At 40.0% G+C, this 121,896-nt stretch overlaps 9 protein-coding genes across 9 annotated transcripts; 5 read left to right on the top strand and 4 right to left on the bottom strand.

Moving 5' to 3' along the window:
- The first annotated feature begins 5,136 nt into the window (after positions 1-5,136).
- On the top strand, positions 5,137-6,441 carry LOC149620945 (uncharacterized protein F54H12.2-like). The gene has a single exon (XM_089854651.1). The coding sequence runs from the start codon at positions 5,137-5,139 to the stop codon at positions 6,439-6,441; it is 1,305 nt and encodes a 434-aa protein (XP_089710777.1).
- A 627-nt stretch (positions 6,442-7,068) lies between these two features.
- Positions 7,069-44,586, bottom strand: LOC149620944 (uncharacterized). Its single transcript, XM_089854650.1, has 4 exons — positions 44,540-44,586; positions 8,330-9,292; positions 7,971-8,260; positions 7,069-7,881 (listed from the first exon to the last, which is right to left on the bottom strand). Exons 1-4 carry the CDS (start codon positions 44,584-44,586, stop codon positions 7,418-7,420), a joined length of 1,764 nt encoding a protein of 587 aa, XP_089710776.1. The 3' UTR covers positions 7,069-7,417.
- Positions 44,587-50,615: 6,029 nt separating this feature from the next.
- LOC149620943 (uncharacterized protein F54H12.2-like) lies at positions 50,616-51,552 on the top strand. The gene is made up of 2 exons (XM_089854649.1): positions 50,616-51,431; positions 51,490-51,552. The coding sequence occupies exons 1-2, from the start codon at positions 50,616-50,618 to the stop codon at positions 51,550-51,552; spliced, it is 879 nt and encodes a 292-aa protein (XP_089710775.1).
- Positions 51,553-52,547: 995 nt separating this feature from the next.
- Positions 52,548-58,481, bottom strand: LOC149620942 (uncharacterized). The gene is made up of 5 exons (XM_089854648.1): positions 58,440-58,481; positions 55,689-57,419; positions 53,809-55,505; positions 53,450-53,739; positions 52,548-53,360 (listed from the first exon to the last, which is right to left on the bottom strand). Exons 1-5 carry the CDS (start codon positions 58,479-58,481, stop codon positions 52,897-52,899), a joined length of 4,224 nt encoding a protein of 1,407 aa, XP_089710774.1. The 3' UTR covers positions 52,548-52,896.
- A 16,840-nt stretch (positions 58,482-75,321) lies between these two features.
- LOC149620941 (uncharacterized) lies at positions 75,322-78,018 on the top strand. The gene is made up of 6 exons (XM_089854647.1): positions 75,322-75,359; positions 75,439-75,487; positions 75,589-75,656; positions 77,363-77,435; positions 77,516-77,677; positions 77,745-78,018. Exons 1-6 carry the CDS (start codon positions 75,322-75,324, stop codon positions 77,934-77,936), a joined length of 582 nt encoding a protein of 193 aa, XP_089710773.1. The 3' UTR covers positions 77,937-78,018.
- A 2,072-nt stretch (positions 78,019-80,090) lies between these two features.
- Positions 80,091-81,795, top strand: LOC149620940 (uncharacterized). Its single transcript, XM_089854646.1, has 3 exons — positions 80,091-80,393; positions 80,475-80,935; positions 80,993-81,795. Exons 1-3 carry the CDS (start codon positions 80,091-80,093, stop codon positions 81,666-81,668), a joined length of 1,440 nt encoding a protein of 479 aa, XP_089710772.1. The 3' UTR covers positions 81,669-81,795.
- Positions 81,796-81,910: 115 nt separating this feature from the next.
- LOC149620939 (uncharacterized) lies at positions 81,911-83,204 on the bottom strand. Its single transcript, XM_089854645.1, has 2 exons — positions 82,748-83,204; positions 81,911-82,689 (listed from the first exon to the last, which is right to left on the bottom strand). Exons 1-2 carry the CDS (start codon positions 82,980-82,982, stop codon positions 81,911-81,913), a joined length of 1,014 nt encoding a protein of 337 aa, XP_089710771.1. The 5' UTR covers positions 82,983-83,204.
- A 1,678-nt stretch (positions 83,205-84,882) lies between these two features.
- LOC149620938 (uncharacterized) lies at positions 84,883-85,906 on the bottom strand. The gene is made up of 4 exons (XM_089854827.1): positions 85,881-85,906; positions 85,590-85,813; positions 85,405-85,535; positions 84,883-85,338 (listed from the first exon to the last, which is right to left on the bottom strand). Exons 3-4 carry the CDS (start codon positions 85,488-85,490, stop codon positions 84,993-84,995), a joined length of 432 nt encoding a protein of 143 aa, XP_089710953.1. The 5' UTR covers positions 85,491-85,535; positions 85,590-85,813; positions 85,881-85,906; the 3' UTR covers positions 84,883-84,992.
- Positions 85,907-107,096: 21,190 nt separating this feature from the next.
- On the top strand, positions 107,097-108,995 carry LOC149620937 (ATP-binding cassette sub-family C member 1-like). Its single transcript, XM_089854644.1, has 3 exons — positions 107,097-107,127; positions 108,157-108,859; positions 108,929-108,995. The coding sequence occupies exons 1-3, from the start codon at positions 107,097-107,099 to the stop codon at positions 108,993-108,995; spliced, it is 801 nt and encodes a 266-aa protein (XP_089710770.1).
- The last annotated feature ends 12,901 nt before the right edge of the window (positions 108,996-121,896 follow it).

Genomic DNA, 121,896 nt, shown 5'->3' with positions numbered 1-121,896 from the left:
GAATCAAACATGGCGCCCACAACATTTTTCCTCTTATGGCGCCAGTGAATCAAACATTTTTCACCCAATCTTGTTGTGACGTCAGTGAAACGTACATGGCGCCAGTGAATCAAATATTTTTTCTCACAATCCTGCTATGACGTCAGCGGATCAATCATGGCGTCAATGTTAGGCTTAAGCGTCATATTCGACAACGTGGTAAATAACCCTTGTCATACACGTGGTTTAACTATAAGAACGTGATTGGCCTAAAAAGTGCGCCATGTTTACATGGTCAGAAAGTCACGTGACATTAAAGTATAAAAGACGAGGACGGTTTAAAGATAAGGCATTCTACATCCATCCTTGAAGTACCGATCCAGATCCGAAAAATGTAAGTATAAATTTCTTTAAATATAAGTTTACGGTAGTTAATTCCTCCCGCATTTATCGATATGGATTTAAGTATGCAACACCCCTTTACCGGACTAGTGGCTGGAGTCACCGGCTGTGGGAAAAGCGTTTTCGTAGGAGAATTAATTAAGCATAAGGATATATGTATTTCACCCACCCCCGAAAGAATAATTTGGTGTTACACGGAGTATCAGTCGAAACTATTCGGCGCTATACTATCCCATACTCCGAGTGTAGAATTTCACGAGGGTTTATTAGATGTTAGCACCCTAGATGCTAGTGTGAGGAACTTCGTTATATTAGACGACTTACTATGTGAAATAGCGAATAATAAGGACGTGACGAATCTTTTCATTAGGGGCTCGCACCATAGGAATACCTCAGTTTTAATTTTAATGCAGAATCTTTATTATCCTGGGAAGGAAATTCGTACCTTAAACTTAAATGCCCATTACTTGGTTATATTTAAAACACCACGTGATCAGTCTGCCATTATCCATCTTGCGAAACAAATTTCGCCGGGAAATAGTAAATACGTGGTAGACTCCTTTAGACAGGCGACTTTGGAACCTTACGGATATCTATTTGTAGACCTTAAGGCTAACACCCTAGATAACCACCGTCTAAGAACAGGTATACTTCCAGGTCAACAAGCAGCACTGTTCATACCGAAATGACGGCCATCCTTGAAGCGAATTTTTTCCGGATTAAGGGACGATGGGTAATCAGGGAGCTGACGATGTACGTGAAGGAGACCGACGCCCACGAAGTCTGGATCTTCCAATCCCCATGCAAGTTCTCAGAGTTATCCGTCAAGGATAAAAGGCAATGCAGGTGGCTCTCAAGGAACACTTGCGATCTAGCATTCGAGGAGGGAGACTACCCATACGAGACGACACAGGAGGCCGCCGACTATATTCGAGCTAGAGCATCGCCATACGTGACGAAAGGAGCGGAGAAGGCCGAAACCCTATCAAGGTTCTTAGGGTGCGAAGTTATCAACGCCGAAGACTACGGTTGCCCGAGATTATCAAGTATCGAGTGCGATACCCCCAGGGCTTGCACTTTTCATAGGGACAGCAACAACTGTACCTTGGTGAAGGCGTCCAAACTAGCGGAATGGCTCCGTCAAAACGAGTCGACGATAATTTAATTTTTTTTAAATATATTGCAAATTGTAACTCATGTCAAAGAAATGCCGCAATTAAATTTGCCAATAAAGAAGCGATTAAATCTATTGTCGAGTGTTGTATAAATATCCTACGGGGCAATGTCCCTCTTTCAGTGGAGGAGAAGGAGCGGTTGAAGAAACATCGACACGTTATAAGAAAGGTTACGTCCAACATCCTCCCTTCAAAGAAAAGGAAACTATTAATTCAAAACGGAGGTTTCATCCCTTTACTTCTCGGACCGTTACTATCTATCATTAGTTCAGTAGCAGGTGCGGCTATAAGTCGAGCTATAAAGTAAAAATGGCGCGAAAAATGTTATTAATTTCCGAAGAAACGTATAATAGGTTAAATTCAAATAGCGGTTTAAAAGTCGACACTTCAATGGAGTTGGATAAGGAGGATAAGTTGAAATCCATCATAAGCGATACTAAATTAAACGATACTGATAAACTATTAAGATATAACCACGTACTTTCGAGGGAAATTAGTAAAACGGTGAAAAGGGCGAAAGTAAAACCAGCAAAAAACCGGAATTGGGGTCCGGAAATCGTCTCTTCGGTTCCTTCCTATAGCGCAGCTGATTGTTTGAACTTGTACAAATGGATTGACCGTATATCAAAAATAAGATGGACACACGCCGGAGAGTTAATATATGAGAACCGTAAAATCATCGGTTCAAATATAATTGATTTATTAGCTTATACCGCGAAGAGTTCTAAAAAACAGTCGTCCGTCATTGGTGCCCCACAGTTTTACCAACTTTTGTATACGGTTAATGTACCAAGAACATTAATTAAAATTAGAAAAACAGACCCACCCCCGCCTGAAAAAAGTGAAGCGAAGAAAGAAAAAGTGGAGAAAGAAGAAGTGAAGGAGGATTATTATTTGCCCGCTCAGACTGGTGAGGGTTTCGGAAATTGGATAAACTTGTAGCACTTGTTTTAAATAAAATACGATTCATTTACATTCCACGTTTCATTCATTTTAAGTATTCCGATATGGAAGGTTGTGATAATCAGGTGGGTACTTTTGTGGTGTTAGCCAACCTAGTAGACACATTTTTTAAATCTCCTAAAATTTTAACTGTGGTTTTAGTAATTGCCATATTCCTAATTATAGAGGTTAGCGATTTTCTCTTCAGGCATTATCATAGTGTAACCAACTGCACCCTTAATGGATAGACTAAAAGAGATTTATTCTAATGTTTCTGACCCGGGTTCATATGGAAGTGTTCTCGGACTATACCGAGCGGCTAAAGAGGCTGGGTTAAAGGTTACGGTAAAAGACGTGGAGACATTTTTAAAAACACAAGATACGTATACATTACACAGGAATGCTAGAAAAAACTTTAAGCGAAATAGGACAATAGTTTATGGGATCGATGAGCAGTGGCAGATTGATTTAGCCGATTTGAAGAACCTAACTCGTCACAATAAAGGGTTCAGATACCTCCTGTGCTGCATTGACGTTTTCAGTAAATACGCCTTTGTGGTGGCTATCAAGGACAAGAAAGGGCCAACCATCCTTAGGGCTTTTAAGGCTATTCTCGAGTCCGGTCGCTCGCCGAAGCGAGTGCAAAGTGACCACGGTAATGAGTTCATATGCAGGGATGTTCAGAGAGAGTTGAAAAGAAGGGGGATTGAGTTCTTTGCCCCGGATTCCGAACAGAAGGCTACGATAGTTGAAAGGTTCAACAGAACTCTAAAAAGTCGCATGTATCGATATTTCACGGAAAACAATACCTATAAGTACATTGACGCTCTTAAAGACATGGTTCAAGCTTATAATAACAATTATCACCGATCCATAAAGTGTAAACCCGTTGAAGTCACACCCGAAACATCGAGACGGGTATGGGAAAACCTTTACGGCGATATAGACTACTCCCCACCATTAAAGTATCCTTACGATATTGGTGACGTAGTCCGGATAAGCAAGCATAAGAATATTTTCGAGAAGGGTTACTTGCCCACGTGGTCGGAAGAACTTTTCAAAGTGGTGGAGAGATTACCTCGTAGTCCACCGGTGTATAGGATCCAGGATTTGAATTCGGAACCGATTACTGGTATTTTTTACAAGGAACAATTACAGAAAGTGGGTAAAGACCTAAATTCTAGCGTGTTTAAAATAGAAAAGATATTGAGGAAACGTCGCAGACCCGACGGGACGCTAGAGAAGCTAGTACGTCGGAAAGGATACTCTCCGTCTTTTGACAGTTGGGTTCAGGAAATAGATATAGTATGAGCTTTTACATCACTTTACCTTCCGACTCGTCGATGAGGTATTTCCCCGACAATACGAGAAGTAAATTCCGGACGTACCTCCCCGAACCCGTAAAATTACAGGGATTTTACGAAGTAGGCTTAGCGGAAATTAGCTACCCGCACACTTGGGATAATTTGAGTAGGACATGCTCGCTTATACTCGTGAGTAATGGTAGAGTAGTATATTCTACAATCATAGAGTTACCCGCCGGATATTATGGTAATATCCAGGACCTTATCGAGCAACTTAACTACGTCGAGGATGACGTGGCGGGCGTTATTACGCGTGAACCTTCAATTCCCGCCCAGCTCAAGTATTCCTTTAGTTACATAAAGCGCATACGAAGAGTACAAATTTCTCTCAAAGAGGATTATTTGTTAACTATACCGGGGGAGTTATCTGTTATTCTCGGATTTTCGAAAGATTCCACGGAATCAACGACTTTTTCCCAGTCTACCATAGCCACGTACCCCTTTGACCTCGACGCGGGACTTCATTCACTCTTTGTTTATAGCGACGTGGTCGAGTCTAGACCCGTGGGAGATGTGCATATACCTCTACTAAGAATCGTTAGCGTGCAGGGTAATGACGGAGAAACGGTAGACAAAGATTTCCCTAGACCGCACTACCTCCCCCTCGCCTGCAATACTTTCCAGTCAATTGAAATTAACATAATGAGTGAGCTTGGTACCCCCATAGATTTCGTGAGAGGAAGAGTTCACGTTACTCTACACTTTAGACCGCGTAGAATGTGGTCACCATTATAAATTAGAAGGTAAAACAGGTCCTCGTGTCATTTACACTTGAAGTTTTAGATGAAGAACGTCGTCAAATCGAATATGTCCTTTAACCAATCGGACTACGATCAACACTTTCTAAACCAGATCGGACATGGTGGAAAATTTGATTATTATAAACACTTTCATTCTCAAATTGGTAATTCTTTAGCGGTATACAGGGGGCTTCCGGTGCAACACGGGTACGGATTGGGAAACTTCATTTCATCGGCGTTTCGCCGGGCAATACCTCTACTCAAACGGGGTGCCAGTTACCTCGGTAAAAAGTTTTTGAACACAGGTGCGAAGGTCGTGACGGACGTAGCTAGCGGGATTCCCTTAAAAGCATCTGTAAAATCTCATGGAAAAGCCGCGGCTAAAGACGTCGCCCTTAGTGCGGCGGAAGAAATTATGACGGGGAATGGTAATAAAAGGAGACGTAGGTCTAGATCACACGTCAGTTCAGTCGTGACAAGAAAGAGGAAAACAACGTCCTTTAATCATCCAGATATTTTTACCTAAAAAATATAATGACACATGTCCATCCCGGTTCGCATGGGTCAATCAGTAGCGAAGTCGAACTTTTCGACGTACCTCTTACCAATACCAGTATTCTGAGTGGAGAATGGGTCGAATACAGCCCCATCTCTAACATTAACGAAAATTCGACAATCACGTTTACCGTAGCTGGTAGTTCCGACGCGTATTTGGACTTGTCCAAGACTTTATTACATATTCAAGTTAGGATTGTCAACCCGGCCGATGGGACCACAATTCCGGCCGCTGCTGATAAAGTTGGACCGGTAAATAATTTCCTGCATAGTCTTTTCAGCGAAGTACACCTTTCGGCTCAAGAGAGATCGGTCACACCATCGCCGCAAAACTACCCTTACAAGGCCATGTTTCAAACGGCGGTGACATTCGGAGGACCCGCCAAAACTAGTTTTCTTACTAGTTCCATGTTTTACAAAGACACGGCCGGAAAATTTGACGTTTTGGACGATAACGAAGGGTTTAAAACGCGAGCGGCCTTTGCCAAAAAAGGAACAATAGATATGATAGGAACTGTACACTTGGACCTTTGTCAACAACCTCGATACTTCCCAAATTTAACGGATCTCAAATTCAAGTTTGTTAAAAGTCCAAACGAATTTTGCGTGCATGCAGACGGTGCAGTTAAATGGAAAGTGGTTTACGAGTTAGCATCCCTGTACGTTCGTAAAGTGAAATTACCATCGGAAGTGTTAATCGCCCACGCTAAATGTTTGGAACTGGCAACCATGAAATACCCGATTATTCGCACGGAATGTAACTCATTCTCAATTAACAGTGGTACAAAAATATGTGTTAGAGATAATTTATTCATGGGTCAACTACCCAAAAAAGTTCTTTTCGCTCTTGTAGATCAAAATGCATATTTGGGTGATTACGGAAAGTCACCCTTCAATTTTCAACCTTATGATTTAAATCATATCGCCTTGTACCTTGACGGAGCTAGCGTTCCACATAAACCTCTTACCCCAAACTTTTCTGGTGGTCAATATATGAGATCTTATACTAATCTTTTTACTCAAACCTCTCAATGGTTATTGGACGAGGGAAACTACATTTCACGGGAGGAATTCCCCAATGGGAATTGCATATTTGCTTTTGATTTAAGTGCCGACCTCAGTAGTTCAACTTCTCAATTTCAATTGATAAGGAATGGTAACTTGCGATTGGAATTAAAATTCGCCAAGGACTTGCCCAAGACTATCACAGTTTTATATTACTCTGAGTTTCAGAATTTGGTTGAGATTGATAAGAATAGAACTGTCATATACGATTACAACTAAAAGATTATGAACACTACGCAATTAACTAAAATTATGCAAAGAGATAAATTCACCAAAGATCTGTTTCGAGGTGTTTTTGCAGCTGACCTGCTACCCGAGAAAGTAAAGTTTTTCCCTTCACTGTATATTGTAAATACTGGCTCTTCAGAAACTGAAGGTCAGCATTGGACTGTTATTTACTTTTCTAGTAACAAAAATACCGAGTTCTTCGATAGTTTCGGAAACCCGCCGGACATGTTTCAATTCAACGATTTTGTAGAAAGAAAAAGCGTTACCGCAACTTTTAATTCTAAACAACTTCAAGGAAATTCCAGTCAGACGTGTGGCGGATTTTGCGTATATTTTTCTCTGTATAGATGTAGAGGTATTAAAATGTATGATATTTGCTTAAAATTTGTAAAAGATAAGAATTTGAACGATAAAATGATATCGGAATTTATGTATAAGAGATTTTTAATAAAGTTTTTTTGATTGAATTTATGTGTTTTTCTTTAAATCGCGCGCGAACTTATTCCTACACGCGGGAAATTTAAACACGCGCACGCGGCTGGCCCACGCGGTCGAGCCCCTCCCCTTAACCTGAAAAAGAAATGTTTGCCTAAGTTGTGTGAAATAAGAGGGAGAAAATTTGTATTTAAAAAATTTTATTTTGAATGAGAAACCGTAGAATCACGGAGTAAAACTCATTCGAGAAAAAACAACTTAAAACTATACAATTAAACATTGAAAATATATATACATTAAATTAAACTTATAAACTATACATTAAAACTATGAAATTTTAAAGGAAAAGGGTTGGGCGTGGACCGATTCGGCCACTTCGCACCAAAAGGGTATGGGAGGGGAAATTGGGCGTGGACCGATTCGGCCACTTCGCACCAAAAGGGTATGGGAGGAGGACGTGGACCGGTTCGGCCACTTCGCCCCCAGGAGGGAATGGGAGGGGATAGGGTTACAGAAAGTTATACATTTGGAATTATTCCTTAATTTTAAAATGACCATGAGCGTATGTAGACACCCCATCGATGATGAATCTCTTATCATCGCAGGGGTTAAGAGCGAGTTTCTTCTGAGTGATGGAAAATAGTTCGTGTTTAACACTGACTATCCTCTTCATCTCCTCAGTGGTGAGTTTACGTTGAAGCAGGCATTCCTTGTATTGAGCGTGACGTATCTTCTTTTTGACTACGCGACGACAGATTCCCTTCGCCGTCTTCTTTTCACCTTTTGCCGACAGGATGCTGTACATTTTCGGTCGCAAGCCGCAGAACTCTTGAATCTGGACGCTGTTGAGTTCGTCCTTGAACTTTCCGAGGGCCTTCTTGTTCTCTTCGCTGAAGAGAGGATGTTCCTTGGGGTAAGCGGAAAAGTCGAACATCTCCTTCATCTGGGCAAAGTCCCGGGGCAAATCGTCGGTGAAAATCTGATAGGTCAGGCTGTCTGCAATTATACGTAAAAACATTTAATTAGTTAAAATTGAAAGTAGAAAAAAGGATTTAAATCTAGTAAACGTTTTTAAAAAATCATACCTGTGTCGGTAGAAAGAAGTTTGAGGTCGTCGCCGTATTTAGCCTTCATAGTGTTGTAATGGAAGTCGTACATGACCAACTTTGAGAGGTCCAAGATGGCGAAACCGGTGTAAATGGGTCGGTCCAACTTGAGGGATTTCTTCAGACGATGGATCCCGACCAGCTCGTTCCTGAAGATGGTGAACCTCTGGAATGTTGGCGAACTGGCCTTCTTGATTGCCATCTCCCGGGTCTGGACAAGGTCGAAGTTGATCCTGTTGCGGAGGTTTTCCATCGTCTTCCCGAAAACACTGTTAATAGATAAAAATTTTGATTAATTTACGTGTGAAATAATAACTTAGCGTAGCGTAGATGCGTACCTATTGTTGGCCAACTTGAAAAAATCCTTCTCAAAGTCGTTCACTGCCTGCTTCCTCTTCTCCGTGTTGAACTCGATAAATGGTTTTAACCACGCACCCTGCTCGAATGTGAGTATTCGATGGATTTTCCCCAATTTCATCCCCTTAGCGATGTAAAACTTGAGATTCCGGTAGTGGAGAACATATTTCTCCCTATTGTAGAGCGAGAAAACTAACTTTGGAAGGCTATCATGAACGTTAATTTTCAGTTTGTTCAACTGTTCAATCGAATACGGTGAAAGCTCATCCGCGTTAATAACTCTACGTTCGGGTGCTAAGGGTAGACAGTTATGTTCTTCGTGCAAACTTTCCGGGTACTCAAGATCCACCTCCAGGATAAATCCCTGAGGATCATCGTCTGGGTGATTCAAGATAATTTCACGAGTGAAATCTTGACATGGTTGAATCCATCGAAATCCTCTCATCGGTAGGTGGTGACACATGACGGTGCCGTAAAGGTTATTACAGTCTAGGTAGGTAATGTAAGAGCTACGTTCTGCTGGGTTGAATGTTTCGGGGAGATCCTTATTATTGGCTATGGCTAGTCTATGTGTAATTAAAGAAACGCCCCCTCTTATACCCTTCTCAATAAAGAGATGCATATCAGGATCCTGGAGTAGTTCCAATTTCACTTGGGTCATGTGAAGTGCGCTTTGCCAAGCGAAACCAGGACCTGTATATGCATGCGCGCAATCTAACTTGTAATATTCTAGACACATAGCCCTGAAACTTTCAAAAACATCCGCTAGGAGCAGAACGTCGGTCTTAACGTATAAATCATGGTACTCACCGAGGTTAGTGAGTTGGAATTTTTCCCAAACCTTTTGAGCTTGAGAATAATCTTCCTCACTAACCTCTTCGTCAGTTAAGGAATTGAAGAAGGCATCCTTGGGTGGCAACTCGGTCTCGTCGAATTTAGTCTCGCTGTCGAAGTAGTCATAGGGGTTACTTGTAGGTACTTGTGGGTATTTAAGGGTGCTTGTAGGTACTTGTGGGTACTTGTAGGTACTTGTGGGTACTTGTAGCTACTTGTGGGTACTTGTAGCTACTTGTGGGTACTTGTAGCTACTTGTGGGTGCTTGTAGGTACTTGTGGGTGCTTGTAGGTACTTGTGGTTACTTGTAGGTACTTGTGGGTACTTGTAGCTACTTGTGGGTACTTGTAGCTACTTGTGGGTACTTGTAGCTACTTGTGGGTACTTGTAGCTACTTGTGGGTACTTGTAGCTACTTGTGGGTGCTTGTAGGTACTTGTGGTTACTTGTAGGTACTTGTGGGTACTTGTGGGTGCTTGTAGGTACTTGTGGGTACTTGTAGGTACTTGTGGGTGCTTGTAGGTGCTTGTGGGTGCTTGTGGGTGCTTGTAGGTACTTGTGTGTGCTTGTAGGTGCTTTTGGATGCTTGTGGGTGCTTGTAGGTACTTGTGGGTGCTTTTGGATGCTTGTGGGTACTTGTAGGTGCTTGTGGGTACTTGTAGGTCCTTGTGGGTGCTTGTGGGTACTTGTGGTTACTTGTAGGTACTTGTGGGTGCTTGTAGGTACTTGTGCTTACTTGTAGGTACTTGTGGGTGCTTGTAGGTACTTGTGCTTACTTGTAGGTACTTGTGCTTACTTGAAGGTACTTGTGGGTGCTTGTAGGTACTTGTGGGTGCTTGTATGTACTTGTGGGTACTTGTAGGTACTTGTAGGTGCTTGTGGGTACTTGTGGTTACTTGTGGGTACTTGTGGGTGCTTGTAGGTACTTGTGCTTACTTGTAGGTACTTGTAGGTGCTTGTGGGTACTTGTGCTTACTTGTAGGTACTTGTGCTTACTTGTAGGTACTTGTGCTTACTTGTAGGTACTTGTGGTTACTTGTAGGTACTTGTGGGTGCTTGTAGGTACTTGTGGGTACTTGTAGGTGCTTGTGGGTACTTGTAGGTGCTTGTGGGTGCTTGTGGGTACTTGTGGGTGCTTGTAGGTACTTGTGCTTACTTGTAGGTACTTGTGCTTACTTGAAGGTACTTGTGGGTGCTTGTAGGTACTTGTGGGTGCTTGTATGTACTTGTGGGTATTTGTAGGTACTTGTAGGTGCTTGTGGGTACTTGTGGTTACTTGTAGGTACTTGTGGGTACTTAAGGGTGCTTGTAGGTACTTGTGCTTACTTGTAGGTACTTGTGCTTACTTGTAGGTACTTGTGCTTACTTGTAGGTACTTGTGCTTACTTGTAAGTACTTGTGGGTGCTTGTAGGTACTTGTGGGTACTTGTGGGTACTTAAGGGTGCTTGTAGGTACTTGTGGGTGCTTGTAGGTGCTTGTGGATGCTTGTAGGTACTTCTGGGTGCTTTTGAATGCTTGTGGGTGCTTGTAGGTGCTTGTGGGTACTTGTAGGTGCTTGTGGGTACTTGTAGGTACTTGTGGGTATTTAAGGGTGCTTGTAGGTACTTGTGGGTACTTGTAGGTACTTGTGGGTACTTGTAGCTACTTGTGGGTACTTGTAGCTACTTGTGGGTACTTGTAGCTACTTGTGGGTGCTTGTAGGTACTTGTGGGTGCTTGTAGGTACTTGTGGTTACTTGTAGGTACTTGTGGGTACTTGTAGCTACTTGTGGGTACTTGTAGCTACTTGTGGGTACTTGTAGCTACTTGTGGGTACTTGTAGCTACTTGTGGGTACTTGTAGCTACTTGTGGGTGCTTGTAGGTACTTGTGGTTACTTGTAGGTACTTGTGGGTACTTGTGGGTATTTAAGGGTGCTTGTAGGTACTTGTGGGTACTTGTAGGTACTTGTGGGTACTTGTAGCTACTTGTGGGTACTTGTAGCTACTTGTGGGTACTTGTAGCTACTTGTGGGTGCTTGTAGGTACTTGTGGGTGCTTGTAGGTACTTGTGGTTACTTGTAGGTACTTGTGGGTACTTGTAGCTACTTGTGGGTACTTGTAGCTACTTGTGGGTACTTGTAGCTACTTGTGGGTACTTGTAGCTACTTGTGGGTACTTGTAGCTACTTGTGGGTGCTTGTAGGTACTTGTGGTTACTTGTAGGTACTTGTGGGTACTTGTGGGTGCTTGTAGGTACTTGTGGGTGCTTGTAGGTACTTGTGTGTGCTTGTAGGTGCTTTTGGATGCTTGTGGGTGCTTGTAGGTACTTGTGGGTGCTTTTGGATGCTTGTGGGTACTTGTAGGTGCTTGTGGGTAGTTGTAGGTCCTTGTGGGTGCTTGTGGGTACTTGTGGTTACTTGTAGGTACTTGTGGGTGCTTGTAGGTACTTGTGCTTACTTGTAGGTACTTGTGGGTGCTTGTAGGTACTTGTGCTTACTTGTAGGTACTTGTGCTTACTTGAAGGTACTTGTGGGTGCTTGTAGGTACTTGTGGGTGCTTGTATGTACTTGTGGGTACTTGTAGGTACTTGTAGGTGCTTGTGGGTACTTGTGGTTACTTGTGGGTACTTGTGGGTGCTTGTAGGTACTTGTGCTTACTTGTAGGTACTTGTAGGTGCTTGTGGGTACTTGTGCTTACTTGTAGGTACTTGTGCTTACTTGTAGGTACTTGTGCTTACTTGTAGGTACTTGTGGTTACTTGTAGGTACTTGTGGGTGCTTGTAGGTACTTGTGGGTACTTGTAGGTACTTGTGGGTACTTGTAGGTGCTTGTGGGTACTTGTGGGTGCTTGTAGGTACTTGTGCTTACTTGTAGGTACTTGTGCTTACTTGAAGGTACTTGTGGGTGCTTGTAGGTACTTGTGGGTGCTTGTATGTACTTGTGGGTATTTGTAGGTACTTGTAGGTGATTGTGGGTACTTGTGGTTACTTGTAGGTACTTGTGGGTACTTAAGGGTGCTTGTAGGTACTTGTGCTTACTTGTAGGTACTTGTGCTTACTTGTAGGTACTTGTGCTTACTTGCAGGTACTTGTGCTTACTTGTAAGTACTTGTGGGTGCTTGTAGGTACTTGTGGGTGCTTGTAGGTGCTTGTGGATGCTTGTAGGTACTTCTGGGTGCTTTTGGATGCTTGTGGGTGCTTGTAGGTGCTTGTGGGTACTTGTAGGTGCTTGTGGGTACTTGTAGGTGCTTGTGGGTACTTGTAGGTACTTGTGGGTATTTAAGGGTGCTTGTAGGTACTTGTGGGTACTTGTAGGTACTTGTGGGTACTTGTAGCTACTTGTGGGTACTTGTAGCTACTTGTGGGTACTTGTAGCTACTTGTGGGTGCTTGTAGGTACTTGTGGGTGCTTGTAGGTACTTGTGGTTACTTGTAGGTACTTGTGGGTACTTGTAGCTACTTGTGGGTACTTGTAGCTACTTGTGGGTACTTGTAGCTACTTGTGGGTACTTGTAGCTACTTGTGGGTACTTGTAGCTACTTGTGGGTGCTTGTAGGTACTTGTGGTTACTTGTAGGTACTTGTGGGTACTTGTGGGTATTTAAGGGTGCTTGTAGGTACTTGTGGGTACTTGTAGGTACTTGTGGGTACTTGTAGCTACTTGTGGGTACTTGTAGCTACTTGTGGGTACTTGTAGCTACTTGTGGGTGCTTGTAGGTACTTGTGGGTGCTTGTAGGTACTTGTGGTTACTTGTAGGTACTTGTGGGTACTTGTAGCTACTTGTGGGTACTTGTAGCTACTTGTGGGTACTTGTAGCTACTTGTGGGTACTTGTAGCTACTTGTGGGTACTTGTAGCTACTTGTGGGTGCTTGTAGGTACTTGTGGTTACTTGTAGGTACTTGTGGGTACTTGTGGGTGCTTGTAGGTACTTGTGGGTGCTTGTAGGTACTTGTGTGTGCTTGTAGGTGCTTTTGGATGCTTGTGGGTGCTTGTAGGTACTTGTGGGTGCTTTTGGATGCTTGTGGGTACTTGTAGGTGCTTGTGGGTAGTTGTAGGTCCTTGTGGGTGCTTGTGGGTACTTGTGGTTACTTGTAGGTACTTGTGGGTGCTTGTAGGTACTTGTGCTTACTTGTAGGTACTTGTGGGTGCTTGTAGGTACTTGTGCTTACTTGTAGGTACTTGTGCTTACTTGAAGGTACTTGTGGGTGCTTGTAGGTACTTGTGGGTGCTTGTATGTACTTGTGGGTACTTGTAGGTACTTGTAGGTGCTTGTGGGTACTTGTGGTTACTTGTGGGTACTTGTGGGTGCTTGTAGGTACTTGTGCTTACTTGTAGGTACTTGTAGGTGCTTGTGGGTACTTGTGCTTACTTGTAGGTACTTGTGCTTACTTGTAGGTACTTGTGCTTACTTGTAGGTACTTGTGGTTACTTGTAGGTACTTGTGGGTGCTTGTAGGTACTTGTGGGTACTTGTAGGTGCTTGTGGGTACTTGTAGGTGCTTGTGGGTACTTGTGGGTGCTTGTAGGTACTTGTGCTTACTTGTAGGTACTTGTGCTTACTTGAAGGTACTTGTGGGTGCTTGTAGGTACTTGTGGGTGCTTGTATGTACTTGTGGGTATTTGTAGGTACTTGTAGGTGATTGTGGGTACTTGTGGTTACTTGTAGGTACTTGTGGGTACTTAAGGGTGCTTGTAGGTACTTGTGCTTACTTGTAGGTACTTGTGCTTACTTGTAGGTACTTGTGCTTACTTGCAGGTACTTGTGCTTACTTGTAAGTACTTGTGGGTGCTTGTAGGTACTTGTGGGTGCTTGTAGGTGCTTGTGGATGCTTGTAGGTACTTCTGGGTGCTTTTGGATGCTTGTGGGTGCTTGTAGGTGCTTGTGGGTACTTGTAGGTGCTTGTGGGTACTTGTAGGTGCTTGTGGGTACTTGTAGGTACTTGTGGGTATTTAAGGGTGCTTGTAGGTACTTGTGGGTACTTGTAGGTACTTGTGGGTACTTGTAGCTACTTGTGGGTACTTGTAGCTACTTGTGGGTACTTGTAGCTACTTGTGGGTGCTTGTAGGTACTTGTGGGTGCTTGTAGGTACTTGTGGTTACTTGTAGGTACTTGTGGGTACTTGTAGCTACTTGTGGGTACTTGTAGCTACTTGTGGGTACTTGTAGCTACTTGTGGGTACTTGTAGCTACTTGTGGGTACTTGTAGTTACTTGTGGGTGCTTGTAGGTACTTGTGGTTACTTGTAGGTACTTGTGGGTACTTGTGGGTGCTTGTAGGTACTTGTGGGTACTTGTAGGTACTTGTGGGTGCTTGTAGGTGCTTGTGGGTGCTTGTGGGTGCTTGTAGGTACTTGTGTGTGCTTGTAGGTGCTTTTGGATGCTTTTGGGTGCTTGTAGGTACTTGTGGGTGCTTTTGGATGCTTGTGGGTACTTGTAGGTGCTTGTGGGTACTTGTAGGTCCTTGTGGGTGCTTGTGGGTACTTGTGGTTACTTGTAGGTACTTGTGGGTGCTTGTAGGTACTTGTGCTTACTTGTAGGTACTTGTGGGTGCTTGTAGGTACTTGTGCTTACTTGTAGGTACTTGTGCTTACTTGAAGGTACTTGTGGGTGCTTGTAGGTACTTGTGGGTGCTTGTATGTACTTGTGGGTACTTGTAGGTACTTGTAGGTGCTTGTGGGTACTTGTGGTTACTTGTGGGTACTTGTGGGTGCTTGTAGGTACTTGTGCTTACTTGTAGGTACTTGTAGGTGCTTGTGGGTACTTGTGCTTACTTGTAGGTACTTGTGCTTACTTGTAGGTACTTGTGCTTACTTGTAGGTACTTGTGGTTACTTGTAGGTACTTGTGGGTGCTTGTAGGTACTTGTGGGTACTTGTAGGTGCTTGTGGGTACTTGTAGGTGCTTGTGGGTGCTTGTGGGTACTTGTGGGTGCTTGTAGGTACTTGTGCTTACTTGTAGGTACTTGTGCTTACTTGAAGGTACTTGTGGGTGCTTGTAGGTACTTGTGGGTGCTTGTATGTACTTGTGGGTATTTGTAGGTACTTGTAGGTGCTTGTGGGTACTTGTGGTTACTTGTAGGTACTTGTGGGTACTTAAGGGTGCTTGTAGGTACTTGTGCTTACTTGTAGGTACTTGTGCTTACTTGTAGGTACTTGTGCTTACTTGTAGGTACTTGTGCTTACTTGTAAGTACTTGTGGGTGCTTGTAGGTACTTGTGGGTACTTGTGGGTACTTAAGGGTGCTTGTAGGTACTTGTGGGTGCTTGTAGGTGCTTGTGGATGCTTGTAGGTACTTCTGGGTGCTTTTGAATGCTTGTGGGTGCTTGTAGGTGCTTGTGGGTACTTGTAGGTGCTTGTGGGTACTTGTAGGTGCTTGTGGGTACTTGTAGGTACTTGTGGGTATTTAAGGGTGCTTGTAGGTACTTGTGGGTACTTGTAGGTACTTGTGGGTACTTGTAGCTACTTGTGGGTACTTGTAGCTACTTGTGGGTACTTGTAGCTACTTGTGGGTGCTTGTAGGTACTTGTGGGTGCTTGTAGGTACTTGTGGTTACTTGTAGGTACTTGTGGGTACTTGTAGCTACTTGTGGGTACTTGTAGCTACTTGTGGGTACTTGTAGCTACTTGTGGGTACTTGTAGCTACTTGTGGGTACTTGTAGCTACTTGTGGGTGCTTGTAGGTACTTGTGGTTACTTGTAGGTACTTGTGGGTACTTGTGGGTGCTTGTAGGTACTTGTGGGTACTTGTAGGTACTTGTGGGTGCTTGTAGGTGCTTGTGGGTGCTTGTGGGTGCTTGTAGGTACTTGTGTGTGCTTGTAGGTGCTTTTGGATGCTTGTGGGTGCTTGTAGGTACTTGTGGGTGCTTTTGGATGCTTGTGGGTACTTGTAGTTGCTTGTGGGTCCTTGTAGGTCCTTGTGGGTGCTTGTGGGTACTTGTGGTTACTTGTAGGTACTTGTGGGTGCTTGTAGGTACTTGTGCTTACTTGTAGGTACTTGTGCTTACTTGTAGGTACTTGTGCTTACTTGTAGGTACTTGTGGTTACTTGTAGGTACTTGTGGGTGCTTGTAGGTACTTGTGGGTGCTTGTAGGTACTTGTGGGTACTTGTAGGTGCTTGTGGGTACTTGTAGGTGCTTGTGGGTGCTTGTGGGTACTTGTGGGTGCTTGTAGGTACTTGTGCTTACTTGTAGGTACTTGTGCTTACTTGAAGGTACTTGTGGGTGCTTGTAGGTACTTGTGGGTGCTTGTATGTACTTGTGGGTATTTGTAGGTACTTGTAGGTGCTTGTGGGTACTTGTGGTTACTTGTAGGTACTTGTGGGTACTTAAGGGTGCTTGTAGGTACTTGTGCTTACTTGTAGGTACTTGTGCTTACTTGTAGGTACTTGTGCTTACTTGCAGGTACTTGTGCTTACTTGTAAGTACTTGTGGGTGCTTGTAGGTACTTGTGGGTACTTGTGGGTACTTGTGGGTACTTAAGGGTGCTTGTAGGTACTTGTGGGTGCTTGTAGGTGCTTGTGGATGCTTGTAGGTACTTCTGGGTGCTTTTGAATGCTTGTGGGTGCTTGTAGGTGCTTGTGGGTACTTGTAGGTGCTTGTGGGTACTTGTAGGTGCTTGTGGGTACTTGTAGGTACTTGTGGGTATTTAAGGGTGCTTGTAGGTACTTGTGGGTACTTGTAGGTACTTGTGGGTACTTGTAGCTACTTGTGGGTACTTGTAGCTACTTGTGGGTACTTGTAGCTACTTGTGGGTGCTTGTAGGTACTTGTGGGTGCTTGTAGGTACTTGTGGTTACTTGTAGGTACTTGTGGGTACTTGTAGCTACTTGTGGGTACTTGTAGCTACTTGTGGGTACTTGTAGCTACTTGTGGGTACTTGTAGCTACTTGTGGGTACTTGTAGCTACTTGTGGGTGCTTGTAGGTACTTGTGGTTACTTGTAGGTACTTGTGGGTACTTGTGGGTGCTTGTAGGTACTTGTGGGTACTTGTAGGTACTTGTGGGTGCTTGTAGGTGCTTGTGGGTGCTTGTGGGTGCTTGTAGGTACTTGTGTGTGCTTGTAGGTGCTTTTGGATGCTTGTGGGTGCTTGTAGGTACTTGTGGGTGCTTTTGGATGCTTGTGGGTACTTGTAGTTGCTTGTGGGTCCTTGTAGGTCCTTGTGGGTGCTTGTGGGTACTTGTGGTTACTTGTAGGTACTTGTGGGTGCTTGTAGGTACTTGTGCTTACTTGTAGGTACTTGTGCTTACTTGTAGGTACTTGTGCTTACTTGTAGGTACTTGTGGTTACTTGTAGGTACTTGTGGGTGCTTGTAGGTACTTGTGGGTGCTTGTAGGTACTTGTGGGTACTTGTAGGTGCTTGTGGGTACTTGTAGGTGCTTGTGGGTGCTTGTGGGTACTTGTGGGTGCTTGTAGGTACTTGTGCTTACTTGTAGGTACTTGTGCTTACTTGAAGGTACTTGTGGGTGCTTGTAGGTACTTGTGGGTGCTTGTATGTACTTGTGGGTATTTGTAGGTACTTGTAGGTGCTTGTGGGTACTTGTGGTTACTTGTAGGTACTTGTGGGTACTTAAGGGTGCTTGTAGGTACTTGTGCTTACTTGTAGGTACTTGTGCTTACTTGTAGGTACTTGTGCTTACTTGCAGGTACTTGTGCTTACTTGTAAGTACTTGTGGGTGCTTGTAGGTACTTGTGGGTACTTGTGGGTACTTAAGGGTGCTTGTAGGTACTTGTGGGTGCTTGTAGGTGCTTGTGGATGCTTGTAGGTACTTCTGGGTGCTTTTGGATGCTTGTGGGTGCTTGTAGGTGCTTGTGGGTACTTGTAGGTGCTTGTGGGTACTTGTAGGTGCTTGTGGGTACTTGTAGGTACTTGTGGGTATTTAAGGGTGCTTGTAGGTACTTGTGGGTACTTGTAGCTACTTGTGGGTACTTGTAGCTACTTGTGGGTACTTGTAGCTACTTGTGGGTGCTTGTAGGTACTTGTGGGTGCTTGTAGGTACTTGTGGTTACTTGTAGGTACTTGTGGGTACTTGTAGCTACTTGTGGGTACTTGTAGCTACTTGTGGGTACTTGTAGCTACTTGTGGGTACTTGTAGCTACTTGTGGGTACTTGTAGCTACTTGTGGGTGCTTGTAGGTACTTGTGGTTACTTGTAGGTACTTGTGGGTACTTGTGGGTGCTTGTAGGTACTTGTGGGTACTTGTAGGTACTTGTGGGTGCTTGTAGGTGCTTGTGGGTGCTTGTGGGTGCTTGTAGGTACTTGTGTGTGCTTGTAGGTGCTTTTGGATGCTTGTGGGTGCTTGTAGGTACTTGTGGGTGCTTTTGGATGCTTGTGGGTACTTGTAGGTGCTTGTGGGTACTTGTAGGTCCTTGTGGGTGCTTGTGGGTACTTGTGGTTACTTGTAGGTACTTGTGGGTGCTTGTAGGTACTTGTGGGTACTTGTAGGTGCTTGTGGGTACTTGTAGGTGCTTGTGGGTGCTTGTGGGTACTTGTGGGTGCTTGTAGGTACTTGTGGGTACTTGTAGGTGCTTGTGGGTACTTGTAGGTGCTTGTGGGTGCTTGTGGGTACTTGTGGGTGCTTGTAGGTACTTGTGCTTACTTGTAGGTACTTGTGCTTACTTGAAGGTACTTGTGGATGCTTGTAGGTACTTGTGGGTGCTTGTATGTACTTGTGGGTATTTGTAGGTACTTGTAGGTGCTTGTGGGTACTTGTGGTTACTTGTAGGTACTTGTGGGTACTTAAGGGTGCTTGTAGGTACTTGTGCTTACTTGTAGGTACTTGTGCTTACTTGTAGGTACTTGTGCTTACTTGTAGGTACTTGTGCTTACTTGTAAGTACTTGTGGGTGCTTGTAGGTACTTGTGGGTACTTGTGGGTACTTAAGGGTGCTTGTAGGTACTTGTGGGTGCTTGTAGGTGCTTGTGGATGCTTGTAGGTACTTCTGGGTGCTTTTGAATGCTTGTGGGTGCTTGTAGGTGCTTGTGGGTACTTGTAGGTGCTTGTGGGTACTTGTAGGTGCTTGTGGGTACTTGTAGGTACTTGTGGGTATTTAAGGGTGCTTGTAGGTACTTGTGGGTACTTGTAGGTACTTGTGGGTACTTGTAGCTACTTGTGGGTACTTGTAGCTACTTGTGGGTACTTGTAGCTACTTGTGGGTGCTTGTAGGTACTTGTGGGTGCTTGTAGGTACTTGTGGTTACTTGTAGGTACTTGTGGGTACTTGTAGCTACTTGTGGGTACTTGTAGCTACTTGTGGGTACTTGTAGCTACTTGTGGGTACTTGTAGCTACTTGTGGGTACTTGTAGCTACTTGTGGGTGCTTGTAGGTACTTGTGGTTACTTGTAGGTACTTGTGGGTACTTGTGGGTGCTTGTAGGTACTTGTGGGTACTTGTAGGTACTTGTGGGTGCTTGTAGGTGCTTGTGGGTGCTTGTGGGTGCTTGTAGGTACTTGTGTGTGCTTGTAGGTGCTTTTGGATGCTTGTGGGTGCTTGTAGGTACTTGTGGGTGCTTTTGGATGCTTGTGGGTACTTGTAGTTGCTTGTGGGTCCTTGTAGGTCCTTGTGGGTGCTTGTGGGTACTTGTGGTTACTTGTAGGTACTTGTGGGTGCTTGTAGGTACTTGTGCTTACTTGTAGGTACTTGTGCTTACTTGTAGGTACTTGTGCTTACTTGTAGGTACTTGTGGTTACTTGTAGGTACTTGTGGGTGCTTGTAGGTACTTGTGGGTACTTGTAGGTGCTTGTGGGTACTTGTAGGTGCTTGTGGGTGCTTGTGGGTACTTGTGGGTGCTTGTAGGTACTTGTGCTTACTTGTAGGTACTTGTGCTTACTTGAAGGTACTTGTGGGTGCTTGTAGGTACTTGTGGGTGCTTGTATGTACTTGTGGGTATTTGTAGGTACTTGTAGGTGCTTGTGGGTACTTGTGGTTACTTGTAGGTACTTGTGGGTACTTAAGGGTGCTTGTAGGTACTTGTGCTTACTTGTAGGTACTTGTGCTTACTTGTAGGTACTTGTGCTTACTTGCAGGTACTTGTGCTTACTTGTAAGTACTTGTGGGTGCTTGTAGGTACTTGTGGGTACTTAAGGGTGCTTGTAGGTACTTGTGGGTGCTTGTAGGTGCTTGTGGATGCTTGTAGGTACTTCTGGGTGCTTTTGGATGCTTGTGGGTGCTTGTAGGTGCTTGTGGGTACTTGTAGGTGCTTGTGGGTACTTGTAGGTGCTTGTGGGTACTTGTAGGTACTTGTGGGTATTTAAGGGTGCTTGTAGGTACTTGTGGGTACTTGTAGGTACTTGTGGGTACTTGTAGCTACTTGTGGGTACTTGTAGCTACTTGTGGGTACTTGTAGCTACTTGTGGGTGCTTGTAGGTACTTGTGGGTGCTTGTAGGTACTTGTGGTTACTTGGAGGTACTTGTGGGTACTTGTAGCTACTTGTGGGTACTTGTAGCTACTTGTGGGTACTTGTAGCTACTTGTGGGTACTTGTAGCTACTTGTGGGTACTTGTAGCTACTTGTGGGTGCTTGTAGGTACTTGTGGTTACTTGTAGGTACTTGTGGGTACTTGTGGGTGCTTGTAGGTACTTGTGGGTACTTGTAGGTACTTGTGGGTGCTTGTAGGTGCTTGTGGGTGCTTGTGGGTGCTTGTAGGTACTTGTGTGTGCTTGTAGGTGCTTTTGGATGCTTGTGGGTGCTTGTAGGTACTTGTGGGTGCTTTTGGATGCTTGTGGGTACTTGTAGGTGCTTGTGGGTACTTGTAGGTCCTTGTGGGTGCTTGTGGGTACTTGTGGTTACTTGTAGGTACTTGTGGGTGCTTGTAGGTACTTGTGCTTACTTGTAGGTACTTGTAGGTGCTTGTAGGTACTTGTGCTTACGTGTAGGTACTTGTGCTTACTTGAAGGTACTTGTGGGTGCTTGTAGGTACTTGTGGGTGCTTGTATGTACTTGTGGGTACTTGTAGGTACTTGTAGGTGCTTGTGGGTACTTGTGGTTACTTGTGGGTACTTGTGGGTGCTTGTAGGTACTTGTGCTTACTTGTAGGTACTTGTAGGTGCTTGTGGGTACTTGTGCTTACTTGTAGGTACTTGTGCTTACTTGTAGGTACTTGTGCTTACTTGTAGGTACTTGTGGTTACTTGTAGGTACTTGTGGGTGCTTGTAGGTACTTGTGGGTACTTGTAGGTGCTTGTGGGTACTTGTAGGTGCTTGTGGGTGCTTGTGGGTACTTGTGGGTGCTTGTAGGTACTTGTGGGTACTTGTAGGTGCTTGTGGGTACTTGTAGGTGCTTGTGGGTGCTTGTGGGTACTTGTGGGTGCTTGTAGGTACTTGTGCTTACTTGTAGGTACTTGTGCTTACTTGAAGGTACTTGTGGATGCTTGTAGGTACTTGTGGGTGCTTGTATGTACTTGTGGGTATTTGTAGGTACTTGTAGGTGCTTGTGGGTACTTGTGGTTACTTGTAGGTACTTGTGGGTACTTAAGGGTGCTTGTAGGTACTTGTGCTTACTTGTAGGTACTTGTGCTTACTTGTAGGTACTTGTGCTTACTTGTAAGTACTTGTGGGTGCTTGTAGGTACTTGTGGGTACTTGTGGGTACTTAAGGGTGCTTGTAGGTACTTGTGGGTGCTTGTAGGTGCTTGTGGATGCTTGTAGGTACTTCTGGGTGCTTTTGAATGCTTGTGGGTGCTTGTAGGTGCTTGTGGGTACTTGTAGGTGCTTGTGGGTACTTGTAGGTGCTTGTGGGTACTTGTAGGTACTTGTGGGTATTTAAGGGTGCTTGTAGGTACTTGTGGGTACTTGTAGGTACTTGTGGGTACTTGTAGCTACTTGTGGGTACTTGTAGCTACTTGTGGGTACTTGTAGCTACTTGTGGGTGCTTGTAGGTACTTGTGGGTGCTTGTAGGTACTTGTGGTTACTTGTAGGTACTTGTGGGTACTTGTAGCTACTTGTGGGTACTTGTAGCTACTTGTGGGTACTTGTAGCTACTTGTGGGTACTTGTAGCTACTTGTGGGTACTTGTAGCTACTTGTGGGTGCTTGTAGGTACTTGTGGTTACTTGTAGGTGTTTGTGGGTACTTGTGGGTGCTTGTAGGTACTTGTGGGTACTTGTAGGTACTTGTGGGTGCTTGTAGGTGCTTGTGGGTGCTTGTGGGTGCTTGTAGGTACTTGTGTGTGCTTGTAGGTGCTTTTGGATGCTTGTGGGTGCTTGTAGGTACTTGTGGGTGCTTTTGGATGCTTGTGGGTACTTGTAGTTGCTTGTGGGTCCTTGTAGGTCCTTGTGGGTGCTTGTGGGTACTTGTGGTTACTTGTAGGTACTTGTGGGTGCTTGTAGGTACTTGTGCTTACTTGTAGGTACTTGTGCTTACTTGTAGGTACTTGTGCTTACTTGTAGGTACTTGTGGTTACTTGTAGGTACTTGTGGGTGCTTGTAGGTACTTGTGGGTACTTGTAGGTGCTTGTGGGTACTTGTAGGTGCTTGTGGGTGCTTGTGGGTACTTGTGGGTGCTTGTAGGTACTTGTGCTTACTTGTAGGTACTTGTGCTTACTTGAAGGTACTTGTGGGTGCTTGTAGGTACTTGTGGGTGCTTGTATGTACTTGTGGGTATTTGTAGGTACTTGTAGGTGCTTGTGGGTACTTGTGGTTACTTGTAGGTACTTGTGGGTACTTAAGGGTGCTTGTAGGTACTTGTGCTTACTTGTAGGTACTTGTGGGTGCTTGTAGGTACTTGTGGGTACTTAAGGGTGCTTGTAGGTACTTGTGGGTGCTTGTAGGTGCTTGTGGATGCTTGTAGGTACTTCTGGGTGCTTTTGGATGCTTGTGGGTGCTTGTAGGTGCTTGTGGGTACTTGTAGGTGCTTGTGGGTACTTGTAGGTGCTTGTGGGTACTTGTAGGTACTTGTGGGTATTTAAGGGTGCTTGTAGGTACTTGTGGGTACTTGTAGGTACTTGTGGGTACTTGTAGGTACTTGTGGGTACTTGTAGCTACTTGTGGGTACTTGTAGCTACTTGTGGGTGCTTGTAGGTACTTGTGGGTGCTTGTAGGTACTTGTGGTTACTTGTAGGTACTTGTGGGTACTTGTAGCTACTTGTGGGTACTTGTAGCTACTTGTGGGTACTTGTAGCTACTTGTGGGTACTTGTAGCTACTTGTGGGTACTTGTAGCTACTTGTGGGTGCTTGTAGGTACTTGTGGTTACTTGTAGGTACTTGTGGGTACTTGTGGGTGCTTGTAGGTACTTGTGGGTACTTGTAGGTACTTGTGGGTGCTTGTAGGTGCTTGTGGGTGCTTGTGGGTGCTTGTAGGTACTTGTGTGTGCTTGTAGGTGCTTTTGGATGCTTGTGGGTGCTTGTAGGTACTTGTGGGTGCTTTTGGATGCTTGTGGGTACTTGTAGTTGCTTGTGGGTCCTTGTAGGTCCTTGTGGGTGCTTGTGGGTACTTGTGGTTACTTGTAGGTACTTGTGGGTGCTTGTAGGTACTTGTGCTTACTTGTAGGTACTTGTGCTTACTTGTAGGTACTTGTGCTTACTTGTAGGTACTTGTGGTTACTTGTAGGTACTTGTGGGTGCTTGTAGGTACTTGTGGGTACTTGTAGGTGCTTGTGGGTACTTGTAGGTGCTTGTGGGTGCTTGTGGGTACTTGTGGGTGCTTGTAGGTACTTGTGCTTACTTGTAGGTACTTGTGCTTACTTGAAGGTACTTGTGGGTGCTTGTAGGTACTTGTGGGTGCTTGTATGTACTTGTGGGTATTTGTAGGTACTTGTAGGTGCTTGTGGGTACTTGTGGTTACTTGTAGGTACTTGTGGGTACTTAAGGGTGCTTGTAGGTACTTGTGCTTACTTGTAGGTACTTGTGGGTGCTTGTAGGTACTTGTGGGTACTTAAGGGTGCTTGTAGGTACTTGTGGGTGCTTGTAGGTGCTTGTGGATGCTTGTAGGTACTTCTGGGTGCTTTTGGATGCTTGTGGGTGCTTGTAGGTGCTTGTGGGTACTTGTAGGTGCTTGTGGGTACTTGTAGGTGCTTGTGGGTACTTGTAGGTACTTGTGGGTATTTAAGGGTGCTTGTAGGTACTTGTGGGTACTTGTAGGTACTTGTGGGTACTTGTAGGTACTTGTGGGTACTTGTAGCTACTTGTGGGTACTTGTAGCTACTTGTGGGTGCTTGTAGGTACTTGTGGGTGCTTGTAGGTACTTGTGGTTACTTGTAGGTACTTGTGGGTACTTGTAGCTACTTGTGGGTACTTGTAGCTACTTGTGGGTACTTGTAGCTACTTGTGGGTACTTGTAGCTACTTGTGGGTACTTGTAGCTACTTGTGGGTGCTTGTAGGTACTTGTGGTTACTTGTAGGTACTTGTGGGTACTTGTGGGTGCTTGTAGGTACTTGTGGGTACTTGTAGGTACTTGTGGGTGCTTGTAGGTGCTTGTGGGTGCTTGTAGGTACTTGTGTGTGCTTGTAGGTGCTTTTGGATGCTTGTGGGTGCTTGTAGGTACTTGTGGGTGCTTTTGGATGCTTGTGGGTACTTGTAGGTGCTTGTGGGTACTTGTAGGTCCTTGTGGGTGCTTGTGGGTACTTGTGGTTACTTGTAGGTACTTGTGGGTGCTTGTAGGTACTTGTGCTTACTTGTAGGTACTTGTAGGTGCTTGTAGGTACTTGTGCTTACGTGTAGGTACTTGTGCTTACTTGAAGGTACTTGTGGGTGCTTGTAGGTACTTGTGGGTGCTTGTATGTACTTGTGGGTACTTGTAGGTACTTGTAGGTGCTTGTGGGTACTTGTGGTTACTTGTGGGTACTTGTGGGTGCTTGTAGGTACTTGTGCTTACTTGTAGGTACTTGTAGGTGCTTGTGGGTACTTGTGCTTACTTGTAGGTACTTGTGCTTACTTGTAGGTACTTGTGCTTACTTGTAGGTACTTGTGGTTACTTGTAGGTACTTGTGGGTGCTTGTAGGTACTTGTGGGTACTTGTAGGTGCTTGTGGGTACTTGAAGGTGCTTGTGGGTGCTTGTGGGTACTTGTGGGTGCTTGTAGGTACTTGTGCTTACTTGTAGGTACTTGTGCTTACTTGAAGGTACTTGTGGGTGCTTGTAGGTACTTGTGGGTGCTTGTATGTACTTGTGGGTATTTGTAGGTACTTGTAGGTGCTTGTGGGTACTTGTGGTTACTTGTAGGTACTTGTGGGTACTTAAGGGTGCTTGTAGGTACTTGTGCTTACTTGTAGGTACTTGTGCTTACTTGTAGGTACTTGTGCTTACTTGTAGGTACTTGTGCTTACTTGTAAGTACTTGTGGGTGCTTGTAGGTACTTGTGGGTGCTTGTATGTACTTGTGGGTACTTGTGGGTACTTAAGGGTGCTTGTAGGTACTTGTGGGTGCTTGTAGGTGCTTGTGGATGCTTGTAGGTACTTCTGGGTGCTTGTATGTACTTGATACTCCCTCTAATGCTAAAGGAGGGTTCTTTGATTAGCCGTAACTTTTTTCGTATTGTGTTTGCCGCCTTGAAATTTAGCCAGTGAACTAATATTTGGGCCCTACTTTTGTGGTTAAAATTTCAAAGAGATCCAACTAATAGTTAATTCTATAATGAAAAAAGTTGTTAAGGGTGGTTTTAGAATCCATAAAATTATTAAGACATTTGGTGAAATATACAATATTCTTCCATAGTGATAACATGGGAATTTTATAAAAAAGAGCATTTTCTCAGAAGGCACATAAGGAAAACTATTCTTTCGTTACGTTTGGGAACCATCTTAAATGAAAGATAATACTTCAATGTACCGACTTTTCAAGTTTCATAAAGATCAATTAAGTTTAAGTATTGATTTTTATCATTATTAACACATACTTTGACTTACGTTGTTTTGGGTTTTGGAATTACGGCGTTTTACCACTGTTAGAGACACGCATTTTAGCCCCAATTTTTTATATTGGACTTACGACGTTTTTGTCGTGATTCACGCTGTTAGAGGGATATAAAACAAGAAAAACATGGCGTTTGAGCTCTTGTAGGTGCTTTGCCCGGGTGCTTGTGGGTGCTTGTAGGTGCTTGTGGGTACTTGTAGGTGCTGGTGGGTGCTTGTGGGTGCTTGTAGGTACTTGTGGGTCCTTGTAGGTACTTGTGGGTACTTGTAGGTACTTGTGGGTACTTGTAGGTACTTGTGGGTACTTGTGCTTACTTGTAGGTACTTGTGCTTACTTGTAGGTACTTGTGGGTACTTGTAGGTACTTGTAGGTGCTTGTGGGTACTTGTAGGTGCTTGTGAATGCTTCTGGGTACTTGTAGGTGCTTCTGGGTACTTGTGGGTGCTTGTGGGTACTTGTGCTTACTTGTAGGTACTTGTGCTTACTTGTAGGTGCTTGTTGGTACTTGTGGGTACTTGTAGGTGCTTCTGGGTACTTGTAGGTGCATGTGGGTACTTGTGGGTACTTGTAGGTGCTTGTGGGTACTTGTGGGTGCTTGTGGGTTGTTATAGATGCTTGTAGGTACTTGTGGGTACTTGTGGGTGCTTGTACGTGCTTGTGGGTTTTTGTGGGTGCTTGTAGGTACTTATGGGTACTTATGGGTTCTTGTAGGCACTTGTGGGTACTTGTGGGTGCTTGTAGGTACTTATGGGTACTTGTGGTTACTTGTAAGTACTTGTGGGTGCTTGTAGGTACTTGTAGGTACTTGTGGGTACTTGTGGGTGCTTGTAGGTACTTGTAGGTACTTGTGGGTGCTTGTAGGTACTTGTAGGTACTTGTGGGTGCTTGTAGGTACTTGTGGGTGCTTGTAGGTACTTGTGGGTACTTGTAGGTACTTGTGGGTATTTAAGGGTACTTGTAGCTACTTGTGGGTACTTGTAGCTACTTGTGGGTACTTGTAGCTACTTGTGGGTGCTTGTAGGTACTTGTGGGTGCTTGTAGGTACTTGTGGTTACTTGTAGGTACTTGTGGGTACTTGTAGCTACTTGTGGGTACTTGTAGCTACTTGTGGGTACTTGTAGCTACTTGTGAGTACTTGTAGCTACTTGTGGGTGCTTGTAGCTACTTGTGGGTGCTTGTAGGTACTTGTGGTTACTTGTAGGTACTTGTGGGTATTTAAGGGTGCTTGTAGGTACTTGTGGGTACTTGTAGGTACTTGTGGGTACTTGTAGCTACTTGTGGGTACTTGTAGCTACTTGTGGGTACTTGTAGCTACTTGTGGGTGCTTGTAGGTACTTGTGGGTGCTTGTAGGTACTTGTGGTTACTTGTAGGTACTTGTGGGTACTTGTAGCTACTTGTGGGTACTTGTAGCTACTTGTGGGTACTTGTAGCTACTTGTGGGTACTTGTAGCTACTTGTGGGTGCTTGTAGGTACTTGTGGTTACTTGTAGGTACTTGTGGGTGCTTGTAGGTGCTTGTGGGTGCTTGTGGGTGCTTGTAGGTACTTGTGTGTGCTTGTAGGTGCTTGTGGGTACTTGTGGGTGCTTGTGGGTTGTTATAGATGCTTGTAGGTACTTGTGGGTTCTTGTGGGTACTTGTGGGTGCTTGTACGTGCTTGTGGGTTCTTGTGGGTGCTTGTAGGTACTTATGGGTACTTATGGGTTCTTGTAGGCACTTGTGGGTACTTGTGGGTGCTTGTAGGTACTTATGGGTACTTGTGGTTACTTGTAAGTACTTGTGGGTGCTTGTAGGTACTTGTAGGTACTTGTGGGTACTTGTGGGTGCTTGTAGGTACTTGTAGGTACTTGTGGGTGCTTGTAGGTACTTGTAGGTACTTGTGGGTGCTTGTAGGTACTTGTGGGTGCTTGTAGGTACTTGTGGGTACTTGTAGGTACTTGTGGGTATTTAAGGGTGCTTGTAGGTACTTGTGGGTACTTGTAGCTACTTGTGGGTACTTGTAGCTACTTGTGGGTACTTGTAGCTACTTGTGGGTGCTTGTAGGTACTTGTGGGTGCTTGTAGGTACTTGTGGTTACTTGTAGGTACTTGTGGGTACTTGTAGCTACTTGTGGGTACTTGTAGCTACTTGTGGGTACTTGTAGCTACTTGTGAGTACTTGTAGCTACTTGTGGGTGCTTGTAGCTACTTGTGGGTGCTTGTAGGTACTTGTGGTTACTTGTAGGTACTTGTGGGTATTTAAGGGTGCTTGTAGGTACTTGTGGGTACTTGTAGGTACTTGTGGGTACTTGTAGCTACTTGTGGGTACTTGTGGGTACTTGTAGCTACTTGTGGGTGCTTGTAGGTACTTGTGGGTGCTTGTAGGTACTTGTGGTTACTTGTAGGTACTTGTGGGTACTTGTAGCTACTTGTGGGTACTTGTAGCTACTTGTGGGTACTTGTAGCTACTTGTGGGTACTTGTAGCTACTTGTGGGTACTTGTAGCTACTTGTGGGTGCTTGTAGGTACTTGTGGTTACTTGTAGGTACTTGTGGGTACTTGTGGGTGCTTGTAGGTACTTGTGGGTACTTGTAGGTACTTGTGGGTGCTTGAAGGTGCTTGTGGGTGCTTGTGGGTGCTTGTAGGTACTTGTGTGTGCTTGTAGGTGCTTTTGGATGCTTGTGGGTGCTTGTTGGTACTTGTGGGTGCTTTTGGATGCTTGTGGGTACTTGTAGGTGCTTGTGGGTACTTGTAGGTCCTTGTGGGTGCTTGTGGGTACTTGTGGTTACTTGTAGGTACTTGTGGGTGCTTGTAGGTACTTGTGCTTACTTGTAGGTACTTGTGGGTGCTTGTAGGTACTTGTGCTTACTTGTAGGTACTTGTGCTTACTTGAAGGTACTTGTGGGTGCTTGTAGGTACTTGTGGGTGCTTGTGGGTACTTGTGGTTACTTGTGGGTACTTGTGGGTGCTTGTAGGTACTTGTGCTTACTTGTAGGTACTTGTAGGTGCTTGTGGGTACTTGTGCTTACTTGTAGGTACTTGTGCTTACTTGTAGGTACTTGTGCTTACTTGTAGGTACTTGTGGTTACTTGTAGGTACTTGTGGGTGCTTGTAGGTACTTGTGGGTACTTGTAGGTGCTTGTGGGTACTTGTAGGTGCTTGTGGGTGCTTGTGGGTACTTGTGGGTGCTTGTAGGTACTTGTGCTTACTTGTAGGTACTTGTGCTTACTTGAAGGTACTTGTGGGTGCTTGTAGGTACTTGTGGGTGCTTGTATGTACTTGTGGGTACTTGTAGGTACTTGTAGGTGCTTGTGGGTACTTGTGGTTACTTGTGGGTACTTGTGGGTGCTTGTAGGTACTTGTGCTTACTTGTAGGTACTTGTAGGTGCTTGTGGGTACTTGTGCTTACTTGTAGGTACTTGTGCTTACTTGTAGGTACTTGTGCTTACTTGTAGGTACTTGTGGTTACTTGTAGGTACTTGTGGGTGCTTGTAGGTACTTGTGGGTGCTTGTATGTACTTGTGGGTATTTGTAGGTACTTGTAGGTGCTTGTGGGTACTTGTGGTTACTTGTAGGTACTTGTGGGTACTTAAGGGTGCTTGTAGGTACTTGTGCTTACTTGTAGGTACTTGTGCTTACTTGTAGGTACTTGTGCTTACTTGTAGGTACTTGTGCTTACTTGTAAGTACTTGTGGGTGCTTGTAGGTACTTGTGGGTGCTTGTATGTACTTGTGGGTACTTGTGGGTACTTAAGGGTGCTTGTATGTACTTGTGGGTACTTAAGGGTGCTTGTAGGTACTTGTGGGTGCTTGTAGGTGCTTGTGGATGCTTGTAGGTACTTCTGGGTGCTTTTGGATGCTTGTGGGTGCTTGTAGGTACTTGTGGGTGCTTGTATGTACTTGTGGGTACTTGTAGGTACTTGTAGGTGCTTGTGGGTACTTGTGGTTACTTGTGGGTACTTGTGGGTGCTTGTAGGTACTTGTGCTTACTTGTAGGTACTTGTAGGTGCTTGTGGGTACTTGTGCTTACTTGTAGGTACTTGTGCTTACTTGTAGGTACTTGTGCTTACTTGTAGGTACTTGTGGTTACTTGTAGGTACTTGTGGGTGCTTGTAGGTACTTGTGGGTGCTTGTATGTACTTGTGGGTATTTGTGGGTATTTGTAGGTACTTGTAGGTGCTTGTGGGTACTTGTGGTTACTTGTAGGTACTTGTGGGTACTTAAGGGTGCTTGTAGGTACTTGTGCTTACTTGTAGGTACTTGTGCTTACTTGTAGGTACTTGTGCTTACTTGTAGGTACTTGTGCTTACTTGTAAGTACTTGTGGGTGCTTGTAGGTACTTATGGGTGCTTGTATGTACTTGTGGGTACTTGTGGGTACTTAAGGGTGCTTGTAGGTACTTGTGGGTGCTTGTAGGTGCTTGTGGATGCTTGTAGGTACTTCTGGGTGCTTTTGGATGCTTGTGGGTGCTTGTAGGTGCTTGTGGGTACTTGTAGGTGCTTGTGGGTACTTGTAGGTGCTTGTGGGTACTTGTAGCTACTTGTGGGTGCTTGTAGGTACTTGTGGTTACTTGTAGGTACTTGTGGGTATTTAAGGGTGCTTGTAGGTACTTGTGGGTACTTGTAGCTACTTGTGGGTACTTGTAGCTACTTGTGGGTACTTGTAGCTACTTGTGGGTACTTGTAGCTACTTGTGGGTGCTTGTAGGTACTTGTGGGTACTTGTAGGTACTTGTGGGTGCTTGTAGGTGCTTGTGGGTGCTTGTGGGTGCTTGTAGGTACTTGTGTGTGCTTGTAGGTGCTTTTGGATGCTTGTGGGTGCTTGTAGGTACTTGTGGGTGCTTTTGGATGCTTGTGGGTACTTGTAGGTGCTTGTGGGTACTTGTAGGTCCTTGTGGGTGCTTGTGGGTACTTGTGGTTACTTGTAGGTACTTGTGGGTGCTTGTAGGTACTTGTGCTTACTTGTAGGTACTTGTGGGTGCTTGTAGGTACTTGTGCTTACTTGTAGGTACTTGTGCTTACTTGAAGGTACTTGTGGGTGCTTGTAGGTACTTGTGGGTGCTTGTATGTACTTGTGGGTACTTGTAGGTACTTGTAGGTGCTTGTGGGTACTTGTGGTTACTTGTGGGTACTTGTGGGTGCTTGTAGGTACTTGTGCTTACTTGTAGGTACTTGTAGGTGCTTGTGGGTACTTGTGCTTACTTGTAGGTACTTGTGCTTACTTGTAGGTACTTGTGCTTACTTGTAGGTACTTGTGGTTACTTGTAGGTACTTGTGGGTGCTTGTAGGTACTTGTGGGTGCTTGTATGTACTTGTGGGTATTTGTAGGTACTTGTAGGTGCTTGTGGGTACTTGTGGTTACTTGTAGGTACTTGTGGGTACTTAAGGGTGCTTGTAGGTACTTGTGCTTACTTGTAGGTACTTGTGCTTACTTGTAGGTACTTGTGCTTACTTGTAGGTACTTGTGCTTACTTGTAAGTACTTGTGGGTGCTTGTAGGTACTTGTGGGTGCTTGTATGTACTTGTGGGTACTTGTGGGTACTTAAGGGTGCTTGTATGTACTTGTGGGTACTTAAGGGTGCTTGTAGGTACTTGTGGGTGCTTGTAGGTGCTTGTGGATGCTTGTAGGTACTTCTGGGTGCTTTTGGATGCTTGTGGGTGCTTGTAGGTACTTGTGGGTGCTTGTATGTACTTGTGGGTACTTGTAGGTACTTGTAGGTGCTTGTGGGTACTTGTGGTTACTTGTGGGTACTTGTGGGTGCTTGTAGGTACTTGTGCTTACTTGTAGGTACTTGTAGGTGCTTGTGGGTACTTGTGCTTACTTGTAGGTACTTGTGCTTACTTGTAGGTACTTGTGCTTACTTGTAGGTACTTGTGGTTACTTGTAGGTACTTGTGGGTGCTTGTAGGTACTTGTGGGTGCTTGTATGTACTTGTGGGTATTTGTGGGTATTTGTAGGTACTTGTAGGTGCTTGTGGGTACTTGTGGTTACTTGTAGGTACTTGTGGGTACTTAAGGGTGCTTGTAGGTACTTGTGCTTACTTGTAGGTACTTGTGCTTACTTGTAGGTACTTGTGCTTACTTGTAGGTACTTGTGCTTACTTGTAAGTACTTGTGGGTGCTTGTAGGTACTTATGGGTGCTTGTATGTACTTGTGGGTACTTGTGGGTACTTAAGGGTGCTTGTAGGTACTTGTGGGTGCTTGTAGGTGCTTGTGGATGCTTGTAGGTACTTCTGGGTGCTTTTGGATGCTTGTGGGTGCTTGTAGGTGCTTGTGGGTACTTGTAGGTGCTTGTGGGTACTTGTAGGTGCTTGTGGGTACTTGTAGCTACTTGTGGGTGCTTGTAGGTACTTGTGGTTACTTGTAGGTACTTGTGGGTATTTAAGGGTGCTTGTAGGTACTTGTGGGTGCTTGTAGGTACTTGTGGTTACTTGTAGTTACTTGTGGGTACTTGTAGCTACTTGTGGGTACTTGTAGCTACTTGTGGGTACTTGTAGCTACTTGTGGGTACTTGTAGCTACTTGTGGGTACTTGTAGCTACTTGTGGGTGCTTGTAGGTACTTGTGGTTACTTGTAGGTACTTGTGGGTACTTGTGGGTGCTTGTAGGTACTTGTGGGTACTTGTAGGTACTTGTGGGTGCTTGTAGGTGCTTGTGGGTGCTTGTGGGTGCTTGTAGGTACTTGTGTGTGCTTGTAGGTGCTTTTGGATGCTTGTGGGTGCTTGTAGGTACTTGTGGGTGCTTTTGGATGCTTGTGGGTACTTGTAGGTGCTTGTGGGTACTTGTGGTTACTTGTAGGTACTTGTGGGTGCTTGTGGGTACTTGTGGTTACTTGTAGGTACTTGTGGGTGCTTGTAGGTACTTGTGCTTACTTGTAGGTACTTGTGGGTGCTTGTAGGTACTTGTGCTTACTTGTAGGTACTTGTGCTTACTTGAAGGTACTTGTGGGTGCTTGTAGGTACTTGTGGGTGCTTGTATGTACTTGTGGGTACTTGTAGGTACTTGTAGGTGCTTGTGGGTAGTTGTGGTTACTTGTGGGTACTTGTGGGTGCTTGTAGGTACTTGTGCTTACTTGTAGGTACTTGTAGGTGCTTGTGGGTACTTGTGCTTACTTGTAGGTACTTGTGCTTACTTGTAGGTACTTGTGCTTACTTGTAGGTACTTGTAGGTGCTTGTGGGTACTTGTGCTTACTTGTAGGTACTTGTGGGTACTTGTAGGTGCTTGTGGGTACTTGTAGGTGCTAGTGGGTGCTTGTGGGTACTTGTGGGTGCTTGTAGGTACTTGTGCTTAATTGTAGGTACTTGTGCTTACTTGTAAGTACTTGTGGGTGCTTGTAGGTACTTGTGGGTGCTTGTATGTACTTGTGGGTAATTGTGGGTACTTAAGGGTGCTTGTAGGTACTTGTGGGTGCTTGTAGGTGCTTGTGGATGCTTGTAGGTACTTCTGGGTGCTTTTGGATGCTTGTGGGTGCTTGTAGGTACTTGTGGGTGCTTGTATGTACTTGTGGGTACTTGTAGGTACTTGTAGGTGCTTGTGGGTACTTGTGGTTACTTGTGGGTACCTGTGGGTGCTTGTAGGTACTTGTGCTTACTTGTAGGTACTTGTAGGTGCTTGTGGGTACTTGTGCTTACTTGTAGGTACTTGTGCTTACTTGTAGGTACTTGTGCTTACTTGTAGGTACTTGTGGTTACTTGTAGGTACTTGTGGGTGCTTGTAGGTACTTGTGGGTGCTTGTATGTACTTGTGGGTATTTGTAGGTAATTGTAGGTGCTTGTGGGTACTTGTGGTTACTTGTAGGTACTTGTGGGTACTTAAGGGTGCTTGTAGGTACTTGTGCTTACTTGTAGGTACTTGTGCTTACTTGTAGGTACTTGTGCTTACTTGTAGGTACTTGTGCTTACTTGTAAGTACTTGTGGGTGCTTGTAGGTACTTGTGGGTGCTTGTATGTACTTGTGGGTACTTGTGGGTACTTAAGGGTGCTTGTAGGTACTTGTGGGTGCTTGTAGGTGCTTGTGGATGCTTGTAGGTACTTCTGGGTGCTTTTGGATGCTTGTGGGTGCTTGTAGGTGCTTGTGGGTACTTGTAGGTGCTTGTGGGTACTTGTAGGTGCTTGTGGGTACTTGTAGGTGCTTGTGGGTACTTGTAGCTACTTGTGGGTGCTTGTAGGTACTTGTGGTTACTTGTAGGTACTTGTGGGTATTTAAGGGTGCTTGTAGGTACTTGTGGGTACTTGTAGGTACTTGTGGGTACTTGTAGCTACTTGTGGGTACTTGTAGCTACTTGTGGGTACTTGTAGCTACTTGTGGGTACTTGTAGCTACTTGTGGGTGCTTGTAGGTACTTGTGGGTGCTTGTAGGTACTTGTGGTTACTTGTAGTTACTTGTGGGTACTTGTAGCTACTTGTGGGTACTTGTAGCTACTTGTGGGTACTTGTAGCTACTTGTGGGTACTTGTAGCTACTTGTGGGTACTTGTAGCTACTTGTGGGTGCTTGTAGGTACTTGTGGTTACTTGTAGGTACTTGTGGGTACTTGTGGGTGCTTGTAGGTACTTGTGGGTACTTGTAGGTACTTGTGGGTGCTTGTAGGTGCTTGTGGGTACTTGTGGGTGCTTGTAGGTACTTGTGTGTGCTTGTAGGTGCTTTTGGATGCTTGTGGGTGCTTGTAGGTACTTGTGGGTGCTTTTGGATGCTTGTGGGTACTTGTAGGTGCTTGTGGGTACTTGTAGGTCCTTGTGGGTGCTTGTGGGTACTTGTGGTTACTTGTAGGTACTTGTGGGTGCTTGTAGGTACTTGTGCTTACTTGTAGGTACTTGTGGGTGCTTGTAGGTACTTGTGCTTACTTGTAGGTACTTGTGCTTACTTGAAGGTACTTGTGGGTGCTTGTAGGTACTTGTGGGTGCTTGTAGGTACTTGTGCTTACTTGTAGGTACTTGTAGGTGCTTGTGGGTACTTGTGCTTACTTGTAGGTACTTGTGCTTACTTGTAGGTACTTGTGCTTACTTGTAGGTACTTGTGCTTACTTGTAGGTACTTGTAGGTGCTTGTGGGTACTTGTGCTTACTTGTAGGTACTTGTGCTTACTTGTAGGTACTTGTGCTTACTTGTAGGTACTTGTGGTTACTTGTAGGTACTTGTGGGTGCTTGTAGGTACTTGTGGGTACTTGTAGGTGCTTGTGGGTACTTGTAGGTGCTAGTGGGTGCTTGTAGGTACTTGTGGGTACTTGTAGGTACTTGTGGGTGCTTGTAGGTGCTTGTGGGTGCTTGTGGGTGCTTGTAGGTACTTGTGTGTGCTTGTAGGTGCTTTTGGATGCTTGTGGGTGCTTGTAGGTACTTGTGGGTGCTTTTGGATGCTTGTGGGTACTTGTAGGTGCTTGTGGGTACTTGTGGTTACTTGTAGGTACTTGTGGGTGCTTGTGGGTACTTGTGGTTACTTGTAGGTACTTGTGGGTGCTTGTAGGTACTTGTGCTTACTTGTAGGTACTTGTGGGTGCTTGTAGGTACTTGTGCTTACTTGTAGGTACTTGTGCTTACTTGAAGGTACTTGTGGGTGCTTGTAGGTACTTGTGGGTGCTTGTATGTACTTGTGGGTACTTGTACGTACTTGTAGGTGCTTGTGTGTAGTTGTGGTTACTTGTGGGTACTTGTGGGTGCTTGTAGGTACTTGTGCTTACTTGTAGGTACTTGTAGGTGCTTGTGGGTACTTGTGCTTACTTGTAGGTACTTGTGCTTACTTGTAGGTACTTGTAGGTGCTTGTGGGTACTTGTGCTTACTTGTAGGTACTTGTGCTTACTTGTAGGTACTTGTGCTTACTTGTAGGTACTTGTGGTTACTTGTAGGTACTTGTGGGTGCTTGTAGGTACTTGTGGGTACTTGTAGGTGCTTGTGGGTACTTGTAGGTGCTAGTGGGTGCTTGTGGGTACTTGTGGGTGCTTGTAGGTACTTGTGCTTAATTGTAGGTACTTGTGCTTACTTGTAAGTACTTGTGGGTGCTTGTAGGTACTTGTGGGTGCTTGTATGTACTTGTGGGTAATTGTGGGTACTTAAGGGTGCTTGTAGGTACTTGTGGGTGCTTGTAGGTGCTTGTGGATGCTTGTAGGTACTTCTGGGTGCTTTTGGATGCTTGTGGGTGCTTGTAGGTACTTGTGGGTGCTTGTATGTACTTGTGGGTACTTGTAGGTACTTGTAGGTGCTTGTGGGTACTTGTCGTTACTTGTGGGTACTTGTTGGTGCTTGTAGGTACTTGTGCTTACTTGTAGGTACTTGTAGGTGCTTGTGGGTACTTGTGCTTACTTGTAGGTACTTGTGCTTACTTGTAGGTACTTGTGCTTACTTGTAGGTACTTGTGGTTACTTGTAGGTACTTGTGGGTGCTTGTAGGTACTTGTGGGTGCTTGTATGTACTTGTGGGTATTTGTAGGTAATTGTAGGTGCTTGTGGGTACTTGTGGTTACTTGTAGGTACTTGTGGGTACTTAAGGGTGCTTGTAGGTACTTGTGCTTACTTGTAGGTACTTGTGCTTACTTGTAGGTACTTGTGCTTACTTGTAGGTACTTGTGCTTACTTGTAAGTACTTGTGGGTGCTTGTAGGTACTTGTGGGTGCTTGTATGTACTTGTGGGTACTTGTGGGTACTTAAGGGTGCTTGTAGGTACTTGTGGGTGCTTGTAGGTGCTTGTGGATGCTTGTAGGTACTTCTGGGTGCTTTTGGATGCTTGTGGGTGCTTGTAGGTGCTTGTGGGTACTTGTAGGTGCTTGTGGGTACTTGTAGGTGCTTGTGGGTACTTGTAGGTGCTTGTGGGTACTTGTAGCTACTTGTGGGTGCTTGTAGGTACTTGTGGTTACTTGTAGGTACTTGTGGGTATTTAAGGGTGCTTGTAGGTACTTGTGGGTACTTGTAGGTACTTGTGGGTACTTGTAGCTACTTGTGGGTACTTGTAGCTACTTGTGGGTACTTGTAGCTACTTGTGGGTGCTTGTAGGTACTTGTGGGTGCTTGTAGGTACTTGTGGTTACTTGTAGTTACTTGTGGGTACTTGTAGCTACTTGTGGGTACTTGTAGCTACTTGTGGGTACTTGTAGCTACTTGTGGGTACTTGTAGCTACTTGTGGGTACTTGTAGCTACTTGTGGGTGCTTGTAGGTACTTGTGGTTACTTGTAGGTACTTGTGGGTGCTTGTAGGTACTTGTGGGTACTTGTAGGTACTTGTGGGTGCTTGTAGGTGCTTGTGGGTGCTTGTAGGTACTTGTGTGTGCTTGTAGGTGCTTTTGGATGCTTGTGGGTGCTTGTAGGTACTTGTGGGTGCTTTTGGATGCTTGTGGGTACTTGTAGGTGCTTGTGGGTACTTGTAGGTCCTTGTGGGTGCTTGTGGGTACTTGTGGTTACTTGTAGGTACTTGTGGGTGCTTGTAGGTACTTGTGCTTACTTGTAGGTACTTGTGGGTGCTTGTAGGTACTTGTGCTTACTTGTAGGTACTTGTGCTTACTTGAAGGTACTTGTGGGTGCTTGTAGGTACTTGTGGGTGCTTGTAGGTACTTGTGCTTACTTGTAGGTACTTGTAGGTGCTTGTGGGTACTTGTGCTTACTTGTAGGTACTTGTGCTTACTTGTAGGTACTTGTGCTTACTTGTAGGTACTTGTAGGTGCTTGTGGGTACTTGTGCTTACTTGTAGGTACTTGTGCTTACTTGTAGGTACTTGTGCTTACTTGTAGGTACTTGTGGTTACTTGTAGGTACTTGTGGGTGCTTGTAGGTACTTGTGGGTACTTGTAGGTGCTTGTGGGTACTTGTAGGTGCTAGTGGGTGCTTGTGGGTACTTGTGGGTGCTTGTAGGTACTTGTGCTTACTTGTAGGTACTTGTGCTTACTTGTAAGTACTTGTGGGTGCTTGTAGGTACTTGTGGGTGCTTGTATGTACTTGTGGGTACTTGTGGGTACTTAAGGGTGCTTGTAGGTACTTGTGGGTGCTTGTAGGTGCTTGTGGATGCTTGTAGGTACTTCTGGGTGCTTTTGGATGCTTGTGGGTGCTTGTAGGTACTTGTGGGTGCTTGTATGTACTTGTGGGTACTTGTAGGTACTTGTAGGTGCTTGAGGGTACTTGTGGTTACTTGTGGGTACTTGTGGGTGCTTGTAGGTACTTGTGCTTACTTGTAGGTACTTGTAGGTGCTTGTGGGTACTTGTGCTTACTTGTAGGTACTTGTGCTTACTTGTAGGTACTTGTGCTTACTTGTAGGTACTTGTGGTTACTTGTAGGTACTTGTGGGTGCTTGTAGGTACTTGTGGGTGCTTGTATGTACTTGTGGGTATTTGTAGGTAATTGTAGGTGCTTGTGGGTACTTGTGGTTACTTGTAGGTACTTGTGGGTACTTAAGGGTGCTTGTAGGTACTTGTGCCTACTTGTAGGTACTTGTGCTTACTTGTAGGTACTTGTGCTTACTTGTAGGTACTTGTGCTTACTTGTAAGTACTTGTGGGTGCTTGTAGGTACTTGTGGGTGCTTGTATGTACTTGTGGGTACTTGTGGGTACTTAAGGGTGCTTGTAGGTACTTGTGGGTGCTTGTAGGTGCTTGTGGATGCTTGTAGGTACTTCTGGGTGCTTTTGGATGCTTGTGGGTGCTTGTAGGTGCTTGTGGGTACTTGTAGGTGCTTGTGGGTACTTGTAGGTGCTTGTGGGTACTTGTAGCTACTTGTGGGTGCTTGTAGGTACTTGTGGTTACTTGTAGGTACTTGTGGGTATTTAAGGGTGCTTGTAGGTACTTGTGGGTACTTGTAGGTACTTGTGGGTACTTGTAGCTACTTGTGGGTACTTGTAGCTACTTGTGGGTACTTGTAGGTACTTGTGGGTACTTGTAGCTACTTGTGGGTACTTGTAGCTACTTGTGGGTACTTGTAGCTACTTGTGGGTGCTTGTAGGTACTTGTGGGTGCTTGTAGGTACTTGTGGTTACTTGTAGTTACTTGTGGGTACTTGTAGCTACTTGTGGGTACTTGTAGCTACTTGTGGGTACTTGTAGCTACTTGTGGGTACTTGTAGCTACTTGTGGGTACTTGTAGCTACTTGTGGGTGCTTGTAGGTACTTGTGGTTACTTGTAGGTACTTGTGGGTGCTTGTAGGTACTTGTGGGTACTTGTAGGTACTTGTGGGTGCTTGTAGGTGCTTGTGGGTACTTGTGGGTGCTTGTAGGTACTTGTGTGTGCTTGTAGGTGCTTTTGGATGCTTGTGGGTGCTTGTAGGTACTTGTGGGTGCTTTTGGATGCTTGTGGGTACTTGTAGGTGCTTGTGGGTACTTGTAGGTCCTTGTGGGTGCTTGTGGGTACTTGTGGTTACTTGTAGGTACTTGTGGGTGCTTGTAGGTACTTGTGCTTACTTGTAGGTACTTGTGGGTGCTTGTAGGTACTTGTGCTTACTTGTAGGTACTTGTGCTTACTTGAAGGTACTTGTGGGTGCTTGTAGGTACTTGTGGGTGCTTGTAGGTACTTGTGCTTACTTGTAGGTACTTGTAGGTGCTTGTGGGTACTTGTGCTTACTTGTAGGTACTTGTGCTTACTTGTAGGTACTTGTGCTTACTTGTAGGTACTTGTAGGTGCTTGTGGGTACTTGTGCTTACTTGTAGGTACTTGTGCTTACTTGTAGGTACTTGTGCTTACTTGTAGGTACTTGTGGTTACTTGTAGGTACTTGTGGGTGCTTGTAGGTACTTGTGGGTACTTGTAGGTGCTTGTGGGTACTTGTAGGTGCTAGTGGGTGCTTGTGGGTACTTGTGGGTGCTTGTAGGTACTTGTGCTTACTTGTAGGTACTTGTGCTTACTTGTAAGTACTTGTGGGTGCTTGTAGGTACTTGTGGGTGCTTGTATGTACTTGTGGGTACTTGTGGGTACTTAAGGGTGCTTGTAGGTACTTGTGGGTGCTTGTAGGTGCTTGTGGATGCTTGTAGGTACTTCTGGGTGCTTTTGGATGCTTGTGGGTGCTTGTAGGTACTTGTGGGTGCTTGTATGTACTTGTGGGTACTTGTAGGTACTTGTAGGTGCTTGAGGGTACTTGTGGTTACTTGTGGGTACTTGTGGGTGCTTGTAGGTACTTGTGCTTACTTGTAGGTACTTGTAGGTGCTTGTGGGTACTTGTGCTTACTTGTAGGTACTTGTGCTTACTTGTAGGTACTTGTGCTTACTTGTAGGTACTTGTGGTTACTTGTAGGTACTTGTGGGTGCTTGTAGGTACTTGTGGGTGCTTGTATGTACTTGTGGGTATTTGTAGGTAATTGTAGGTGCTTGTGGGTACTTGTGGTTACTTGTAGGTACTTGTGGGTACTTAAGGGTGCTTGTAGGTACTTGTGCCTACTTGTAGGTACTTGTGCTTACTTGTAGGTACTTGTGCTTACTTGTAGGTACTTGTGCTTACTTGTAAGTACTTGTGGGTGCTTGTAGGTACTTGTGGGTGCTTGTATGTACTTGTGGGTACTTGTGGGTACTTAAGGGTGCTTGTAGGTACTTGTGGGTGCTTGTAGGTGCTTGTGGATGCTTGTAGGTACTTCTGGGTGCTTTTGGATGCTTGTGGGTGCTTGTAGGTGCTTGTGGGTACTTGTAGGTGCTTGTGGGTACTTGTAGGTGCTTGTGGGTACTTGTAGCTACTTGTGGGTGCTTGTAGGTACTTGTGGTTACTTGTAGGTACTTGTGGGTATTTAAGGGTGCTTGTAGGTACTTGTGGGTACTTGTAGGTACTTGTGGGTACTTGTAGCTACTTGTGGGTACTTGTAGCTACTTGTGGGTACTTGTAGGTACTTGTGGGTACTTGTAGCTACTTGTGGGTACTTGTAGCTACTTGTGGGTACTTGTAGCTACTTGTGGGTGCTTGTAGGTACTTGTGGGTGCTTGTAGGTACTTGTGGTTACTTGTAGTTACTTGTGGGTACTTGTAGCTACTTGTGGGTACTTGTAGCTACTTGTGGGTGCTTGTAGGTACTTGTGGTTACTTGTAGGTACTTGTGGGTGCTTGTAGGTACTTGTGGGTACTTGTAGGTACTTGTGGGTGCTTGTAGGTGTTTGTGGGTACTTGTGGGTGCTTGTAGGTACTTGTGTGTGCTTGTAGGTGCTTTTGGATGCTTGTGGGTGCTTGTAGGTACTTGTGGGTGCTTTTGGATGCTTGTGGGTACTTGTAGGTGCTTGTGGGTACTTGTAGGTCCTTGTGGGTGCTTGTGGGTACTTGTGGTTACTTGTAGGTACTTGTGGGTGCTTGTAGGTACTTGTGCTTACTTGTAGGTACTTGTGGGTGCTTGTAGGTACTTGTGCTTACTTGTAGGTACTTGTGCTTACTTGAAGGTACTTGTGGGTGCTTGTAGGTACTTGTGGGTGCTTGTATGTACTTGTGGGTACTTGTAGGTACTTGTAGGTGCTTGTGGGTACTTGTGGTTACTTGTGGGTACTTGTGGGTGCTTGTAGGTACTTGTGCTTACTTGTAGGTACTTGTAGGTGCTTGTGGGTACTTGTGCTTACTTGTAGGTACTTGTGCTTACTTGTAGGTACTTGTGCTTACTTGTAGGTACTTGTGCTTACTTGTAGGTACTTGTAGGTGCTTGTGGGTACTTGTGCTTACTTGTAGGTACTTGTGCTTACTTGTAGGTACTTGTGCTTACTTGTAGGTACTTGTGGTTACTTGTAGGTACTTGTGGGTGCTTGTAGGTACTTGTGGGTACTTGTAGGTGCTTGTGGGTACTTGTAGGTGCTAGTGGGTGCTTGTGGGTACTTGTGGGTGCTTGTAGGTACTTGTGCTTACTTGTAGGTACTTGTGCTTACTTGAAGGTACTTGTGGGTGCTTGTATGTACTTGTGGGTATTTGTAGGTACTTGTAGGTGCTTGTGGGTACTTGTGGTTACTTGTAGGTACTTGTGGGTACTTAAGGGTGCTTGTAGGTACTTGTGCTTACTTGTAGGTACTTGTGCTTACTTGTAGGTACTTGTGGGTGCTTGTAGGTACTTGTGGGTGCTTGTATGTACTTGTGGGTACTTGTGGGTACTTAAGGGTGCTTGTAGGTACTTGTGGGTGCTTGTAGGTGCTTGTGGATGCTTGTAGGTACTTCTGGGTGCTTTTGGATGCTTGTGGGTGCTTGTAGGTGCTTGTGGGTACTTGTAGGTGCTTGTGGGTACTTGTAGGTGCTTGTGGGTACTTGTGGGTACTTGTAGGTGCTTGTTGGTACTTGTGGGTGCTTGTGGGTACTTGTAGGTGCTTGTTGGTACTTGTGGGTACTTGTCGGTGCTTGTGGGTATTTGTAGGTGCTTCTGGGTATTTGTAGGTGCTTGTGGTTACTTGTAGGTACTTGTGCTTACTTGTGGGTACTTGTAGGTACTTGTGGGTACTTGTAGGTACTTGTGGGTGCTTCTAGGTACTTGTGGGTGCTTGTATGTACTTCTGGGTACTTGTATGTACTTCTGGGTACTTGTAGGTACTTCTGAGTACTTGTAGGTACTTCTGAGTACTTGTAGGTACTTGTAGGAGCTTTTGGATGCTTGTAGGTACTTGTGGGTGCTTTTGGATGCTTGTGGGTGCTTGTAGGTGCTTTTGGATGCTTGTGGGTACTTGTTGGTACTTTTGGGTGCTTGTAGGTACTTTTGGGTACTTGTGAGTGCTTGTAGGTACATTTGGGTGCTTGTAGGTACTTGTGGGTGCTTGTAGGTACTTGTGGGTACTTGCCCCGGGTACTTGTTGGTGCTTGTAGGTACTTGCCCCGGGTACTTGTGGGTGCTTGCCCCGGGAATCACCATTTTTAAAAAATTTCTAAAACTGTCAATCTGGTCCTATTTCTGGAATTTTTAAGGGGGCGCCTCGCGTTTCAATAAATGATTGCAAAAAAATTGTATTATATTAATTACAATGAGAATACAAACTTTTATTGATTTACGTTTTTTTTTTTTGAAGTATCATTATAAATAAATGTCTAATTGAGCTAATGTTATGGTCCCTTTTATATATGTTTCTGTTTAGTGCAGATTTTCAAATGTAAAACAGTTTCTTAACCTTCTTAATTAAAATGAAGACTGAAGGAACAGATATTAATCAAAAATGTCTTGATTAGAATCAAGACCTAAAAAGTATCGATAAGAATGAGGTTATCACTTGTCTGAAGGATCAGATATTAATTTTTCTTTTTAATTGAAACATAAATGCATGCTTAAGGAAAAACAACGTGCCATTACCGTTTTCCGTTGAAATAAATTATTTTACTGGTAATCAATTTCAAAAATTTACTTATCTCGGCTTTTCGACCACAATTCCATTCCCCGAAAACATTTTATCATTACATTAATTACTTTTGGGAGATATCGTGTCAAAATATCCTATAATACAATAAAAAACTGTAATAGCGGTCTGTTTAGCCATGACAACAACCTTTTAAAAGTTATAAGGACTATATAACCCTTTCGAGACTAACATGACCTGAGCAAACTATAGCTTAACCTGCTACTAGTACGACCAGATAGAATTGATGTAATCTGAAGTTGAAATTTCATCATGTGCGACCTGCGGCCCTGAAACTCTCCCATAGTCCCAATGTGTGTAGAACATAATGTTTTCGCTGTTATCTGCCAAAATCAATCTTTCTAGGTAGTGCCGCCTCCCCACTTGAATTTTTCATGATATATTAAGGTTTGAACGAACAAAATTCTAGATTACTATTTTCACTACCATGTCCCTCTGCTAACTTGAAGCAAATTTTCCTCTTTTTTGCTGCTCATTACCGATGCTATTCCCTTGACTTTCTGTTCGTTATAACTACTATCATGAGTTTATTTATTTCAAACCAAAATATAAAAAAATGGATTCTTTTTCCTTTTGTGCTACTTAGAATTTACAAATGTATATAACGTTGTGCCGTGCCATATCAAATAGTCTCTAACCATTGTTAGAAACTAGAGAGAGAAATTGGGCAGTAACACTGATCATGCCCTGAACTATGAGAAAGAACAATACGACGGTTGACTAAAGTACACTTGATATTACATCATTTTGCAAAACCGCGAGTAAAAATCTAACTGTCCCTATTGAATTTGGCGCCATTGGTTTTAGAATATTTAAAATGTTCCACTGCGAAGCGTGCCAGTCACGAATGGGGCTGTAACGTCTTTAGGAACCTTTTACAACGCAAAACCATACACGTACTCTCCCTAAAGTAATTAATGTAATGATAAAATGTTTTCGGGGAATGGAATTGTGGTCGAAAAGCCGAGATAAGTAAATTTTTGAAATTGATTACCAGTAAAATAATTTATTTCAACGGAAAACGGTAATGGCACGTTGTTTTTCCTTAAGCATGCATTTATGTTTCAATTAAAAAGAAAAATTAATATCTGATCCTTCAGACAAGTGATAACCTCATTCTTATCGATACTTTTTAGGTCTTGATTCTAATCAAGACATTTTTGATTAATTTTGTTTCAGTCCTGAACACTGATATTATCGAAAGTACCAAAATAGCTGTTCGCGACGGTAAACGTAAACTTAATAACAACCGAGAGTAAAATATCAAACTGAGTATTTATTTAACAAGTTGGGAAACCAAAATAAACCTCTCCGAGCCGAGACGAATTTACTTTCCAAACACAGGTCCGCAAGCCAATGAGGCAAACCGGAAATACATAGTTCTAATCGGCGAGATATTGCCATGATCATTTAGTTTAAAGCGTTTTAATAATTTCCTGCGTATCCACAACAATTCTAATGAGGACGTAATATCTATCACTTAAATGTGTATTTAACTTTCGGCTCAATCTGAACCGTTAAGACCTCCTATAAGAGGACATGAAACAAGGTCAATTATGGTTAAGATCTAGGTTATCTTATCTCATAGACCCAGTCGTTTCATCACGTATGGAGAGATGAAGTATTAACATCCTTAGTATTTAATGAAGCTAAAAGTTACGTTTACACTATATATAAATGTAGTAAAGATGAATTAAAAAGTAAACAACAAATTTTAAATGTTAATATCAAAAGATGTTCTTGGAATATTGAGGTGAAACAGAGCTTTATAGCTAAACTACTAAAAGAATCGTAATGCCAAAAAATATTTAAGTATTTCCATTTAATATTCTGCAAAAAGAAAATGTTATCGTTTTGTAAGAGATCTTTTCACCCTACTCGCTTTATATTAACTTTGATATGCGTGTACTGTTTCGATTCAGATGCAATCTTCATTACTCGTTCTATATTAACTCTCACTTGTGTCAGTACATAGAAATAAGTTTATCTTAAATAATTAATTAAATATAAATGATATTAATTATTTTAATCGCCAGTAAATAACTTTAAAAATAGTTAAATCGTTTAAAATAAAGTTGTTCCTATTTTCTTTCGAAACTTTGCTAATATTGACGTTTAAAGTGAAGGGTACCCCTCTTGCCCGCTTTCTTCAAATTTTGGGGTATATATACGATTCGTTAGTAGATAGAAAGTATTGCTTTGGGGCCACTGGCGTCAGACAGTGCCAGCATCGTGCCAGATGGCACATGCAAATATGGCGTCAATGAATCAAACATGGCGCCCACAACATTTTTCCTCTTATGGCGCCAGTGAATCAAACATTTTTCACCCAATCTTGTTGTGACGTCAGTGAAACGTACATGGCGCCAGTGAATCAAATATTTTTTCTCACAATCCTGCTATGACGTCAGCGGATCAATCATGGCGTCAATGTTAGGCTTAAGCGTCATATTCGACAACGTGGTAAATAACCCTTGTCATACACGTGGTTTAACTATAAGAACGTGATTGGTCTAAAAAGTGCGCCATGTTTACATGGTCAGAAAGTCACGTGACATTAAAGTATAAAAGACGAGGACGGTTTAAAGATAAGGCATTCTACATCCATCCTTGAAGTACCGATCCAGATCCGAAAAATGTAAGTATAAATTTCTTTAAATATAAGTTTACGGTAGTTAATTCCTCCCGCATTTATCGATATGGATTTAAGTATGCAACACCCCTTTACCGGACTAGTGGCTGGAGTCACCGGCTGTGGGAAAAGCGTTTTCGTAGGAGAATTAATTAAGCATAAGGATATATGTATTTCACCCACCCCCGAAAGAATAATTTGGTGTTACACGGAGTATCAGTCGAAACTATTCGGCGCTATACTATCCCATACTCCGAGTGTAGAATTTCACGAGGGTTTATTAGATGTTAGCACCCTAGATGCTAGTGTGAGGAACTTCGTTATATTAGACGACTTACTATGTGAAATAGCGAATAATAAGGACGTGACGAATCTTTTCATTAGGGGCTCGCACCATAGGAATACCTCAGTTTTAATTTTAATGCAGAATCTTTATTATCCTGGGAAGGAAATTCGTACCTTAAACTTAAATGCCCATTACTTGGTTATATTTAAAACACCACGTGATCAGTCTGCCATTATCCATCTTGCGAAACAAATTTCGCCGGGAAATAGTAAATACGTGGTAGACTCCTTTAGACAGGCGACTTTGGAACCTTACGGATATCTATTTGTAGACCTTAAGGCTAACACCCTAGATAACCACCGTCTAAGAACAGGTATACTTCCAGGTCAACAAGCAGCACTGTTCATACCGAAATGACGGCCATCCTTGAAGCGAATTTTTTCCGGATTAAGGGACGATGGGTAATCAGGGAGCTGACGATGTACGTGAAGGAGACCGACGCCCACGAAGTCTGGATCTTCCAATCCCCATGCAAGTTCTCAGAGTTATCCGTCAAGGATAAAAGGCAATGCAGGTGGCTCTCAAGGAACACTTGCGATCTAGCATTCGAGGAGGGAGACTACCCATACGAGACGACACAGGAGGCCGCCGACTATATTCGAGCTAGAGCATCGCCATACGTGACGAAAGGAGCGGAGAAGGCCGAAACCCTATCAAGGTTCTTAGGGTGCGAAGTTATCAACGCCGAAGACTACGGTTGCCCGAGATTATCAAGTATCGAGTGCGATACCCCCAGGGCTTGCACTTTTCATAGGGACAGCAACAACTGTACCTTGGTGAAGGCGTCCAAACTAGCGGAATGGCTCCGTCAAAACGAGTCGACGATAATTTAATTTTTTTTAAATATATTGCAAATTGTAACTCATGTCAAAGAAATGCCGCAATTAAATTTGCCAATAAAGAAGCGATTAAATCTATTGTCGAGTGTTGTATAAATATCCTACGGGGCAATGTCCCTCTTTCAGTGGAGGAGAAGGAGCGGTTGAAGAAACATCGACACGTTATAAGAAAGGTTACGTCCAACATCCTCCCTTCAAAGAAAAGGAAACTATTAATTCAAAACGGAGGTTTCATCCCTTTACTTCTCGGACCGTTACTATCTATCATTAGTTCAGTAGCAGGTGCGGCTATAAGTCGAGCTATAAAGTAAAAATGGCGCGAAAAATGTTATTAATTTCCGAAGAAACGTATAATAGGTTAAATTCAAATAGCGGTTTAAAAGTCGACACTTCAATGGAGTTGGATAAGGAGGATAAGTTGAAATCCATCATAAGCGATACTAAATTAAACGATACTGATAAACTATTAAGATATAACCACGTACTTTCGAGGGAAATTAGTAAAACGGTGAAAAGGGCGAAAGTAAAACCAGCAAAAAACCGGAATTGGGGTCCGGAAATCGTCTCTTCGGTTCCTTCCTATAGCGCAGCTGATTGTTTGAACTTGTACAAATGGATTGACCGTATATCAAAAATAAGATGGACACACGCCGGAGAGTTAATATATGAGAACCGTAAAATCATCGGTTCAAATATAATTGATTTATTAGCTTATACCGCGAAGAGTTCTAAAAAACAGTCGTCCGTCATTGGTGCCCCACAGTTTTACCAACTTTTGTATACGGTTAATGTACCAAGAACATTAATTAAAATTAGAAAAACAGACCCACCCCCGCCTGAAAAAAGTGAAGCGAAGAAAGAAAAAGTGGAGAAAGAAGAAGTGAAGGAGGATTATTATTTGCCCGCTCAGACTGGTGAGGGTTTCGGAAATTGGATAAACTTGTAGCACTTGTTTTAAATAAAATACGATTCATTTACATTCCACGTTTCATTCATTTTAAGTATTCCGATATGGAAGGTTGTGATAATCAGGTGGGTACTTTTGTGGTGTTAGCCAACCTAGTAGACACATTTTTTAAATCTCCTAAAATTTTAACTGTGGTTTTAGTAATTGCCATATTCCTAATTATAGAGGTTAGCGATTTTCTCTTCAGGCATTATCATAGTGTAACCAACTGCACCCTTAATGGATAGACTAAAAGAGATTTATTCTAATGTTTCTGACCCGGGTTCATATGGAAGTGTTCTCGGACTATACCGAGCGGCTAAAGAGGCTGGGTTAAAGGTTACGGTAAAAGACGTGGAGACATTTTTAAAAACACAAGATACGTATACATTACACAGGAATGCTAGAAAAAACTTTAAGCGAAATAGGACAATAGTTTATGGGATCGATGAGCAGTGGCAGATTGATTTAGCCGATTTGAAGAACCTAACTCGTCACAATAAAGGGTTCAGATACCTTCTGTGCTGCATTGACGTTTTCAGTAAATACGCCTTTGTGGTGGCTATCAAGGACAAGAAAGGGCCAACCATCCTTAGGGCTTTTAAGGCTATTCTCGAGTCCGGTCGCTCGCCGAAGCGAGTGCAAAGTGACCACGGTAATGAGTTCATATGCAGGGATGTTCAGAGAGAGTTGAAAAGAAGGGGGATTGAGTTCTTTGCCCCGGATTCCGAACAGAAGGCTACGATAGTTGAAAGGTTCAACAGAACTCTAAAAAGTCGCATGTATCGATATTTCACGGAAAACAATACCTATAAGTACATTGACGCTCTTAAAGACATGGTTCAAGCTTATAATAACAATTATCACCGATCCATAAAGTGTAAACCCGTTGAAGTCACACCCGAAACATCGAGACGGGTATGGGAAAACCTTTACGGCGATATAGACTACTCCCCACCATTAAAGTATCCTTACGATATTGGTGACGTAGTCCGGATAAGCAAACATAAGAATATTTTCGAGAAGGGTTACTTGCCCACGTGGTCGGAAGAACTTTTCAAAGTGGTGGAGAGATTACCTCGTAGTCCACCGGTGTATAGGATCCAGGATTTGAATTCGGAACCGATTACTGGTATTTTTTACAAGGAACAATTACAGAAAGTGGGTAAAGACCTAAATTCTAGCGTGTTTAAAATAGAAAAGATATTGAGGAAACGTCGCAGACCCGACGGGACGCTAGAGAAGCTAGTACGTTGGAAAGGATACTCTCCGTCTTTTGACAGTTGGGTTCAGGAAATAGATATAGTATGAGCTTTTACATCACTTTACCTTCCGACTCGTCGATGAGGTATTTCCCCGACAATACGAGAAGTAAATTCCGGACGTACCTCCCCGAACCCGTAAAATTACAGGGATTTTACGAAGTAGGCTTAGCGGAAATTAGCTACCCGCACACTTGGGATAATTTGAGTAGGAAATGCTCGCTTATACTCGTGAGTAATGGTAGAGTAGTATATTCTACAATCATAGAGTTACCCGCCGGATATTATGGTAATATCCAGGACCTTATCGAGCAACTTAACTACGTCGAGGATGACGTGGCGGGCGTTATTACGCGTGAACCTTCAATTCCCGCCCAGCTCAAGTATTCCTTTAGTTACATAAAGCGCATACGAAGAGTACAAATTTCTCTCAAAGAGGATTATTTGTTAACTATACCGGGGGAGTTATCTGTTATTCTCGGATTTTCGAAAGATTCCACGGAATCAACGACTTTTTCCCAGTCTACCATAGCCACGTACCCCTTTGACCTCGACGCGGGACTTCATTCACTCTTTGTTTATAGCGACGTGGTCGAGTCTAGACCCGTGGGAGATGTGCACATACCTCTACTAAGAATCGTTAGCGTGCAGGGTAATGACGGAGAAACGGTAGACAAAGATTTCCCTAGACCGCACTACCTCCCCCTCGCCTGCAATACTTTCCAGTCAATTGAAATTAACATAATGAGTGAGCTTGGTACCCCCATAGATTTCGTGAGAGGAAGAGTTCACGTTACTCTACACTTTAGACCGCGTAGAATGTGGTCACCATTATAAGTTAGAAGGTAAAACAGGTCCTCGTGTCATTTACACTTGAAGTTTTAGATGAAGAACGTCGTCAAATCGAATATGTCCTTTAACCAATCGGACTACGATCAACACTTTCTAAACCAGATCGGACATGGTGGAAAATTTGATTATTATAAACACTTTCATTCTCAAATTGGTAATTCTTTAGCGGTATACAGGGGGCTTCCGGTGCAACACGGGTACGGATTGGGAAACTTCATTTCATCGGCGTTTCGCCGGGCAATACCTCTACTCAAACGGGGTGCCAGTTACCTCGGTAAAAAGTTTTTGAACACAGGTGCGAAGGTCGTGACGGACGTAGCTAGCGGGATTCCCTTAAAAGCATCTGTAAAATCTCATGGAAAAGCCGCGGCTAAAGACGTCGCCCTTAGTGCGGCGGAAGAAATTCGAAAAATGACGGGGAATGGTAATAAAAGGAGACGTAGGTCTAGATCACACGTCAGTTCAGTCGTGACAAGAAAGAGGAAAACAACGTCCTTTAATCATCCAGATATTTTTACCTAAAAAATATAATGACACATGTCCATCCCGGTTCGCATGGGTCAATCAGTAGCGAAGTCGAACTTTTCGACGTACCTCTTACCAATACCAGTATTCTGAGTGGAGAATGGGTCGAATACAGCCCCATCTCTAACATTAACGAAAATTCGACAATCACGTTTACCGTAGCTGGTAGTTCCGACGCGTATTTGGACTTGTCCAAGACTTTATTACATATTCAAGTTAGGATTGTCAACCCGGCCGATGGGACCACAATTCCGGCCGCTGCTGATAAAGTTGGACCGGTAAATAATTTCCTGCATAGTCTTTTCAGCGAAGTACACCTTTCGGCTCAAGAGAGATCGGTCACACCATCGCCGCAAAACTACCCTTACAAGGCCATGTTTCAAACGGCGGTGACATTCGGAGGACCCGCCAAAACTAGTTTTCTTACTAGTTCCATGTTTTACCAAGACACGGCCGGAAAATTTGACGTTTTGGACGATAACGAAGGGTTTAAAACGCGAGCGGCCTTTGCCAAAAAAGGAACAATAGATATGATAGGAACTGTACACTTGGACCTTTGTCAACAACCTCGATACTTCCCAAATTTAACGGATCTCAAATTCAAGTTTGTTAAAAGTCCAAACGAATTTTGCGTGCATGCAGACGGTGCAGTTAAATGGAAAGTGGTTTACGAGTTAGCATCCCTGTACGTTCGTAAAGTGAAATTACCATCGGAAGTGTTAATCGCCCACGCTAAATGTTTGGAACTGGCAACCATGAAATACCCGATTATTCGCACGGAATGTAACTCATTCTCAATTAACAGTGGTACAAAAATATGTGTTAGAGATAATTTATTCATGGGTCAACTACCCAAAAAAGTTCTTTTCGCTCTTGTAGATCAAAATGCATATTTGGGTGATTACGGAAAGTCACCCTTCAATTTTCAACCTTATGATTTAAATCATATCGCCTTGTACCTTGACGGAGCTAGCGTTCCACATAAACCTCTTACCCCAAACTTTTCTGGTGGTCAATATATGAGATCTTATACTAATCTTTTTACTCAAACCTCTCAATGGTTATTGGACGAGGGAAACTACATTTCACGGGAGGAATTCCCCAATGGGAATTGCATATTTGCTTTTGATTTAAGTGCCGACCTCAGTAGTTCAACTTCTCAATTTCAATTGATAAGGAATGGTAACTTGCGATTGGAATTAAAATTCGCCAAGGACTTGCCCAAGACTATCACAGTTTTATATTACTCTGAGTTTCAGAATTTGGTTGAGATTGATAAGAATAGAACTGTCATATACGATTACAACTAAAAGATTATGAACACTACGCAATTAACTAAAATTATGCAAAGAGATAAATTCACCAAAGATCTGTTTCGAGGTGTTTTTGCAGCTGACCTGCTACCCGAGAAAGTAAAGTTTTTCCCTTCACTGTATATTGTAAATACTGGCTCTTCAGAAACTGAAGGTCAGCATTGGACTGTTATTTACTTTTCTAGTAACAAAAATACCGAGTTCTTCGATAGTTTCGGAAACCCGCCGGACATGTTTCAATTCAACGATTTTGTAGAAAGAAAAAGCGTTACCGCAACTTTTAATTCTAAACAACTTCAAGGAAATTCCAGTCAGACGTGTGGCGGATTTTGCGTATATTTTTCTCTGTATAGATGTAGAGGTATTAAAATGTATGATATTTGCTTAAAATTTGTAAAAGATAAGAATTTGAACGATAAAATGATATCGGAATTTATGTATAAGAGATTTTTAATAAAGTTTTTTTGATTGAATTTATGTGTTTTTCTTTAAATCGCGCGCGAACTTATTCCTACACGCGGGAAATTTAAACACGCGCACGCGGCTGGCCCACGCGGTCGAGCCCCTCCCCTTAACCTGAAAAAGAAATGTTTGCCTAAGTTGTGTGAAATAAGAGGGAGAAAATTTGTATTTAAAAAATTTTATTTTGAATGAGAAACCGTAGAATCACGGAGTAAAACTCATTCGAGAAAAAACAACTTAAAACTATACAATTAAACATTGAAAATATATATACATTAAATTAAACTTATAAACTATACATTAAAACTATGAAATTTTAAAGGAAAAGGGTTGGGCGTGGACCGATTCGGCCACTTCGCACCAAAAGGGTATGGGAGGGGAAATTGGGCGTGGACCGATTCGGCCACTTCGCACCAAAAGGGTATGGGAGGAGGACGTGGACCGGTTCGGCCACTTCGCCCCCAGGAGGGAATGGGAGGGGATAGGGTTACAGAAAGTTATACATTTGGAATTATTCCTTAATTTTAAAATGACCATGAGCGTATGTAGACACCCCATCGATGATGAATCTCTTATCATCGCAGGGGTTAAGAGCGAGTTTCTTCTGAGTGATGGAAAATAGTTCGTGTTTAACACTGACTATCCTCTTCATCTCCTCAGTGGTGAGTTTACGTTGAAGCAGGCATTCCTTGTATTGAGCGTGACGTATCTTCTTTTTGACTACGCGACGACAGATTCCCTTCGCCGTCTTCTTTTCACCTTTTGCCGACAGGATGCTGTACATTTTCGGTCGCAAGCCGCAGAACTCTTGAATCTGGACGCTGTTGAGTTCGTCCTTGAACTTTCCGAGGGCCTTCTTGTTCTCTTCGCTGAAGAGAGGATGTTCCTTGGGGTAAGCGGAAAAGTCGAACATCTCCTTCATCTGGGCAAAGTCCCGGGGCAAATCGTCGGTGAAAATCTGATAGGTCAGGCTGTCTGCAATTATACGTAAAAACATTTAATTAGTTAAAATTGAAAGTAGAAAAAAGGATTTAAATCTAGTAAACGTTTTTAAAAAATCATACCTGTGTCGGTAGAAAGAAGTTTGAGGTCGTCGCCGTATTTAGCCTTCATAGTGTTGTAATGGAAGTCGTACATGACCAACTTTGAGAGGTCCAAGATGGCGAAACCGGTGTAAATGGGTCGGTCCAACTTGAGGGATTTCTTCAGACGATGGATCCCGACCAGCTCGTTCCTGAAGATGGTGAACCTCTGGAATGTTGGCGAACTGGCCTTCTTGATTGCCATCTCCCGGGTCTGGACAAGGTCGAAGTTGATCCTGTTGCGGAGGTTTTCCATCGTCTTCCCGAAAACACTGTTAATAGATAAAAATTTTGATTAATTTACGTGTGAAATAATAACTTAGCGTAGCGTAGATGCGTACCTATTGTTGGCCAACTTGAAAAAATCCTTCTCAAAGTCGTTCACTGCCTGCTTCCTCTTCTCCGTGTTGAACTCGATAAATGGTTTTAACCACGCACCCTGCTCGAATGTGAGTATTCGATGGATTTTCCCCAATTTCATCCCCTTAGCGATGTAAAACTTGAGATTCCGGTAGTGGAGAACATATTTCTCCCTATTGTAGAGCGAGAAAACTAACTTTGGAAGGCTATCATGAACGTTAATTTTCAGTTTGTTCAACTGTTCAATCGAATACGGTGAAAGCTCATCCGCGTTAATAACTCTACGTTCGGGTGCTAAGGGTAGACAGTTATGTTCTTCGTGCAAACTTTCCGGGTACTCAAGATCCACCTCCAGGATAAATCCCTGAGGATCATCGTCTGGGTGATTCAAGATAATTTCACGAGTGAAATCTTGACATGGTTGAATCCATCGAAATCCTCTCATCGGTAGGTGGTGACACATGACGGTGCCGTAAAGGTTATTACAGTCTAGGTAGGTAATGTAAGAGCTACGTTCTGCTGGGTTGAATGTTTCGGGGAGATCCTTATTATTGGCTATGGCTAGTCTATGTGTAATTAAAGAAACGCCCCCTCTTATACCCTTCTCAATAAAGAGATGCATATCAGGATCCTGGAGTAGTTCCAATTTCACTTGGGTCATGTGAAGTGCGCTTTGCCAAGCGAAACCAGGACCTGTATATGCATGCGCGCAATCTAACTTGTAATATTCTAGACACATAGCCCTGAAACTTTCAAAAACATCCGCTAGGAGCAGAACGTCGGTCTTAACGTATAAATCATGGTACTCACCGAGGTTAGTGAGTTGGAATTTTTCCCAAACCTTTTGAGCTTGAGAATAATCTTCCTCACTAACCTCTTCGTCAGTTAAGGAATTGAAGAAGGCATCCTTGGGTGGCAACTCGGTCTCGTCGAATTTAGTCTCGCAGTCGAAGTAGTCATAGGGGTAAACCTGCTTCCTCAGCAGATGCGGAACTTCGTCAGCGCTGAAGGCAGAGTTTAAACACTTGAACTTATCGGCTCCTCCCCGAGCCAAATTCGATACGAGTGTCTCTAGCGATGCCGGCATGAACCTAATTGAGTCTAAGAATCGTAAATTACCCAGAGAAAACGAAATGTACGTTTCGGAATTCGTGGGGATACACGTAATCTTGTGATCTTTGACCAATCCAATTTTGTCCATGATAAGATGAGCATTGTAACGAGATAAGTTATGCATGAAGACCGGAACGAAATTCCGGGTCCTCAGTTTCAGGTTACACGAATTATGAGCAGCTCCCCTGTAGGCTCCGTTAGTGTGGTCGTGGTCACGAACTTTACAGTCATTTACAGTGAAGGGCTTGTTACATAAGTAACAGGATTGGGCCGAGGCAAATTGCGCCTTTTCTAAGTTTGATAGATTCATGGGGGCGTTATCTTTAATCTTACGCTGAATAATCGCGTCTTCACGCAAAAGGTTTTCTAAAAACTTTTCCGTGGCATCTATCCCTCGATAAGTAACTGGTTTAGAGACTGTACCGTCGTGACTAACAATGACATAACTAAACCCACAGGAGATATGCTGCGAAGTTTTCGTGGTTGAAGAGAGGTCGACATCGGGATCGCATCGGTGAACTTTACGGAGAATAGACTCGAAGTCGGCATAGATGACGTATTTAACCTGTGAAAAAAATAGAAATAAAACTATATTAGATAAAATGTAAACAAAACATTCTCTATCTCCCATGCATCTTATCGTCTGCTTTATTTATCTTGCTATAGGCGCCGTCTGACGTTAGCTTCAGTAAACTATTTTGGCGCGCTATTCAAAATACCCTGATAAATAACAAAAGTTTTAGTTTACCTTCTGTTGCCATGCGACGTTTGTGAATTCCAGAATAGGTTCCTTTACCGGCATCTCGATCTTCTGGGGACCATGTATACTGCACTCCTTGATGTGTTCCCTGTAGTTTTCCTCCGAGTTTACACTGGAGAATCGATGCAGGCAATAACGACAGTAATAGTTCGTGTTTGTGCATGCGGTGAACGCCTTCGCTAGAAGTCGACTCATGCTTCGGATTAAGCAGAAATGCTTCTTCTTACCCTCGGTTAATAGCAATAAATCTACTTGACGTGGTTCCTCAACTCTGTTGGAACTCACGTAAAGGGGGAAGACCTCTTTCTCGTATCCGAATACATTAATCGAAAGGTAATTCACCCGTTCGAAATTCTCCAATTTACCGGTATTTAATTCCACGGGGAACGTAATACCGGCCATGTCCAATTCATTACTATACTCTAGGTACTTTGTTACACGATTGGGGTGGTTCCCATGGTTAACAGGGTGTAAATGTGCCAAAATTGACCATAAGAAACACTTATTGTCTGTATTTTGCACATTTAATAGGGCATTTTTAGCTAAAAGATTTTTAGGGGTTTCAAAGTACGTACCCCCGTGAAGCGGGAGGTACGCTATGATATTAATTTGCAGGAAGAGAATTTTATCTAAAACCCACCCGCTACCTTGCGCTTCGTACTCCTCCATTAAACGTTTCAGAGTCCTAATACTAAAATCTATCTGTCCGGGGATAACGTCGGAGTTCAAAATAGTAAGGTTTTGGGTTCTATGATAAATTAAATTTTCTACTTCCTCGTCAGTGTCGACTAACTGACGGGTGTAGCGAGCCCTGACAGTTAAATACCACTTAATCCCTCTATCTCTAGCCAGTTTATTACGTAAGTAATTTTCAATCGCTGCCCTATGTCTACCCACGTACAGCTCTACGTCTGTCTCGGTCGCTACGGGTGTGAAACGTGCGCAAAAAATTGCCCTACCGAGTACCTCCAGTTCCTCTAGCTCGTCGTGAAGGGGAACTTCCGGTGACGCAACGATGGGTTCCTCCTCCTGCTCTTGGCCACCGCCACCCTCCTGCTGATCCATAAAGCGATAGATGTCGCGGTTCTCCTGGCTGGAAAGGGCTGGGAAGTCATCCTCCTGGTCCATGAACTCGTTTAGGGCACGATTTCCATCGTCGGACAGCTCATCAAGATTTTCGCAAACGGTGGGTGGAGGAGTTCCCAGTAGAGATCCATTGATGCCGCCTTCTTCTCGGTTCATGAACGCGTTCAGAGCACGATTCTCATCGTCGGACAGTTCATCTAGGGAAGGAATAGGATTGGACGTGGACCGTTTCGGCCGCTTCGTCTCGGGAGTGGATGGGTCGGACGTGGACCGTTTCGGCCTCTGCGTCTCAGGAGGGATAAAGGTGGAGGTTGAGGGGCCCGAGAATGGGATAGCAGGAGGAACAAAGGTAGAGGTTGATGGTCCCGAGAATGGGATAACAGGAGGAACAAAGGTAGAGGTTGATGGTCCCGAGAATGGGACAAAGGTAGAAGTTGATGGGCCCGCATTGTTCATGAGGGGGAGTGGAACCTTAAAGGTAGAGTGTCGGGCAGCCAAATGCAACGTTAAATTCGCAAGTCTGGTATAAACGGCCGGACATTGCGAGCATGGGTATTTAACATCCCCGTGTTTCTCCCTTCTATGTCTCAAAAGCTCCCTGTTCCCTTGGTAGGAACGCTCACAAATATTACACTTAAACATTCTCAAAGAATGATAAAGACAATCTTAATCTCAGAAAAATCGCAAGTACTTGTAAAAATACGCAAGTACTTGTAAAAAATACGCAAGTACTTGTAAAAATCACAAGTAATTTCGGTACTAGCCCGTAAATTTTTTCTTACCCTCTGCAAAATAACTTCCAACGGCAAATGTTACCAAGTATTGAAAAATACTATAAAGCAACTAAGGAGCAGGCTGGAACTCGTCTGAAGTCAGGAACAAAAGTGACTGAGTTTGGACACGTGCCGGGCTTTTATACTCTTGTCTCTTGGCGTCATCCATTTAATCTTTACCCGAACTATCATATGGGTTTTTCCGTTGGCGTCAAGTCGAAAATTCGAGCCACGTTTCCAAATTAATTCCAAGTTTCAATCTAGTTTGTTTATTTACAAGTTTCCTAGCATAAACAAACATTGCGGCGTCGTCCGTTTAATCTCTGCCCGAACTATCATACGGGTTTCCCCATTGACGTCACGATAAGAGCCACGCCATGTTTCGAAAACCGTGCCATGTTTCAAAATTCACGTCAAGTTTCAATCTAGTTTGTTTACTTACAAGTTTCCTAGCATAAGCAAACATTGCAACCCCAACTATCATCCCATGTTGACACTAACCGCTTTCATACAAGCGCTTATCATGATTTCTAATTATTGACATAGGCCGTTTATTTACCATCCGAGTTTCTCTATTCACGTTCATCGACCTCGTTATTTACATTTCTTATCCTTGAAATAGGCCTATCAATAAAGAGAAATTGGTTTAAGTTGAAATAATTTCTAAAGTTTATATTTAGAGGTATTAAGTTGAAATAACCCCTAAAATTTGGAATATGCCTATATATTTAGTTATATAGTATTAAATTTGAATATAAATAACTCCTAAAATTTGAAATAGGATAATGTCACGTGACTTTCTGACCATGTAAACATGGCGCTCTTTTTAGACCAATCACGTTCTTATAGTTAAACCACGTGTACGACAAAGGTTATTTACCACGTTGTCGAATATGACGCTTAAGCCTAACATTGACGCCATGATTGACATGTCATGTACGTTTCACTGACGTCACAACAATATTGGGTGAAAAATGTTTGATTCACTGACGCCATAAGAAGAAAAATGATGTGGACGCCATGTTTGATTCATTGACGCCATATTTGCATGTGCCATCTGGCACGATGCTGGCACTGTCTGACGCCAGTGGCCCCAAAGCAATACTTTCTATCTACTTTCGTTTCCATTACAATAATAGATAAAAACGCATTCGCGTGAACCGATGGTGGAAGCCCTGCCATTGGGAGGCTAGACGTTTCTCGTAACCCTAGCCGATCGCCGCGTATATCTTGAAACCAATAATAGATAAAAACGCATTCGCGTGAACCGATGGTGGAAGCCCTGCCATTGGGAGGCTAGACGTTTCTCGTAACCCTAGCCGATCGCCGCGTATATCTTGAAACCAATAATAGATGAAAACGCATTCGCGTGAACCGATGGTGGAAGCCCTGCCATTGGGAGGCTAGACGTTTCTCGTAACCCTAGCCGATCGCCGCGTGTATCTTGAAACCAAACGATGACGAAGGAAAAGAAGCCAGAATGGATTGACTGGCGTCCATGTGGAATGGACAAAGACCTGAAGATGGTGGTGCATAGAAGCTGGTGTCAATGTGCAATTGACGAAGAACAGAAGATGGTGGTGCATAGAAGCTGGTGTCAAGGTGGAATGGACAAAGACCTGAAGCTGGTGGTGCATGGAAGCTGGTGTCAATGTGGAATTGACGAAGAACAGAAGATGGTGGTGCATAGAAGCTGGTGTTAAGGTGAAATTGACGAAGAACAGAAGATGTTTGTGCTTGGAAGCTAGCAAGTACAGACTAGTGTCCATGTGGAGTGGACGAAAACCAAAGCTGGGGGTGTTGGAACTCAAGTAGAATAGCCAGAGGAGACAAACCCAAATTTCCGTGAACTGTCAATGCAGTCCGGAAATTGGGAACACGTTTGCTCCGATACGCAAACTGCGAACGCGGTCACGTGGGGAGTGACAGACACACAGACACACAGACAGACAGACAGACACGGCCGGTGTAATACCTCTCCGTGACATACGTCACTCGGAGAGGTAAAAACAGCGTCAAACGAATTAACTATACATTATTACATCATAACAATAACTGCCTATTCGTAATACATTTCGGTTTCATTATACAGTATAGTTGGTTTAAAAAACATGTTGGTCGGTAAAAAAATGGGTTTGTTCAATTTATGTCTACACTTAAATCGGCTTAAAAAACCTTGTTTAAAAATTAGTAGTTTTTTCTAGTTAAGCTCCCAAACAATAGCTCTCCCACAATAAAGCACCAAGTGTGAAAAACAAGAAGAATCAATTTAAGAATAAAATTTTTATTATTGAGAAATTATAAGAGCATATTAAGCTATAAACACCTAGACGAAATTATTTCTTCTTGAATATTTAAAAATTTGAAATTTTGTGACTTCCTTGGCTTAATCAGTTAAGGAGGGAGGACAAAGTGGGCGTGGCACCCTCCTCCACCCAGTACAAATTTTCTCTTAAGACACATAATACTTGTGATTCCATGCGTCAATGTTAATTTTATTTGATTAAACCTTTGATCACCAGCTTTTGCAGGACCTGTCTGCGCACTTATTTCATCCCAATACCAAATTTAATGTTGAAATCATAATCTTCAGTCCAATGTGATTAAACAATAGTAACTGTTCAAAGTATTTTCCTGTGGATGCAGGATGGACCTTTCTTAAATAAACAGAAACCAAAACTTTAAAAAAGCAAAGAAAAACCGGGAAAAACCATGCACAACTTTGAAGTATTCAAAAAACATTCTGTGAATATATACTTTAAACTATTACCATGCCCTTGTGTAACTTTCTCTACTTTACAGATGGCCATTATAATCATTTTAGATGATGCTTCTAACTTATAATACTCTACTGGTCCCCAACAACCATTTTTTGCCCAAGTCCGTTTACCGGGATACCCGGAACAGTTTGGACGCACCCCTACCCCCGGATACCCGACAAACAATATTTGTTTTCTCGAACCCGATTCGAAATCCAATAATCACTACCCGCACACCTCTATAAAGTAAATATTTGATATTTTGAGAATAACTTAGATCATTTGTATCATTTCCTAAATCCTTTTAGTCATATAGTTTCTTCATTATTAATGTGTCTTTGTTTGTCATTGACTTTATGATAACAATTAAAATAAAGGTTTTGTTTTTATTCTGTACAATATTTTAATTCACTTAGTTATATCTAACGTTTTATAACGTAAAAACCAAAATGTTTGCATTTAAATTAATCTTGGTATTTAAAGAAATATGAAATAGCAATTAGCTACATTACCAGTTTATATAGCGCTTTAGTCTCCCTTGTTTTATTAGTGTGTAATATACGCTTCCGCAAGAACCCCTGATAATAATGATAGTTGGAATAAATGAGTAATAAAAACTCAAGGTTAACCATTTTAAAATACCAAGAACATCGCGTTTGTTGCTTATAATATTAAATAGTTAAAAATTTAGGGGAAGGATTCTGTATTTTCAATTTAGAAAATTAAAAACAAGATCCAAAAATTCTCAAGGAAAGTTGTAAACTTCGGCTTCTTATGTATAAGAACTGATCACCATGATATACAGTAACATTTATTAAGTAAAATATGAAAACTGTTATTGCTTTGTAGAGATAGCTGCTGAAATAAAACTGACTTTTGAGTCAAACCAAGAAGTGATATCTAGTTTATTAGGGAGAAGGTATAAATTCGCCACATTTCCAGCTTTATCTCCAGTCCAAAGTAGCCTGTCCGGAGTTTCCGAGTTAATCCCCGCCGCCTCTAAAGTACAACCAGCATCTCATTGGTTCTTGAAAACTCACGTCAACACGACGCGAATGACGAAAATTACGTATTTTCCGACTGAGGAGAGGCGAAATAGCCCGGGGCCTCCTTTTACGTCCCCCCTTGTATTTTGAAAGTGGGACATGGACTATCGCGCGCGAATACTTAGGCATCTTATACCTTCTCCCTAATAAACTAGATATCACTTCTTGGTCAAACTAAAGAGGTTTTATGGCTATGAGCAATGTGACTTGGGTTTGTTATGAAAATATTCCGTAAACCCCTTTTTACCTCTCCGAGTGTTAAAACTCCATTCGAACATTAAATTTAAGCCTACTCTATTAATTATTTTAATTATAACTCTGTAAAGTTTTGTTTAAATTTGAGAATTTTGTATAATATTCATTGCGCGCATATTTTGCTATTTGTCAATTTTACCATCATAGTGTATTTTTACCCTTTATCATTCCTTTTTTGTTGTTGTTGTTATTGTAAATTTGTAGAAAAATAAGATGTTTTGAAAGGTTAGAAAAGAAAAAGTGAAAGCGGCCCACGCCCTCTAGCTCAAAAAAATATCATGACGGTCAAGAAAATTCCCCAAAACTAGAAAAACAGATAGTACGTCATTGATAGGCATAATAGTAAACAGAAAATGTAAAAAGCATGTGTTACCCCAAAAAGGACAAACAAGCATGTAGAAATAATAAATTGGAAAGAGAAAGTTTTACAAAGAAAGCAACCAGTTGAGCACTAGATGCCAAACAGTAAAGGTGACAGAGGTCCCATTAGAAAGTTAAGCCCCTATAGAAACTAGGGTAAAAAAGTTAGAGAAATTGAGTCCCTGTTGCAACCAGGGTATTAGCAAATTAAAAGGAATTTAGTAAAGAGTAAATAAAAGATGATTTTGTGTTTGTTGAAATAAGTCGCATTCATTTACACTAACTTTAACTACGTAACCCCACGTATCGGGTCAAGTGTTTTTTAAGGAACACAAAGAGATAGGAGTGTTTCAGTCCGTTCCTATCCCAGAGCCGTTTCGGATCAAAAATCAACACCGAGTGACGATGACGTGTCTGTGTGTCGGAGCAAACGTGTTCTCAGTTCACGGAAATTCGGAAAATTGTACGTTATATATATCACTTAAGAGCTACTCATTATCTAGCTATTATACCTTCATCTGGTAGCTAGCCGCAGTTATTTCACCCAAAAGTTACTGCCTATCCCACTGAGATTCGAACCCGAAATTATTGGTTTCTACCAACATCACCACGCACACTAATCTATACTTATTAGCTTCCTTCCAACAACACCACCACGCACCTATTTTTTCACCTAAACCACATAGACACCAATCTGCACTTATATCTTCTACTCCATTATCATCGTTAGAGATACGATGCGAGTGGCTGGCTATCGGTTAAGGTTACAAGAAACTTCTACCCTCATAATGGCAGGGCTTCCGTCAGAGGTGCACGCAATTGCGCGGTTCTTATTCATACCGGTGATTCGAATCCTATTTCCGATTTTAGAAGGTGAAACGTCACGAGTACGCTTCATTTCAAACGACAATATTAGTCAAGTCTCTCAAAAATGTTCAATTGTTCTTTTTTGAAACGAACTTAGGTGAATAATTAGCGAAGAAATTGTACAAAAGAAGTGTACTACAAAGCGGGGCAATTGTAATATGATTCTTCTCAATATCATTTCCAACATTTGGAGCACTAAACCGAGTCACATTGGCGATAAATAGTTCCCTCATCATTACTCTCCCTTACAAAAAACTTCTTAAGAGTTCTAAAGGAATTTCTTTGGAACCCTACGGAGCCCTTGGGATCATTTTCTAAAGAAACAATTTCCAAAGACTTCCTTGGAATTTCCTAAAGAATTCTAGAGATAAATTTCCAAAGAATGTCTTTGGATTATTTTCTAAAGAAATTCTTTAGGAATTCTAGAGAAAAATTTCCAAAGAATGTCTTGGGATTATTTTCTAAAGAAATTCTTTAGGAATTCTAGAGATAAATTTCCAAAGAAGGTCTAGGGATTATTTTCTAAAGAAATTCTTTAGGAATTCTAGAGATAAATTTCCAAAGAATTTCTTGGGATTATTTTCTGAAAAAATTCTTTAGGAATTCTAGAGATAAATTTCCAAAGAATTTCTTAGGATTATTTTCTAAAGAAATTCTTTAGGAATTCTAGAGATAAATTTCCAAAGGTCTAGGGATTATTTTCTAAAGAAATTCTTTAGGAATTCTAGAGATAAATTTCCAAAGAATTTCTTGGGATTATTTTCTGAAAAATTCTTTTGGAATTCTAGAGATAAATTTCCAAAGAATTTCTTAGGATTATTTTCTAAAGAAATTCTTTAGGAATTCTAGAGGTAAATTCCCAAAGAATTTCTTGGGATTATTTTCTAAAGAAATTCTTTAGGATTTCTACAGATAAATTTCCAAAGAACGTCTAGGGAATATTTTCCAACGAAATTCTTTAGGAATTCTTGAGATCAATTTCCAAAGAAGGTTTAGGGTTTTCTTCCAAAGTTTTTCACATTTTAAGTTTGTGGATGACGAAAATTATGGCACTAACTCTTTCTTTTTCTATTGTGGATGTTACAATGTAAGTAGGGCACATACGTCCGCGACAAGGATGCGATTAGTCAGGGTTCAGCATGAGTTTAAGCAGGGAAGGAAATGAGGTTTACTTGGGAGGTGACGGAAGGGGTGTGGGGGTCAAGTCACCTCCGGCGGACACGGGGCAGTCGGCACCTATAGGGTAGGATCGCAGACATATGTCTTATTCCCTCAAACTTTGCCGCCCAGAGGCTTGGCTTACAGGAGTGCGCCACACTCCCGGCTGGCACTAATTCTTTAAAAGTAAAATAAGAGTATATAATTAAAATCGTTATGTTTAGATTTACAGGGAATCTAAGCTGTCAGTCGGAATTTTTGCTTAATTCTCTTATGGCATGTTTTATCTTTATTTCGAGCGTAATTAGTGTCCAAAATAAATATTTTTTAGAAAACATTGTAGAGAAAATTAGGTTAAACGTGTGTCTGATACTTGAAAAACTCTCAGTGAATATACATTATTAAATTTAGCAACAACGTCCTTATCTACTGCTTGGCCGTTAAAGCCTCCAAAACCCACATAGTACACCATACAATTGCACAAGGTTAAAACTTTCTGCCGTTTACGGATGTTTTTAAGTCGATTAAATGTCTGACTTTATAAGCAATTTCACACTGCATGCGAGAACTTCCTTCGCTATATGGGGTGTAGTTCACTACACTCCCTGTATTGGGATATGATTCTGCGTGTAAGAACTATCCTCGTTTCAAGTGGCTAAATTAATTTACCCACTTCTCAAGATATTTCCCAGGAAAATTCCAAAGATATTTCCCAAGAAAATTCCAAAGATATTTCCCATGTAAATTCCAAAGACAAATTCCAAGTAAATTCCAAAGAAATTTCCCAAGAAAATTCCAAAGTAATTTCCAAAGACATTTCCCAAGTAATTTCCAAAGACATTTCCCAAGTAAATTTCAAAGACATTTCTCAAGAAAATTCCAAAGATATTTCCCAAGAAAATTCCAAAGATATTTCCCAAGAAAATTCCAAAGATATTTCCCAAGAAAATTCCAAAGATATTTCCCAAGAAAATTCCAAAGATATTTCCGAAGAAAATTCCAAAGATATTTCCCAAGAAAATTCCAAAGATATTTCCCAAGCAAATTCCAAAGATATTTCCCAAGAAAATTCCAAAGACATTTCCCAAGCAAATTCCAAAGATATTTCCCAAGCAAATTCCAAAGATATTTCCCAAAAAAATTCCAAAGATATTTCCCAAGAAAATTCCAAAGATATTTCCAAAGCAATTTCCAAAGAAAAAGAGGCCAATATTCCCCAATTTCCTAAAGAACGCCTTAAGGATTTCCAAAGAAATTTCCCAAGGAATTTTCTTAAGAGTTCTTAAGAAGATTTTTGTAAGGGCTATTAGCGCTTAACTATTTGCCAAGGCGCTTGTGGATTTTGTCCGGGCGTCCAGACGAGGTTTGTGGATTGGTTGCTGAGGATTAAGTACCAAACAGTTATAGAATTCACCCCATGGTGCGATAAACGGCTGAGCTTGAAGTTTTCGCCGTTAACAGCTTTAACAATAGTCCAATTTGTTGCAATAAAGTACTAATTGAGCGAAATAAATATTTTAAAAGCGAGGGGAGGATTTTAATATAGAGAATATCACGAGTAATAACGGAAATTTGCACAATAACTCGGTATAACGGGAAGGTTTTGGTGAAATACAAATGTGTTTCTTAGAAACAGATTGTTAAAATGCAAATTCAGACTTAATGTCGTTTTATATTGCCAATTCGAACATAATGTCGCTTTGTATCGCGAAATTCGATATCGTATCTGGCGTGTTTTAGTTTAAATGTACAGAACGCTGCGAGTAATGACCAAAATCTCCATAATAATTCGATTTTATAACGAGGAAGTTTCGAGATATTATGATACATTTCCTTCGCGCTATAAAACAAATGAAGTCTGGCCCGCTAAAATTCGAGTTAAAAAAGGTGTCTATTATTCAGTGTTTTGATGCTAAAATTGAACGAATATAGAGTGGGTAATCCATATTAATAGAGGTATTTAAAATCCGGATACGTTCTCTTTTAAAGTCATAGTTGACAGCGTGTTCACTTGAAAGAGGATCCAAAATGAATCCGTGAAATCTTCGGGTCTTAGTTTTAAGAAAAGACACTTGACACGAGAAAACACCAACGACGTAGAAAGGAAAAGGAGAAACACTGAAGAAAAGTAACTGGTACCGCTAGATAATTGCATAAACTTTGTCAAAAAAATTACGCTTGTAGGACTGACCTGTTAAGCTTAACATTACGAGGTGGATAAATTTTTGCGAGTTAGACCCAAGGTTTCGCGACCAAAGGGGTACACTTTTTAGACAACCTAACAGTGCAGCACTAGCAAAGGTTGAAAAGATATAGTATCTCATTTCGCGTAGTGTAAAGTTAAGTTGACCTTTTTGTATATAGGTTTAAATTCTTTTTAAACCACGCGCTAGCAACATGCGCCAGCACGTGCGACATTTCATTACAGTTTCAATTCAAATCCCGTGCTTAATTTCACCATTTTGAATCTCTAATTAAGTTCACGTGATTTTTTAAAACCTTTTGAGCCTATTTTTGTCTTTCTAAGCCTAAGGTTAAATGATCACAATGCAATAGAGTAGTGGCACTCCATGTTAACTACCCATAGAGCTTAACACAGTCAAAGGCAAGTAGGTGCCATTACTCAATAGATGGAGAATTTTTATAATATTCTTCTAAATATCAGCTTAAAGGGAGGGTGAAGTAGAAAATCAAGTAAGCTTTTTGGTATCTTCCCTTTCAACCGAATTCCAATGGACCGAAATCCCATTCGACCGAATATCCCGCAATGATTTTAGATTTCCAGCCCAATGGCTATATTCCCGCTGGACCGAAATCCCAATCGTCCGAATATGCCCCTAAAAAATACATCAATATAACTTGAAACACTGTAGCCGTCAGCGGTTCGGTGGTGTAGTGAATACGGTGTTGGACTGTGAAGCGATAGGTTGTTGGTTCGAATCTCCGAAAGGTATGTTAATAATATTAAAAGTAAATGTTTCGTGATACTAATTAAAACTATCTCTTTCATTCCTTTCAAGGCAAGAGATATATAGAATTAATAAACAAATTGTGCTTAAAATGAAGTGCCGTCTTAATGGTAGTTCCATCAATGTCATTAAGTTTTAAATTAAAATTCTAATATTTTAGTTTCGGGTAGGTTAGGTTAGGTTCGGTTCGGTTCGGTTCGGTTAGGTTAGGTTATATTCGGTTAGGTTAGGTTAGGTTAGGTTAGTTTAGGTTTGGTTTGCTTTGGTTCCAATAATTCGTTGCCACCTTTTCCAAAATATTCTCCTTTTAAATAGCTACCACCTTTTCCAAAATATTCTCCTTTTAATTAGCTACCACCTTTTCCAAAATATTCTCCTTTTAATTAGCTGCCACCTTTTCCAAAATATTCTCCTATTAATTAGCTGCCACCTTTTCCAAAAGATTTTCCTATTAATTAGCTGCCACCTTTTCCAAAATATTCTCCATTAATAAGCTGCAACCTTTTCCAAAACATTCTCCTATTAATTAGCTGCCACCTTTTCCAAAATATTCTCCATTTAATTAGCTACCACCTTTTCCAAAATATTCTCCTTTTAATTAGCTACCAAATTTTCCAAAATATTCTCCTTTTAATTAGCTACCACCTTTTCCAAAATATTCTCCTTTTAATTAGCTACCACCTTTTCCAAAAGATTTTCCTATTAATTAGCTGCCACCTTTTCCAAAATATTCTCCTATTAATTAACTGCAACCTTTTCCAAAACATTCTCCTACTAATTGGCTGCCACCTTTTCCAAAATATTCTCCTATTAACTAGCTGCAACCTTTTCCAAAACATTCTCCTATTAACTAGCTGCCACCTTTTCCAAAATATTCTCCTTTAATTAGCTACCACCTTTTCCAAAATATTCTCCTTTTAATTAGCTACCACTTTTTCCAAAATATTCTATTTTTAATTAGCTACCACCTTTTCCAAAACATTCTCCATTTAATTAGCTACCACCCTTTCCAAAATATTCTCCTATTAATTAGCTGCCACCTTTTCCAAAAGATTTTCCTATTAATTAGCTGCCACCTTATCCAAAATATTCTCCTATTAATTAGCTGCAACCTTTACCAAAACATTCTCCTACTAATTAGCTGCCACCTTTTCCAAAATATTCTCCAATTAATTATCTGACATCTTTTCCAAAATATTTCTATTATTGCTAATTAATAGTTCGTGGTAAGAGGCGGGCTGTTAATACTCATATAAATAATCTTTTTACCTCCAAACAAGGTTAGGTTAGGTTAGGTTAGGGTAGGTTAGGTGAGGTTCGCCGTAATTAAAACGTAGTTAAAATAAGTGCAGTAATACATTTTCAACTCACATTTATTTTAACAAAAATAAGTTGTGAAATTAAAAATATATTTATTGCAAAACCACACAGTATGTCTTCTTCCAGTTCAATAGAATTTCGGTCCAATGGGACTATGACAAAATCGCACCTTTTGGCTACGTTCGGTCGAATGGGACACCACAAGAAAACCGTTCTTTCGAATGGGAATTCGGTTCAATGGAACCAAAGCATTTTTTTATCGATTCTTATACTAATTATAAGGCCAGTCTGCATAGTGAAACATTCAGGAAATACTTCCCAATGATTTTAAAATTCAAATTAGGTTCGGATTTTAAGGTTAATTTTAAACAAGGACTTCCGACCAATCGCGTAACGCCCTGCCTTTTTATTAGCAAAATTCTCGTGGCACGCTACATGTCTCGCGCCACGATTATCACTTCGCGCGCGAATTTTATCAAATCTCGTGATAAATTTCATGTGAACCGGAACGTGCCACGAGAACTTTGTTAATAAAAAGGCAGGGCGTTAAGCGATTGGTCGGAAATCCTCGTTAAAATTATCCATGAAATCTGAACCTAATTTGAATTTTAAAATCACTCGGAGATATTTCCTGGATGTTTCACTATGCAGAATGGTCTTATAATTAGTAGAAGAATCGATAAAAAATCACTTGATTTTCCTCTTCACCCTCCCTTTAAAAACTTTAACCAACGTGGTTTCAACGAATATTTAGCATAACTTTTTCTTTATGCAGTGTATTGTACTTTCCGACCATTCCAAATATAAGTTAAGATTTAGTGAAATACTATATAATTATTCTTAAAAAAAGGTCGACTGAGCTTGACAATTCCAGTACCAATTTTTCCTAAATAACGTTTCTGCCCAAAAAGGGACAGATATTATACAAAAACGAGTTTTGCTTCGCAGTATTTAAAAATTGCATTTATACACAATCCTTGGTGATACTTTTTCAAACCCACAAAGGACCAGAAATTAGAAATTATTATATGTATTGCAATTTGAAATTAAGTTTAATCTATAGAAGAAATTTGGTTTTAATTGCGCAGTTCAAACATTTGTTATGATTAGAAATTTTACAACAAAAACGGGTATAAATGCGGCGTTTTGGAACAAAGAGCTAAAATGAAGGACGTTTACGACTCGAATTCAAATTGAAGTTTAAAACTCATACAGGGTGTAACAACACACATAGAAAGCATTTATTCTGAATGTATGATAAATGTCAGAAATACGACACTGCATCATAATGACGGGTCTCATTTTAGGAGTAGTAAAGCGAAATTTTTAATCGAAATAAATGTTCTTCTTACCTGTTCCACCCTGAAAAATTAAAATGCTAAAATCTCATTTTAGATTTGTTCACCTTAATTATTTGACATTGATAAGTTTTAAGACGGGAAAATCTAAGCTCACTTTTTCTCGAAACGCCGCATTTATACCCGTTTTTGTTGTAAAACGTCTAATCATGACACCGCTGGCAGCCTCCATTTTCTGTTTACATTGCTGGAGGTTTTTTCCTCTAGTCGGAATACGTCATTCGCGTCTGTATGACCTATCCCCACGGGATCCAATAGGAAAGAGCAGAGCAATGACGGACATGAAAGGGGTGGGGCTTACTTGTCCACTAACACCGGCGTAAGAGTAGAAGCGTAAAATCTCGCTACTTAGGCATTCTTAAAGTAAATTAATTCTTGGTAGTATAAAAAGGTTTCAGATCTTAGATATGGATAATAACAGCGCAATTGCGTGAACCTTTGGTGGAAGCCCCACCATTAGGAGGCTATACGTTTATCGTAACCCAAGCCGATCGCCGCGTATGTCTTGAACTTAACGATGATGGTGGAGAAATAGAAGCCCGTTTGTACATACTGGTGTCTATGTGGGATGGACAAAAGACCTGAAGATGATGGTGTTTAGAAGCCAGTACGTACAGACTGGTGTCTATGTGGGATGAACAAAAGACTAGACGGTAGTGGTGTATAGAAGCCAGTAAGTACAGACTGGTGTCCATGTGGGATAGACAAAAGAGCGGTTGATGGTGGTGTTTTTAAGCCAGTAAGTACAGACTGGTGTACATGTGGGTTGGACAAAAAAGCGGATGATGGTGGTGTTTAGAAGCCAGTAAATACAGACTGGTGTCCATGAGGGATGGAAAAAAGACCGGATGATGGTGCTGTATAGAAGCCAATCACTACAGTCTGGTGTTCATGTGGGATGGACAAATGACCATAGGATTGTGGTGTTAAACAGACAATGGAGTAATAGCCATTGTAATTGGAACACAATTTTCCAAATTTTCCGTCCGAAAATTATACAGTATAGACCCGTTACCCGATGTACATATGTATGGGGTGACTGCGCGCTACAACCAGGGTTAAAAAAAACCGGGTTTTTTTAAAAAAGCCCAGCCCACCGCGTTTTATTGGGTTTTTCTTGGTTTTATTGGGTATTTAGTTTTTTTTGTGTTTTTCACTTTAGGAGATGCGTTCATGGTAGAAATTCTCATTCAAAAGTAACAGCTTAATAAAAATGTCTAAAAATGTTTAATTAAAAATAATAAATATTATTAAATAGTACTTTTGAAGTAGAAACAACAAATATCTTTAAAATGAAATTATTCTAGTATCCAAATTCATCAAAATTGAAGATCTTAGTGATGGGTTTTATTAAGCGGGTTTTTTATGGTGGGTAAAACCAGGAGGTCATAATAACCTTCGGGGGGGGGGGGGGAGTATGAAACTGGCCATAGAGCTAGTGGTAAAAATCGCGAACAACAAGATTCTGTCGTTGCGCATAGAAAGGATTAGCCTGTTTATGGACTTCCAATTTACAGTATATCGTAGTGGTATCTATGCTCCTTGGTTTTCGTTCCAAAACTTCCGTTGGCTGGGATCTCCGTCGACAAGAAAAATGGCGATATGGTGGACGTAGAAACACGTTGCAATTCTTATATTAAAAATACTGCGAATAAATTTGTCCAAACCATTTTAATTTAACCACGGAATTCTCACTCTCACATTTCGCAACAAAACATTAATGACGATCGTTTACATGTTTTGTAGAAAACTAGAAACCCCGACTAAAAGCCAACTTCTTAGCCAAGGCTTAATTTACACCGTTCCGACAGAAGCAGACGTGAGCCATTTTCGCTCCCAAAATCACAAGATAAAAATAGTGTTAAACCGGAAGTGTGTAAGTTAATGCGCGTGGGCGCTAAAAAATGGGGTAACTATTTCTTTGGGTGTTAAGCGGTGTATGAATCCGCTGAGCTTTACGGCGAAACTTTGTTGTTATGGGCTTTTTAACCAGTTTCGTACTTCGGGTTATTATGACCTCCTGGTAAAACCCAGCAAAACCCGCGGGTTTTTTGGGCTGGGTTTTTTAATTCGAACCCTGGTTACAACTAAAGAAATTCTCTATAAAAAATTTGCACATAACTTAATTTACACTACGAGAAATGTGCCTTTGCTAGTGCTGTAAAGTTAGGTTGGGAAAATAAGTGTACCCCCTTGGTCGCGAAACCTTGGGTCTACCGTCTAACTCTCAAAAAAGTATTAACCTCGTAATGCTAATCTCCATAGAGATAGGAACGGGACCTGCTAATACTCATAAGTAACCTATCATAACAAATGCTTCGATTGCTCGAAAATATAGTAAGTTTCATTACGGATAGATTTAACTTCAGAAGTAGGAATGGAGAACAGAGTAGTCTGGGCGCGCGTCAAAGTATGAAAGAAGAGGCGGGTCATAGCGACTGAAGTAAAAATGAATTACGTATTTTTCGCCGTTCCCGTCAGCAACGTCATCAAAACGTAGTTTAAGTGAGCCAATAAGATAATTTAAACTTTTCGCTAGGTGTTGGAGGGAGGGGCTCCATACTGGACTATGAGTCGGACTGAAGTAAATACTAACTGTTTTCCATTCCTACATCTAAAATTAAATCTATCCCTGATTAAATTAAACCCATGAATTTAAAATATGACAGATTAATAGGGTATAAAAATCATGCAAAAGAATTACACTCGTGCTTTAATTATGTTTCAACTAGTCTCAGCGAGGGGTCGGACATGGAGCGATTTTGTGTACGGGATTTCAAGATTTTGGGATTTTCAAAATGATTTTGGAATTTTGACTTGGATTTTAGGATTTTGACCTGGATTTTAGGATTTTGACCTGGATTTTAGGATTTTAGAATTTTGACCTGGATTTTAGGATTTTGAGTGGGAATTTGGAACTTTGACCAGGATTTTAGAATTTTGACCTGGATTTTAGGATTTTGAGTGGGAATTTGGAACTTCGACCAGGATTTTAGGATTTTGAACGGTATTTTGGGAATTTGACCCTTATTTTAGGATTTTGAACGGTATTTTTGGAATCTGACCCTGATTTTAGTTTTCAACTTATTATTATAGTGTTCTGAGCGCTGAATTTTATGCCAGTGTATTATCGTCGGATTTCAATCCCAAGTATATTGTTTTCATTCAATTTACTAGACTACCACTTAAGCGTAGTGTGAAAACCGAAATTTAAAGTTGAAAGTAGATCACCTATTCATCATATTTTGATACCATATTTAATGCATATCAGGGGAGTGGCGCTATTTATGTTAACAAATAAGCCGACCGTCACAACAAATCCGTTTTAAAACCCTTAAAATTAAATTGATTTTTATCACTTTTAACACTCGGCCTATCTACTAGTTTTCATCGTAAAATGTTGAAACAATTAAGAAGTGGAAACTTATCCGAGAGTTATCTGTAGAATAATAGAACAAGTTGCGAAACCAAAATAAACCTCTCCGAGGTCAGACGAGGGCTAACTACCAAATTAAGAGGTTTCCTTAAGTAAATAACTAAATAAATATAGTTTATATTAATTATTTTAATCGTCAGAAATCTACCTTCGTTCTAGTTAAGTCGTTTTAAAAAACTTTATTGCTAAAACAGGGCTCCCATCTGGTCTCTAAAATACCTAAAAGTCTCTACTTTTTGGGTAGGTCTCTAAACCACCCTAAAATCGCCATTTGGTCTCTAAACCACCCTATTTTCAAAAATTCCCTTTTTAATATTCCATCTAAAATGTTTTGCAACAGTAAAACTATTCTCACTCCGATCCACAGGGAATTATTAAACGCTTTAACCTTTACAAATGACCTTGGCAATATCTCGCCAATTTGAACTATGTGTTTCCGGTTTTTCTCATTGGCTGGTGGAACTGTGTTTAGAAAGTAAATTCGTCTTGGCTCGGAGAGGTTTATTTTGGTTTCCCAACTTTTTTTGTGATACTTCCGTACAAATAAAGATCTAATTTTGATTTCGAATTGGTCTCTATTTGGTTCCTATTTCCAAGAATTTGGTCCTTATTTTACCCTATTTTTACCGTGAAAGGTCTCTTTTTTCACTATTATTTTAAGAAATTTCTGTGGGAGCCCTGCTAAAATAATTTTAAACATAGCTATTTTTAACGTTTGATTTCTAGCGACCATCTTTTTCACTGATTTTGTAAATTTATAAGGCAATTGGTTAATATTTAATGATAAGACAAGTTGGGAAACAAAAATAAACCTCTCCGAGTAGAGACGCAATTACGAGATTTTTCTTAAAGAAATAAATAATCGTCATTAATTTTCCTTAATTCTAGCTAAATCTTTTTAAAAAACTTTATTCCAAAAGTCATTTTAAACGTAGCTATTGTTGATCTTTGAATTCAAGCGCATGCCTCTTTAACGACTTTGGAAATTTAGGGATAAGCAAACCCGCAATTGCGTTATCCTTTGGTGGAAGCCGTGCCATTGGGAGGCTTGAAGTTTCTCGTAACCCTAGCCGATCGCCGCGAACTTCTTAATCCTAACGATGGGAGTAGAAGCCAAAAATTGCTTTCTGTGAACACGTTTGCTCCGATTTGCCAAATGCGGACGCGGTGACAGACTCACACACACCCCCAGATCGTACGTCCAGTGTAAGGCCTATCCGTGACGTCAACGTCACTCGGCGAGGTAAAATGCCGCAATTGCGTGATCACTGATCAGTTGGTGGAAGCCCTGCCATTGAGAGGCTAGGCGTTTCTCGTAACCCTAGCCGATCGGCACGTACATTTTAACCCTAACGATGATACTGGAGTACATGCTAATATTGCTCACTGTGAACTGCAAATGCGGTTCGGATATTGCGAATACCTTTGCTCCGATTTGAGAACTGCAAACGCTGTGACAGACACACAGATAAGTCCAATGTAATAGCTTTCCTTGAGCTCTCAAGCTGGTGTCGAGCGTTTTATGCATCTGTAGATCATGGAAGATTAAGGATGATGGAGCAGGATACTTATAAGGCCAGGTTTATAAGAGGTATTAAAATCTAATATCCCTGGTAAGGTGAATTCCTACCAGCTTGGGCTGTTAGCCATCAACAACAGGCGGATGGGGTGGGTTCAAAAACGCGGAACCGTATCCGTGTAAAATTCTTGCCAGGAGCTTGATTTCCTTTTTTAACATCGTGTTCGCGCATACTTCGTCGCCTCTGAGTTTTAGCAAGAAGCTTTTTTAGATTTTAATACAAATTTCGTGATTTTGAAGTTTTTTTTACTTAGAAAGGGATTTTAGAATTTTCATTTGGATTTTAGGATTTTCATTTCGATTTTAGGATTTTAACTTGGATTTTAAGATTTTAGCTTTGATTTTAGGATTTTCATTTGGATTTTCGGATTTTAACTTGGATTTTAGGATTTTCACTTGGATTTTAGGATTTTGACTTGGATTTTGAGATTTTAGAATTTCCAAAGGGATTTTAGGATTTTCAGTGGGATTTTAGGATTTTAAACGGGATTTTAGGATTTTCAAAGTTATTTCAGGGTAAGTGTACGGGATTTTGGCCGAAGTCCGACCCCTCGAGTCTCAGTCTGATACTGAAGAACTACGATAAATCTCTCATCAACACTTTCCAACTTTTAAAGATTTTGGATTGTCCAGCGAAGCATTAGTGGGCCCAAAAATGGCTTTGAACGAAATTGAATTTGTTGGAAATGATCGGTATTTTAAATACAGGTAGAACTTGAATTTTCAAATAATAAATGTTATCGTTGATTTGAAATTTAATTTATAATTAAAGGCACGCCCAAGAAACAATTATTAATTGTTCGATACCTTGGGCTGATAAGGTGAGTTTATTAAAATTCGGTGACGTTGTTGAAGCGAGTCTTGAGTGTCTCGGAATTAAAACTGCTTTCTTGATGACAATTTAACTTTTATTTCTTTTCAGGATAAGACGGATTTTAAGGAACAGATGAAGTTCATGGCAGAATATTTAAAACGATTCTTCAACATGAAGTAAATTTGACACTTTCATATCGATTCGACTAATAATTGGACCGAATGAGACAGAATTCACTTAATGCTCTAACCACGGGCCATTAAACCAGGGAAAGATTTATTTTAGACTAGCTGTTACCCGCGGTCGCTCGCGTGTAATAAAAACTTTCATCAAAATGAAAGAATGGGTAGATTTTACTGATAACTAATATTTTTGTAGCACCCTAGGAGCCAAGGCACTCGGCGTTGCCCTCGGGACATTTTTTGTTACTTTTCATGCGGACATTATTCCATAAAGAAGGGTTTTTAAGTTTTTGGCCACCATTTAAAAAGATGACATCAAATCGAACCCATAAGACCGTTCACCCCGTCTATAGGTTAAGGGAAACCAGTGTACTAAATATTTGTGAAATCGGTTGAAACGGGCGGACTTTGTTGCATAGAGAATATTTTTTACATATCTGGGCCCCATTTATTAAGATGGCGCCGGATTGGAAAAATATTTCTTAGTACGCGCCTACTACTTGCAAATAGTCAGGCTTCTATAGAAGTAGGAATGGAGAACAGAGTAATGTGGAATCGCGTCAAAGTCCTGGACCCCTTCCCCGGGAAAGTGGGGGGGTATGAAAGAAGAGGCGGGTCAAAAACTAAAATTTGTGTTTAGTTTTTCTTGTGTTCTTGAGTGTCATGACGTATCGTCGATTTAAAAAAATCTGCATCAGGAATTTATGGAGGGGCTGGAATGGCTAAGGGGGCTCTCGTTGTACCCTTGATTGTGGAAACATAAGGCGACTCCTTTTTTTAGAAGTGTAGCTCCTCCCCTTACGTCTGTTTAGCTGTCTACCGAAGGCGAAAAATGTCATGACTCGTTAAAAAAGGCATGGTAGAAGTGACCTTTTATATTTTTTAAAGTTAAACGCGCTGATTCGCCACCGTTCGCGTTCATATTCGATTCTCTCAGCCTAGGCAGAGGACCTAGGGTAGAGGGTGAAGAATTACAGCAAACAAGTTTTTTTGGCAGCCAATGAATGAATGAAAATAATTTAAGTGGTAAATACGATTTTTACGTCAGGCTATGACGTCACTAGCGTAAATTAAGCCACGCCAGTTGTTTCGAAGATCATTTCACGCCGATTAGGATTTGACCTTAGCCATTCCAACCCCTCCATACATTCCTGTCTGCATTCAGCCTAAATAATGTAGTAATTCACAATTATAAAGCTTGAATAAATCATTAATTTTAACTTCTGCAATTACTAATCTATAAAGAGCAATAATTACATATCTAGATATATAGGTTTGTAGGTATTTAGTGATACTCTCGTCTAGGATGGGTAATGTTTTGAGTTCAAATTGAATGTCGTTATTGATTTTAGAGAATTATAAAATATTCAAGAAAAAAAAGTAATTAACTCGTGAAATATGGAAAAAACAAAAATCGATAATTACTAGGCCTAGCCTTTCAATCATTCATTGTTTTTTGAAAATTAAGTTAATTTTGAATCGAGTAATTGAATTTTGTTTGTAATTGGGATTTCCAAAAAAAGTCAAAACCAACTACTCGCGCACCCCCGCAAATTATTTTATACCGAAAGTTCATGATAACGTTTTCCCTAATTCTATACGCAGCCTTAAAGAGATGTCAGAAACGAATCTGATCTTACAGAATGCTATAAAACAACGTTAACATTCTATTGTAATTCAATTTTGTCGACAACTTTTAGGCTGAATTACAAAGAGAACTATATTGATTTCCATCGCTTTAATGAAATAAACGATATGCCAAATTTTTCCAAGGTATGCGATTTTTTAATTACATGGAAACAATGACTAAAATCTGGAGTACAAATTATTTAACGCTTATACGCCGGTTTTAGACATCTCATGTTATCAAATTGGAACAACCAAGTTCATTTTTCCTCAGTCGATTGGACCATTTCACTCCGTCTCCGCCAGTCGGAATAAACGAGCTGATTATCGTGTCCAGCCCTCAAGTGATCACGTCCAATTCCTGGTCCTTCTTAAATATGGAAATCGAAGTAAATGTTGCTCAATAAATATCTACTTAATACCCAATTCATTGAGTTTTATTCTTGGTTAATTCAGGTGGTGATTTTATTAGTGTTGACCTTGGTCCTTTTGTCATTTTTACTTGTCATTCACTCCATCGTAACCAACAAGTACAAGTCAGTGCCCACCAAGAAAGTTGCCAATAAAATGGCCCGAGAAACTCTAGAAAATGTCTGGGAAAACGCGTCGCTCTTATGCGCTGAACGTAAGCATTTACGTCATCCCTAATATTTAAAAGTAATTCAATTTCGTATAGAAGCGACAATTAACTTCCATAATTAAGAAATATGGCCGGTGCTTTAATCAGTCATAAGCGAAAAAGAGATTTATGTTTTTTAGCGATTCCCGTCGTTTTGTCGCACATTACTTGTCGTCTGCTCGCTTCGTCGTGGCTTATCGGAGTGACTTTCATTCTGTTCTTCTTGGGTTGTTACATGCGTACGGACTTTTCGACGGAAAGCTACAACTGCATCGACACTCTCTCGGACTTGATCAAATCGGGAATTGAGCCGGACTTTTTAACCGTCGACGATTACAAATATATTAAAGATTTGGTAAATATTCTTCTTCGTGTTAAGTCCTCTCCTTTTCTGACGTCATTGGTTTGTATCAGGCGGCTCAGGACCCAGTTGTTAATAAATGGCTAGACGATTTCGTTAAGAAGTTAAGTTCGCAACCACCCAAAGATGATATTAATAAATCAAAACGTGATAGATATATTGATTTGTTCATTCCAATTTTTTCTGGGGAAAAAGCTCTGATCGTAAACAAAGACTATTTGATTCTTTATTTTGAAGAATTAGTACATGTCGAAAAGATGAAACAGTTCTTCGTAGAAAACGGAGGATTTTACTTTTCGCAACAAGCTCTTAAACTCGACTACAAACATTTCATTTTCAACACCTCATGGAACATACTCACACCACAATTGAACGCCCAACTGGTGTCAGTAAATTTTTTTATCTAAAATGCTTATTAGCCTTAACACTTTTCTTTTTACAGAGTAGAACCGATGCTCGAAAAGCAAGTTTTCAAGTATCAGGAACAAAGTTTACATCGCTTCCTTGAACCGTTGACTTGGAAGAGACCATTAATGCAAAGTACTGAAGCCTTGGACCTGAGCAGCGTCGGTGTTCCTTTCTACTTGCTTCTCATGTTGTTGTCAGCGGCATTAGCCGTTGTCTTTACCGAAATATTCTTCTACTAACTCCCTAAAACGCTGACTATTGGATTGGAACGTGAAATGGAATTCCCTAAACAAGAAACACATTTATTTTTCTTCGAACTGTACTTAACAAAAGAAATCACTGAGTGTGACGTCAATTTGGAACCACATTTTAACATATAGGTGATATTCATGATAATTAAACAATTAAGATATGAATTTGATTAACTATCACTAAAAAGTCATATTAATATTTTGATGAAATTAGCAGTCGCAAAACACGGATATTCAGGTAGAGTTTAAAATGTCTAGGAATATGCATAGATAAAACAGTGGTGATAAATCATTGACTATATGAAGAACGATGAGCACAAACAAAATTTGACAATCTAGAAAGACAAATACATGTAGATTAGTGTATTTTACAGTCCATGGCTATCAGAAACAAGTGCGAAGAGCGTTTCAATATTTCTAAGGTCACCGTCTCAACCCTGTAATCGTAGCTTTTCAATTTCGTTCTTAATATTGTCTACGTTATATTCAATGTGATGATGAACAGCTTATTCTGTTGTAACAATCTCGTCATTATTTTTAGCCACGATGAGGCTCTTAGTTTGACCCGAGCCGTAGTAGTAATAGTAGTAGTTGTGGCCGGAGTTTTCGCTTTCGTTATCGTTATTTTTTAGCTTAAAAGGAACTCTACATAGGGGTAACTGGGCTTGGTTAGAGATTTAAATTTAAATAAAAAATTTTTACATCGCAGCCGGGAATGCAGTAGAAACACATTCTACCACTGAGCCATAGAGACTTGATAGAAACTCCGAGTTTTTATCGTTTAGTTTTATCTCTAAAATGTCGGGGTGATGAGGTACCTCTGAATCTGTGGGGTCGGATACTTTTGAATTTTTATATGTGGGGTCGGATACTTCTGAATTTCTATGTTTGGAGTTTTTATATTTATTTTCTTTTTATTTATTTTAATTAAATTGATAACGATGTGACCATCTTTTTTGTGTATATCCGTTGCGATCGTCATAAATCTTCCAATAATTCAATAAGCCACTTCGATGTAAAATTGGGGGGGAAAAGGGGGACTCAGTCGCGCATGCGCAGAAGGGAGCGTGGGTCCAACGGGCGCCATTGCATTTTTCCCGTAAGGCTATCCTAATAGGAAGTTTGTTTTGTCTCGATTAAATCACCAACATTAAAATTAAGAAATGGTTTGCTGTAGTGTCGTCGGTTGTAAAAGCAGGACGGGAATGCCAAATATTAGACTGCATAAATTTCCGGCCGTTAGAGTTAAACTATGGGGAAGAATAGTAAATAGAAAAAACTATACTCCCACGCAGAACTCGCGTTTATGTAGTAAACATTTTGTATCGGGATATCCAGGCTGGGAGCCTAGTGATCCGGATTGGGTTCCAACTTTAAACTTGCGTAAACCTAGAAAGATTTCAGAAGCGAAACTTCAATTAGCACTTAAAAGGAAAGTAAGAAACGAAGAAAGAAACAAAATTAAGGTAAAATATAGTTTTATTAGTCCTATTTGGTTGTAAAATTCCAATAGTTTTGCTAAGCCTTGGATTACAATTTGTTTAAAGGATGAAAGGTATAAAGAATTTAGGAGTAAACTGGTAAATGAAAGAAGGCTTGTTGTTTCTCTGGGTTTTCATGATTACGTGGGAAGCAGTATAAGCACGAAAGAAATTTGTGAAACTGTGAATTTTGTGGCAAACGAAACGCTTGTCCAAATCCCCTCTCAAACTTCAACGTCTGAAGGAAAAGAAATGTCTGTCCAAATTGCTGATGAAACGACTAACCAAACCCCTGACCAAAATATCACAGAAACTGTGCCTGTGCTTTCAAGTCGAGTTAGTGAAGGAACACAGACAGACTACCATGAATTAGAAATGGAAAATAGAAATTTGCGTCAAAAAATATCAGAACTAGAAGACTGCTTGAAACAACGTACTTGGAATGCGGAAAAGTTAAAAGATAATAATGAGATGACAAAGTTTTATACTGGTTTGCCAACTTACGCAGTATTCTTGTGGCTTTTCAGGTGTGATATTTTGGATAAAGATTTAAGGTTCTTCTGTTAATTGATCTTTATTTTTAGTTTTTTTCAGGAGAAAGCTGAGAGAATGATGTTTAAAAGAGGAAAAAAGGTGCCAAATCCAGGGAAAAGAAGAAGGTTCTTTAAACTTCCCTTAATTGACCAGTTCTTAGCAGTGAAGATGAGGCTCAAAGTGGGCTTATTTGCTCATGACATCGCTGATCGCTTCAACATATCACCTTCGTCATTTTCCGATATGTTTCAAACATGGATTAAATTAATGGAACTAGAATTAAAAGAAATGTTTCCTTTTCCATCTAAAGCTTTAGTTGACAAGTACATGCCGCAATGCTATCTAAAGTATCCTAACACGCGAATATTAATTGACTGTACCGAGTTATTCATAGAACGGTCGACCTCCTTAACAGCTCAAAATCTTACTATCTCTAACTACAAACAGCACAATACGGTGAAATTTCTAGTAGGCATTACTCCTGGTGGTGTAATATCTTTTGTATCAGAAGGATGGGGAGGAAGAGTATCTGATAAAGCTATAACAAATGATTCCAAACTAATAATGTTACTGGATGAATACGATAATGTGGTTGCTGATAAAGGCTTTTTAATTGAAGATTTACTAAAAGAGAAAAACTGTACCTTGAATTTGCCCCCTTTTTTGAAAAATAAGCTCAGTTTTCGGAAAAAGAAATTATTGAAACGCGAAGAATTGCAGAATTGAGAATTCACGTAGAGAGGGCAATAGGAAGGGTTAAGAAATTTCATATTTTTGATGGAATTATGCCTTTAACAATAGCAAAAATGTCAAGCAGTATTTTTGCCGTTTGTTCTTACATAACAAATATATATGAACCACTTTTGAAAAAATTTGTACTTTTAATCAACTCCTTGTTTAAAAAGTTGTCTATCACATTTTTTGTAAATATCACAAAAAATGAATAACATTAAAATATCACAAAAAAATTAAGGCACTTCTTTTGGACTGTTGATCAAAAATGGGACAATGTATTTAGTGAAAAAGTATTTCAGCTTAGGAAGAAGTTTAGTGGTCCAGAATTTATCGTCAAAGAAAATTCGTTCCCGAAATAATCCACCTTCCGCAGATTCAGTGAATACCACAAAATCTGCCCAAGTTATCTTCTTAACTGCCATCTCTCCCTGCACCTGCGCGTAATAATGGGACTTTCTATCAAGCTCAATTACACCGTTATTTCTTTTCAAGCAAAATGTTGGAAAGTTATCAACAATGGTTGCAATTTCAAGTTTACTAATATCTGTTCCTTTAATTGACGCTGGACATTTTATTTCTAAAACCCCTTGAGTACTTTCCATCGGATCCGTTATCAGCCCATCTCCGCTAGCACCAATAAAAGAGTACTCTGCCATCAGAGATAATCCACTGGGTTCTACCTTTAGATTGTATAATTTTTCATATTTTTCTCTAGCTAAAGGCTCTAAATTTCTCCCGCGTAAAACAGCAGGTGGAAGTCTAGCATAGTTATCCAGTTTCGAGGGATGCAAGATTGAATCTACAATTGATGTTGGGAATTTTTTTTCTCTACATCCTAAAATTTGCCCAAACATGGAGCTTGTTAGTCGCCCGATTCTCAGACGTTTCCATAATCTACTAGAAGATTGATTCCTCGTTTCCATCTCTATATAGTTCACTAATTCTTGAGAAATGTTTTGATTAACGACAAATTCTTCTAACGCAGACTCACTCACTGTTTGGAAAGCCAAAGCTATAATAAAAGATTATGTTAATTTTAATGTTGTTTACCTACTAATTTAAATACTTACCTGGATGAAAAATAAGATTCATAGATAGTGAAACCAAATCTGAGTTGTCGTTAACCAAATTAGAAGATTCATTCCCAGAGGTTGATATTTCCACCTCGTTGCTGCTATTAGGTAGAATGTCAAGGTCCCAAAAATGTTTGACACCAGTCTGGGGGTAAATTTCCGGACCGAGGGAATAACGCACACACGGAATAACGTATAATCGGAATAACGCATACAAACCGGAATAAGGCATAATGGGAATAAGGCATAAACGGAATAGCGCATAAACGGATTAACGCATAACCGGAATAACGTATACCCGGATTAACGCATAACCGGAATAACGTATAACCGGATTAACGCATAAACGGAATAACGCATAGCCGGAATAACGTATAACCGGATTAACGCATAGCCGGAATAACGTATAACCGGATTAACGCCTAACCGGAATAACGCATAACCAGAATAGCGCATAACCAGAATCACGCACAAACGGAATGACGCATAACCAGAATAGCGCATAACCAGAATCACGCACAAACGGAATGACGCATAAACGGAATAGCGCATAAACGGATTAACGCCTAACCGGAATAACGCATAACCGGAATAGCGCATAACCAGAATTACGCACAAACGGAATAACGCATAAACGGAATAACGTATAACCGGAATAACGCATAGCCGGAATAACGCATAGCCGGAATAACGTATAACCGGAATAACGCATAACCGGAATAACGTATAACCGGATTAACGCCCAACCGGAATAACGTATAACAGGAATAAAGCATACACGGAATGGCGCATAAACATTTAGAGACGGTCCCCTATCATCATGGCTTTAGGAAGGTTCTGTTCGGATCTCGCCTGAGCTACGCTTTCAACGCTTCTAGCAGAAAAGGAAGAGTTTCTTGACGATCCACGGCTTGTTTCAACGAAGTGTACAATTGTTTTTATATCTATATACTTTTGATGATATTTACAGAGGCGTAGCCAGGGATTTTGATGCCCAGGGCGGTTGCGGCTGTTAAAGTGGTTAACCCCCAATTCACCCAATTTAAAACACCCAATTCGCATTTACCCAAGCCTCAATCAACCCAATTCCCAGTTCTCCTATTACAATTAACCCAATATTGCATACCCAAAAAGACTCAAATAGAGTAGAATTTGATGGTTTTATTTATTTATTTTTTCATTCCATAAGGGATACACTTACTTGAAGTGTATAACCGCTCCAAAGAGGAAGAGACGTCCTCCTTACCAAACCAAACCTAACCTTACATAACATAACAGTAACGTTTTGGAAAAGGCATATTATTTGAGAAGTCAATGAAGCTAAACATCAATATTTTGGAAAAGGCGTAACATTGTTAAATGATTAATAAAATGTTATTAACCTAACTTAACCAAACCAAACCTAACCTAACCTAACCTAACCTAACATAACATAACATAAAATAACAGTAATGTTTTGGAAAAGGCGAGATCCGAACAGAACCTTCCTAAAGCTATGTAGGGGACCGTCCCTAAATGTTTATGCGCCATTCCGTGTATGCTTTAATCCTGTTATACGTTATTCCGGTTGGGCGTTAATCCGGTTATACGTTATTCCGGTTATGCGTTAATCCGGTTATACGTTATTCCGGCTATGCGTTATTCCGTTTATGCGTTAATCCGGTTATACGTTATTCCGGCTATGCGTTATTCCGTTTATGCGTTAATTCGGTTATACGTTATTCCGTTTATGCGTTATTCCGTTTATGCGTTAATCCGGTTATACGTTATTCCGGTTATACGTTAATCCGGTTATACGTTATTCCGTTTATGCGTTATTCCGTTTATGCGTTATTCCGTTTATGCGTTAATCCGGTTATACGTTATTCCGATTATGCGCTATTCCGTTTATGCGCTATTCCGTTTATGCGTTATTCCGTTTATGCGTTAATCCGTTTATGCGCTATTCCGTTTATGCGCTATTCCGTTTGTGCGTAAATCTGGTTATGCGTTAATCCGGTTATACGTTATTCCGCTTACGCGTTAATCCGGTTATACGTTGTTCCGCCTATGCGTTATTCCGTTTATGCGTTATTCCGTTTATGCGTTATTCCGTTTATGCGTTAATCCTGTTATACGTTATTCCGTTTATGCGTTAATCCGGTTATACGTTATTCCGTTTATGCGTTAATCCGTTTATGCGCTATTCCGTTTATGCCTTATTCCCATTATGCCTTATTCCGGTTTTTATGCGTTATTCCGATTATACGTTATTCCGTGTGTGCGTTATTCCCCCTTTCCAAATTTCCACAAGAGCTCTAACATGACGTTTAATCCTCTCAGGGTCTTTTGCTCGGTCAGCAGGGTGTCTTGGATCAAAGGATTCCCATTTATCGATTTCTGTTGATTCGTTTAAGTTCTTGGAATATAGTTTTGGCCGATTTAAAGAAATTTCCTTCAATGGTTTTGGATCTATATTTCTTATTCTTGGAGCTTTCCAGCCGCAGATAGTAGAAGTACATGCTATCTCGATATCTCCAGGTGTCATTTCACCGTACCTTTCCAAAAACAGCAGTAAAGCACCAACATGAGAGCACCCGCCAGATTTGCTAAATGAAGTTGGTTCATTACAATTTCATTACATAAAATATTATAATTTATCTGTTTTAAAGTACCCAACTGCGCATTCGCATCCGCCACCGCATATGGTACAGTCTATTTGGTCTAGTACTACAAATACACGATAACTTTCCGATCTCATTGAGGGATAACAGCGAGACTTCACATAGAGAAGTTGATCACAGACCTTTGACAATAATAGTTAATTTAAAACTCTTAAAATAATATACTGTTTCCTTACTAGACTAGTTTCGATTCCATTTATAACATCATTAGCAACATGATGTGCTACAGCTCGATTGAAACCCTTATAATGTCTTTTGCTAGCATTATCAATGTTTGACTTCTGTTGAACCAGATAATTATAAACGTCAACTGATGTTATTTTTGGTAAAGCTGTGGGATCAGGATTTAATGTCCAATCTTGAATTTCATCTGGCTCAGGACCATCTTTACCGCATAAATCTGAAACAAAATCATTTATGAAGTAACACGTATCCAAGTATGTGGAGTCTAGACACGATGAGCTTACCTCTGAAATATTTATTACACCCACTATTCAACAATAGGTGGCCCTTCCTTTTCTTACTGCGATCAACAATGGGCGTTGACGAACACAAAGGTGCTTGGAAATTGTTTAAGATTGAGACCTGAACCTCACGGTCCTCACCGACCAAATTATCGCCAAGGCTTAAACTACATGCCTGCTCAACGTTCTGATTTTGACTTTTTTGGGAAAGGGTTTTTTCTATTGCCTCAATATAATCATGTTTTCGCCACTTACTCTTACAATTGATAGATAAATTGCTGCATAACACCTTTAATTTCTTAATATTTAGCTTGACTAGGGTGTTTCTATGCGTTTCTAACTCCATTTTCGTTGTTTTGGACCCAGCACTCAATCCGCGCATGCGCCAAATTTTACCTCGAAGTGGCTTATAATCCTGGTGATTCCCACTTTTGAGATGTTAATCGTGTTTAATCGTTGATTCAGGCGTGTGATTAATGACTATTATCAGAAGTTGATGCTATTATTTAAGATATTGCGGTTATAAAAAAGATAAAAAGAGTAACATTTATTAATCGTTCTTTACATGATTCCCGTGTAAACCCGAATGCCGTTTTTTCCCGTTTCCTACCGCGCTCCTCATATGTTTCGTTCTCGGTCGGTAGCTATCGCCATCTATGTTATGTTTGACTGGAACGTTTTGGCGGTTAATTCAATTGTGGGTTTATTTTAGCATTGCTAAAGGTAATTCATCGAGGGGATAATCACTAAAATTGGTAATCACTATAACCAGAAGGGAATAAGAGAGAAGGGAGACATTAGAGCCTGCTTTGGTAACGAGAGTCCGACCAACCTCAAGAAAACCGCGAAAACTTTGCGCAAGTACACAGCTTTTAACCAATTTACTGCAAATATAGTTCTTTAAGTTCTCCGTGGTATCAGGCGGCCTATTTGTCTGCTAGATTTTCATTCTCCAAGGGCTTAGGGCTGTCGATGTTTCGTTCTTGTGTAATTATAACCTCAAGCATGTACTTTATTGAAACTAATTTCTATTTTTTAATATTAATTCAGAATAATTAGTTTTCATCTATTTATTACCTTTAAATTATCTGATTTTGGTATGTTCTCAATTCCCATGTATCTAAATTAATTGCACAGCTTGATTTCGTTTATCAACATGAAATTCGGCCATTTTTATCTCCTTCAATGTAAAGTTGTAAACAAAACTACTTTTTATACGTCAACCGTGACGTCACCTTCTTATGTGACGTCACAGCTAAGACAGAAGTTAGATAGCCAATCAGTGAAGGGTAGTTGATTTGAGGTTAGTAAGACTGTTGTTACGAGTGTAAAGCATTATGGAAATATAAAGTGTCCCTTCTCTCTTATTCCCTTCTGCTATAACTAAACTTTCTCTTTCAAAAGGTTCTGGGCATAAGTCCATGTTAGAAATTTATAAGATGCGATAAGTGTGCATCGGCATAAGTCTATGTTGTAAACTCATCGAGGGGATTATCACTAAAACTATCTGTTCTTCGATTCACCAGAATAGTAGAATTACAGCATAAGTAAATTTATACGGTTATAATTTTATTACTGTTTGAAGTAGGGCATCGAGGGGCTATTAACTCTGATTTTATGCACGGTAAATCATTTAAGCATTGTAAAAGAAAGCGCTATTCACTCATTAGGGTAAGGTATAGAGGGGTTATCCACTCATTAGGGTAGGGTATAGAGGGCTATTCACTGGTACGATGTGGCTACTACTACGAGCCCTTGGGTCGTCTTGTTAAAAATATATATTGATACATTTTTGTTTTGGCTAGAGGTCGGGTTGTCCACAGCATTTTCTATTTTTTATTGCCTAGACTAGGTGTTGCTACCTTTCCTTCTGTGTTGCGTTTGATCCAACGATCATGAGTTAGGAGAATTTACGTAGATCATAAGTAACATAATAACAATGAGTATAACATTTCAAATATACCCAATGCTAAATGCTACCCTTTGGGAAGGTTTCTCCCAACGGGATTTACATGGAAACAGAATTCGAAAGTTCCAGGAAACTCTAAACCGTATTCTCCTTGGCGCCTTAAAAATGGTCGCTTCTACGACAGTGTTTGACAAAAAACATTGCTTTGGTGGAAATGATGTTGCACTCAGAAACAGACCCTTCTCCTTTAATGACATACTTTTTGTTGCGAAATGTCACTTATGGTTAATTTTGGGTTATTTCTGGCACATTCATGTAGGCAAAAAATAGTACTATAGATAAAATTGTTACAACTGTAGTTTAGGTAAAATTTTCCCGGCTCATGAATTTTGTACTAACAATATTTTCAATTAGATTAAGTGTAAAACCTGTTATCAAACGTAAATTCAAAATATTGCCCCATTTTTAAACAAAAAATTTATTGTATAAATATTTTGACACTGCCCCTTTATGGAACAAGAAAAAAATATTTTGTGTACAATAACTATTTTGACACTACATAAATATTTACAGTGTAATATAACTATTTTGGCACTACCCCTTTTTGAACATAAATATTTACAGTGTAATATAACTATTTTGACACTAACCCTTTAATGAACATAGTGTAATATAACAAAATTGTAAATCCACTTTTAAATATGTACACAAAGCGGCCTTGAAAAGCAAACATTTAACTAGAATTACTCTAATATTTCTAGTAAAATTAAAAGTACCTTACCTTAAAATTCTAGTTAAAAATAGGCCTCGCATTTTCTTAAGTATAAAATTCGAGAAAAATATATTGTTCATAAAAACACCTAATTAAACTTTGACCCAATAATTATTACGAAAAGAAAAATATATACTGTTGAAACAGATGCTTCTATCAAGTTCTTAAGAATTAAGAGGGAGAGGCAGGCCCGAGACTGGCGCCATGCTTTCACAGATACCCAAGAAAGTCCATCGATGATTGGCCGAAAATAACAAAAAAATCGAGCGTGCCCCTCTCGAATTCGATATGAATTAAGGTCACCTTTTCAATTTTGAAAACACAATCTCCAATTTTCTCCATCGATGTAATCAATATTCAATAAAGCTTAATACCTATCTGCGAGTTCTTGTTAAATTATGTTAGTTTGCTTTTAAGTTTAAACTAAAATCTGATTCAATTATTCCAGTTATCATGAAGGCTCAGAGTAAGTTAAAGCCAAATTAACACGCCACAATTAACAGAATTAAACTCAATTTAGGACGTTGTTTCAAGTCATCAAAGTATTCTAAGGGAGCGGTAGCTCCCTTAGATAAGGCCTGATGACGGCTTTAATGTATAGGAAGGTTTTTGGATTGGTTTTAACTTTTTTCGTATTAAGTTTATTGTTTCGAAATTTTTCTTCTGAACTAAAATCCGGGCCCTTAATATGTGGTAAAAATTTCAAGATGATCCACCTAATAGTTTATTTTATAAAGCATAAAGTTGCAAAGGGTGGTTTTCATTTCCCCAAAATTAATCACAGATTTTGGCGAAAAACTAGAGATCTCCGTAGAAATAACATGGGAAATTTTCCAAACTTACCCATTTTGTAACTACCCTTACAAAAATAACTATACGTTTGATAGATTTGAAAACGGTCTTAAATGAAAGCCCCATTTTTAAAGTGGGCGCCAATTTTTGTTTCAATAAGAAAAACAAAGTTTAAGTATTGTTTTTAATAGTTTTAAGTACCTGCTCCGAATTACGTGGTTTACCTTTAAACTGTGGAACATAAGACTTTTTTGCTTGGGTTAAGTAATAAAGAAAGTCATTCTAGGACTTACGTCGTTTTACTGCGGATAATCAAATTGGTAGTGCAATTAGCTAGCTTAATTGTCATTATAACTATTGCGCGTCCAACTAATTTAGTTGCGAAGTACAGATTAAACTTAATTAAACAAAATAAGCAATTAAAGATAATTAAACAAAATAAGCAATTAAAGATAATTAAACAAAATAAGCAATTAAAGATAATTAAACAAAATAAGCAATTAAAGATAATTAAACAAAATAAGCAATTAAAGACAATTACCAATTATAGTTAATTAAATTTTTACACGAGTCTAAACTATAACATCTGTTTGTGTACAAGTCTACGGAATTTGTTTAAGCGCAGACCTACAGAATATTTTTGTTCAAAGGAGTATAAAATCTCTTTGTGCAGAGGCCTATGCAATCATTTCGTGCACAGGCCTATGAAATATTGTTTTACACAGGCCTCTGGAATATTGTTTTACTCAGGCCTATGGAATATTGTTTTACACAGGCCTATGGAATATTGTTTAACACAGGCCTCTGGAATATTGTTTTACACAGGCCTATGGAACATTGTTTTACACAGGCCTCTGGAATATTGTTTTACACAGGCCTATGGAATATTGTTTTTTACAGATCTACGGAATGTTTTTGTGCAAATCTGCATGGAATCCTTTTGAGTATAGGAGTATGGAATCTTCTGTGCACAGGTCTATGGAATTTTTTGTTCATGGGTCTATGGTATATTTATGTGCACAAGTTTGAAGAATCTTTATGTGCACACAAGTCTGAAGAATCTTTATGTGCACACAAGTCTGAAGAATTATTATGTGCACGGAAGTCTGAAGAATCATTATGTGCACACAAGTCTGAAGAATCTTTATGTGCACACAAGTCTGAAGAATCATTATGTGCACACACAAGTCTGAATAATCTTTATGTGTCCAAGTGAAAAATCTTTATTTGCACAGGTCTACGACTTCTGTTTGTGCACAGGTCTACGACTTCTGTTTGTTCACAGGTCTACGACCTCTTTTTGTGCACAGGTCTATGGAATCTGATTTGCTCATTTCTATGACATCTCTTTTTGCGCAAGTCAATAACATTTGTTTTTACACAAGTCTAAAACATCTGTTTGTACACAAGACTAAAACATCTGTTTGTGCACAAGTTTATTCCATCTGTTTGTGCACAAGTCTATTCCATCTGTTTGTGCACAAGTCTAAAGCATCTGTTTGTGCACAAGTCTAAACCATCTGTTTGTGAACAAGTCTATAACACCTGTTTGTGATCAATTCTATAACACCTGCTTGTGAACAAGTCCATAACACCTGTGTGTGAACAAGTCTAAAACATCTCTTTGTGCACAAGTCTATAACATCTGTTTATTCACAAGTCTAAAACATCTGTTTTTACACAAGACTAAAACATCTGTTTGTGCACAAGTTTATTCCATCTGTTTGTGCACAAGTCTATTCCATCTGTTTGTGCACAAGTCTAAAGCATCTGTTTGTGCACAAGTCTAAAGCATCTGTTTGTGCACAAGTCTAAATCATCTGTTTGTGAACAAGTCTATAACACCTGTTTGTGATCAATTCTATAACACCTGCTTGTGAACAAGTCCATAACACCTGTGTGTGAACAAGTCTATAACATCTCTTTGTGCACAAGTCTATAACATCTGTTTATTCACAAGTCTATGACATCTGTTTGTGCACACGCGAGTGACTTCTGTCTGAGCAAAGGTCTACGGAATATTTTTGAGCACGGGTCTACGTATTATTTTTGTGCAAATGGGTATGGAATCTTTTTGAGCATAATGGTTTGAAATCTGTTTGAGCATAGGGGCATTGAAAATGTTTGTGCATAACTCTATGGAATCTGATGTGCACATGTCTAAAACATCTCTTTTTGCGACATTTCTTTGTGCACAAGCCTGTGATTTCTATTTGTGCACAAGTGTACGAAATATTTTTATGCATTGGTGTACGGAATATTTTTATGCACAATTTTACGGAATATTTTTGTGCACAGGTGTACGAACTGTTTTTGTTCACAGGTGTACGGAATATTTTTGTGCATAATTGTATGGAATATTATGGTGAAAATGGATTTCGAATATTTTTGTGAAAATGGATACCGAATATTTTTGTGCACAGGTGTACGTGATATTTTTGTGCACAGGTGAACGTGATATTTTTGTGCAAATGGGTAAGGAACATTTTTGAGCATAGGGATATGGAATGTTTTTGTGCAGAGGTCCATGGATTATTTTTGTGTACAGGTATATGGAATGTTTTTGTGCAGAAGTCCGTGGAATATTTTTTGTGTACAGGTATATGACTCATGTTTGTGCACAAATCTATAGAATGTTTTGTACACCGGTCTAGGGCATATGATTGTGCACAAGTCTATGGCATCAGTTTGTGCAAAAGTCTAAGGGATGTGTTTTTGCACTAATATTTGACATCTATTTTTGCACAAATTTTGCACAAGTCTATGGTATCTGTGTGTACAGGTCTACAAAATATGTTTGTGCACAAGTCTGAAGAATCTTTATGTGCACAAGTCTACGGAATCTCTTGTGCAAATGTCGATGACATCTCTTTTTGAGGAAGTCTATGAAATCAGTTTTTTACACAAGCATATGACGTCTGTTTGTGCACAAGTCTATAACATCGGATTGTGCAAAACCGTGTGACTTCTGTTTGTGTACAAGTCTGTGGAATCTATTTGTGCACGAGTCTTCGTAATATATTTGTGCGCAAATCTATGGAATCTGTTTATGCGCTAGTCTACGGCATCTGTTTGTGCACGGGTCTACGGAAAATGTTTGTGCAAATGGGTGTGGAATATTTTTGAGCATATAGGGGTATGAAATGTTTCTGAACAGGTCCAAGGCATGTTTTGTGCACAGGTGCATGGAATATTTTTGTACACAGGTCTATGTCACATGTTTATACAAAAGCCAATAGAATATTTTGTGCATAGGTCAATGGAATCTTTTTGTGCACAGCACAGTTTTATGAAATATTTTGTACGCAGGTCTAGGGAATATTTCTGTGCAAATAGTTATGGAATAGTTTTGTGCTATGGGTATGAAATCTTTATGTACACAGGTCTATGGAATCTTCAGCGCGCAGGTCTAAGGAATCTTTATGTGCACAAGCATATATAATGTTTTAAGCACAGTTCCATGAAATATTTTGTGCACATCTCCATGAAATCTTTTGTCTATGGAAAGTTCATGTGCAAAAGTCTATAGAATGTTTTTTTGTGCACATGTCTATGACTTCTGCTTGTGCACAAAACTATGGAATCTGGTTTGAACATGTCCATGACATCTGTTGTGCACAAGCCTGTGACTTCCACTTGTGTACAAGTCTACGCAATTTGTTTGTGCACATGGCTACGGAATCTGTGCACAGATCTCCGGAATCTGTTTGTACACAGGCCTAAGGCATCTGTTTGTGCACAGGTTTACTGAATCTGTTTCTTTACAGGTCTACGGCATCTGTTTGTGCACAGGCCTACGGCATATTTTTTGAGCACAGGTCTAGGGAATCTTTTGTGCACAGTTTTATGGAATCTCTTTGGGCACAGGTCTATGGAATCGTTTTGTGCAAATGGGTATGAAATTGTTTTGTGCAAATGGGTATGGAATCTTCATGGAAACAGGTCTATGACTTCTGTTTGTAAACAAGTCTAAGACTTCTGTTTGTGCACTAGTCCGTGGAATCTGATGTGCACATATCCTTGACATCTCTTATTGCGTAAGTCTATGATGTATTTTTTGTGCAAGACTATGACATCTGTTTCTGCACAACCCTGTGACTTCCGTTTGTGTCCAAGTATCCGGAATCTGTTTGTGCACATGTCTACGGTATCTGTTTGTGCACATGTGTACGGTATCTGTTTGTGCACAGGTCTACGGAATATTTTTGTGCACAGGTCTACGGAATATTTTTGTGCACATGCCTACTGAATCGGTTTGTGCAGAGGTCTAAGGAATCTGTCTTTGCAAAGGCCACTGCATCTGTTTTTGCACATGTCTAAAGAACATTTTTCTGCAAATGGATATGCAGTATTTTTGTGCAATGGTGTAAGAGATATTCTTGAGCATATTTTTGAGCATAGGGGTATGGAATGTTTTTGTGCAGAGGTCCGTGGAATCGTTTTGTGTACTGGTATATAACATCTATTTTTGCACAAGTTTATGACATCTGTTTGTGCGTAAGTCTATGACATCATTTTGTGCGCAAGTCTATGACATCAGTTTGAACTCAATTCTAAGTGATCTGTTTGTGCACAATTCTAAGGGATCTGTTTGTGCACAAGTCTACGGGATATGTTTGTACACAATTATATGACAGGTGTTTTCACAAGTCTAGGTTATCTACGAAATATTTTTGTGCACTCAGGGTGACCAAAAATAACCTTGTAATAGTTATAGGAAAATAGGAAATTTACAATTGATTTACAGGAAATTATAGGAGACTAGCTGTTACCCGCGGCATCGCTTGAGTGTAGTAAGAACTTCCATCAAGTATGGGTACATTTTACTGATTCGACTAATATTTTTGTAGCATCCTAGGAGCGAAGGCACTCGGCGTCGCCCATCAGCTCGTCAGGACATTTTTTATTACTTTACACGCAGACATTCTATAAAGATAGGTTTTTAAATATCGGGCCGCCATTTAAAATGATGGCAACAAATCGATCCCGAAAGACCAAAACCCGGCTATAGGTTAAAGGAATCCAGTGTACTAAATATTTGTGAAATCGGTTGAAACTCACGGACTTTCTTACAAAGAGAAGATTTGTTACATTTCTGGGCGCCATTTATGAAGATGGCGGCGGATTGGAAAAATCTTTCTTAGTACGCGCCTACTACTTACGAGTAACGTTCCTCCAAATTTTCAGCCTTCTGGGGCCAGCGGTTTGGGCTGGACGATGATTATCAATCAGTCTGTCAGTCAGTCAGGACTTCGATTTATATAGATATAGATGTATAATTAAAAAAACAGGAAAAGACAAGAGAACTACTCTTGAAAAAATAGCAAAATATAGGTTGCAAATGCCAAGAAGTTATATCAGTATCTCAGAGAGAAGATATAAGATGCCTTTGTATTCGCGCGCCATAGTCCCAGTCCCCCTTTCAAAATGCAAGGGGGGACGTAAAAGGAGGCGCCGGGCTATTTCGCTCTAGTCAGTCGGAAATTTTCCTCACTCGCGTCGTCGCGCTGACGTGAGTTTTCAAGAACCCCCTTTTCAACCTTGTCTTGCTGTGAGCTATCAGGGTTCATACAAACCTTGAAAAATCAGGGAAATAAATAGTTGACGAAAACCTCAGGGAAAACTCAGGGAAATTTAGAATTTTTAGTAAAATTCAGGGAAATTAGGGAACTTTGCGTCAAACAGAGGCCGAGTAATTATGCAAAATGTTCATGATATGAACATACCCTCCATAGGATTAACATTCCACTAGTCTTTGGAGGCTCATAACTCTGGTTCTACTAGAGATACAGGGATGTCCTTCTAGTATGTTATAGTCTTATTTGCCTAACAATAACATCCAACGATACTAAAAACTTGGGATTTTGTCAAACAGGGGTCGAATAATTAAGCAAAATGTTCGTGAACATTCCCTCCATAGGATTATCATAACACTATACTTTGGAGGCTCATAACTCTGATTATATTAGAGATACGGGGAATCGGGGATGCCCTTTGATTATGTAATTGTCCTATTTACCCTTCCTCCTTCGTTAACATTTGCTCCATAGGATAATCCATATACGGGAAAAATTTGGGAAACTCAGGGAAGTATATGGGGAAAAACCTGGAAATCTCAGGGAAATTTGTTTTCCAAAGTTGTATGAACCCTGCCTATTGTGTCGGTTTTCTATTTAGCCGGGACGGAAATAAGATAACTTTGAGACACTTATAGGGGTCACTGCCTCACTGGACCAATGTCCTATAAATTGATTGGGTGTGCAAAAATGTTCTAGTTGCTGGACCAGCTTGTTCCTTCCTACGTCCACGCACGCGTTCGTGGTCGAAAGTAATTTATAAAATCGTTTTTCAAATTCAGAGCTAGAAAATAAACCACGTTGTCTCAAGATATTATAGAGCACTCGAATAAACAAACTCCTCAAATATAGGCCCGAACTTCTTCTGTTTTAGGTCGTTGCCACATTGTCAATAGTAGAAAAAGAAAACTCTGTTATTACAGAAAGCGAGGAGAGCAGAAATGTAGACGGATTGTGTATTGGACTAGTATTCTACAACGCAAGCATAAACACCCACAGCGGGTGAAAGAGCGTTGAAAGAGGATAATTTGGTTACTTAATGTCACGTGGGTTACTGTGTCTATAACGCGGATGGTATAGCGGTAGCGGGCTTTTATATTAGTAGGCGGCAGATCGTACACTGCAAGGTTTCTTGCAAATGCCTAAGTTCTTGGAACTCACTACTATAGGCGAATATTTACTTTTTCTACAATATCACCAGCGGCGGAGTTTGTGTAAATCGTTTCTTTAAATATCTACTTTTTACTCCGCGTGGTTATGTAATATCCAATGAAGTTATGCGCTGATACCCAGTTATGTAGTTATTTAGTTAGTTATTTATTATAATGCACGTAAAAAGGCAGCGCTAGCGATTCCATGGATAATGAAATCGTAAAGGGGACGGGTAAAAGTGACAGCTTTGATAGATCATGAATCGTGGCACGAGGACGGTTTTGAAGTTGAATATAAAGCTCGGGTTAATAAAATACTGTGAAACGAATCTTGTAGTCTCGTGTGTGTATATATTATCCCTGACCCACCATTTTTCCGACTTCATGTCCAGTTTTCATATAAATATACATGTATAGAAAAAACTTTACCAACTCACGGTTTTCTATACATAGTGTATCTGAAATGGACGTAGGAGCAGAAGTATTTGGGTTCCTGGGGCCAATATAAGGCGAAACTGTGGTATGACATTTTGTCGTACGCCAACCCATTTGGAAGTTACTTGAACCTCACACTTGCTAGTTTGCATAAATCACAGCATGTTGACTTCGTCTAAAACAGTAGGAATTAAGTTCAAGATAGGATGATTATTGCAAATTAGTGGTTGCCAGCTAAAACAAAAAGCCTCATAGCCAAAGAGTCAATTTTTAAGGGGTAGAAAATTGTACAGTTGGTGACTCATAACGAACATCATTGTAAAACAACATGTTACGATTAGTTTTTGAAACAACTGACCGATACTAACGGGAAACTGACAGCGATAAGTAGCGGAAACTAATAAGGAACGCCGACATTTTGCTTCATTCTTCAAACAAGAAAGGTTGCAAAAGCGTTCATTTTGGTTTGTGTACAAGACTAAATATCCGGCGACGTCTTGTTTCCATTAAATTAGCAAATTTATTTTTGACATGCTTGAAAACACTTTGAACCTTTAAAAGAAGAACCTTTTTTACCGTTTTTATTGGCAATTTTCATAGAATAATTCCAAGGAGTAAAAATGTACATTTCCTTATGGGTACATTACATTGCATCTCGCATTGCACGTAGGCCTCCGATCGTTCTCAACGCTGGCAGATTGCTACCAAAGAGGAGGGAAATAGGGAGAGATAATCGCATAGGCAGCCGTGATCCATCCGTATTGAGAAGAGAGGAAAATCTGTGATACGCTGCGGCTCTTAACGCGCAACTTATTCGCGCACAGTTGACGTTATTGGTTCTTCTCTTTCGGGCTACTACGTCACCAAAATTGCTCGGAAAGGTTTAAACGTTGTTAAAACGTACGCTTTAAAGATAAAAAGCCGAGGCTTAAGTGAAATGTTCAGCCAAGTGGGCTTTTTTAAGCAAAGAGTTATTTATTTATCAGAGGTAATTTAGATAGATAGTATAAGATTAGAGCCGTGTAATGTTTCAGGAAAATATTCAAAATATCGTAAACATATAACACCAAATCCTGCTAATGGATCACTATCACCATTAGAAAAATGGCTTGAGCACATGAACCCACGAAATGATGTTTTTTAATTACACATTGTTGATGTTTGGTTATAGGTTTTCGAAATGGTTTAAAAGTTATACCGTTCATTTTTGGATTACTTGAATACCGCGTATTGCTACTACAATTCAAGTAGTAGCATTTTTTAGTGGTAAACCATTTTAAATTACCTCTGATAAATAAATAATTCTTTGCTTAAAAAAGCCCACTTGGCTGATCATTTCACTTAAGCCTCGGCTTTTTATTTTTAAAGCGTACGTTTTAACAACGTTTAAACCTTTCCGAGCAATTTTGGTGACGTAGTAGTCCGAAAGAGGAGAACCAATAACGTCAACTGTGCGCGAATAAGGTGCGCGTTAAGAGCCGCCGCGTATCACAGATTTTCCTCTCTTCTCAATACGGATGGATCACGGCTGCCTATGCGATTATCTCTCCCTATTTCCCTCCTCTTTGTTGCTACCAGTTAGTAAATGTCATTAGTCTAATGTTTTAGGGTCGTCTGCACATCACTATAAAACGTTCGCATGCTACGATACTTCAATCATTTCTCTCACAGTTTCTTGTTCAACCATCCGTACTTAAATTGTTATGGGCGAAGTTTCGGGTGAGGCCCCAAGAAAACCACCTATACTCTCTAGAGAGGAAGGAATGTTGCCTTTTTTGGTCACTTTGAACCATAACAAATTTAATTTCATTTTCAACATTTAGGTTTCTTCATTATTTGTTTATTTTTATAAGGATTAAATTTTACCAATTATGCATTTACTGCTCAGTTTTAATAGACGTTGCCCAACATCCCATCCCAAACATTCGCCCACTAACATTCATTCAAGATAAGTTGCAACATTAACCTAATCTTTAAACTTAATGCAACCATTCGATTGTTTGAAGAATGAAGCAAAATGTCGGTGTTCCTTATTAGTTTGCGCTACTTATCACTGTCAGTTTACCGTTAGTATCGGTCAATTGTTTCAACACACTAAATCGTAACATGTTTTACATTGATGATCTTTATGAGTCACCAACTCTACAACTTTCTACTCCTTAAAATGTTACAATAACCTCTATGGCTATGAGGATTTTTTGTTTTAGCTGGCAACCACTAATTTGCAATAATCATCCTATCTTGAACTTAATTCCTACTGTTTTAGACGAAGTCAACATGCTGTGATTTATGCAAACTAGCAAGTGTGAGGTTCAAGTAACTTCCAAATGGGTTGGCGTACGACAAAATGTCATACCACAGTTTCGCCTTATATTGACCCCAGGAACCCAAATACTTTCACTCCTACGTCCATTTCAAATACACTCTGTATCTGTATAGTGTTGCAATTCTTTCACATATAACCGTGGCTACTCATACAGCTGTTAAAAGGCCAGCTTCAAGAGTGAAAAAGTGAAGCGCCTCAAAATATTGTAAATATCAGTCGCGACAACTTTGGTAATTGATAGGTAGGCTAACGACATTGCGTTTTTACTATTTTCTACGATTTACGGAAAGAGCAAAAATGCATGTTAGAAAAGCATGGCATCTTATAGTGTCGTGGATACTGTATCCATTGATTATTGAATTATGCTGGCATTTCTCAAGTTTATGCTGCACTCTTCGTAACTTTATCGTGTATGCAAGACACTGTACAACTTTAGATTATTGTTGGGTGCTCCTTTGCACATTGGAAAGCACACTGAATATTGCAAAATAATTAATTATCTTGTTTAGATTGAGCTGATGAAGCTGAAGGACAACAGAATGAAAATGATGAGCGAAATCTTGAACGGAATCCGCGTCTTGAAATTGTACGCCTGGGAGAGATCATTCCAGAGAATCGTTCTTGAAACAAGGAAGAAAGAAACTGCACTAATGAAGAAACAAGGCCTATTCCAAGGAACAAACAAATTTATAACTTCTCTCATACCGGTTTTGGTACGAACGTAAAACATTAACAAGATGGATATTATTATCGACGATGATGGGGACACATGGAAGTGTAGAGATTTCAGCTACTTAATACTTTCTTCTCCAATTTTCTCCCTTGGTTGAAATCTCAACGCTTTCGGCAATAATGCAATAACGCCACATTTCTGCAAACGAAATAAGAACACGGGTTGAAGTTGGTTTTACCAGAAGTGAGATGAGACTAGAAGTACTGAGCTAACCAAATTCTTCACTCGGCGAAAGTGAATATTCTTGATAACACACCAACGGTTGGCCCTCTTGTGGCGGTTTCAGAATTTCCCCTCCACAAACGTGAGACGCTCGCGGTGGTAGACGGCCGAACTAGATTCAAGCACCCGCGTCCGGGTTTCGCCGCTTTAGGTTGAGGGGAAGGGGGTAAGAAATTTTTTCGGAAGTCGACCAATTTTTTTCTCTCTAGCGTAGGCACGATTGAAGCGGCCTAAAATCCTCAAATTTGTTCACTAATGCCAGGATGTATTACCAATGCTAGAGCCCTTCACTTCTAGTCTCATCTCACTTCTGGTTTTACTGTTGGTGATCCTCACCTTCAAACTATTCATCTCCGGGGCTTACAACACTTTACCTCCATATTGATTTGAGCTTCTTACAGATATTTTTCTATGTATTCAGATTACTACACCGTGTTTCGCAATGTTCGTATTAATTGACGACGATAACGTTCTCACCTCAAGGAAAGCTTTCGTGTCCTTTCAGTTGGTACGATTATTAGGGACGTCAATGGTTTCCTTTCCGGATTTAATAAATACCTTAGTTTTGGTAAGAACGGTGTCTGGGGGGAGTCAATAGATAAATCTACTATTTGCTTCTTCTACGAAAAATATTAACTGGTTTCTGATAATCAAAGATTTGAAAGTTTTTGGTTTTATGACAATTGAAACAATTTTTAATATTATCAAAAGTATATGATATAAAGAAAAGTTTCTGTTTTCCACCTTTGTATGTGGTTGCCACCTTATTATCGATAGCAGTAGTAAGATGAGTTTCATAAGTTTGTCACTGGTTACTGAGAGCTTGTCATGAAGTGACGTAGGTGCAACATCATAGATTCTCCTAAATCGACGCCTGGTGAGGCGCTGTCCGGGAAGATGAACCGCAAAACCAAGTGAAGTCAATTCTCGCGTCATTTTCCAACTATAGCTCTGATTAAGTCGCTAGCATTACGAAGTATATCATATTTATGGAACGCATCTTATAAAGTTATGCTCTCACCCAATCGGCGACAGTTTTAACTACGTCGTTTGAAGAAAAAATATTTTTGGACTTAGTTTGCCTATAATTAACTGCTGGCCGTACTGTTCTTGTTCATTTTTCCAGGCGTACTCTACGCGAAATTTATTCTTTCAAGGGAAGGAAACACAATGTATAACTTCTAACAAAATTAGGTTAGTTGTCAATATATCCCTACTCGTTTTGCAATGTATGACCTCTTCCACGATACTATATTTTTTAATAGGTATACTGTAGTGACATATTATTAGGAAGTTCAATATAGTTAGCTCCGCAGCGAGAACCATTACCCTTTAAAACCTTTAATGGTTTATGTAAAGAAAGTTTAATATTATGGTGGTGGACAATCTTGTTTTCGGAATATTTGACACTCTAAAGTTATTGACAACCCCTTGCTTTCATACCTGCGAAAAAACCCCCAAATACCTAAAAGTGGGATAGGTCCAATTACTTTCCATAATAATAGAATTTTGTACGAAAATATTTTGGTAGAAGAGTAAAAGCGTTAGCGTTGTAAAGAGGCAGAGCGTTTCAGAGCGTATAAGAGATCGGAAGGATAAAATTTGTAACCTTTAAGAAATAAAACAGTTTTTTGATACTTTCACTTTTAACTCGGTTCATTATTTAAATACTATAATGCATCTCTCCAGAGTAGCGTAGCGTAAAATAATAAGAAAAATTACATGGTGCCGAAAACGCGGGATATTAGATTAAGAATTAAATAATTAGCGAAAAATCGGATTAATTAGTGAAAATGGATCGAAACTTGATTAAGCGAGCGACATACCGAACTCTCATCAACAATGTCTTAGTAGCGATAGAACAGACACTCAACGAAGAACAAGTGGATATTAACTATTTAGAAGAACAATTAAAACAATTGAAACCCAAAGTAGAGAACCTCAATCAGATTGATTTGGCAATCGAAGAGGATACACCAATTGAACAATTAGAAAAGGAACTTTATGAAGTAGAAAAGTTTCGAACCAGCGTCATCACGTGGAAAACAAAAGCGGAGAAAGTGATAGAGGAAGATAAACAATCACAGAATACAGCAGCGGCCTCTATACCTTCAGCGTCGGGAAGAGGAAATGTGGGAAGTGCGGTGTCGGTAAAACTGCCCACATTGGAATTGAAAAAATTTTATGGAGAATATACGCAATGGTTAAAATTTTGGAATCACTTTCGTACGATGGTACATGAAAATCCGAACGTTCCTGAAAAGGTAGCGAAATTCAATTATCTTCTAATGAGTTTAAAGGGAGAGGCGGAAGCGATCGTAGACGGGCTCCCAATTACCGAAGCAAATTACGATTTAACTATTAAAACTCTTAAAGAAAAGTACGACAAAAAAGAACTGATAGTGGACACTCACACGGAAAACCTTCGTAACATTAGACCAGTTTCTAATGCTTCTGACATAACGGGATTAAGAAAACTATACGATAAATGTCAAGTAGAACTTCGTAGTTTGGAAACATTAGGGGAAAATCCAGAGAACTTTGCTAATTTTTTCTGACCTATGCTTCTAAGACGCATCCCTAGAGAAATAGCGTTGGCATATAATAAGACACCCCAAGCGGGAAAAACATGGAAGGTAGCGGAATTGATGACGTTTATAAAAGAAGATTTAGAAAGCAGGGAGCGTACGTATAGGATCTTAAATCAAAGCGAATTTGAAAGAGCAGAATCGGATAAAATTAGAAATCAGAAGCCTATCAGTTATAAGAAGCTTTCAACGACCGCCACACTAACCACATCAGTTGAATCGCAATTAAAAGGCTGTGTTTTTTGCGAAAAGGATCATAAGCCCGAAGATTGTAAAACTTTTGCTTTGGTAGAGAAAAAAGAGATTCTCAAAAAGAAACGAAAATGTTTTAGATGTCTCAAGGGTGACCATATTTCAAAATATTGTAGAGGCAGGGTAGAATGTAAAACCTGTAGTCGACGTCACCACTCAGCTATGTGTGAAAACAGCGAGCGAAAGGAGAGAGAAAAGATCGAAGCTGACCAGAGGGACATCGTAGAGGCAAGCGAAGTTAACCCCCATCACAAAGCGGGAGGAAAAATTCTCCTACAAACAGCCAAAGTAATGGTTAAGGGTAGCGAAGATATGGCAGTCACCCGATGTTTGATTGATGGAGGGAGTCAGAGAACTTTTATAACAAGCTGGTCCAGCAACCAGAACATTTTGCACACCCAATCAATTTATAGGACATTGGTCCAGTGAGGCAGTGACCCCTATAAGTGTCTCAAAGTTATCTTATTTCCGTCCCTGCTCAAAATAAAACCGACGAAATAAATCACAGCAAGACAAGGTTGAAAAGGGGCGGAAATAAGTCAATAATTTGAGCCTCCTGGAAATTCGCGAGAGCGGAAATGAGCAGAACACTTGAAATGTATCCAGGGACACTGTTCTCTAAAAATTTCAATGATTAAATACCCAAATCCAAATGTAAACATTAGGGTTGGTTCCATAAGGAAAGAGAGCTTAAAACCTTATTCTCTAACCCAAATCCAAATCGACATTTGAATCTCCCGCCAAACATTTCACCATCTCAAATTATTCTCTTATTTCTTTAAACCAATTCGACATTTGAATCTCCCGCGAAACACTTACCCAAATGTACGTCACTTCCTCTTTCATTGCATAATTTTATTTCAGCAAAAATTACACTAAGGCACTAAATTAATTACCTACGATAAATTAATTTATTACTTTAAAATTAGAATTTTATTCATTATAAAACTAAGCTTTTCCTGAAGGTTTTGAACCGTTTAATTGAAATTATTTAAACTATTAGTGATGATCAATTGGCCAATATCGTAAATTAACCGATGTCAATACCAATTTATTTAAAATCAATGAAACGAAAATATCAATATCAAACAAATACCCACTGGAAAAGATATCAAGCTATTCTTTAATTTAAATTTCTCAGGTTAAGTTTCAAAAGATGATAAATTTTATTATTTTCTGACACCAAAATTGGCAGCTTCTTTGCATAATTCCCGAAGTTTTTCTATTCCAAAATAGAAATGTTAACGTTTTGTGATATTAAAGGAGAAATATAAATATAATTTTTGTTTCTTTTGAACTAGTTTCTATAAAGGAACTTTAATCAAATGGCCATTTGTATGAGTACACTTACCGATAATGGATTTTACTAATCTAGACAATTACTACGTCTTTTAATTAATATTTTATAAAAACTACCTGAATATTTTTTTAAATATGAAAGATTATATTTTTATTTTAGATTAATGAGTTAAAAAAATTGGTATCCGTGTTTCAGTTAAGCTTTGATATTGACATCGGTTAATTTACGATATCGGCTAACGATCCTAGTCTGTTTATAACATTAAATCGGAACTTCAAGTGTCACTAGACAGTATATAACTTTAAAATGGAGAGCTAGGAACTTTAAAACAATCTCAACAGGATATCCGTGGTTAAACTTATCATTATATGTGATATTGTAATAAGATAATGTGACGAAGCGGCTCACTGAACGTTGGGCAATGGCCTCAGGGTTTTGCTTGCAATGGTCAAGCTAAAATTCCTCACTAAACGCAATCTTCTAAGGAGCTATTAGTAAAATAATATATTACGAACAAAAATGGTCTCACTTAGACCACAAAAATTATACTTAGCTTGAAAAATCAATATTTAAATCAAAGTAGAAAATTCAGTTAAGCAAAGGCTTAGAGCATTGACGTAATTTACAATATCGGCTCGGCTAATGATGCTAATCTGTTTATAAAATTATATCGGAACTTCAAGTAGTAAATAAACAACACTTGAGCTATTAGTAAAAGAATATACTACGAACAAAAATGGTCTCACTTAGATCACAAAATTATATTTAGCTTAAAAAATTAATATTTAAATCAAAGTAGAAAATTCAGTTAAGCAAAGGCTTTGAGCTGCCGACTGAAAATATTAGCTTCCCGCGTACATTACTATAGACTCCCGTCTCCCGATAAAGCTGAGGCGCCCCTAATAGCGCGCGGTTCTTCACAGCTGCAATCTCCACTCAGTATCATCTTAAGCTTAAAATACGAGGTTACCTACGTACATAATATCGAATCGCCGTGATAGCGAGGCGCCTAGGCGAACTTCGCGAGCCCCGAACATCGCTCGAAAGAGTCGAAAAGCGAACAACCTCGTCCGAGGGATCAGCCACTGGCGTATTCCCCCGGTATTACCTCTTTGGAAGTTTTAATGCGGTGAATTCGGGCGATATGCCTTTAATCCGTTCTAATATTGAAATAAAAACTGTAAAAAGTAATCCCGAGTGTATTTCCGCGTTATGCGCTTCCCATCTTACACCCTCAGAAAGACTTTATTACAGAGTGGCTTCTCCCTCGTCAAATTTTCCGTATAGAGAAATATCTAGATGTCGTGTGCAAAATAAAAACAGCGATTTCAAGAAAACTAGGACTCGTAACTAAAGGAGAAGAAGACTTGAAATTACAAGTTTTTGGAAATAAGGATCGGTTTCGACATTTCTTTGCTTCTTGAAAACTAAAACTCTCAACACACATTTTTCCTCGTGATAATGCTAATGCGCATTTGCAGATACCTGTAGCACAATACAGAGAATTTTTTAAAGCCTTTGGTATAAAATGGTGTGCGATCAACGAAGTAACAGTCACCAGTGGTGTAGTCTTTAACTTTGCGTCAATGTACTGGCTGTCTCTGTGGTGTGCGAACTCCAAGGAAGATTTTAAAGCAAACCCAGACTTAAAGGCAACCCGTATAGCGGTCTTACTCGTTCTTGGTCTAAGCCAAGCTATTTTTGCATTTCTGAACGTAATTATCATAGTATATCGCTGTCTACGAGCGGCAAACTGTTTGCATGGGAAAATGCTCGACAGCGTATCTCGTTCTCCAATGTCCTTCTTCGACACGACCCCCGTTGGAAGGATACTCAATCGTTTCTCCCAAGATATCGACGTCCTCGACCAGCAATTACCTTCAGTGTTATTTCTAACCAATTGGGGATTGATCTTATTAATTATGTACCCGTTAGGAATTGCAATATATTTGCCATTATTCATAATTCCCTGCATTGTTATGGTCGTTGGATACCTTTTACTTCAGGTAGGAACTCAATTTTAGACTCCCGTCATTCAGTTAATTGTCATAGTTAAACACTGAATTCTTACAAAGTGGGGGATAGCCTGTTTTGATCCTTAATAATCGGGAGTTGATTGCAATTCAGAGCTTGGAGCTCTTCAAATGAGACTATTGAAAAATAGAGCCTAATTGAAAATAGGCAAGATTATTATCGACATTTCCAACAAACATTTTTTTATGATTTTTTACAAAGTTTTACTAAGCGACGGTAAAGAGGGCCTTGGTGTCACGACTATACTATTTGAAACTTCTCCAACCACCACTTTCCCTACGAAATAAATGTAACCCTACAAATCTGTGAACTATTGAACAGCATAATTTTTTGGCACTAATACAATTTATTGCAAAAAGTGTAGAAAGAATGCACGTTCTGCTCGAGCCCATTCCTGGGGGCATTTACTTCAAAAAATGAGGATTTTTCAACATTTTTGCAGCGTTTCATGATGGCGAGCAATCGTCAATTCAAGCGGATAACAAGCTTAAGAAATTCCTTTTTGTTTTCGCACGTGGGAGGATCAGTATGTGGCAGCAGTGTCATCAGGGCATGTGGCACCGTAGAGAACTTTGAAGGACACTTCCTGAAACTGAGCGACGAATGCACTGCTTTAACTACATGATGAACATGGCGCAAAGGTAATTTTGTAATTGCTTTATTAAGGTGTAATTTCTATCGCGTCTTTTCGTTTTGTGCTTCAGTTTTTCAACATCTAAACTACGTTTTTACCTTTGGGTTGAAAAGCGCTGTGGATTTAAAGCAAAGCTAGAATTCCAAGTCGCTACTCATTTTTCAATACCATTAAACCCAATGTATTTGCAGATGGCTGACAGTACGCTACAATATCTTGGGCAATTGCTTGATGTTTTGCACCACAATTTTCATAATTTGGAGCAAAGGAACTCTGTCAGCTGATTTTGTAGGAATGATTTTGGCTAATACCGATCGGGTAAGCGCTACCATTAAAACGAAGCGAGTAAATCAAAATCTTTTCCACAAGCTAAAATCTCTGCTGGCTTTTCGATTAACTCTTGATACTAGCGTGATATTGCAACGTAGTAAAAGCTCAGGTTAAAGATATACAAATAGGACCCATAGTTTCTGAACTAGCAAAGGGTATATTGAGATGGAGTTGAATACAGGGGATAGAATAAGAGGTTAATATAGCGAAGCGCGAAGAAAAAGTTTAGCGATGATGTAATTTTAGGTTAGGTACACCTATAATGCCGCTATTTTTGTTTGTTTTTTTCATAAAGAATAGAACCTAAACTGGCCACCATTCTTCAACATTATTACAGAATACGTTTAATAGCCGTTTCATAACGTGCCCTTGACAAACCCTTTTTAGAGTTTGATACTTGTTAACGATGCTTTTAAACATGAATCTCAAAGAATCAATTTAGGTCTTTAAGTAATTGTAATGCCGATTGCTCGATAAATATATATGCTACTCCTTTGTTAGTGAGAAAGCTCTGGAAAATGTAGGACTTGAAAAAGAACCTGGTCACGGCCCAATTCATTGAGATTTGAGAAAGTTTTCCTTCATACGAGATTTAAATTCGTGAACTTTAGTCGAAGGCCGCTTCTACAAAAGTATAGCAACACGTAGGGTTTTATTGGGTCGATTTTATTAAATTTTTGGTGATCGAACGCAGTCCGGAGTGATCGAATCTTTTTTCATCAATTACAGATAAAAAGACGAAAATCCCGTGACTTCAAACATCTTAATTATTAGACGCAAAAAGTAATGAAAACACTAGAAACTGTGGGTATAGTAAATAGGCCAAGTTATCTTAATTGTATCCATATCCCGTGACTCGACGACTGAAAGGGGATAGGATATTGGGGAAACGGGTAAGACCAAAAATATACAATATTTTCATACAAAGATGTATATATACAGTATATCATGGAAATGTTATGTATTTTTGGTATGACCTTCAAAACCTTTTGTTTAATATACTTTTGATGATATACCATTTCCCTTAAATTCAAGTCGTTATCGTGGCTTATATTATTTATCTAATTGGCTAATTAAAATTACCCCTAAATTTTGAAAATAAATTGTGCAGGCTCTTCTGTCATATGGAAATATTATATATTAAGTACTGATTTAATATTTTGATCTCGCAAAAAATTGTTTATCGCTAACGTTACTTGTTTGGAATCAAATGTCGTATCCATAGAAAGAGTTGACGAATACTGCCGTTTGAAGTCCGAAGCCCAGTGGGAGAAACCAGAATCTCCACCACCAGCTGACTGGCCTCAACGAGGACAAATCATATTCCAGGACTACAGCACCAGATACCGGGAAGGGTTAAATTTGGTATTGAAAGACATCGATGTCAGGATCGAAGCTGGAGAGAAGGTGGGCGTAGTGGGTCGGACAGGCGCGGGAAAGTCGTCTCTCACGCTGGCACTCTTCCGTCTCATCGAGGGGGTGCGCGGTCAGATCGTCATAGACGGTGTGAAAGTGGAGGGATTGGGATTGTCCAATTTGAGATCGCGGCTCACCATCATCCCTCAAGAGCCCGTCCACTTCTCGGGAAGGCTCAGACTCAACCTAGATCCCTTCGATCAACTAGACGATCAGCGACTGTGGGCAGCCCTGGAACACTCGCACCTGAAATCCTTTGTGGCGTCACTAGAGCAAGGCCTAGATCACCCCGTGGCCGAAGGAGGACATAATCTGAGCGTCGGTCAGCGTCAGTTGGTCTGCTTGGCTCGCGCCTTGTTGAGGAACACCAAGATTCTGATCTTGGACGAAGCGACGGCCTCTGTCGACATGGACACCGACGATCTCATTCAAGAGACCGTCAAGAAGGAATTTGCCAACTCTACGATCATCACTATCGCGCACAGAATAAACACCATCATGGACTACGACAAGTTAGATTAACTACGTATTAAATAGGCTTAAAATTGTTGACTAATTTATCGTCATTTAACTTTTCATAGGGTTATGGTTCTCGGATCAGGGTCGAATTACGGAATTCGACTCTCCACATGCCCTCTTAAAGAATGAGCGATCAATGTTCTACGATTTAGCCAAAGATGCCAATATACTCTAGATCACCTTTATTTCAACCATTATAATCAATGATTTATAAATTACTTGTCTAACCAATAACCTTATCAATCCAAAAAATTGCGAAACAAAGCTCATTCAAGTCACAAACGGATGTGTTGCAGCAATGGCAAATAGAAGTAACAGAATTTGAGTCGCTAGAGAGAATAAAAGCCTGGATGGTCAATGTTTTCAAGATCATCTTCATTTTAACCATAAAAATTATAGCTTTCATAGTTACGGACGTTTCGTCACAACAGAACAAAAAAGCTGACGAATCGCATAAGGACCAGTTTTCCTACTAACACTTCCGCGAAAACGTTCATGAAGAGCCAAAATGTGATACTCTTACAGTTAATTATTTTAAATCCATGAATTTACTAATCTTACCGTAAAATTATTTCGTTCGAATTATAATTAAGTTATATCAGAAGTCCATTAAATTAGCCTAGGAAGTAACCAAAAGCGGGGTTTGGGACTCCCCTCTCTTGTGTAGCAATACTGAAGAAGGGCGACACATTCGCCACCTCGCGCTAATTTTTCTCAGATCTCCGGTTCAGGTGCGACTCGTACGCCAAAATTTGCCCTATTGAGAGAGAAAAAACTATTGGCTGAAAATGAACACTGTATCTTTAAAGGGACCGGAAAACGCCCCCTTCCACTGTAAAACCGAGCCCTCTTTAGCATATAATCAGGAGAAGGGATGGGGGGGGGTGAATTTTGGAACAGTCTAGGTCATTCAGTTTTTTATGACTCTTCATAAATCTATTGAAAAAAAAACTATTTAACGACCGTGGCCGTTCCTTTTTTTATTTTTTATGAAGCAAACAATCTACCCTTTAGAGAGCCAGCGTTCATGGGCTGAAGAAGTCACGCCCCACTCACGTCAAGAAAGACTTCCTAGAGAGGAGCTCGAGATTTCTAACAGTGTTAGGAAAGGGGGTAAAATTTAGCCCCCTATCCATAGAGTAAGAAGGAGTTCTTACCCCAGCAGAGACGTACGCTATACCAGCTATTGTAATTGTTTACTTCCTTGGCTAGTTTAATGGACTTCTGGTCTGATTAGGGATCCATGTAATTTTAGAAGGAGGAATAGAGAACGGTTAGTCTTTACTTCAGTCAGACTCATAGCCCAGTATAGAGCCCCTCCCTTCAACACGTAACGAATATTTTAAATTATCTTAATGGTTCACATTTCTGACGGGGACACTGAAAATTACGTAGTTCGTTTTTACCTTTGTCGCTATGACCTGCCTCTTCTTTCATGCTCCCGTCCCGAGGTAGGGGTTCATGGACTTTGACGCGCGCCCAATGCATCCTGTTCTCTATTCCTGCTTCTAAAATTACTTGAATCCCTGGTCTGATCGTGAAAGCTTCCATTCTTTGTTGCATGTTCTTTTTGAGCTGCAAGACCTGATAATATATCTTTAGTATGGAGAAACGTTAAAAATGATGCTGGATAACTAAGAATATTGTTGAGGTGTAACGAGAGGGTAGTGTTTACAGGCCGATCGATTTGTCATTAGAGCTCTTTTAAACTCTTGGATAATTCATTTTTCAAAATGTAGTCGTTTATCAATTAAAGGGATAGTTGCATATTCAAGTAATTAAGTGAGTATATAGCCGTAGTCTTGACTCTGAGATGTAAAGTTTACTGTATTGAGTTTACGACTTGAAAATATTGGATATATCTCGAAACCAGAATGGTTTTGCCCGTGCATTCTGATGCTCTTTGTATAATAAATATGTTTACTCTAGAATTATAAACAGAATCGTTTACCGACGGGGTCTGGGCGTTTACAAAAATTCTAACACTCGAGTGCCAGTTTTCTGTCGGTATTCTCAGCCGAGTGAATAATAAGCTTTAAGTGAAATAGTTGAAAATTTTCTCGGTTAAGACAACGAGTACTGTTGCGGACAGTAGCGTGAATAGAATGTAGAAAGGAACGCTGACGCTATTCAGGTTCAAGGCGTTCTTGCTTTTCAACGGTCTTTTCCAAGTGACGCGTTCCATGGTGTAATAGAATTGAAAGTGCTGATATTTGAAAATTTGCATTTCGAATAGCGTTGCCACGCTGCGATAGAACGTTCGTCAAGACTGTTAATCATTTTAAGATAAAATTCATACTGACCTCAGTTGAACGTTTTGTTGGACTTGCAGACTTTGTCTCATCCAAGAGGTGTTGAAAATGAGGTGCATGAAGTCTATATTAACGCTGTCTCGCGAAATGTGAATACCTCCTTTCTTCTGCAAGAACTTTTCTAATTTGAACGTGTTCATCACATCAGGCAGAAGGGTCTCCTGCAGGATCATGGCTTTCTTTCCAGAAAGTACAGGAATAAAGGCATCAATCGTAAACAAATCCTAGTACCCGCCGAAAAACATTTTCTTCCGATCGAGTGCGTTTAGCCATTTGTTAACAACTGGATCGTGTTTTGACTATAGATAGTACGCAAGAGTTACGTCAAAAGAATAGAGTACATTACTGAAAGAAGGCTAGCTATTTACCAAATTTTCCAGATAAGCGATATCTGTGGTACCTGCGAACATGATAGGTGGATTTCCGATTTGATCAAGTCCGAGAGGGAATCGATACGATTGTAACTTTCCGTAGTGAAATCAGTGCGCATGAAACAACCCAAGAAAAACAAAATGAAAGTCACTCCAATCAACCACGACGAGGTTAGCAGACGATACGTAATGTGGGGCAAAACGAAGGGAATTGCTACGGAATATAAGTAATTCTGATTAAAGTGCTAACCTCCATTCGTAATAAGGGTAGCACAATCCCCATACGAAATGAATCCCTCATGGGAAACTGGCTCGCGCTTAGGTGAATTATTTTCAAATATTACTTGGCACTTTATTGCTTACGCTCGGCACACAAGAGGGACGCGTTCTCCCACACATTTTCCAGGGTTTTTCGGACCACTTTCTTGACAGCCTTCATGGTGCAAAACGATTTGTATTTGTTGGTTACGATGGAGTGAATGACGAGCATAACCGACAAAAGGACCAAGGTTAACACCATTAAAATCCCCACCTAATTGAAGCAAGAATATAGTTTACTGAGTCGAGCGTAGCTTGTTAATAAGCATTGTTTACTTCTTTGTCCATATTCAAGAAGGACCAGGAAGAGGACGTGACTGCCACTTGGGGTTGGGACACGATAATTGTTTTGAGCGTTCCACAGGGTGGAGATGGAGTGAAATGGTCCAGTCGCCCTTCGAACAATGAGCTTATCGATTTATACATGATAATATGCGCTTTCTAAAGAGTTCATTATTTATGAATTGTACTTTTGAGCTTGTTAAATTTTCAAATCACTTACACGAAAGAAATAAGGTTTAAAGTAAAAGTGAGCTAAGAAGTCCTCGTGTGAAATTTTATAATCTATAAAATTCACCCTAAAAGTCAAAGGGGAAAATACTTTTGTTCAATAAGATTTTGTCATGGTTTTTAAGTCCTTAAAGCTATAGCTAATCGTTTCTGAGGCATTGTTCACATTCGAAAGAGCAGCCGCGCATAACCTCTGTAAACGATAAATCGAGTCATATAGTGAGTGAGTGACTTTTACAAAGATATCTGTATTAGATTCATAGAGTGAGTGACTTTTACAAAGATATCTGTATTAGATTCATAGAGTGAGTGACTTTTACAAAGATATCTGTATTATCAAAATGACAGTTATTTATTAATTCATTTTTTTTAACATTTATTCGTTTCTGTTCCGAGTTTTCTAGTTATTTCACATCCTTTTGGATGAACGAGCCAGCGAGGATTTACTACATCAAGGCAATTCTTTCTCGCTCGTTCCAATTTATATTTGAATCGAATTCCAAAAAGGAAATATACTTTATATTGAAGATTCTTTCTAAATATTCCGCCATGAACATGAACTGTTCTCTGTTCTTTTTGTGTAGCCAATCATCCTGACAAGAAATGAAAGTGTAATTGCCACCGTAAAAACCCAGTTAATTTTCCCTTCAACAACGCCATCGATTGTTGATAAACTCACCACTATCGTCATAACGTTAGCGGTAGTTCCATTGGCGTACCTACAAAAAAGTATTAGTTTTAGCGGAGCCTACGTTAACGTAGGCTCTGGTTTTAGAACAGACATTAACATTTACGATTTGAAAATGCAAATTCCACCTGTATTTAAAATATCTGTCATTTCCATTCATGTCCATTTTGGGATACGTTTAAATCCTACTTAGTACAATTCGAAACCTTCAAAGGCTATAAAGAGTTGCTGATAGATTTTACATAGTTCACGGGCCTGCAGTAGAGGGTTATTTTAAGCAGCGTAGGAAATAAGGCGGTGGCACAGGGCAAATGACCAGTTTAAAAATTGCCTGATCCAGTTAAAATTAAATCGCAGGGGGGGGGGGGTCAGTGAAAAATCAAGGGTAACCAGAGCACAGACAACTAAAATATTTTAATTACCCACTACTTTAGAATAGCACACAACGTGCCCTGGTCAATGGTCAAGGACCAATTTATTTATTCCAGTCCAGGGGATCGCTGCTCATTTCCCACCCTGATTTTAAAGCGAGTCTAAAACGTGCACCGTCTTGTTTTTCCCTTTCAAGGACAAATTGAAGTTGAATTCCAACTTTTTTTTTGCGTCCCACCGGACATAAGGTGTTCCACAGTTAACACGCCTCTTTCTCTCAAATTTCGCGTCCTCAACGCACCATCCTTGATTTGGCCATGAATGGTACTAAAAGAAAGAATTCCGGTAGACCCTACTGCGAATGACACGCCGATAACTCTTACGCAATTTCCCTCTCGCTTGGAATTCTTCTTAAAACATCTAATATCCCTGGTTTAGGTACAAACATTAAGTTCTTACGCGTACTCAAAGAATTATATTTAGAACTAAAAATTTTAACAAACCGAAAACACAAACTCACAGATCATAATTGTCAAATCGTTTTAGTCGTTTACACTCAGAGATGTGAAATTACCGTAATTTTTGAAAACGGTAATTTTCCGGGTGAATTACCAATTAAAATTTTTGGAAAACAAAATCTACCGTTCAGTTGGTAATTTATATTTTAACGTTTTTATGGTCCATTAAATAAATAAAAAAGTTGAAGCTTTAAATAACTCCTAGCTTTACACCTTTTGCGGCTTTTGCTACTAAGACGGCAGCAGTGGCCTTTCTGATCTGATCTCTAACTAGGATTTTTGAAAGACAAAATGTCTAGCATACCTTTGGCCTCTGAGTACCAAAATATCAAAAATGTTCGTTATTTTACCAAGGAAAATTACCATTGTAAATAACGGTAAGATATGTCTGTATTTTACGTGGTATCTGGTAAATTACCAGTAATTTACGACTCACACTGCCTCTAGCGATGGTTCTTGGTAAGAGAGAGAATACCCCAATATCGTCCCCGCCCCTGTGTAATGTTTGCTCGTATGTAATTTCCGAAATGGTTTATTGCAGTTCCATGATTACTTTTTTATCGAGGACGTGAAGCCAGAGAATCTGATCATTATTTTTGTGGTGGTCGCCCGTTTTCCGCACAGTTTCTTTTTCACACCTTAACCTATAGCGCCTTTCCGCACAGTTTGCAAATAAAACATTTTCATTTTCTTGTTGATCATAAAATTGTCGATGCTATTTAACGATAGATTTATTTTTAACACAGTTTTTACAAACGGAATTAAAATATGCATCTTTTATTTTTTTAACAAAAACCAGGGATAGATGCAAAGACACAATTGTACTAATGCTTACGTCCATCAATATACTTTTCTATATAGGTAGTGATATTGCAATGATCAAATCACAAGTTCAAAAGCAAGCCTCTATTGTAGCATAGCCTTACCTAATCTAACCCTAACCGAAGCAAACCCTACCAAAACCAAACCGAACCCTAAATCTTTGCGGAAATGTGCTGGGTAAAAACTGTTGAACTAAAATTTTGGTGTAGAAACTGTGCGCAAGTGGGCCATAAAAATTGTACGGAATGGGCTCTGATTCTCGAAAATTGTCAGAAAATGGGCATCCTCGATTTTTGTGACCCAACATTATAAGAGTTGCACGTGCAAATGTTTAACATTGGAAATTAAAACAGGTTTCTTAGTGAAACACTTTTTTTTCTAAGAGTGAATTCTAGCATAGTTAGCCTCCATTGTTTCCATTCAAAAATTTTACGTTTGGTCGATTTTTCATTCTCGCAATATTGTAGTTATAATAATATATTATAATTGTATATTTTATTGTTATTATCGTAATATTGTAGTTATAACGATATATTATATATTTTATTGTTATTCTCGTAGTACTAATATAGTTAGTGGGAAAAAATAAGTTGCAAAATAGTTCGTTGGCTTTTACCTCTCCGAGCCAGTGGAAATTTGTTGAAAAAGCATAGAAAAATAATACCAACAAATTTTACATTCACTCACTTTTGACTCGACCGAAATTAGAGCTCGGCACTATCTATCGATTATCCACGTCATTTTATCTTTATCCATACTCGAAAATTATCCACAGAACTTACGTCTTACATCGTATTATATCCACAACTTTGTTTATAAATAATCGGTTATCCACCAATTTGTGGATAATGGATAGAAAATGCCGAGCTCTAACCGAAATACGTTCGTGGGTTTCGAAATTTTAACGTGTATATCCGTTAGAATAGCAGCTGAAATCCGATTCGTTGGGGAAAAGGTATAAAAATAACCTGTGGTTGACATAAAAATATATCGTTTTCTCGTTTATATACTCGAGTCAGAAAGTCATTAACTAAATAACATTTACGAAAGCTTTAGGTAATATAATATTAATTTTCTCATTTAAATTGATATTATGTTCCATAAATATTAGAACCACGGCGATAGAAAATGTAAAAGGGTTATAAAAATTCAAAGAGTTGTTTACGAAATTTATATTTGTGGAAGTCTACTTACAAATGAAAATTGTCATTAAGGACCGCTTTATTTATAAGCTTCGCAGTCCTAAAATAAAAGTGCATTTAGACCTATACACAATCCCTAACTCTCTTTCACACCCAAAAAGAGCAAGAAATTAGAAATTGAAACAGATATTGCAATTTGACACTAAGCTTAATCGATATGACCAAATAAGTGCAATCTCAGATTAATCTGAGGTGCAATCGATATAACCAAATAAGTGCTATCGATATGAGAAATTAAGTTTAATAGATATGAGAAATTATGTTTAAACGATATGAGAAATTCAGTTTAATCGATATGAGAAATTAAATTTAATCGATATAAGGAATTACGTTTAACCGATATGAGAAATTAAGGCAAAAGAGAGAAGGCAAAAAAACCGGTGTTCACCCAACAAACAATAACAAAAACAAAAATAATATTAAACAGTTAAAAAATGCTTTGTCACAAAAGTATTGAGCGACGAAAAAATATTTAAAAGCCGCTAAATTATAAATGATGGGCAAAAAATATCTACCTTCTCTCCTTAAATGTTATTCGCGTCTACCAAGAAATTTAAGAGAAAACTGTAGGGAAAAAAAAACAACCCACATTAGAACTCATATTTCACAAAACCTGAGCTCTGGGTTTTTACGAGCCAAAGAATCTAGTAGCTACCTTTTACAGCGCATTAGCCCAATATTATATTTATAATTCTATATTACCAAAGGCGGCACTTTGACACGGCGACTACGTCGCTGACAATGCCTCGTACAATGCCGCAGGAAACAGAGCATGTCAAATTAACACCAACACACGATTTGGCTAAAAAGACAGTAGAAATAAAATATGAAAGTAACATGGAAATGATAAAGGAAAATTTACTTGGTGGAATATATTTTCACAAAAATCCATAAATTTAGAAAACCCTTTTTTCGTGTGCAGGTTCACGTAACAAGATATAAACATGGTAGATAAGTAAGCCAAGCACGCATTTGCAACCTTAAAGCTCTTAATTAAGGTTTTTTATGTACAGCGTCGATACTCTTGCCAGATATGGCCGTGATGTGTGAGAATCGAGAATAGCAGTGTTTAAACCTTAAGATCACGACACTGCAGCTCAATCCTCTCATTTAACGGTCTCCGATTTTAATGAGTCTTGCTTTAAAATACAGTTATTAAATCGACTATAGTTGGTACAGCCTTGTAAATAAATTAAAAATGGTTTTTAGAAGTGCATTCGCAAACGATAGAACCACAAGCAATTTTACTGGATTAATTTGAAGAATATTTCTTATTAGCAATATGTTGTTTTTTTCGTAATTAACAATAAACCTACATTATACTGAAGTTCTTTCTAAAACAAAACATAAAATAGTCACTTAGCCCGCAGAGTGATTGACTGAGGACGTCATAACGGTGATGTGTTCTTTTGGAAAAGGTCAGTACTCGTGACTGGCGTTTGCTCCAGACAAAATGTCCCGTCAGAAGCCGTAACTTAGCAACAGGGAGACGTCAAATTAATGTCTTTTTTTAAGATGTCGCCAAGATTAATTAAACTCAAATTTTAAAAAAACAAGATGGCCCAAGGGCTGGGCCTTAATAGTAGCCACATCGTTATCCATTTAATTAGCACATAAATAAAAAGAAAAAAAATTCAAAGACCCTAAAAATAATCACAAGTGTCCGACCCCACAGATAGAGAGGTACCCTGACTCCATCCCCGACACTTTAGATATAAACTAAAGGATGAAAACTCGAATGTTTCAACGAGTCTCTATGGTTCAGTAGTAGCGTGTATTACTGCTGCGCCAGTGACCCAGGTTCAATTCCCGGGTGCGAAGTAAAAAAATTTTAATTAAAATTAAATCTCTAAATGAACTCAGCTACCACTATTGGAGGGTTTGAGGTACAATCAAGAATTAATTTACTATAAGAATGCCTAAGTCACTAGATTTTACGCTTCTACTCTTACGCCGGTGTTAGTGGACAAATAAGCCCCACCCCTTTCATGTCCGTCATTGCTCTGCGCTTTCCTATTGGATCCCGTGGGGATAGGTCATACAGACACGATTGACGTATTCCGACTAGATAAAGAAACCTCGAGCAAAGTAAACAGAAAATTGACGCTGCCAGCGGTGCTGAAACGGTACGCTAATGGTTTTTAATTTTTTTTTAATAACAAGTTAGTTAAAGGTTTTGAACCTAACTTAATAAATTTTGAATACGTGTCTCTACGTGAAAATCCCTCGTTCTATAATTGTTTATAAATCGAATCAAGTGTGCTATACTTATGATTTCGTGAGTTCCAAAAACCAAACCAATACTTAACGAAAAGGTAAAAGAGATAGCTGGTGGAAAATATAGAGTAAGATAAAATATTAAGTCCCGCCTTGGTTTCCAGCCTCCCCCCACCCATGACGGGGGGATTGTCGACTATCACGCGCGCACCGGACGCCTTTTTAGGCCCTCTTATAGTAAATTCCTTCTTGGTATAATCGAGTTCCTTTTAAGCTAAAATCTGACGATAACGAAAGCGACAACCCCGGCCACTACTACTACAACAACAACAAAAACAACGACGACGACGACTACTACTACTACTACTACTACTACTACTACAGCTACTACGGCTCGGGTCAAACGGAATTCAACTCTCCACATGCCTTCTTGAAGAATGAGCAATCAATACTTAACGAAAAGGTAAAAGAGATAGCTGGTGGAAAATATAGAGTAAGATAAAATATTAACTCCCGCCTTGGTTTCCAGCCTCCCCAGAGTCTGCAAGTTCTCTCCCCGCTTTTTTAAAGGTGTTTTCCACCGCGGTCTAACCCGGTTTCTCCTTTCCATCAAAACTTGCTGAGGTTAACGGTAATAGTTAGTATAGGGCGCTGTAGGTTAGCTGTGGCATAGGGGCTAGCCACCACCCCTCTAAGCATTGTAAAAGGACCCACCTGTAAACAAGCCACAGGCTTAATGTGGAAATCCCTTCGTAGAAAAGCTTAGATTATTATTATATCTCCACTAATGTTTTATTAAACAGAGAGTGGTTAACAGAACGCGCAATTCACGGGGTGCGTAAAGACGCGTTACCCAATGTCCGTATGGGGTAATTGAGCGTTACAACTCCAGAAACACCCGATTAAAAATGTGTAATGAAAGGTTAGTACAAAATTTTCTTATGATTCTGTTCAATTGTTATCGCTTATTTTTTTGAAACTCCCAAGTTGCAGGCTGGGTATTCCGTCTAACTTTTAATACTCTTTTCGCACCGAAGAATAATTTTCGGCCAAGTTTTACTTCTCGGATACAGGTACCCCCTCTCGATACTGACAAATCCAAAAAATATCTAAAAATTAATTTTTTTAAATTCAAGAATAATTTGAATTTATTTGAATCATTTCACAATTCATTAAAGTCATATTGCTCTTGGTTAGGGAATGTTGTTCCATAACGCCTAGTGCATATGGGACCCAGAGGGTGTTAATCGGGCACTGCTTAAAGCTATAAATGGGTTTCATTGGTTTTGTACTGAAATACCCAGACGCAATTTCTAAAAAACTACCAACTACCAGATAAATTACCGGTGAATTACTGATGATTTACCGGATAAATTACCGATGAATTACCGGATAAATTACCGATGAATTACCGGATAAATTACCGATGGGCTACCGGATAAATTACTTATGAATTATCGATGATTTACCGGATAAAATACCTATAAATTGCCGGATAAAGTAACTATATACTACCAATTAATTACCGGATGAATTACCTATAAATTACCGATGAATTACCGGATAAATTACCTATAAATTACCGATGAATTACCGGATAAATTACGGATGAATTACCGGATAAATTACCGATGATTTACCGGATAAAATACCTATAAATTGCCGGATAAATTAACTATATATTACCGATTAATTACCGGATAAATTACCTATAAATTACCGATGAATTACCGGATAAATTACCGATGATTTACCGGATAAAATACCTATAAATTGCCGGAAAAATTAACTATATATTACCGATTAATTACCGGATAAATTACCTATAAATTGCCGATGAATTACCGGATAAATTACCTGTATATTGCCGATGAATTACCGGATAAATTTTCTATGAATTACTGATGATTTACCGGATAAATTACCGATGAATTGCCGGATAAATTACCGATGAATTACCGGATAAATTACAGATGAATTACCGGATAAATTACCGATGAGTTACCGGATAAATTAACTATATATTACCGATTAGTTACCGGATAAATTACCTATAAATTGCCGATGAATTACTGGATAAATTACCTGTATATTACCGATGAGTTACCGGATAAATTAACTATATATTACCGATTAATTTCCGGATAAATTACTAATAAATTTCCGATGAATTACCGGATAAATTACCAGAAAAATTACCTTTTAATTACCAATGAATCACCGGTAAATTAAAGATTCAAATTTTTAAAAAAATTACCTTTCTGTCGGAAATTTATGGTAATTTTTTTTGAAGTCTCTATATCGTCTATTAAAACGTTGACTGGTGAGCACTTTATACCTTGTTCAGGTCCTTAAACAACGAGAACTTATGGGAAATTGACGAAATACTGAACTCTGAAGTTAAAAGGGGTAATTTTATCGTCTTTGGCAGTCTAGTGCACTTTGTTTTACTTAAACAGTTTTTTTTACTGTGAGCGCGAAAATTTTGAAACTATTCAGTAATTTACGGACGATAAATTACTTATTCACATCACTGTGACGAAAGAAGTAAGTTTTTGTTTCTGATATCGAATTTTCTTTGTTTTATAAGCTGCTTATTATATAAAAGCAATACTATTATTTGCCATAACTACAATTACCTTAAGCTAAACAAATTTTCAGTGAAAAACCGACGTAATGGACTTGTGGTGGTGTATAAAATATGAGGCAAACTAAGTAGAATTCAATCTTAGAAAGGGTAAATATTCTCATATAAATTCGATTTTTTCTAGGCCTATGCGACTCCAGTTATTTGGGGTTCGAGTCGAGTCTCGAGTCCTAAAAAAAGCTCTTATAGAATCTCAAGTCGAGTCTTTAATTGGTATAGAGTCCTCGAGTCCTTAAGTCAGCTTAAGAACTAAGTTTCAAGTCCAGTGTCGAGTCCTGATAAATTATATCAAGTCCCACTCGAGTCCTATTAAATTAATTCCATTAATACTAACTTTAATACTGTATAATTTACTTAGTTTAATTTTTCATAATTATAGTACAAGAGTTATAATAAAATAATTTCTAATAAGGATAAATTATACTTTAAAAGTATTAATTTTACAGTGCCCACGACGAAAATGACGCGCAGTAACAATAATTTTAACTGTTGGTTTTGATTTGCTTAACTGCTTTATCTGAAGTCAAATTTTTGTCCGACCCCACTAGATGCGGCCCTCTACTTAAATTCCGGGTCACCTAGTAAATATTTTTGGACTTTATAAGGCGTCAAGTCTCGGTTCGAGTCCAATAGTGAAGGCTTTTGAGGACTCGAAATAATTCTCAAGTCCTAAAATTTAGATTTTGGATCGAGTCGAGTACTCGACTCGAGATTGATCGAGTATTCGCCTTCAATCGAGTACTCGCACAGGCCTGATTTTTTTATTGTAAATCATTCGCACGTCCTATTCTTCTAATGTTGGTTAGGAAAATTATTGATCAGATTTTCCTGGTTTAAGTCGCCGATAAAGAATAAATATGGAACTCCATTATACTTATAAGCCTACTATAGATGTACATACGTATGGGGCGACTGTGCCCCCCCCAGCCCACCGGGTTTTATTGGGTATTTGGTTTTTTTTTTGTGTTTTTCACTTTAGCAGTTGCGTTCATGGTAGAAATTGTCATTCAAAAGTAACAGCTTAATAAAAATGTCTTAAAATGTTTCATTAAA

Source organism: Phalangium opilio, unplaced genomic scaffold (genome assembly GCF_054372755.1).
Source record: "Phalangium opilio isolate 3A_F unplaced genomic scaffold, DU_Popi_V2 ptg000209l_1, whole genome shotgun sequence".
NCBI lineage: Eukaryota > Metazoa > Arthropoda > Arachnida > Opiliones > Phalangiidae > Phalangium > Phalangium opilio.
Note: the sequence above shows the minus strand (reverse complement) of the source record. Positions and strands in the feature narration are given on the sequence as shown.

Bases quoted from the DNA above. Each gene is read 5' to 3' on its own strand.
- LOC149620945 (XM_089854651.1), top strand. From the start codon at position 5,137: ATGACACATGTCCATCCCGGTTCGCATGGGTCAATCAGTAGCGAAGTC.
- LOC149620944 (XM_089854650.1), bottom strand. From the start codon at position 44,586: ATGTATTTCCGGTTTGCCTCATTGGCTTGCGGACCTGTGTTTGGAAA. The intron at 9,293-44,539 runs GTAAATTCGTCT...CTACTTCGACAG, and splicing joins TGCGGACCTGTGTTTGGAAA to CGAGACTAAATTCGACGAGA. The intron at 7,882-7,970 runs GTATGATTTTTT...GTATAATTGCAG, and splicing joins ACTTCTTTCTACCGACACAG to ACAGCCTGACCTATCAGATT.
- LOC149620943 (XM_089854649.1), top strand. From the start codon at position 50,616: ATGACACATGTCCATCCCGGTTCGCATGGGTCAATCAGTAGCGAAGTC. The intron at 51,432-51,489 runs GTTAGAGATAAT...TCGCTCTTGTAG, and splicing joins ACAGTGGTACAAAAATATGT to ATCAAAATGCATATTTGGGT.
- LOC149620942 (XM_089854648.1), bottom strand. From the start codon at position 58,481: ATGGCGTCAATGTTAGGCTTAAGCGTCATATTCGACAACGTG. The intron at 57,420-58,439 runs GTAAATAACCTT...AGAATGTTTAAG, and splicing joins GCGTCATATTCGACAACGTG to TGTAATATTTGTGAGCGTTC. The intron at 53,361-53,449 runs GTATGATTTTTT...GTATAATTGCAG, and splicing joins ACTTCTTTCTACCGACACAG to ACAGCCTGACCTATCAGATT.
- LOC149620941 (XM_089854647.1), top strand. From the start codon at position 75,322: ATGGCTTTGAACGAAATTGAATTTGTTGGAAATGATCG. The intron at 75,360-75,438 runs GTATTTTAAATA...TTATAATTAAAG, and splicing joins GAATTTGTTGGAAATGATCG to GCACGCCCAAGAAACAATTA. The intron at 75,488-75,588 runs GTGAGTTTATTA...ATTTCTTTTCAG, and splicing joins CGATACCTTGGGCTGATAAG to GATAAGACGGATTTTAAGGA.
- LOC149620940 (XM_089854646.1), top strand. From the start codon at position 80,091: ATGGTTTGCTGTAGTGTCGTCGGTTGTAAAAGCAGGACGGGAATGCCA. The intron at 80,394-80,474 runs GTAAAATATAGT...ATTTGTTTAAAG, and splicing joins AAGAAAGAAACAAAATTAAG to GATGAAAGGTATAAAGAATT. The intron at 80,936-80,992 runs GTGTGATATTTT...CTTTATTTTTAG, and splicing joins GTATTCTTGTGGCTTTTCAG to TTTTTTTCAGGAGAAAGCTG.
- LOC149620939 (XM_089854645.1), bottom strand. From the start codon at position 82,982: ATGCCTTATTCCGGTTTGTATGCGTTATTCCGATTATACGTTATTCCG. The intron at 82,690-82,747 runs GTAAGTATTTAA...CTTTTATTATAG, and splicing joins GAATCTTATTTTTCATCCAG to CTTTGGCTTTCCAAACAGTG.
- LOC149620938 (XM_089854827.1), bottom strand. From the start codon at position 85,490: ATGAGATCGGAAAGTTATCGTGTATTTGTAGTACTAGACCAAATAGAC. The intron at 85,339-85,404 runs GTACTTTAAAAC...AACTTCATTTAG, and splicing joins GGATGCGAATGCGCAGTTGG to CAAATCTGGCGGGTGCTCTC.
- LOC149620937 (XM_089854644.1), top strand. From the start codon at position 107,097: ATGGAGTTGAATACAGGGGATAGAATAAGAG. The intron at 107,128-108,156 runs GTTAATATAGCG...TCGTATCCATAG, and splicing joins TACAGGGGATAGAATAAGAG to AAAGAGTTGACGAATACTGC. The intron at 108,860-108,928 runs GTTAGATTAACT...AACTTTTCATAG, and splicing joins ACCATCATGGACTACGACAA to GGTTATGGTTCTCGGATCAG.